Genomic DNA, 101,427 nt, shown 5'->3' with positions numbered 1-101,427 from the left:
TGAACAGTCGTTGTGGGTCAAATATTATTGCTGTAATAGCCGACGGGAAATATACCTCTGACTTACCAGAGAGGCAAGACCGAGGGAATCGGTGCTGCAGCTGGAAAGGTCTGCTGAGGGCTGCAACCCCTGGGCTGTGACCGCTGAGCACTATGATCCTGACCGGACCTCTCTTGGTGTTGGTTCTGATGGGAACCATATGGGAAAATGCCATGGCTTCTAGGGACATTTACAACAACTGTAGTGAATATATCACCACAACTAGACGAGGGAGGATAACCTCTCAAACACTGGTCTATCACACCGCGTATGAATGCAAAGGAACAAGAATCGGTAACTGTATACACAACCAAACTCAATATGAACTTTGTAGAGAAGGAGAAAATAAAACAGTATGTTTCGATCCAAAAGAACTCCCTTATCTATACTGGATAGAGTTACAAACAGGGGAGCTGCTGTAAATTGGAAACCTGAATTGAGCATACCCCTCGGTAGTAGTAATAAGGTCCCTGACCTCGATTCTTCAGTATCTGTGATTTTTGATGCCTGTAAAGCAGTTGACAGAGATCTGGATACCGGAGGATGTGGAGATATAGGATGGAGAAGATATTATGGAAATCTAACCAAATATATTTGTGTAATCTAACCAAATATATTTGTATGACAAACGGAAACCCCGGTTGTACCCCCCAATTGGGAGGCCACCTTTGTGGATATGGATGGGACTGTGTATGTTGGGCTACCGCAAATTGGGGTTATGAATATCATTGTCCTGAATTGGAAGCCTTTATTCAAAATGTCCCAGTAAAGCCAGATTGTGTACCACACGAATGTACCCTACTCAATCTAACTATCATAAATATTGGAAAATGGAAAAATAAGAAAGTTAAGGAATTTGGAATTAAAATATGGGCTACAGAGAAGGACCCAGGAGCTATAGTCCAAATTAAAATTATGGAAAGTGTTAAGGAATCAATACAACATCATTTATTATTTAACTCATTTTATCATGAAGTGGAAACAGGAGTCCAGTATGAAATTCCCACTGTTGCTAAGAATCTCTTTGTAAATCTCGCTGAAAATATAGCTAAAGCATTGAAGGTAACCAACTACTATGTTTGTGGGGGAACTAACCAGGGAGAAAGATGGCCCTGGGAGGCAGTGGAGAGTAATATAAGTGATCCTGCAATTTGGAAAAATCGAGAAGGGAACAATAGGCAACAACAATGGATTTTACAAACAAATATAAGTGGGGAGAAATTGTTGGTAAAATTAGAAAATGGTGGAAACCCAGTAGGAAATTTGCTTTTTGAAGGAGGTTATATATGGAACAGAACAAAAAAGACTGGGAAAAATGGGGAGATCCTATAGAAAGGAATCACCAATTCTGTAACTGGACAAATGGAACTAATATACCAAATGGTTGGCCCACTCCAGATGGACATTATTGGATCGGTGGTAAACTAGCCTTTGCATTTTTACTCAAAATTGGACAGGATCATGTATATTAGGAACGATCAGACCTAGTTTCTTTTTATTACCTATAAGCCGGGGGGAACACTTGGGAGTCCAGTTGTACACAGAAACAGACGAATTGAGAAGAAAATGATATAAAAGAGAATTGCAAATTGCAATTGGAAGGATAATGAATGGCCACCTGAACGAATAATCTCTTACTATGATCCAGCAACTTGGGCGGAAGACGGGTCCTGGGGATATAGGACCCCTATATATATGCTGAATAGAATTATAAGGTTACAAGCTGTAGTAGAAATAGTAGTGAATAAAACAGGAGATGCATTAGGATTAGTTGCAAAGAAAAATACTAAAATGAGAACTGCAATATATCAGAATTACTTGGCTTTAGATTATTTACTAGCTCAGGAAGGAGGCGTTTGTGGAAAATTTAATCTTAGCCATTGTTGTCTAGAAATAGATGATGAAGGAAAGGCTATAAATGAACTTATAAGAGAAATGAAGAAGATAGCTCATGTTCCAGTTCAAACATGGAATGGAATTAATTTTGGAGGACTAGGATCTTGGGGACAATTTTTTAATGGGGATTGGCTCACCATGCTGCAAAGTGGGACCAGAACAAGAGGGAATAAACTGGAAAGTGAGCCCCTGTAGTCTAGGAGTGTGAGGGGATGGCTGCAAAGGGAAAAAGAGCAAGGTAGAAAAGCAGGGTCTGCAGGAAGGACCTTGCTCCAGCTGGTTTCCTCTGCCCAGGGAGGGATGTCAACCATCAGGCTCTTCAGCACAGCACATGGCCATAGCAGGACCTCTTGTCAGCAAACTGGGCTCATGCTCTGCTATGATGAATTTGTAAGAGACTTTTAATTGTGACAGACAGCAGGCCCTTTGAAAAGCTGTCCTCACGTCTGTATTGAAGATCTGCCACCCCTTTAATGTTTTGCCCTGCATTTTAATACTGTAGCCCATTGCTCAGGCTGGGGATTTTAACAGTAACAACCGGTAGATGTTTCCTACTTGGTACATGCTGTGTTCAACCCCTGGCACATGGCACAGGATCTGCTCCCCCCCAATTTCTTGCTCCAGAGAAACCATTAGTGAAGGTGATGCACCCATCAACAGAGATGGAGGGTTTGCACAGGAGACCAGTGGCTTGGCTCTGTGGCTGTAGCACATTGAAGGGAGCTCTGCTCCCTCCAAAGTAGCTTTTTGGTGTTCTGTGGCTGACTGGAGTGTGAGCTGGATGCCACACGACAGCAGCAACAAGTATAGATGTTGGCTTGGGTGCAAAACAGATCCTTTTGGGTGCAAGACCCTTTCTTTCTTGCTGAGGCTGGGCTGGTGGTGGGGATCTGTACAGTGAGGTCCCTGCTAGTAGTGCCAGCAGCACATGCTCCCCTTAGTTCCCAGAAGGGCTGCAGGACAGTTTGCTGCAGTCCCACAACTACGGAAAACAAAAAATGGGATAGAAATATAGCTATGGCTATGAGAACATAGTGGCCTGAGAGAGCACCCAGGCAGTTTCATGTGCTGCTCTCTGAAACCCAGCAAAACCCAGCATTGCAGGGACCAGGTTGCACTAAAATATCACTTAATGAAGCTCAACTGCAAGGAGGAATTTCTGGTGATGCTGTATTGGACCAAGTAATTTCCCACTGTGAAATGATCAGGCTATGAAGGGGGCTGGGAGCAAGGCTATTAATCTATAAATGAACTTTTAGAATATTAGGAGGACTGTTAATTATCCATGTATAATCCCGTGTTTTACCAGATTAATGCGTACAGTTAACCACAACATGCAATTAACTACTGTACCAATGGAGTCCGAAAAGACAGACCAAGGAGAAGCTCAATCATTAATGATACTAAAAACAAGGGCAACTCCAATATTATCTGCAGCTCGGAAAGCAGTCATTAGATTAGAAGCCAAAACACGAATCAATAGGTTACATAAAAACAAATGGGGAATTGTAAAGAATACAAGAATGATTCATGTCAAGAACTTGGGAATCACTGTTACCAATGCACCTGTGACCAGTGTACCATGTGTGGGATGTATAAAATGACTTTGATTATAATAAATGTTGCTGTCAATATAATGAAGGGAGAGAAGAAGAAACAAAGAATAGAATAGTCTTCTTTTTAATCATTTTTGACTGTTAAAATAATAAAGTTTTGTTTTGCTGCTTGAGTGCTTTAAGGAAGGGATTGTGTAACCAAGAGATACATCCTGTTACAGGGTTTGTGAAACCTATGCTTTGACTAAATAACCATATAAGGATAGAACTAGGGCTGTGATTAAGCTTGTGATAACGATTCTTTATTAATAAATTACCAAGGGGTTCAGTTCCTCTTCCAAGAAGTTTCTTAACCGAAAAGCAGACCTCGGCAACAAGAAAAGAACAATGAAAAGGGGCTGCGTCGGCATCCGAGTAAGATGAAGAAGGGACTGGCTGAGACCCAAGACCAAGAAGTATAAGAGACTGGACCCCAAAGACCCGGCGTGCGTCTTGGTGGAGCGGAGACTCCCCTGCGCACCCAGCGCTGCTTGCTTATTGCCTCTCGATATTAATCAATTGTAATAAAATAATTAAATCAGACCATGGCCAAGACGAAAATTTTATAACACTCCAACAGCTCCACATACCTCGTGTTGTTGCCCCAGGTCTGGATGCAAGACTAGGGGGAGGGGGCTTCCCAGAGCACAGTAGAGAGGAAGAATCACCTCCCTTGACCTGCTGCTCATGCTGCTGGGAATACAGCCCAGCACATAGGGGCTTTCTGGGCTCAAGCACATACTGAAGCCAGGTCATGGGGAATTTCTCATCAACCAACACCCCCAAGTCCTTCTCAGGGCTGCTCCCAATCCATTAGGCATGCAGCCTATATTTCTGCTTGGGATCTCTGTCTGACCCCTTTGTCGCTGACTTGTGAACAAGCAGGACAGAAATTACTTGAATCTTACTCACAGGCTGCAACAGATAAAATGAGAGATGCTCAGTAGTTTTGCTAATCGGGATGATAAGTGCAGAAGATCAATAGACATTGAATATTGTTCCCTTCTCGATTTTTCCAAATTGCAGGATCACTTATATTACTCTCCACTGCCTCCCAGGGCCATCTTTCTCCCTGGTTAGTTCCCCCACAAACATAGTAGTTGGTTACCTTCAATGCTTTAGCTATATTTTCAGCGAGATTTACAAAGAGATTCTTAGCAACAGTGGGAATTTCATACTGGACTCCTGTTTCCACTTCATGATAAAATGAGTTAAATAATAAATGATGTTGTATTGATTCCTTAACACTTTCCATAATTTTAATTTGGACTATAGCTCCTGGGTCCTTCTCTGTAGCCCATATTTTAATTCCAAATTCCTTAACTTTCTTATTTTTCCATTTTCCAATATTTATGATAGTTAGATTGAGTAGGGTACATTCGTGTGGTACACAATCTGGCTTTACTGGGACATTTGAATAAAGGCTTCCAATTCAGGACAATGATATTCATAACCCCAATTTGCGGTAGCCCAACATACACAGTCCCATCCATATCCACAAAGGTGGCCTCCCAATTGGGGGGTACAACCGGGGTTTCCGTTTGTCATACAAATATATTTGGTTAGATTACACAAATATATTTGGTTAGATTTCCATAATATCTTCTCCATCCTATATCTCCACATCCTCCGGTATCCAGATCTCTGTCAACTGCTTTACAGGCATCAAAAATCACAGATACTGAAGAATCGAGGTCAGGGACCTTATTACTACTACCGAGGGGTATGCTCAATTCAGGTTTCCAATTTACAGCAGCTCCCCCTGTTTGTAACTCTATCCAGTATAGATAAGGGAGTTCTTTTGGATCGAAACATACTGTTTTATTTTCTCCTTCTCTACAAAGTTCATATTGAGTTTGGTTGTGTATACAGTTACCGATTCTTGTTCCTTTGCATTCATACGCGGTGTGATAGACCAGTGTTTGAGAGGTTATCCTCCCTCGTCTAGTTGTGGTGATATATTCACTACAGTTGTTGTAAATGTCCCTAGAAGCCATGGCATTTTCCCATATGGTTCCCATCAGAACCAACACCAAGAGAGGTCCGGTCAGGATCATAGTGCTCAGCGGTCACAGCCCCAGGGGTTGCAGCCCTCAGCAGACCTTTCCAGCTGCAGCACCGATTCCCTCCGGTCTTGCCCTCTCTGGTAAGTCAGAGGTATATTTCCCGTCGGCTATTACAGCAATAATATTTGACCCACAACGACTGTTCTAATGAGGTGGTAGTTTCACACCGAATGCAAAAGAATTGTAATTGATTCCTCAAAAATTGTTCTTGGTCTCCTCTATGAGTAATAATACATTTTAAACAATTGGGATACCTTACCCTAATATACAAATTGCATCGTTTGCATATGGTACTGGCCCTTATCCTATGGTTTCTTAAAATAATTTCAGCTATACCTGCATTTTTCATATCATATTTACAGGAGTCAATATGAATTCCCTCAGTTACTTGTTTTAAGTCCTCGGCGAGATTTAGCTTGGTGTTTCCCGGTTCAGTCATGACTTTCTGTTCTCTTATGGGTCCTTTCACTCGTTATCATGTAGGTCTTTATATAGAGCGGGCATTTGGCCAACCTCAGTCCTTGCACCTTGTTGGCAATGCAGAGTTTCACCTGCTTCATCCAGTAACAAGCCGGTGACAAAGGTACGTTGGTGGGGTTGGTTGTGGGTGACGGAAAGAAATAGTTAATGAAATGGATCCAGGCGTTATCGCCCTGGTCCGGCTTAAGCCTTGGGAACTGTGAAGAAAACACCAGGTGTTAATGCCCTGCTCGGGCCTAAGCCTTAGGAACTGTAAAGAGAAATATGAAGGGTAAAGATCAGTTACCAAAACAAAGCAGGCGGTTTGCAAGATAAAGCAGGATGTGCATCTCAAAGACAGACCAAGCAGTGTGAATATTTGTAACCCTCAGTAGTTTTGCTAAATCGGGATGATAAGGTGCAGAAGATCAATAGACAGCACGCTGATTAATGTAATCAGAAACTGACCTTTATTCACTTCAGAGCACTGCCTTTTATAGCTTCCAAGCTTGGTCCCGCGCTTAAGCTTTACAATGATTGGTTTCTACACATAATGCAAAGACAGCTGATTGGTTCCTTCTTCAGCATCCGGGAGCAACACTAGCTGATGGGTCCCTTCTTCAGCATCCGGGAGTTGCTTCCCTCTTGCAGAACTTCTGCATACGTGGCCAAAACTTTGCTCTGAAGTAACCGGAACTAGGCCATTAGTCCTCACTACGAACTCTAACCAAAGGCAAGAGCCCTGGATCGCTCACGTGCCCATTGCTTGTTAAAAAGCCCTCAACAAATCCCCCTTCTTTATTTTGAGCGATCCAGACCCCTTTAATCATTTGCGATACTACAGACATTAAGCAACGCCATACTATACTAATAATAACAACAAAGACTATAACGCTTAATAATATCATAATGCCTGATCTAAACAAATCTGCAAACCACCCAGAAATACCTAAACTTTGGAGCCAACCATCCAAACCATGATTGATCATTAATTTCTTCATGTTATCTTTTAATTGGGATGGTTGTTGATGAATTGAATTAGAATGGTCAGATAGATTCATACCCTAGTTGTTCTACTGATCTTCTTTTTCATTGCTCGGTTTTACTTTTATAAAATGATAGCGTATCCCTCATGCTGGGAACAAACATAGTCAACTTCCCTATATAACTGTCCTGGTTTGAGCAGCAGCAGTCAGTTTTCTCCTTCTTAGGAGCTAGTACAGTGCTGTGTTTTGATCTTTTGGCCTTGGAACAGTGGTGATAACGCCGATGTTTTCAGTTGCTGCTCGAATGTTTGGTCTGGCCAAGGACTTTCTGAGCCTCATGCTCTGCCAGGGAGGAGGGGAGGCTGGGAGGGAGCAGAGACAGGACACCTGACCCAAACTGACCAAAGAGGTATTCCATACCACAGCACGTCATGCCCAGGATGTAACGGGGAGTGACCCGGAAGGGGTAGGGGGACTGCAGGGTTGGACGAGGTATCGGTCGGTGCTCGGCTGGGGGGAGTGGGGCGAGTTATTGGTCGGCTGGTGTTGAGGTGTTGTATTCTTTCCTCTTGTTATTTCCTTTATCATTACTATTATTGGTGGTAGCAGTAGTGATCTATGTTATACCTTAGTTACTAAACTGTTCTTATCTCAACCCGTGGGAGTTGCATTCTTTTTGATTCTCCTCTCCGTCCCTCCAGGAGCAGGGGGAGGGCAGGAAGGGGGGGAGTGAGTGGACGAGGTTTGTGGTTGGGTTCAAACCACGACAGTTCTTTTTTGGTGCCCAACGTGGGGCACGAAGGGTTGAGATAACGACAGAGATGATCAGATTAATAGTCATCACAGTGCTGATTTATTGGCTCTCAAAGTTGTTTCTCTTGCTCTCAGCGCTTCAGAATGTAGTACATTACATAGAGCCGGTATTCCCTGTGTTCGTGTTTATCAAGTGTGGGGCTTGGGCTAAGGTTTTTGTTTCACTGTACTTTATGGCAATGGCTTGTAATACGGGTGGGCTCCAGCAGCAGGGAGAGATGGACGTGGCCGTGGACTTGTACCGGGCCGTCCCGCTGCTCTTCACTATCCTGGCCCTCGTCCTCGCCTTTGTCTTCGTGAAGCTGCGGGGAGCTGAGGGGGAGCGGCCCCGGGAGCCGGCGGCGGCCGAAGCGGCCGGGGAGAGCGGCCCCGGGGACCAGGCGGCGGCGGGAGCGGGGCCCGAGCCCGGGAGGAAGGCGGCTGCTGAGCAGCGGGAGGAGGCGGCGAAGGAGCCGAGCCCCGCGGAGGAGCCGAGCCCAGCGGAGGAGCCGAGCCCAGCGGAGGAGCCGAGCCCCGTGGAGGAGCCGAGCCTCGTGGCGGCCGAGAGCGTCCCCCGGCAGCCGCCCGCCGAGCCCCGGGAGGATGCAGGAGCCCAGGCAGCATTTCGCAGCACGGCAGAGGAGGAAAAGCAGCACCCAGGAAGAGAGAAGCTGGTGGTGGGAGAGCCGGCAGGCACAGCAGCTGCACCAGCCCCAGGGACAAGCACAGCAGCATCGTTTGAGAGTTCTGAAGGGTCTGAATGGCCTGTGGGTATCCTTGGGACCTGCCTGCTGATTGTGGTGGGGATCAGCATGTTGGTACACACACAGAGCGTGTTCTACCCACGACCATTTTGTCTGATCTCAGAAGTTAAGCAGAGTCAGGTTTGCTTCTTGTCTGGGGTTAGACCACAATATAGGAGGACCAGGAGATCTTCCCCAAGGCTGGACAGTCATGAGTGGCAGGGTGTGTGGGAGAGTATGAGCGAGTATCTGGTCCACTGGGCCCCTCCAGTGCTTTGGAAGCATCGGAGATGGAAGGCAGCTCTATGGAGTCCCCAGCAACAAGCTGCAGAAACTGCTGAAGGGGACAGTGAATTATTCTGAGCCTGGTGGGCCCATGGCACTTCAGGCCATCAGGGCAGAGATGCAACATAGAGATGGACTCATGATCGAGGGGTGGACTTAGCAATGGACACTATTGCCCAGGTTATTCACGAGTGTGAACACTGCACACAGCCTCTCCTGCTCTGAGAGACTGTAACAAGAGATGGAGCCTGACATCATGGACCAGATGGACTCAGCAGCTTTATAGGTCCATGCACTAAGAAATGATCTTTTTCTCTGTGTGTATGTAGATGTATATATATAAGAGTGATGGCATATTGAAGATGTGGTATCTGAGCATGACGTGAATGGTATGGAATAAGGGGTGGATAATGTCCTGGTTTGAGCAGCAGCAGTCAGTTTTCTCCTTCTTAGGAGCTAGTACAGTGCTGTGTTTTGATCTTTTGGCCTTGGAACAGTGGTGATAACGCCGATGTTTTCAGTTGCTGCTCGAATGTTTGGTCTGGCCAAGGACTTTCTGAGCCTCATGCTCTGCCAGGGAGGAGGGGAGGCTGGGAGGGAGCAGAGACAGGACACCTGACCCAAACTGACCAAAGAGGTATTCCATACCACAGCACGTCATGCCCAGGATGTAACGGGGAGTGACCCGGAAGGGGTAGGGGGACTGCAGGGTTGGACGAGGTATCGGTCGGTGCTCGGCTGGGGGGAGTGGGGCGAGTTATTGGTCGGCTGGTGTTGAGGTGTTGTATTCTTTCCTCTTGTTATTTCCTTTATCATTACTATTATTGGTGGTAGCAGTAGTGATCTATGTTATACCTTAGTTACTAAACTGTTCTTATCTCAACCCGTGGGAGTTGCATTCTTTTTGATTCTCCTCTCCGTCCCTCCAGGAGCAGGGGGAGGGCAGGAAGGGGGGGAGTGAGTGGACGAGGTTTGTGGTTGGGTTCAAACCACGACAGTTCTTTTTTGGTGCCCAACGTGGGGCACGAAGGGTTGAGATAACGACAGAGATGATCAGATTAATAGTCATCACAGTGCTGATTTATTGGCTCTCAAAGTTGTTTCTCTTGCTCTCAGCGCTTCAGAATGTAGTACATTACATAGAGCCGGTATTCCCTGTGTTCGTGTTTATCAAGTGTGGGGCTTGGGCTAAGGTTTTTGTTTCACTGTACTTTATGGCAATGGCTTGTAATACGGGTGGGCTCCAGCAGCAGGGAGAGATGGACGTGGCCGTGGACTTGTACCGGGCCGTCCCGCTGCTCTTCACTATCCTGGCCCTCGTCCTCGCCTTTGTCTTCGTGAAGCTGCGGGGAGCTGAGGGGGAGCGGCCCCGGGAGCCGGCGGCGGCCGAAGCGGCCGGGGAGAGCGGCCCCGGGGACCAGGCGGCGGCGGGAGCGGGGCCCGAGCCCGGGAGGAAGGCGGCTGCTGAGCAGCGGGAGGAGGCGGCGAAGGAGCCGAGCCCCGCGGAGGAGCCGAGCCCAGCGGAGGAGCCGAGCCCAGCGGAGGAGCCGAGCCCCGTGGAGGAGCCGAGCCTCGTGGCGGCCGAGAGCGTCCCCCGGCAGCCGCCCGCCGAGCCCCGGGAGGATGCAGGAGCCCAGGCAGCATTTCGCAGCACGGCAGAGGAGGAAAAGCAGCACCCAGGAAGAGAGAAGCTGGTGGTGGGAGAGCCGGCAGGCACAGCAGCTGCACCAGCCCCAGGGACAAGCACAGCAGCATCGTTTGAGAGTTCTGAAGGGTCTGAATGGCCTGTGGGTATCCTTGGGACCTGCCTGCTGATTGTGGTGGGGATCAGCATGTTGGTACACACACAGAGCGTGTTCTACCCACGACCATTTTGTCTGATCTCAGAAGTTAAGCAGAGTCAGGTTTGCTTCTTGTCTGGGGTTAGACCACAATATAGGAGGACCAGGAGATCTTCCCCAAGGCTGGACAGTCATGAGTGGCAGGGTGTGTGGGAGAGTATGAGCGAGTATCTGGTCCACTGGGCCCCTCCAGTGCTTTGGAAGCATCGGAGATGGAAGGCAGCTCTATGGAGTCCCCAGCAACAAGCTGCAGAAACTGCTGAAGGGGACAGTGAATTATTCTGAGCCTGGTGGGCCCATGGCACTTCAGGCCATCAGGGCAGAGATGCAACATAGAGATGGACTCATGATCGAGGGGTGGACTTAGCAATGGACACTATTGCCCAGGTTATTCACGAGTGTGAACACTGCACACAGCCTCTCCTGCTCTGAGAGACTGTAACAAGAGATGGAGCCTGACATCATGGACCAGATGGACTCAGCAGCTTTATAGGTCCATGCACTAAGAAATGATCTTTTTCTCTGTGTGTATGTAGATGTATATATATAAGAGTGATGGCATATTGAAGATGTGGTATCTGAGCATGACGTGAATGGTATGGAATAAGGGGTGGATAATGTCCTGGTTTGAGCAGCAGCAGTCAGTTTTCTCCTTCTTAGGAGCTAGTACAGTGCTGTGTTTTGATCTTTTGGCCTTGGAACAGTGGTGATAACGCCGATGTTTTCAGTTGCTGCTCGAATGTTTGGTCTGGCCAAGGACTTTCTGAGCCTCATGCTCTGCCAGGGAGGAGGGGAGGCTGGGAGGGAGCAGAGACAGGACACCTGACCCAAACTGACCAAAGAGGTATTCCATACCACAGCACGTCATGCCCAGGATGTAACGGGGAGTGACCCGGAAGGGGTAGGGGGACTGCAGGGTTGGACGAGGTATCGGTCGGTGCTCGGCTGGGGGGAGTGGGGCGAGTTATTGGTCGGCTGGTGTTGAGGTGTTGTATTCTTTCCTCTTGTTATTTCCTTTATCATTACTATTATTGGTGGTAGCAGTAGTGATCTATGTTATACCTTAGTTACTAAACTGTTCTTATCTCAACCCGTGGGAGTTGCATTCTTTTTGATTCTCCTCTCCGTCCCTCCAGGAGCAGGGGGAGGGCAGGAAGGGGGGGAGTGAGTGGACGAGGTTTGTGGTTGGGTTCAAACCACGACAATAACATGGCCCTCCCTGAACATTTTTTGGTACCCCTTGCCAAGCTCTATGTCCACAGATTAAAAAATATCCTTTAGGAAATTGTTTTGCCGAATTATTATTCCAAATAGAAAATTTACTACCTAGGGTCTCAGCACCTATTGCTCCATTACAATATCCGTTTTTTCTATAATTTTTATAATCATAAATACTTGACATATTGGTCCATTGTGTCCAAATATATTTCTTATAAAAGTTTACCCCTGTAGGTGCCGATCCCCCAAAATAAAAACATGACCCATTGCCTGCTAAGGATCCCCAGAGATCTAACTCCTGAGGGTCCCAAGGCATTGTGGCATTTAAAGCATTAATGATCATTGCTCCAGCCATTCCTGTTTGATTCACTTCCCCATAACAGCAGGCTAGTTTGTTTTCTGGAACAGTACAATCATAAATTCTATGACATGTCTGATTAATAAAAGAGCTATTTAAAACCGTCCTGTTATTTATCAAATTGGTCCAGTCCCCCAGGCGCAGGTAAGGGACACCGATTAACTCTGATTTTAAGGCACTACCACGAATTACCATGGGAGGTTCTTCCCTTTCTCATGCCAGGTGCAAATAATTTAACACATATAATGCTTTTGCCAAGCGTTCACTAGGTCCTACACCGCTCTCCCCCGTTTTTTGTTTAAGCAACAGGTTTTTAAGGGATTGGTGAGCCCGCTCAACAATTGCTTGTCCAGTGGGTGAATTAGGGATTCTGGTGAGATGTTTCACACCTCAAAGCGAGCAAAAGCGGTGAAACCTAGCAGAAGTATAGGCTGGAGCATTGTCTGTTTTAAGAGTTAGGGGTACACCTAAAACTGCGAAAGAGGCACGAAGGTGTTTCACAACATGGTGAGAAGTTTCTCCAGTTTGAGCAACGGCCCAAATTGCCATGGAAAAAGTGTCAACCAAGACATGAACGTATTTTTGGCGTCCAAATTCTGGAATATGAGTGATGTCCATTTGCCAAAGTTGTAGTGGTAAAATGCCTCGAGGATTTACTCCAACACCAAGGCCAAAGCCTGTCTGTTGACATGCAGGACAAGAGTTTACAATTCCTTTTACTTCAGTAAGATTAGTCTGATTTAAAGTCACTTGAATCTTTATGACATGTGGCATACCAGTGAATCCTACACACCATGGAACCGGTTGGAATAATGGAGATTTAACAAATGTGCCCAGTATACTTGTCCATTACCCATTGAAACGAGGGGGACAGAAAATCACAAAATGGAATATATAAACCTTTAGAATCAGTTTTAAGTAATGTTAAGTTTGATGGCTTTGTAACAGTAGCAATGGAAAATTACTAAAGTGCATGATACATAGAAAAAAAAATAGAGTGCAGCTAGAGAATACACTGAGCATTCTTGTACAAGATAAATTGTTATAGTTGACAGAGTTTTAAGAAAAACAGTCTAGAGGAACAGGACACAGGGATAAGGAGTATCTGGGAACGGCAGGTGTCCAGGATGGGCTACAGCTAAACTAACTGATAAGTAGGAGGATAGGAGGATTATTATGTCTCCTGTGCTAACGAACCAATTAAACTGGTATGAGCATCTACTGCGCGTGCTCCAAAGGCTGCCAGAAGTGATGAAGATTGTTGGAAGAAGTAAACGACCCTCAGAGACCACCACCACAATTCTGTACGCATGCGGGGAACTTTCTGGAAAATGACGTAATGTACGTATGACCAGGGACTATATAAGGACAGCTTGTGGAGCAACAGGAGACACACGTTAGGAAGAGCTATCCCCCGTGTCTCCCGGCGCCGCAATAAAGAATACCTGCTTGTCAGCTTGAAAACTTTGTTGGCAAGTTTGTTCCTGGAGTTTTCTCCGAATCACCATGGTCACACATACTAGAACAGATATCACAAAGATTTCTGTCTTTACCATTTCTTTATGCTGTTGAGTTCTGGGTCTTTATACGTTTCGCTGGCAGCCAGTATGGTCCTGTCGATAGCTGTACACAGCAGTATCCTTGACCCCATGTCAGCAATGGCACTGGTCCTTTCCACTCGTTATCATGTAGGTCTTTATATAGAACCAGTGGTTTGGGCAAGGAATCGTTCGTCACGTGGAGAAAATCCTTGCATTCCCTTTTTTTTTTTTTTGTTTTACATATCTTTTAGATGACCATACTTGAGCAGGGGATTTGGACTAGATCATACCTCCAACATATGCCAGCCACAGGCTGCTGGGCCTGCCCTTTTTCTCCTGCATGGCTCTCTGCTAACAGGGGAGGCCATCCCTCACATCAAGGTCTGGCATGGCATGTGTCCCCACCGCTCGACACCTGCTGGGTTGCAGCCAACAGTGGAGCTAAAGGTTCTTCTTGGTGGCAAACACAGAGGCCAACCCAGTCTTGCCCTTGACTGTGGTAGCGGGCATTTGGCCAACCTCAGTCCTTGCACCTTGTTGTCAATGCAGAGTTTCACCTGCTTCATCCAGTAACAAGTCACTACTATGGCAAAGCACATACAGATTTACATTAGCAGAGTAACTATTACAGGGTGCAGCAGCATGTTGAAGATGCTGATGGCAGCGAGGGACTAGCCAAAGAAATTTCTTACCAGTGGAGTTCTCCCACCCTCTTAATTTGTTCCATTACCTGCTTTATAACACTACCGTCATATTAGAATCTTTCTAGCTTTTGCCTTAGCATTTTCTAGCAGCTGCTGCAAATTTGCATGCTCTAACATCTCTTTTGCAAGTGACAAATCCATACAAGGTGTAGTTTCGTATTAGCAACTGGCTAGTAAATACAGGTGCTTTTATACACAAAATCGCAGCCTCTAATAATAGCTACTTTACAAGTACACTTATTCAAGTTGTTACTTTTCAGTTGCCTCCAAGTGATGCTTTGCAATCATTCATTTTTCTCTGATTCTGCTTGTGGTATTCACGGTCGGCTCCTGTAGCTGAGGCATTGGGTTTTTCCACTTGTCTGTCCAACTCATGGCAAGGCTTGACAAACTTTGCAGGCAGCTGCCATGGACCTGTAGGTAGGAGGACACAAATATACCCCCTCTTCCGGGTTATCAGTTAAAGTAGAGGCATTCTGATGGAAAAGGAATGTAAAGCAGCTGTAGAAGTAAACTGCACATTTTTAACAGTCAAGAAGTTTGCTGCATCATTACCCATTTTTTTTTTTCTTTTTTTTTTTTTCCTGCCACCCTGATGCTGCTTAGGTGACGGCTGATAAAGCTTGTGGTTGCACTACCCCTCTAGCTTTTTCAGTTAGCAGTTCTTGTTTTAAGCGATCTGTTCTTCCAAGTGTTTGATTGACCCCCAGGTTACTTTAAACACACTAAGCAAGGCTCCTACCATGCGCAGTTGTTCACCCTGCTTTGCACGGCTACAAACACTGGCCTGCTCGGCAGCAGCTATAAATGCCTACCTACTCCGCAGCAGCTACAGCTGCCTGCCTGCTTCAGCAGCAACCATAAATACCTGACAGCAACCGCACTTTTGCATTAACCCATTCTTGCCCAAAATGTTAAACTGCTACCTGTTAAAAACTTACATGAACCCGACAACAAAAAAAAACAACACACAGAACACCATCTGCCCTCATCACACACACACGCACACACGTATGGGATCCCACAAGCACAATCCACACAACTACAATATTTAAAACATGAAATCCAGACAATCGTTACTCCCACTACACAGTCCCACATACAGAACGTGGCACAAGGACCCTGTGAAGACTATCAGGAAACCAGCTCCAAGAAGCATCATCGCAGTGCGAGGTGGCAGGCTCAACCTTAGCGAGCGTCCCCCGCTCTGCCTCCCCCACATTGCATGAGGCTTGGGTTTTTATACTGACCAAAATGCACACTCGTTCCGACACAGGTGGCCAGCCTACGTCGGAAGAAGTGGCCAGCAATATCTATAAAGGTCTCCAAGGTTCCCTTCTGTATCAAATCCTCGACTATTGGTTTCAGCCCTTTTCTTCTGATTTGGAGAAAACTCCATGAACAAACTTGCCAACAAAGTTTTCAAGCTGACAAGCAGGTATTCTTTATTGCGGCGCCGGGAGACATGGGGGATAGCTCTTCCTAACGTGTGTCCCCCTGTTGCTACACAAGCTGTCCTTATATAGTCCCTGGGAATACATACATTACGTCATTTTCCAGAATGTTCCCCGTATGCGTACAGAATTGTGGTGGTGGTCTCTGAGGGTCATATACTTCTTCCAACAATCTTCATCACTTCTGGCAGCCTTTGGAGCACGCGCAGTAGATGCTCATACCAGTTTGATTGGCTCGTTAGCACCAGAGACATAATAATCCTCCTATCCTCCTACTTATCAGTTAGTTTAACTGTAGCCCATCCTGGACACCTGCCATTCCCAGATACTCCTTATCCCTGTGTCCTGTTCTTCTAGACTGTTTTTCTTAAAACTGTGCCAACTATAACAATTTATCTTGTACAAGAATGCTCAGTGTGTTCTCTAGCTGCATTCTATTTTTTTTCTATGTATCATGCACTTTAGTAATTTTCTATTGCTACTGTTACAAAGCCATCAAACTTAACATTACTTAAAACTGATTCTAAAGGTTTATATATTCCATTTTGTGATTTTGTGTCCCCCTTGTCTGACTTCCTTCCAAAGAAATCGGGTAACCCCGTGTCCTGGGTTCAGCAGTAGCAGTTATTTTTCTCCTTCTTAGTAGCTAGTGCAGTGCTGTGTTTTCATTTTTTGGCCTGGGAAGAGAGCTGATAACGCTGATGTTTTCAGTTGCTGCTCAAATGTTTGGTCTGACCAAGGACTTTCTGAGCCTCATGCTCTGCCAGGGAGGAGGGAAAGCTGGGAAGAAGCAGAGACAGGACACCTGACCCAAACTAGCCAAAGAGGTATTCCATACCACAGCACGTCATGCCCAGGATGTAACTGAGAGTTACCCCGGAAGGGCTAGTTCACTGCAGGGTTGGAGACGGTATTGGTAGGTGCTCGGCTGGGGGGAGTGGGGCGAGTTATCGATTGGCTGTTGGTGAGGTGTTGTATTCTCTTCCCTTGTTATTTCCCTTATCATTGTTATTATTGGCGGTAGCAGTAGTGATTTGTGTTATACCTTAGTTACTAAACTGTTCTTATCTCAACCTATGGGAGTTGCATTCTTTTTGATTCTTCTCTCCGTCCCTCCAGGAGTAGAGGGAGGGAAAGAAGGGGGGCAGTGAGCGGACAAACTGTGTGGATTGGTTTAAACCACGACACCCTGATAGGTTCTTTTTGATTCGTTATTTTTATTTTCCTTGCCATTTACATATAAATTTAAAGCCTGACATATCCAATCGTCAAAAGACTCAAATATTGGCCAATATAAATGGTCAGGCCGAATTTCCTCTTTAGTCCACACTTCCATACAGTAATGGACCATTTTTTCCTTACTCTTTCCTTCCTGGGATGGCCAAGAACCCCAGTAGTTAAACATTAACCCCAAAGGACTGCCTGGGGTTATTTCCGGTAACTTGCTCCCTGCCTTATTTCTGGGACCTCTCCATGGGCCCCTTCCTGGGTTAGAGTTACGACTCCTACTCTGACCCGTTTCCCGCCACGTGTGTTTCCTTTCAATCAACCACTATCACTTCCCTCCTTCAGCGGCCAAGTCCCTCGCGGGAGATTGGAAATGCGCTTTGAAGAGGTCCACACTCGCTTCACGGATCCTGATATCCTGACCCGTGCTTTCACAGATTCAGAATACCCGGTCCATGTCTCACCATACACTCCGTCTCTTCACCGACCGGTTTCTTCACTGAAACCATGGTTAGAGGAAAACCACGCAACTTTGTTGCGTCTCATACACACACACACCGGCCTTCCCACCCAACCGAACGGTACTTACAGTCTGCTGTTCTCGTCCGGATCTTCGTGCACAAGAATTATGGGTAATTTATACTGCAGTGTTCAGGGAGCTTGAATTCCTTGGTTATTGCCTCTCTGTTGGTTGATCTCGCGAGACTGCCCAGGGATAGAACCCCCGAGCCACAAATTGCGGGGCGCCTCCTCGTAAGAGCTACAGTCCCAGGCAGCCTACACAAAGATCACGTCGGGGTCACCAATTTTGTTATAAAAATTCCGTCTTAGCCATGGTCTGATTTAATTATTTTATTACAATTGATTAATATTGAGAGGCAATAAGCAAGCAGCGCTGGGTGCGCAGGGGAGTCTCCGCTCCACCAAGACGCACGCCGGGGTCTTTGGGGTCCAGTCTCTTATACTTCTTGGTCTTGGGTCTCAGCCAGTCCCTTCTTCATCTGTACTCGGATGCCGACGCAGCCCCTTTTCATTGTTCTTTTCTTGTTGCCGAGGTCTGCTTTTCGGTGAAGAAACTTCTTGGAAGAGGAACTGAACCCCTTGGTAATTTATTAATAAAGAATCGTTTATCACAAGCTTAATCACAGCCCTAGTTCTATCCTTATATGGTTATTTAGTCAAAGCATAGGTTTCACAAACCCCTGTAACAGGATGTATCTCTTGGTTACACAATCCCTTCCTTAAAGCACTCAAGCAGCAAAACAAAACTTTATTATTTTAACAGTCAAAAATGATTAAAAAGAAGACTATTCTATTCCTTTGTTTCTTCTTCTCTCCCTTCATTATATTGACAGCAACATTTATTATAATCAAAGTCATTTTTATACATCCCACACATGGTACACTGGTCACAGGTGCGTTGGTAACAGTGATTCCCAAGTTCTTGACACACGAATCATTCTCGTATTCTTTACAGGAGCAAGTCCAGAGGAGGCCACGAAGATGCTCCAAGGGCTGGAGCGCCTCTGCTCTGGAGACATGCTGAGAGAGCTGGGCTTGTTAAGCCTGGAGAAGAGAAGGCTCTGGAAGACCTTAGAGCAGCTTCCAGTGTGCCAGTGTGTTTCTTCACAAGAAAGATGAAGAGGGGCTTTTGACAAAGGCCTATAGGGACAGGACAAGGGGGAATGGTTTTAACATGACAGAAGGCAGATTGAGATGAGATCTTGGGGAGAAGCTCTTACCTGTGAGGGTGATGAGGCACTGGCACAGGCTCCCTAGAGAAGCTGTGGCTGCCTCATCCCTGGCAGCGTTCAAGGCCAGGTTGGATGGAGCTTGGAGCAACCTAGTCTAGTGGAAGGTGTCCCTGCCTGTGGCAGAGGGTTGGTTTGGGTTGGAAGGGACCTTGAAACTCATCCAGTTCCAGTCTCTGATTCTATCCCTGGCCAAGCACAGAATCACTTCAGAAGTCTTTATTCTTGATGTGCTACATGGCCATATTAACCTTGCCTGCTGCTCTAGCAGGTTTCTGGGTGATTAGAAACATCCCCAGCGGTGCCTGCTTTGTGCAGGTGAAGGGGGAGAAGTGCTGAGCCAGAGAAAACCAGAGCCAGGGGTTTCCCATGGGAAGGGCCATGCTCAGTACTGTCCAGCCAGGGATCCCCATACTGGCACTGATGGGGAGGCATCTCTCTACTCCAGCTAGGTCTATGGGTGCTGCCCACCTTGGTGAGACCCATGGCACCCAAAGCTCTTGGTTGTGGGATTAAACCCCCCTGAAGAGGTGGGATAACCCCTTAATAGAGTCCCATCACATGAGCAAAGCCCCCCTTACTCTGTAGCCAGAGGAGCTACAAATGCTGGAACTGTTTCAGACTGCAATCCTGAAGCTTTTTGGCAGAAAATGTACCCACTGTGAAATGTAGCCACTGGCATATTTCCCCACACATGGCTGCAAGCCCCAGTGTGTTTTTGGTCCCTCCTAGTTGCTTTTGCTTCTTTCTTCTTTTTTTCTTTTTTTTTTTTTTTCCCTTCCCCCTTTTGTTTGGCTGGATCACAAAGCCTGGCTCTTTTCTGCTAACATAACCCCGCAGCCCACAGGTGTGTGGAATTTGGGAAACTCAAGTCAAAACCCAGTAATTGCCTACAGCTGCTGATCCCACCCCAAGCTGTGATGCCATTGCAAGCCTTTGGTAGCAGGAACCTGGATGGATACCCTGTTGACATTCCTTCAGTCTGAAATAATTATGTTCATTTATTTGCATGGCATAAATAGAATATTATGACATTTTGTACAGTTCATGTGAACACACATATAGAGAGTGAAGTAAAAGCTATCCCAGGGATGCCCTATCCCTGGCAGTGTTCAAGGCCAGGTTGGATGGGGCTTGGAGGAACCTGGTCCAGTGGAAGGTGTCCTTGCCTGTGGCACGGGGGGTTGGATCTAGATGAGCTTTAAAGTCCCTTTCAGCCCAAACCAGTCTGCGATGCTATGAGATGTTAACAACTGAACCAGTCTTTAAAATTAATATAAGCTTCAGAAAGCTGTGTATTGCTTCCTGAGCCCTGGGACCAAAATCTGGTATTTTCTAAGAATTGTTCTGTAATCTGGAGAGTGAGAAGGATAGTTTTTTGGTTTTTTTTAAATGTTTTTGCCTGTGCCAAATGGCTGTTGAAATGATGGTGCTTTACCCCATCTGCCTTGAAAAACACCATCTGGCCTGGTGTCACTGAGGGGCATGGGAGGGATACTGGCTGTTCCTGGACACAACCCCCAGCACAAAGGTGTCCAAAGGGAAAACCATACCAGTGCTTCCGGGCAGCTTGCTGTCTTTGGAGCACAGTAGGCAATGGGGGGAACTGGACATTTTCATAACCACTGTCTCAGCTGTGCAAGAAAACCTTCCAAACCAACTCAGCAGCTGGATCTTGCCTGGGATGGTCTTTCCAGGAGAGGAGAAAGACAGGAGAGAGGGATGTGATTTCAGCAGTTTTCCAGCCTCTGATGGTCCCCTGTGTAAACCATCCTTCTGCTGCATTTAAAGCAAGGGGCTCAAAAGCAACCTTCAAGCTGCTTGTCTTTGGTGCTGCAGCCACTATACAAATGAAGCCTTGGGTCCTTGGATAAGTTTTCCACCTTCTAGTGACTCGTGAATTTATTTATTTATTTTCCCCTTTCTTGGTGGAAAGAGAATTGCAATCTGAAAGGGAACCAGCCCCTCTGAGAGTCCAGGGAGGATGCTGTAGGTGCAGGGGGGGGGGGATATTTTCCTGCACCTAGGGAAGCAGAGGGCTCGGGCTTGGTGGTAGGCATGGGTGCAAGGAGATGCTCTGTCTCCAGCTGTGACTGTGCTTGCTCTCCTTCAGGATGCTGTGGTGGGATTTTGATAGAATCACAGAATGGTTTGAGTTGGAAAGGGCCTTAAGGTCATCTAGTTCCAACCCCCCTGCCATGGGCAGGGACACCTTCCACTAGACCAGGTTGCTCCAAGCCCCATCCAACCTGGCCTTGAATACTGCCAGGGACGGAGCATTCACAAATTCCTTGGGCAACCTGTTCCAGTGCCTCACAACTCTCTCAGCAAATAATTTCTTCCTTATAGCTAACCTAAATCTCCCCTGTTTAAATTTAAAGCCATTACTACTTGTCCTATTGCTACAGTCCCTGATGAAGAGTCCCTTTCCTGCATCCCTGTAGGCCCCCTTCAGATACTGGAAGGCTGCTATGAGGTCTCCACACAGCTTCTCTTCTCCAGGCTGAACAGCCCCAATTTTCTCAGCTTGTTTTCATATGGGAGGTGCTCCAGCTTCCTTATCCTCGTGGCCTCCTGTCCTGGGTTCAGCTGTAGCAGTTATTTTTCTCCTTCCTAATAGCTGGTGCAGTGCTGTGGTTTTGACTTTAGCCTAAGAACAATGCTGATAACAGACTGATGTGTGGAGAAGTGGCTAACAGAGAAAGGTCGTGTTCCCATCAACGAGCTGAAACAAGACATCTGTGTAGAATGGTGCAGACTTACTAGCACCAGATAATGAGGAACTGAAGGACACCGGCAAACAGCAACATGCTATGACCAATCACAGCCAAGGACACTAAGCGATAAGTGCATGAGAAAGAGGATGGTGGGGGGGTGCACGGTGTAGCTGCAAAAGTGTAGAGCTTACGCAATGCCTTATTTGTGCCAGAACCAATCAAGTGCCTAGTATTTGCATATTCACTGTTATATTAACCGAAGGTAGAAGCCCAATAAATGAATCGTGCTTATTGATCACAATGGTCGTGTTGATTCCTCCCTGCTGCAACAAATTGGTGCCTAACTAGGGACCCTCTTGCTGTTGCTTGACTGAGCGAAGAAGACAGCTGGAATAGGAGGGGAGCGGACTGATTGGAACAGGAACCCAGGTACCTTTAAAGGCTGGGAAGATAGCAGGGATCGGGAAAGCTCCGAAGAATGCAGCCTTTGGAAGGCAAAGAACGCTTCGCTGCTGGCAGCGTCGGTTCCGAAAGCCTGAGCAAGATTTTACTTGGCTCGCCGCCCGTATATCGTCTACCTCCTGGTGAGCTGCACTGGCGCCAACGTCTTATGAGTTGAGAAAAAGTTGAGTAATAATTGAGTAATAATGGATAGAGAGGCAGCATATGATTTATTTAAGTGCTTCTTAGAGAAGCGGCAAGTGGATAAGGAATTGGACTTAACGAAGGGATTAAAGGCTCTGTTAGAATACGCGAGAGAGTTAGGTTGTTTCCGAGATCCTAACGATGTATTTGATCCACCCGAATGGAGGAAGTTTGGGGATGAGCTTTGGACTAGAGTGATTGATGGTAACAAGCAAGCGAAAAAGAAAAATGTGCTAAAGACTGGAGGACAGTTATTAATTGCCTACATAAGTATGCAGTACTTCAACTCTTCCGACATATCCTCTCTGCGAGAGGGATAGCGTATGATGAAGCTATGCTAAAAAGATTGTTGCTCTGGATTAAGGAGAAGGACTTAATCCAGGGGGTTCGAGAAGCCTTTGAGCTTGGGACTTGGGAAAAAATCGCTAAGGAAGAAGCCTCTGTTTTATGGATGTTTTCAGTCCTTAAGGTGAAGGTGTTAGAGAAAAAGGCAAAATTTTACGATAACTAAACATTAGAAATGATTATATTTGAAAATTTATAAATCAGTAGTGTGGGTTTGGAAATACTGTAATGTTCCAGTACAGTTTGTAGTTTGTACCAGAGTTATTCAGTAACCAATGTTAACAATGGTAGGCTAGGTGGTAAGAGCTAACATAATTATATACGGTAAAGGGCATACGGGTAGATTTAAAAAGTATTGTGAAAGTCTATCGAAGTAGAAACTAATGGACACACCAGGGTAGTCAAGTGAGAACAAGACAATACTGGCGTCCACACAATGGTTGGGATATATCCAAAGAACAGAAAGGTGAAGGAGGACAGAGCGAGGAAGACTTCTTACTTCATCTGAGGAAGACTCCTTACTTCATCAATGCGACCACCAGAAGAGGCTGCGCAAGCGCAGAAGAGGCTGATGTCGTAATAGACTGATGTGGCAATCCTTGATACATATGTAGTAGTTAATGATGCAATCCGTGTTAAATATGTATTAGTAACCAAATTTTAGTGTATAAATTGCGAACGCGATGCGACGAGGTCGAAGCCAGATTTGGGCGAGCGCCCCTGGTTTCCCAGCGCTGCAATAAAGCACCTCATATAACCATTCCGGTGGTTATGTGTTTATTCTTACGCTAACATTTTGGCGACCCAGGTGGGACCTCGCGGGCATTGCTGAGGCGGATCGCGTTTCGACCCCGCTCCAGCCGGCACTGAGAGATTCTCGGGGAGCCATCGACCGCGACCGACCTCTGCTGCTCACGACGGACCTCTGACACGGTAAGAAAGGTGCTTTATTTAAGTTACAGAACTGATTTCTAGTAAGAGTATGGTGTATTGACCTTTGGTAAGGTCTGGTAAAAGCCTGCCTGTTATACACAGCGAAAAGCTGCGTTTGGCTGGGCTAGTAGTAAAGCCTGCCTGTTAGACGCGGTGAAAGCTGCACTTGGTTGGGGCTAGAGAGCTCTCGGGGTAAAAGCCTAGGCGCCGTCCGTCAGACAGTAGCGAAAGCTCTGCAGGTTCGGCAAACGTGGTTATGGTATTGGTATTTGTGCTGCAGGATCAGCATCTGTCTGTATAAGTTTTGTAATATAGTGGTGTGTGTGTGAAGCCTGTTTAGAAATCATCTTGTAATTATAAAATGTCACCAATTCCTAAATCATCTCCTTTAGGTTGTATTTTAAGCCATTGGAAGGAGGGTGGATTTGGGCAAAGTATGCGGAAAAGCAAACTAATTGATTATTGCAATGTATGGTGGACACAATATGAATTAGAAAATCAAGAAAAATGGCCTGAGACTGGAACCTTACAGTATAATACTATCATGCAGTTGATGTTGTATTGTAAAAGGGAAGGAAAATGGGATGAAGTACCATATGTGGATCTTTTCTTTATCCTAAGAAACAATGATAAGTGGCAGAAATCTTGTGGATTAATGGTTGTTAAAGCAAGCAGTGCTGAAGAATGCAAGGGGTGTGCTGGAGGAAAGGAATGTGTGAAATGCCTTGCCTTAGGGAATAGTCGGAGACATCAAAAGGATGAGGAGGATCTTGACTTGTTAATAGCTCCGCTAGTGACAGATGAGGAAAGGGGGGAGCAGGGAGAAAGCGATAGTGATCTTGAGAGTGAGGAAGAGGGTGAAAATGGGGGAGGTAGGAAAATAAATTCCCCTGTCACCCCAGTTTCACACAGAACTCGCCGGAGGGGAGGGCGAGAAGGAGAAACACAGCCTCAGGCAGCTAGCGCAGTGCTTGCTCCTTTAAGACAGGGAGTCGGAGTTGAGGGACCAGTATACGTTAAAATACCTTTCTCTCCTGGGGATTTGGTTATATGGAAACAATCGGCAGGAACATATAGAGAAAATCCTGATAAAGTAGCTCGAGTGATAAAGATGATTATGAAAACCCAAAACCCAGACTGGGATGATATACAAGTGCTTTTAGATACCCTTATGGACTCAACAGAAAAAGAAATGGTGGTAAAAAGTGCTCGGGAAAGGGTTCGGGAGGATATAAGGCAGGGAATAGTTGGGGGAAACATAGATCAAAACTTTCCGATGGAAGATCCAATGTGGGATTATAACACACGAGAAGGAATGAGAAATCTACGGAGATATCAAAACTGGGTAGTTTTTGGAGTACAGCATGCTATGCCCAAAACAATAAACTGGTCAAAATTGTACAGTGTTAGACAAGAAAAGGCGGAATCACCATCGGCCTTTATAGAGAGACTTAAAGAGACAGCAAAGAAATATACGGACTTAGATGTGGAAACAGAACAGGCTAAAGCACAATTAGCCTTGATTTTCCTGGGGCAGTCTCAAGATGATATTAGAAAGAAACTGCAAAAACTAGAAGGGGCAGAGTTACGAGACCTGGATAGGCTGTTAGAGGTAGCCTGGAAGGTGTACAATAATCGAGAAAAAGAAAACTCTCGGAAACAACACCAAAATCTACTGACAGTAATACAGGGAAGAGAACAAGGGTTCTCTAACTTCAGGGGAAGAGGACGAGGAAGTATGCGAGGACGGGGACGAGGCAGAGGATTCTATAATCCAAAATTAGGAACAAACACAGAAAGAATAGGATATAATCAATGTGCCCTTTGCAAGCAGGAAGGACATTGGAAAAATGAATGTCCATCAAAAGAGGGGCAATTCATGTCAACAAGAAATCCTTTTGCAGGATCCGACATGGCTAAAACAATGGTGTTGGGGGATTTTGTTAATCAAAGCTGACTAAGCCGAGCAGAAAATAAAGAACTCCTTGTAAAGATCCAACTAGGAGAGGAGGAAGTAAAATTTTTAATAGATACAGGGGCCACTTACTCAGTTTTAAATGACTTGCATGGAAAAATAGGAAAGAAAGCTACAACAATTGTAGGAGCCACAGGGAAAGAAGAAGTGCGACCATTTTTGCAACCCCTAAAATTACGATTTCAAGGAAAAGAATTGACACATGAATTTTTATATGTGCCTGAATGTCCCATTCCTCTATTAGGACGGGACTTATTAAGTAAATTGGATGCTACAATTGTTTTTGAAAACGGCGAATTGATAATGCAAATCCCGGAATCCAAAACAGGACAAATTTTAGTTCTCAAAGACAAACCTATTCCACAAATTCCAAAAGACGTGGAGCAGGCGGTAATACCAACAGTTTGGGAAACAGAGATCCCGGGAAAATCAAAGACAGCTCAGCCAATAAGAGTAGAGTTAAAAGACGGGGCTAAACCAGTAAGGGTTAAACAATATCCATTGAAGCTAGAAGCAAGATATGGAATCATAAAAACAATTGAGAAATTTCTAAAATACAAGATTTTAGAGGAATGTGAATCAGAATATAACACACCAATTTTCCCAATAAAGAAACCAAACGGCGAATATAGATTAGTACAAGATCTGAGGGCGATAAATGAAATAACAAAAGATATCCACCCAGTAGTGGCAAACCCGTACACATTGCTAACATCTGTGAAGGAAAAATACAAATGGTTTACAGTAATTGATTTAAAAGATGCCTTCTTCTGCATTCCCCTTGACAAAAGTAGCAGGAAACTATTTGCGTTTGAATGGGAAAATCCACAGAATGGACGGAAAACACAATTAACATGGACCAGACTTCCGCAAGGATTCAAAAATAGTCCAACCCTATTCGGAAACCAACTGGCCAAAGACTTGGAAACATGGACCACCCAAGGAAAAATGCAAGTACCAAGATCACAATACCTGTTGTTACAGTATGTAGATGACATTTTCATTGCAACAGAACAAAGATCCCTGTGCATAAAGGTAACAATTGAAATTCTGAATCAGCTAGGCTTAAATGGTTATAAAGTCTCAAAAGAAAAGGCACAAATTGCATGCATGACTGTGTTATATCTGGGATGTGAAATCTCACAAGGACAGCGAAAGCTGGGAATAAATCGCATAGAGGCAATTTGTGCTATCCCAGAACCACGGAACTTGCATGAGCTGAGAATATTTTTGGGCATGGCGGGGTGGTGCAGACTATGGATAATGGACTATGGACTAATTGCCAAACCCCTATATGAGGCCCAAAAATCACATACCTTTGTTTGGGACAAACAACAGAGAAAAGCCTTTCAGAAATTAAAAGAGGCACTGACGAAAGCACCAGCACTGGGGCTCCCGGATCTGACAAAAGATTTCCAATTATTTATCCACGAGAGACAGAGATTGGCATTGGGAGTGTTAACTCAAAAACTTGGCAACTGGAAAAGACCAGTGGGATATTTCTCAAAACAACTAGATCCGGTGAGTGCAGGATGGCCTTCCTGTTTGCGAGCAGTAGCCGCAACTGTTATTTTGATTCAAGAAGCTAGAAAACTAACTTTGGGAAAACACATTGATGTATTTGTGCCACATATGGTAACCACTGTTCTGGAACAAAAAGGGGGACATTGGTTGTCCCCTAGCCGGATGATGAAATATCAGGCAATCCTATTGGAACAGGATGATATAAGCTTGAAAACTACTAACCTGTTAAACCCAGCAGCTTTTCTAGGAACAGACTTAGAAGAAGGAACTCTTGAACATGATTGCATAGAAGTCATCGAGCATACATATGCAACCAGGGCGGACTTGAAGGATGTACCTCTGGAACAACCAGACTGGGAACTCTTTACAGATGGAAGCAGTTTTGTGGAAAACGGGACACGATACGCAGGATATGCTGTGACAACGCAGCAAAAGATAATCGAAGCCAAAGCACTGCCTCCTGGAACATCAGCCCAACGGGCAGAATTGATAGCTCTTACAAGAGCATTAGAACTGAGCAACGACAAAAAGGTAAATATATGGACAGACTCAAAATATGCATTTGGTGTGGTACACATTCATGGAGCATTATGGAAAGAACGAGGACTTTTATCTTCACAAGGGACTAACATAAAATATCAGAAAGAAATTTTAGAATTAATAATTGCCGTGCAAAAACCTAAACAAGTAGCCATCATGCATTGCAAAGCACATCAAAGAGGAACTTCAAAGATATCCGAAGGAAATACATTAGCAGATCGAACAGCCCGCCAAGTAGCATGGAAAGTATGGAGCATGATGGCTTTGATACCGTTGAAGGTAAGCCCGTTCAATACCTATCTCCCACAAAACCCAAACTATTCAACAGAGGATGAGAAATTAGCAGGACTCTTAAAAGCCCAAAAGAACTCTGAAGGGTGGTATGTAACAACAACAGGACAAGTAATAGTGCCACCAGCAATAATGCGAAAAATTCTACAAACTGAACATCAGAAATGTCATTGGGGTGCAGAGGCATTGGTAACTTATTTAAAACGAGGAATAATTTCCACACAGATGTTAACGATGGCAAAAGCAGTAGGATCAAAATGTGAAATTTGTTTAAAAAACAATCCAATAGTAAGGAGACAAATTGAAATAGGAAAAATTAAAATAGGAATGGAGCCAGGAGATTATTGGCAGGTTGATTTTGCGGAATTGCCAAAAGTACAAGGATACAAATATCTGTTAGTAGGGGTTGACACCTTTTCTGGATGGCCAGAAGCCTTTCCCTGTCGCACCAATCAAGCAAAAGAAGTGGTGAAATGGTTACTTAGAGAAATCATTCCACGGTTTGGAGTTCCTTTAGGAATATCATCAGATAGGGGTCCACATTTTATTGCCAACGCAGTACAAGAAGTTAGTAAACTATTAGGAATATCATGGAACTTACACACTCCTTGGAGGCCCCAATCTAGTGGACAGGTAGAAAAGATGAACCAAACAATAAAAACACAAATCAGTAAAATATGTCAGGAAGCCAAAATAAAATGGCCACAAGCATTGCCTATAGCTCTGCTACGAATTAGAATAAAACCCAGAAGTAAAATGTCAGTAAGCCCCTATGAAATCCTCTATGGAAAACCATATGAGGCACCGGAACCCAACCCTAATACCCATATTAAAGGGAATCAGGATGTTTATAATTATGTGCTATCTCTCGGTAGAACCTTAACTCGACTGCGAAGCACTCTGGTGTGGAATAGGCCACTATCTCTGGAAAATCCAGCACATGATATCCAACCAGGAGACCAAGTATACATCCGGAACTGGAATGAAGAACCATTAAAAGAACGGTGGGACGGACCATATCAAGTATTGCTAACCACATTCACAGCAGTGAAGGTAAAAGGAATAGATTCTTGGATACATTATACACGAATAAAGAAAGTTTCAAAAATCTGGGAAACACAGGTACTAGGCCCTACAAAACTAAAACTGGAATGTAAATAAGATGCCTGGGTTCTATTATAAAACTTTGATTTTCATATGGTCGTTAACAGAGCTGACAGCTGTTTTTATCCTAGCAATCCCTCAGAAAGATGTTTTAAAACGACCTAAAACAAGATGCCATTCTGACTTGCAAGTTCACAAAAACCACTCCAATAGGACCAACACCAACAAGGGTAGTTGGGAAAAAGATAATTGGTCCTATAGGACTGGATATACAATTAGCCATAACGAAACTAAGGTTACAAGAAAAAGGACTAAAAGATCAGTAAATTCAACACAAATAATCCAATTGTATCATCGAAATCCTGAGGAAAATTTAATGATAGGACTGATTGAAGATTTTGCAAAGATGAAAAACACAAGTAGAATAACAGCTTGTTTACCAATACCCAAAGCGGCAGGAGAACCAACTGAATGGGGAATAATAACATTCTCACTTTCAGAAATTAACAGAGCAATCACTTGTCAGGAAAAGGAGGTAACGGAAAACATGACAATGACAGAATATCGAGAAGAAGGTGTTTTTGGAGATCCTGCAGTTTTAGTACTAAGATCAGTTTGTGAGAGATACCAAAATGCTCAATTTACCTCTGTAAGAGATGAATGGGGAAAATGCATTTATAAGAAAGAAATCAAGATAAACAGGCAAAAAAGGGTGTGGGAATGTGGAAAAACAAATAGTTCAAAACAAGACTGGAATACAATTTGGTCAGTGAGCATTTTACAGAAATTCCAATATATTGGGAACATCTCTTGGTGTCTTAGATGGACAGGAAAACAAAATGTAACAGAAAATATAAACATCAGTAACTTACTGTCCATAAATAGGGTTAGTCAAAATATAATCAAAAATGTTCCTTGGTGGAATTGTACCAGAATCTTAGATTGTGACACTGACCCTGAGAAAATTACAATACCTCCAATCAAGATTGCTTTAAAGGCAGGATGCGCGTGCCGAGGACTGAAAATTGGAGGGAAAGTAATACAAGTCCCCGTTGACAATATAGATTGTAAATATTCAACAGTGCATAGTATGGGACATTTCGTTTGGGCAGCAAGTGACGGAACCTGGACTACCCACCTACCCATGGAAGGTCCAGCTAAAGAAATTACTTTAGGATTACCGACTCTTTGTCCAATTTGGAAAAAGTCACCATTCAAAGGCAAATTAGAAATCTTACAAATTCGAACAAGAAGAAATATAGATAATAACGACAATAATGATGAAGACATTTGGCAGGAGCCCTCAACAGGAGTTAAGATAGGATGGGCTTTTGAATCTCTACTTGCCCCAGTGGCAGCATATCGAAACAGAGAAATGATTGACAACCTGTTTAGTCAAACAAAAAGGTTAGCCAGAATAACAAAAAAAGGATTCAGAAATTTAAATTTACAATTGCAGGCAACAACCAAAATGACCTTGCAGAACAGAATGGCATTAGACATGTTATTACTTAAGGAACATGGCGTTTGTGGATATTTAAAGGACAGAGTGGATCACTGCTGTATTCACATTCCTAATGTGACCACAGATATAGAATACGACATTTCCCAGCTGTACAACATTGAAAAAGAAACGGAAAAAGAAAAAGAATATATTGAACAAAATTGGATCGGAGCACTTTTTGATGATCTAGGCCTTCACCTCACAGGATGGGTCCATTCCCTCGTACAAACTATAATAGTGATACTGATTGTATTTTTAATGCTATATTTGATGTATCTTTGTATTCGAAAGGAAATAGCCCAAAACAGGGCATGGACCCATCGAATCATAGAGGCAGTAACTAGGAAACATCTGAAATACCCTACACCTCCACTGACTTATCAGAAAACAGCTACCTAAGAGAATGAAAATACTTACTTAAGTTAAATGAAGTATTTTCAAAGGGGGGAAATGTTAGAGAAAAAGGCAAAATTTTACGATAACTAAACATTAGAAATGATTATATTTGAAAATTTATAAATCAGTAGTGTGGGTTTGGAAATACTGTAATGTTCCAGTACAGTTTGTAGTTTGTACCAGAGTTATTCAGTAACCAATGTTAACAATGGTAGGCTAGGTGGTAAGAGCTAACATAATTATATACGGTAAAGGGCATACGGGTAGATTTAAAAAGTATTGTGAAAGTCTATCGAAGTAGAAACTAATGGACACACCAGGGTAGTCAAGTGAGAACAAGACAATACTGGCGTCCACACAATGGTTGGGATATATCCAAAGAACAGAAAGGTGAAGGAGGACAGAGCGAGGAAGACTTCTTACTTCATCTGAGGAAGACTCCTTACTTCATCAATGCGACCACCAGAAGAGGCTGCGCAAGCGCAGAAGAGGCTGATGTCGTAATAGACTGATGTGGCAATCCTTGATACATATGTAGTAGTTAATGATGCAATCCGTGTTAAATATGTATTAGTAACCAAATTTTAGTGTATAAATTGCGAACGCGATGTGACGAGGTCGAAGCCAGATTTGGGCGAGCGCCCCTGGTTTCCCAGCGCTGCAATAAAGCACCTCATATAACCATTCCGGTGGTTATGTGTTTATTCTTACGCTAACAAAGGGAGCAACCTTTAAAGAGACAGACTTAAATTTAATGTTGAAATGGTTGAAGACGCATTATCCAGACACTGATGAGTCTACCGTATCTGAGGTCTCTTTGTGGAATGGTGCACGAGTTAAGTTGTGGGACGCAGCCACAAAAGGCAGTGACACTGTGAAACATTTGTTAGTCATTTGGAGAACTATTTTAGAGACGTTAAAGTCAAAAAGTGAGATCGTGGAACCCAGTGTCCCCCCCACTCCTGAGTTTCTGCCAGTTGCCGCCGCGGCTGCAAAGACTGAGGACAGAGATGAAGACAGTCTTTTTGACCCGGGCACTATTGACCCCAAGAAGGAACCTGTGCGTGCTCATCAGGCTGCTGTTGCTGCTCCTGAGGTTCTGACGCCTGTTAATTCTGATGCTGACCTGGATGGGCCTTTTGACATGGAGCCGGAAAAGAAGCCTGATTTATATCCCCCAGATCCTCATGATAAATGGGCAGCTGTAAAGGGAGAAGCGAGATGGGTGGGGGATGCAGATGTATTGTGTGCTTTCCCTGTGATGTATGTGCTGGATCAAGACCCGCGGTGGGAAGGTCTCTCGTATGCCCTTATCAGGGGTATCGGGAGGACTGTGGCGGACCGTGGACTTAGGGTCCCATATACAACTCATTTGATACAGTCTCTCTGTGATACTCATGTACTAGAAGTTGGCAAAAATGTCTATGATTCTATTGACGCTTGGAAAACTTTATAGATATTGCTGGCCACTTCTTCTGATGCAGGCTGGCCACCTGTGTCAGAATGAGTGTGCATTTTGGTCAGTATAAAAGCCCAAGCCTCATGCGATGTGGGGGAGGCAGAGCCTCTGCGGGGACGCTCGCTAGGGCTGAGCCTGCCACCTCACACTGGGATGATGCTTGTTGGAGCTGGTTTCCTGATAGTCTTCACAGAGTCCTTGTGCCACGTTCTGTACGTGGGACTGTGTAGTGGGAGTAATGATTGTCTGAATTTTGTGTTTCAAATATTGTAGTTGTGTGGAGTGTGCTTGTGGGATCCCATACGTATGTGTGTGTGATGAGGGCAGATGGTGTTCTATGTATTTTTTTTTTTTGTTATCGTGTTCATGTAAAAGTTTTTAACAGGTAGTGGTTTAACATTTCAGGCAAGAAAGGGTTAATGCAAAAGTGTGGTTGCTGACAGGTATTTATGGTTGCTGCTGTAGCAGGCAGGCAGCTGTAGCTGCTGCTGAGCAGGCTGCTGTTTGTAGCTGTGCAAAGCAGGGTGAACAACTTTGAAAAAAAAAAAAAAAAAGGTAAAGTTGCAGAGCATGGGTAGACAAATGCGAATCCAGGTGATAGATTGGAAATCTATTCAGAGAGAGGCTCTGTCAAACAATGATTTCGATTGTTCGCAGGCGTTGCAGGAAAAGATTCTCGCCTTTCCTGTTAAGTACCATATTAACGCTCAAGGTCAGGCAGTAAATGTTGAAATGTCTCCACTAAATTAGAAATTGCTATCTCAGTTAAGGCAAACGGTTTCTTCTACAGGCGTTCAGTCTGAACCCACTAGGCAAATGTTGTCATATATTTGGGGAACAGATTTGCTGTTATATTAAAAGTATTGTGAAATTAATCCTCACCCCTTCGCAGTTGTTGTTATGGAACATGTATTGGCAGGAAGCCTGTCAAGAGGCGGTTGCAGTTCAGCGAGGCCAGGGAGATCCCCTGATTGGGGTGCAATTACAACACCTGATGGGAACTGGACAGTTCTCCAGTAAGGAGGCTCAAGTCCAGCTAGGTCCAGAATTGTTAAAAGAATCTATGAGACTAGCCTTGCGAGCTCTATCACAGATTAAAGATACTACTGCAGCTCCTGCCTACATGAAAGTGACACAGAAAAAGGACGAGCCCTTCAGTACCTTTGTGGATAGGGTAGCTGATGCTATAAGGAAGTCAGGTACTCCAGAATACATGCATGGTATTTTACTGCGTCAGTGTGCAATACAGAACTGTAATGATGCTGTAAGGCAGATACTTGTTCAGTTACCTGCAAATGCCACTGTAGAAGAGATGTTAGAACGAATGGCACGGGTACCTATGGGGCATCAGGCAATGTTGGTTGAGGCAGTAAAAGCAGTGGGAGAGGCAATTCAAAAAAGTCATTCGGAAGTATTAGCAGCCTTGGCACCTTTGCAAGCCACCGGTATGGTCAAGGGTCCTCGATGTTTTAGATGTGGTCAAAATGGGCACATGAGAAAAGATTGCCACCACTCGGTTTGGTGCCCTAATTGTCAAATGGATAACCATTGTGCTGCTACCTGTCGACGTAAACAGAACCTGTCGGGAAACAGGCAGCGGAGCGCCAAGACCCGTCGCGCGATGATCCCAAGCATGGGTACTACAGCCCCTGCGCCTCAACGTGTGTACGCAGCAAATCAAACTCCATCGCCCTGCAACCAGCCGCCACCGGCAGCCTTGGAATGGACTTGGCAACCGCAGCAGATACTACCTTATATGATAAGACCGTGTCATTGCTCTCTACCGGAATGTATGGTCCTCTGACTTTAAATAATAAGCCTATAGGAGCCTTGCTACTGGGGAGATCATCATCTGCGTTGAAAGGACTATTCATTGTTCCAGGTGTCATCAATGCTGATTATATGGGTGAAATTAAGATTATGGCAAAGACTGACTATCCTCCTCTGCATATACCAAAAGGCACACGTATAGCACAACTTGTGCCCATTTCGCAGTTAATATCAGGAGCACATCAAACCGTTCGTGGCACCGATGGTTTTGGATCTACCGGAGGACTCGCCCTATTTTCTCTATCAATGGCAACCTGCCCAGAGATTACAGCAATATTAACTTGGGGAAATCACTCGATAACTTTGACTGCATTGCTTGACTCTGATATCGATATTACCATGGTTTCTCTGAGTAAGTGACCATCCACTTAGACGTTAAAAAAAATATTCAGACATAATAGATGTTCAAGAGCGGATTTCCTTAACATTGTATACGTTAAATTATCTATGTATCTTTGGTGATAAACAAACTCCAGTGGTTGTTAAGCACTTTGTACAAACAGAAACACAAAAAATAAAGCCTTCTTTTAAGGCGTACTATCGAGATCCTAATACGGGTTTGTGACAGGGACAGGCAGAAGTAATATATCTGGGCCGTGATTACGCCTGTGTTTCTACTCCCGCAGGACCCTTGTGGGTACCATCCAAGTAACTAAGACCGACTGCTACAGAAACTCCAGTGACGGTGTCTCCGAGCTAATGTATGGACCCTGACTCGCAAACCCGAGAGAAACGTTGCTTGCGCCGAGCGCCACAGCCATTAATAGAAGAATTTAGCTCCTTAATCAACACAGAGCTTTCGTTGAGCACGGTCGCCCTCCTAGATCTGGTCCATGGCCACAGACATATAGTGATACAACTGAGATTGGAAATACAACAAATGCTTCGATAACTCTGTAGTTTTTGTCATCAGTGTGACCCTACAGTAGAATTGTATTGTGGTGGTTGTCAGTCTATAAGATATCTTCGCCAGAGTTGGCTGAAACAAAGACTTTTTGTATAGTCTGTCAAAATAACTTTTATGTAACCCGCTTATAGCACTTTGGAAATATTTAACTGATTTTAGAAGTACAGATTTTGAATTACTCAAGTTATTTGAAAATCGAGGTTCACTTCATAGAGCTGCATATACGTTTGCTTTACAAGCTGCTTTGCCGTTATAGGTCTCATAATTATAGGGGGTTTGTTGCTTTGTTGTGCTTTGCAATGTTGTTCTGCTTGTTTACAGTGACTCCTGACTCAGTCCTTATTCCTTCATAAAGAAAAAGGGGGAATTGTGGAGAAGTGGCTAACAGAGAAAGGTCATGTTCCCATCAACGAGCTGAAACAAGACATCTGTGTAGAATGGTGCAGACTTACTAGCACCAGATAATGAGGAACTGAAGGACACCGGCAAACAGCAACATGCTATGACCAATCACAGCCAAGGACACTAAGCGATAAGTGCATGAGAAAGAGGATGGTGGGGGGGTGCACGGTGTAGCTGCAAAAGTGTAGAGCTTACGCAATGCCTTATTTGTGCCAGAACCAATCAAGTGCCTAGTATTTGCATATTCACTGTTATATTAACCGAAGGTAGAAGCCCAATAAATGAATCGTGCTTATTGATCACAATGGTCGTGTTGATTCCTCCCTGCTGCAACACTGATGTTTTTAGTTCTTGCTAAGTAATGCTTACCCCAATCAAGGACTTTTCAGTCTCATGCTCTGCCAGCGTGGAGGGGCACAAGAAGCCAGGAGGAAGTAGAGACAGGACACCTGACCCAAACTACGCAAAGGGGTATTCCATACCACAGCACGTCATGCCCAGTATATAAATGGGGGGAGTTACCTGGATGGCCCAGATTGCTGCTCGGTTTGGGCTGGATATCGGTCAGCGGGTGGTGACCAATTATATTGTGCATCACTTGTGTTTATTGTGTTCTTTTCCTTTTCCCCTTTTAGTTTTATATTATCTCCCCTTGTTATTTCCCTTATCATTATTACTATTGGTGGTAGTAGTGTTACTGTAAAAGTCGGAGAAACTTTCTAAGGCTCAATTTGGATTTTTAGAAAGCAGCATTCTTTATTGCAGCACTGGGTGCACATGCGAATAGCTTCGCAAAGGTGAGTGCACCTGTTACTTGCCAGCAGCAGGTATATATTTAGCATACTCATGCATATTTACATATTTTCCAGGAACTAATTATAATATCTGCATCGTAATTAAGCATGCGCTTTCTTGCTGAGTGGGGGTCTCTGGTGTTTGCCAATGGTCTTTCTCACTGTGTTTACTGAATGATCTCAGTGCTTATGCACACTCTCAAGGTCCTAATGTAACGTGGCAGGCTGTGGCAGAGTGTAATCAGGGCTGGTGTTGTGGGTCTGGTGACAAGGACAGGGGGTGGCAGTGGGGCTGCACCCACCACCTGCAAGACAACCCTGAGTCTCCTTAAGCGGGATTCGAACCCCTCTGTCCCCTTCCCCAAGCCGACACCTTTCCCCTTCAACCACGGCTGGTGGGCGGGGCGTACTCTCCCTTGGCCACGCCCTCTCCCCGCCCCATGCGCGGGCTCGCCTGACGGCAGCTGCAAGACAGTTTTTCAGCAGTCGCAAGTAAGGTGGGTTGTGTTTTCGCAGTGCGTTGGGAGGGGTTGTGTTTTGTGTTTTTTTTCGCTGGGTCTTGCTGGTACGTCTGGGGGCAGCGGTTTCTTTTACAGCCGTTGAGGCGGGATTTTTTTGTCATGGCGGGAGGAGCAGCGGCTGCCCGCGCTCTGTGCCCTGCCCTGGCAGGGCGGGCGCGTAGCGAGCGGGGCCGTGAGGCGGCGGGGATGGGTGGGGGGCTGGTTGCTGCGATGGTCTTGCCCGCGCTCCTTGCTCCACCCGGTGTCAGGGGCTTCGCTGTGGGCTCAGCGCTGCCCCATTGGGGTTGGGGGTCAGGGCGCAGGCTGCCATCGAGCTTTCTTCCGTCCAGTTTCCTTCAGAGGTCCGGCACAGCTACCGGGTAACCTGCGGTGCCAGTTTGCGGCCTCCGCGCTACCTAAGCCAATGCTAGATCTGGAGGTGGTGCCCGAGCGGTCTCTGGGGAACGAGCAATGGGAGTTCACCTTGGGTAAGTATGTGCCCACCTCCGTCCCCGTGGGGATGAGAGGGTAGTTCGGGTCTCCTCATGACCTGTAAGGTTTCTCTTATTGCTTTCAGGGAATTGTAAGAGTGAAAGAGAGAGTCAAGGCTTGCCTGTTTCTGTCACAAAAAATACTAATTTTATAAGCTTTAAGAATTTTAAGTCTCATCTTTAGATTTTGCAGTGTGTTGTGCTTTGTTCATCAGTGTCTGTGTTTTTTTCTTCTTTTTTTTTTTTTTTTCTCCTTTGTTTTGTCTTACCTTGCCATCTTGGACTAGCAGTTTTTTAAATGACTTCTGAAAGATGAGGCATGTGTGTATTGATTGTCACCTGAATATATGTCAGGTGATACCCAGCATCTTCAGCTGTGCTAATACTGAGATACTGTGCTTTTTCTGTACAAATCCTTCATAAATGAGTTGAGTTTTAAAATTTCTTTGTGCTGTTGCTGAATTGCGACAGTATATTGGAGAAGGTAAAGTTTTAAGAGCAATTCTCTGTTAGAGAACCAGTATTTTTCCCCACCAATAATGTGTGCTTTTCATGTGTGTGAGAGGCCCTTCCCTACCAGTTATTGCTCTGTTTACTGTGATGAGAAAGAACTTTTCCCTAGCTGTTGGAAATTTGGCTGGTGCTCGTCCCAGGACACTTAAATGTGCAGTTGAAACACTGTGTGGATTCTTCAGATGACCCATGTTTTTAAGCAGATAGTGGTAGTCCTTAAAACTTCAGAAAATCATAGAATAGTTAGGGTTGGAAAGGCCATTAAGATCATCTGGTTCCTGCTTCCCTGGATCATCTAGTCCACCCCCCTGCCATGGGCAGGGATACCTTGCACTAAACCATGTCACCCAAGGCTCTTTAGCCTTCTCGTCCTGAGGCTGAATAGCCTCAACTTTTTCAGCCTATCTATCTTCATACGGGAGGTGCTCCAGCACCCTGATCATCCTCATGGCCCTCCTCTGGACTTGTTCAAGCAGTTCCGTGTCCTTTTTATGTTGAGGACACCAGAAATGTACACAGTACTCCACGTGAGCTCTCATGAGAGCAGAGGGGCAGGATCACTTCCTTCAACCTGCTGGTCATGCTTCTTTTGATGCAGCCCAGGATACGGTTAGTTTCTGGGCTGCGAGCGCACACTGTCAGTTCATGCTCAGCTTCTTGTCAACCAACACCCTCAAGTCCTTCTCCACAGGGCTGCTCTGAATTTCTTCTCTGCCCAACCTGTAGCTGTGCCTGGGATTTCCCTGACCCAGCTGTAGGACTGGGTCAGTCACTTGGCTTGATTGCACTTCATAAGGTTGGCATCAGCCCACCTCACAAGCGTGCAAAGGTCCCTCTGGATGGCATTCTTTCTCTCCAGCGTATCAACTGAACCACACATCTTGGTGTCATCAGCAAAGTTGCTGACAGTGTGCTCAATCCCACTGTCCATGTCGCTGACAAATATGTTGAACAAGACTGGTCCCAACATCGATCCTTGAGGGACACCACTTGTTACTGTTTTCCAACTGGACATTGAGCCATTGACCACAACTCTTTGTGTGTTGTTATCCAGCCAGTTCTTTATCCACCGAGTGGTCCATCTATCAAATTGATGTCTCTCCAATTTAGAGACAAGGATGTCATGCGAGACTGTCGAGCGTTTTGCACAAGTCCAGGTAGATGACATCAACTGCTCTACCCCGTCCATCGGTTCCTTAGCCCCATCATAGAAGGCCCCCAAATTGGTCAGGCAGGATTTCTCTTTAGTGAAGCCATGTTGGCTGTCACCAACCATCCCGTTGTTTTTCATGTTCCTCGGCATGTTTTCCATGCTGTTGCATGTTTCCATAGCTGTTGCATTTTTAGAGTGATTGATTGAGATACCAGCATTAGACTCTTCTGGTTTTCTGTCTTTGCTGTTGCTTTGTCTAAAGCACAATTAATGGTTTTAGTAGCTTGGCTTATGCAAACAGGGGTTCTGTATGGCAGCTGCCTGTGTCTGGCAAGACTTATGATGCTGCTGTTGTCACCTGTGACAGCAGGGAGACACTCTTCCCTAAAATCACTGTTACACTGCTGCCACAAGCTTGGGTTGCACCAAAGGTGTGGTCATGTGACCTGGAGTTGTTTATATGGACCACATTGAACATAAAGGGCTGTTTATGCTGCTGTGACTTCCAAGTCAAGTAGAACTTGATGGTTATAGGGAGGTTTAGAAGTGCTTTTGGAGGGTAATTATAGTATCTCAGGTCCCACCCTTTGAAATCTCAGTGATCTCTTGATACTGCTAACATGTTACTGTGCTCTCTTGGCTCTGTGAGGCCTTTCATGATCCTTTAGTGCCTATGTTACCTGAAAAGAAATGCAATCACAAATTATATACTGTGACAATTTTCATAAATACTGGTTTCCCACCATTCTCCTTATAAGAATGATAAAAGGGAAGAGAGAAAATGATCTTGGGGTGGTTTTTTTTTTTTTGTTTTCTTTTTTTGACTCCCCAAAGCCTGTTAATGCAGTCTCATGGTTAAAGTTACACACTGTGTCTTTTTCTGTGTGTACACACACATGCATGCATAGATGTGAGAGGGAGGAAGCTCAGCTGTAATTCTTGGAGTAAACATAGCCACCATGTGATGTGTCTAATTAGCATGTCCTGCTGGTACAGAGCAGGAGGCTGACTAGGTATTAAGATATTTAATTTTGTCTTGTGATGTATGAAAATGGTCCCTGTTGATAAAGCTGTTTGAGTTGTGTTGGTGCTAAGGAGGCTGGAAGTGCTGGTGTAAATGGGGCTGTGGCTACCAGTGGTATTCCATTTGTGATTTGTTTAGATCTGCTTTTAAGAAAGCTAATGGCAGTATTCCTGAACTGCTGCTGACTCTAGCTTCCAGTATTGTGTCCATAATGAAGATAACTGAGGGAAAATGCCAGGAAAAGTTTTTACATGAGTTTTTGGATTGTTTCTTGCTTTGGTGTTGAGTCTATGGGATCAGAGCATAAAAAATTCAAGCAAGGCTGAGTTTTGTGTTCAGTTAGGTACCTGTGTCACTGCACCTCTTGGGCTACATTCCTGCTGTTTTAAAGGAAAACAAATACTTCTGTAGTGCTTATAGCTGTATTAGTGTTCAAGTTTTGTATGACTTCTAAGGTATGCTTGCTTTTTTTTTTTTTTTGCTTTATATATTTTTCCTACTAAGTTTCACTTTTTATATAACATGTTACAATTCATCTTCTTTTAGATTTTTTTTGTCTTCTCTTTTAGTCTTTATTCACTCTTCTACCCCTCTCCCCTTCAAGACACTTAGTCTTAGCATAGGCTAATGTTTCAAGCCTTGCTGTTCATGACCAGTGCATGTGAGAAGCGTGTCTTTGCCACTTGTAGCACCCCAGCATTTAGAAAAGGGAAAAGTCTCCTATGCGAGAGTCCTAGAACTGATCTCTGTGGGTATTTATTATTTGCTATGGCTCAGTTTGGTTGACTGTCTGATGTGTTGGAAACTGCATCCCTGTTCCCTCTGCCTGGTGAGCAGGGGAAAAAAGAATTTGTTTTCCTTCTTGACTGCAGAGGCTGATGAATGTTGAGGAAAAGGGGGCGTGTTGTGTGTGTATGTGTGTGAGTGAGAAGGGTGGAGAAAAATAACTCCGTTTCTTTATTCTTCCTTTGGCCCTCTGCTGATGGAGGGAAAGGGAGGATACCAGATCCTCAATGTCTTAGGTTCTGTGAAATGTTCTTGGAGAACTTAAGCTCCTCATTGCAGCTTTGCTAAGCAACCATGTGGCAAAATCTCAATTCTCAGTTGCTGAACACTGAACAAAATCAGTCCGTGTCCATTTGCTTGCAGCTTGAGAAAGCTTTGAGAGTCACATGAGCCATCTGTTTGCACACTTACAACCAAAGATTTTTTTAAAAAGAGCTCATGTTCTTGCAAGTCTCCTAGAAAAACTGACTTTGAAAATGGTTTTTATGCTTTTAAATTACTGTAATTTTTTTTTTAATCATAGCACTTACTAGGTTAAGAAATGTGAAGCTTTCACAACAGTATTTTTCATCTTAGCTTCCTGCTGTTGTTGATGGCTTGGGGGAAATCCTGCCTGACCAATTTGGTGGCCTTCTATGATGGGGCTACAGAATTGATGGATAAGGGTAAAGCAGTTGACGTCATCTACCTGGACTTGTGCAAAGCGTTTGACACTGTCCCACACGACATCCTTCTCTCTAAATTGGAGAGATATCAATTTGATGGATGGACCACTCGGTGGATAAAGAACTGGCTGGATGGCCGCACACAAAGAGTTGTGGTTAATAGCTCGATGTCAGGCTGGAGACCGGTAAAGAGTGGTGTCCCTCAGGGATCGGTGTTGGGACCGGTCTTGTTTAACATCTTCATCGCTGACATGGACAGTGGGATTGAGTGTGCCCTCAGCAAGTTTGCCAATGACACCAAGCTGTGTGGTCCGGTTGATACGCTGGAGGGAAGGGATGCCATCCAGAGGGACCTTGACACGCTTGTAAGGTGGGCTGATGCCAACCTTATGAAGTTCAACCATGACAAGTGCAGGGTCCTACACCTGGGTCAGAGCAATCCCAGGCACGGCTACAGACTGGGCAAAGAAGAGATTCAGAGCGGCCCTGCAGAGAAGGACTTGGGGGTGCTGGTCGATGAGAAAATGAACATGAGCCGGCAGTGTGCGCTCGCAGCCCAGAAAGCCAACCGTATCCTGGGCTGCATCAAAAGGAGCGTGACCAGCAGGTCCAAGGAGGTGATCCTGCCCCTCTACTCTGCTCTTGTGAGACCTCACCTGGAGTATTGTGTGCAGTTCTGGTGTCCTCAACATAAAAAGGACATGGAACTGCTGGAACAAGTCCAGAGGAGGGCCACGAGGATGATCAGGGGACTAGAGCACCTCCCGTATGAAGACAGGCTGAGGAAGTTGGGGCTTTTCAGCCTGGAGAAGAGAAGGCTGCGTGGAGACCTCATAGCAGCTTTCCAGTGCCTGAAGGGGGCCTATAGGGATGCTGGGGAGGGACTCTTCATCAGGGACTGTAGTGACAGGACAAGGGGTAATGGGTTAAAACTTAAACAGGGGAAGTTTAGATTGGATATAAGGAGGAAATTCTTTCCTGTTAGGGTGGTGAGACACTGGAATCGGTTGCCCAGGAAGGTTGTGAGTGCTCCATCCCTGGCGGTGTTCAAGGCCAGGTTGGATGAAGCCTTGTGTTGGATGGTTTAGTGTGAGGTGTCCCTGTCCATGGCAGGGGGGTTGGAACTAGATGATCTTGAGGTCCTTTCCAACCCTAACCATTCTATGATTCTATGATTCTATGTTTCTGTTCCATTTTGAAAATATTATCTAATATATAATAACTGTCTCTTTAAAACTCAGCTGCTGAGACTACATGGCAACTCCTATTTCCTAGGTAATAGGAAACAGTGCTGCTTTACTGTGTGGCTCTATGCATTTTAATTTTATTACTATTATTCAGCTAATAATTATTCTTTTTGATATTATATAGAATCATAGAGTCATGGAATAGTTAAGGTTGGAAAGGACCTCAAAATCATCTAGTTCCAGCCCCCCTGCCATGGGCAGGGACATCTCACACTAAACCATGTCACCCAAGGCTCTGTCCAGCCTGGCCTTGAACACCGACAGGGATGGAGGATTCACAACTTCCTTGGGCAACCCATTCCAGTGCCTCACCACCCTTACAGTAAAGAACTTCCTCCTTATATCCAATCTAAACTTCCCCTGTTTAAGTTTTAACCCCTTACCCCTTGTCCTATCACTACAGTCCCTAATGAAGAGTCCTTCCCCAGCATCCTTGTAGGCCCCCTTCAGACACTGGAAGGCTGCTATGAGGTCTCCACTCAGCCTTCTCATCTCCAGGCTGAGCAGCCCCAACATTCTCAGCTTATCTTCTGGTGTATAATTTCTAGTTGCAAAAAGAAGTTGTTTCTAGGCTAATGTGACAAATCTGATAGGAACAGTTGTATATAATATTTTAAAATTTAATTACTGTAGCTCTTATCTATAACCCTGTTTTGCTGAAATTTTATTTCATAATTGCAAAAAAGCTGCAAGGTTAGGGGTGTGACAGGCATGTATATATATATATGGAAAGAGAAAGGGAACTTTCACATTTTGGTACTGTAGATAATGTTTGAAAGCTGCTTTGGAACATGATGTACAGTCTGAGTTTGAGAGGTGCAGCTGATAACTACAAATTCAAATGCTTGAATTGTTACATTAATAAATGTATAGTTCTTGTGGTAAATTTGACCTAATTAAGGCATGTTTCTTAATGTTTAAAAACTAGAAATAGAGACAAGCAGGGCAAGGAATGTAAATAGAATGTCAAATAACTAATCTAAATTGACTTGCAGTGATTGGACAGAGCCTTGGGTGACATGGTTTAGTGTGAGGTGTCCCTGCCCATGACATGGGGGTTGGAACTAGATGATCTTAAGGTCCTTTCCAACCCTGACTATTCTATGATTCTATGATTAGTAGGGAAATACAACTTCACAATTATGAGCTCATAACCTCCATTTATAAAGGCCTGCTTTGAATCCAGGAACACATTTGGGTTTCATTTGGAAAAGCTGCAGAGAATTTAAGTGTGATAAAGGATGAGATGGTGTTGTGGTTTAAGCCTAGTTGGTAACTCAGAACCACGCAGCTGCTTGCTCACTCCCCCCCTTCTTTCCCCCTGCTTCCAGCAGGATGGGGAGGAGAATCGAAAGAATGTAAATTCCACAGGTTGAGATAAGAACAGTCCAGTAACTAAGATATAATACAAAACTACTGCTATTACCACTAATAATAAAAATAACAATAAGGGAAATAACAAAGGGAGAGAATATAATTGCTCACCACTTGCCAACTGCTACTTGGCCTGAGCCAAGCAGTGCTCTACCCCTTCCAGTTAACTCTCCACAGTTTCTATACGGGGCATGATGTGCTGTGTTATGGAATACCCCTTTGCGTAGTTTGGGTTGGGTGTCCTGTCTTTACTTCCTCCCGGCTTCTTGTGCCCCTCCTCCCTGGCGGAGCATGAGACTGTGAAAAGTCCTTGATTGGGGTAAACATTACTTAACACACCAGTGTTTTTAGTTGTTGCTATCAGCACTGTTCTCAGACTAAAGTAAAAAACACAGCACTGCACCAGCTACTAGGAAAAAAAAAAATGACTGCTACAGCTGAACCCAGGACAGATGTTATGGAGCTATTCTTTCTGCACAATCAGCTGTTTTATTCCACTTTCAAGAAATTTATAGCTGTAAAGATTAGTTACACACTGAAGGGAACCCCTCCCCTTCCCCTCCCTCCCCCCAAAAAAAAAAATCAAAAAACAATCAAGTAAAAAAAAAAAAAGCCTTTGGAATTGTGTTAGAGGGTAAATGACTATTAAGTGTACTATAGAATCATAGAACAGTTAGGGTTGGAAAGGACCTCAAGGTCATCTAGTTTCAACCCCCCTGCCACAGGCAGGGACACCTCACACTAAACCATGTCACCCAAGGGTCTGTCCAAGCTGGCCTTGAATACTGCCAGGGATGGAGCACTCACAACCTCCCTGGGCAACCCATTCCAGTGTCTCACCACCCTAACAGGAAAGAATTTCCTCCTTATATCCAATCTAAACTTCCCCTTTTTAAGTTTGAACCCGTTACCCCTTGTCCTGTCACTGCAGTCCTACAGTCCCTGATGAAGAGTCCCTCCCCAGCATCCCTATAGGCCCCCTTCAGATACTGGAAGGCTGCTATGAGGTCTCCATGCAGCCTTCTCTTCTCCAGGCTGAAAAGCCCCAACTTCCTCAGCCTATCCTAATACGGGAGGTGCTCCAGTCCCCTGATCATTGAACCAAATTGTTTAGTAAACTGAGAAGATAAAAATTCCTTCCTTGACATGAATGTAGCTGTATTGGCAGCTTATGTGGCCTGTTAGGTCTGAGGGGAATCATTGCTCTGCTTTAGTATTTGTATCTATCCTCTAGGACTGCTCAGTACTTAAGCTTGTTAGAGGGTCTGCCATATAATGTGGTCTGGTAGCCTATTGAATGTGTAATGGAGTGTTCTAGCCAGTTCTAGTGCAGTTTGTTTACCAGTTACTGGATTATTGACCCCCAAAATTAGAAAATTTCATGCATGGATTGCATAAAGATCTGTGCTTTTTCTACCTGAGCTTTGCTGTTTAATTTTGTTGCTAGAGATACTTTTATGTATGCCTAACCAACTGGTAGGTAAGTAATGATACTTCTGTTTGAAGAAACAGGTCTGTGCTGATAGAGTGAGTCAGGCAGGCTTATTTGTTGGTTGCATACCTTTCTGTTGTAATGTCCTATTTGTTGATGGCAGCTGTTACCTCATCTGTAACCTTTCTGTTAAAAAGAACTGTTAGCTGGTCTTGGAACTGAAGAAATCCAACTGGTTTTATTCACAGGAATGCCATTGGCTCAGGCTGTAGCAATCCTTCAGAAACACTGTCGCATTATCAAAAACATCCAGGTTCTCTACAGTGAGCAGGTGAGTAGTGCATGGTCTGGCTGGGTCACTCACCTCCTTGTGTTGCAGAATTAAGGCATTGGGCTCTACACTGATACGGTGTCATGCTAACATACATATTGTATGAATTGTGGAGCTATTTGAAATTCAATTACCCAATTATTGCCACCATATCAGAGGTGTAGCTTTTAGAAGTTTCATGTTAAGTGTAATAATCCTCAGCACAGTGCAGTGATTTAACAGGTATCAGTCTTGTATGTGCAGTGGTGAGGTAGTATTGTTTTTCCTTTAAGAAGGAAAATGTTCTGTAGTTATCTCGATAATTTAATTCTAGTCTTTTGATATTATCATTGTCATGCATTGCAGTGTTTTTGAAGTACCGAATCACTTGCTACTTCTTGTTTTCATCAGTGGTGATGAATCCCCTGAAAAGACTTCCATACTTTCTCTCTGGATCTGCAGAAAGTGAATGCAGTGATTTAAACCAGCTATAGATGTTTTAATCGTTCTTCATAACTAAACATTAAGTTCTTAGTAAGTTTGACTTCCATCAGAAAGAGGACTAGAAGTGAAACTCTTCTGCTAGATGAAATAAAATGAAGGAAGTGGAAGGGAAGAGATGGGACAAAGGAGGATTGTGACTCTCCAAATGTATATTATGTGAAATGTGTATTAATCAGAAGATATTCATGTGTTGTAGATTACTGATTTTTGCATCAGGAAAAAGGCAAAGTGCTAGAATGTCAGGTTGTACCAAAAGGCTGATTGAGGCCAATGTGTTTGCAGTGAATGCTGAGAGGCTAAGGAACAAGCTAGACTGGTGTTTAATGCTGGGTACGTAGTTGATGTAATTGAATTATCCTTTTATGTTTCACTTATGTAGATTTAAGGGGTTTATGATGACTGAATTGCAAATTGAAAACCTAGTTCCTTGTATTTAATGAAGTACTTTTTCAAATCTACTAGTGTTGTGGTTTAAGCCCAGCCGGCAACCCAGAAACCACGCAGCCGTTTGCTCACTCCACCCCCTTCCTCCCCCTGCTTCTGGAGGGATGGGGAGGAGAATCGAAAGAATGTAATTCCCATGGCTTGAGATAAGAACAGTCTAGTAACTAAGGTATAACACAAACCACTACTGCTACCACTGATAATAATAATATTGATAAGGGAAATAACAAGGGAAGAGAATATAGCTGCTCACCACTCGCTGACTGATACCCAGCCCAATCTGAGCAGTGATCTAGCCCTTCCGGGTAACTGCCCCCAGTTCATATACTGGGCATGATGTGCTGTGGCATGGAATACCCCTTTGTGTAGTTTGGGTCAGGTGTCCTGTCTCTGCTTCCTCCTGGCTTCCCCTCCTCCCTGGCAGAGCATGAGACTCAAAAAGTACTTGGTCAGACTAAACATTACTAAGCAGCAACTAAAACCATTGGTGTTATCAGTGCTGTTCCCAGGCTGAAAGTCAAAACCACAGCACTGTACCAGCTACTAAGAAGGAGAAAAATGACTGCTACTGCTGAGCCCAAGACAGTATCCACCCATTATTCCATACCATTCACATCATGCTCAGATCCCACATTTTCAAAATACTGTCACTCTTATCTCATAGATATACATATATATACATCCACACAGAGAGAGAGAGAGATCATTCCTTAGTGCATGGACCGATCCCTATAAAGCTCCCGAGTTCATCAGGTCCATGATCTCAGGCTCCATCTCTTGTAACAGTCTTTCAGAGCAGGAGAGGCTGTGATGTAGTCAGTCTTCCAGGCCTCCCCCTATCTATACTTCTTCTCCGTACCAAAGAGGCTTTAACAGCTTGGCTTCCTTAATTGCCGCATGTTTCACACTTGTGAATAACCTGGGCAATAGTGTTCATTGCTAAGTCCACCCCTTCATCATGAGTCCATCTATATGTTGCATCTCTGCCCTGATGGCCTGAGGTGTCATCGGCCCACCGGGCTCAGAATAATTCACCCTCCCTTTCAGCAGTTTCTGCAACTTGTTGCTGGGGACTCCATACAGCTGCCTTTCATCTCCAATGTTTCCGAAGCACTGGAGGGACCCAATGGACTAGATACTTGCCCATACTCTTCCACACACCCTGTCACTCATGACTGTCCAGCCTTGGGGAAAATTTCTTGGTCCTCCTATATTGTTGTCTCAATCCTAGACAAGACCCAAACACGTCTCTGCTGAACTTTCGAGATTAGATGAAATGGTCGTGGATAAAACACACTCTGTATGTGTGCCACCATGGTGATCCCCATCACAGTCAGCAGGCAGGTCTCAAGGGTATCCAAAGTCCATTCAGAACCTTCAGAACTCTCAAATGATGCTGCTGTACTTGTCACTTGGGCTGGTGTAGCTGCTGTGCTTGGACCTGGAGTAGCTGCACTGTCTCTTGCAGTCGGTGTTTGAGTAGCTGCTTTACTTGTTGCTGGGGTTGGTGTAGCTGCTGTGCTTGGAGTTGCTGCGTTATCTGTTGTAGTCAGAGTTTGAGTATCTGCTGTACTTGTCACTAGGATGTGTGGGAATGTCTCCCTCATAGGCTGACCACCCGAGGAGGGGAAAAAAGATGTGTAATTGCTAAACACTTCCATTATATACCTCCCAAGGTATAGAGGTGGTGACCACACTGGGAATGCAAGCCAGATCAGTTTCATGATCAGTGATTCTGTTGTATTACAAGTCGTTACCATAAAGTACAATGAAACAAGAACCTTAGCCCAAGGCCCCCAGCCGATAAACACTAACACAGCAAATACTGGCTGTAAGTAAGGTACGACATGCTGAAACTGTGAGATCAAGAGCAACAACTTTGAGAGCCAATAAATCAGCATTGTGACAAGTGACTATTAATCCAAAACGATAAATGCTTATCACAAATACAATTAGACACAGTCCTGTCAGATCTGTTGTTATCTCAGTCCTTTGTACCCCACGTTGGGCACCAAAAAGAGCTGTCATGGTTTAAGCCCAGCCGGCAATCCAGAACCATGCAGCCGCTTGCTCACTCCCCCCCTTTTTTCTCCCCCTGCTCCCGGAGGGATGGGGAGGAGAACTGAAAGCATGTAACTCCCACGGGTTGTAATAAGAACAGTCCAGTAACTAAGGTATGACACAAAACCACTACTGCTACCACCAATAATTATAATAAGTGAAATAACAAGGGGAGAGAATACAACTGCTCACCACCCGCTGACTGATACCCAGCCTGACTGGAGAAGTGATCTGGACCTTCCAGGTAACTTCAGCCAGTTTATATGCTGGGCATGACCTGCTGTGGTATGGAATACCTCTTTGGTTTGTTTGGGTCAGGTGTCCTGTTCTCTGCTTCCTCCCAACTTCCCCTCCTCCCTTTCAGAGCATGAGACTCAAAAAGTCCTTGGTCAGAGGAAACATTACTGAGCGACAACTAAAAACATCGGTGTTATCAGTGTTGTTCCCAGGCTGAAAGTCAAAACCACAGCACTGCACCAGCTACTAAGAAGGAGAAAAATAACTGCTACTGCTGAACCCAGGACAACTAGTAATAATAGGTGGGCCAAGGAAAGCCTCTATCTTCTGCTGGATACTATGGGAAACCTAGTGACTAAGGATGACAAAAAGGCTGAGGTACTTAATGCTGCTTTTGCTTCAGTCTTTACTAGTCACACCAGCCATCCTCAGGGTACTTGGTGCCCTGAGTTGGATGGCAGAGATGGGGAGCTGATTGAAGTCCCCATAATTCAGGGAGAAATGGTTAGAGACCTTCTGCTCCAGTTAGACATATACAAGTCTATGGGTCTGGATGGGTTACACCCAAGAGTGCTGAAGGAGCTGGCAGAGGAGCTTGATAAGCCACTCTCCACCATCTATCAGCAGTCCTGGTCTAGTTGGCAGGTCCTAGAGGACTGGAGGTTGGCCAGTGTGATGCCTCTCTACAAAAAGGGCAGGAAGGAAGACCCTGGGAGCTACAGGCCTGTCAGCCTGATCTCAGAGACAGGATAGGTCATGGAGCAGCTGATCCTAAGTGAGATCATAAAGCACGTGAGGAAAAACAGAGGGATCAGGCCCAGTCATGAAGGGCAGGTCCTGCTTGACCAGCCTGATTTCCTGCAATAAGGTGACCTGCCTGGTTGATGAGGAAAAGGCTGTGGACATTGTCTATTTGGATTTAAGTAAAGCATTTGACACTTTCTCCCACAGCATTCTCCTGGAGAAATTGGCTCCTCATGGCCTGGATAAGAGGATTCTTCACTGGATTGGAAACTGGCTGGATGGCCAAGTCCAAAGAGTGGTGGTAAATGGCAGCACATCTAGTTGGCAACTGGTCACTAGTGGTGTCCCTCAGGGCTTGGTGTTAGGGCCAGTGTTGTTTAATATCTTCATTGATGATCTGGATGAGGGGATTGAGTGCACCCTCAGTAAATTTGCAGACAACACCAAGTTGGCTGGGAGTGTTGATCTGCTGGAGGGTAGGGAGGCTCTGCAGAGGCATCTGGACAGGCTTGATCAATGGGCTGTGGCCAGTGGTATGAGCTTCAACAAGGCAAAGTGCCAGGTCCTGCATTTGGGCCACAACAACCTCATGCTCCAGGCTTAGGGAAGAGTGGCTGGAAAGCTGCTTGGTGGAAAAAGACCTGAGGGTGCTGATTGATGGAGCTGAACATGAGTTAGCTTGTGCCCAGGCAGCCAAGAAGACCATCAGCATCCTGGCCTGTATCAGAAATAGTGTAGTCAGCAAGGCCAGGGAAGCCATCATCCCCCTGTGCTCGACACTGGTGAGACTGCACCTCGAGTATTGTGTTCAGCTCTGGGCCCTTCACTACAAAAAAGACCTTGAGGTGCTGGAATGGGTCCAGAGAAGGGCAACAAAGCTGGTGAAGGCTCTGGAGAACAAGTCTTATGAGGAGCAGCTGAGGGAACTGGGGTTGTTTAGCCTGGAGAAGAGAAGGCTCGGGGGGACCTTAATTGCTCTCTACACCTACTTGAAAGGAGGTTGTAGTGAGGTGGGGATTGGTCTTTTCTCCCAAGTAACAAGTGATAGTACAAGAGGAAATGGCCTCAAGCTATGCCAGGGGAGGTTTAGACTGGATATTAGGAAAAATTTCTTCGCAGAGAGGGTGATCAGGTATTGGAACAGGCTTACCAGGGAAGGTAGAATCATTGTCCCTGGAAGTGTTCAAAAGCTGTGTAGATGAGGCCCTCAGTGACATGGTTTAGTGGTGGTCTTGGCAGTCCTGGGGTAATGGTTGGACTTGATGATCAGCCTAGTTGATTCTATGATTAATGCATGGGAGCATCTGTCTGGCAGTAAATGTATTCCTTGGTGTTTGTATGCTTTGGAGTTTGTTAGGTTTTCTTACCATGGTGCATTCCAGAATTATTTCTAGGTTTGTTTAGATAAATTATGAGATTCCTGATCCTCTCAGGTTTGTAGAATCACAGAAGGATTAGTGGTCCAGTGCTAAAAAGCAAGGTATACTGCTGTGTGGCTTTTTATGCCTCTTGGAAAGCTGCATTGTGCTTGACCATGTACATTGCATTTTTTATTCTATTTGAGGGGGGTGTTAGAGTTTTTCTCTGCAAACTGTAGTAAGTGTAATGATGTTTTCAGCATCTGCATAGTCCAACAAAATAATCATTCTTAACTTTGTGGAATAGTGCTGATGCTGGGGTTTTTTTCCTTTATATTATTCTGATTCAGTTTCTTATACCAGTGCAATTTTTCCCACGTGCCACTCAGGGACTGCAGCTGACTGTCTGATTATATCCTCACCTGCATGCAGAAAATCATGCACTTCATTAGTAGCTGAGCACAAAGAGCTGCTGCTGCAGACCTTAGAAGATTTAAAGCTTTATTTAAACTTTGCCATGCACAACTTTTATGTAGTTAGACTATACCTAAACAGTCTTCAAGTCTTTCCTCTTTGTGTTCTAAAAAAATACCTTTGAGCATAGTGATCAAATGTTATTTAAAATTGTTGCATGTAAAGCACTGAATTTCTGATCCTGGAACTCCAGTGGCAAGTATTTCCTTTTAAAAAATTTTTATATTATGATTAAATGCAATTAGATCTGCCCACTGCTCTCTTTTAAACTTGACATATATGGGATACCCAAACTGTGCCAAAAAAGCTTGATGAACCCTTTTCTGTGACTAAAGAATTTTGTCTCCTTTTTGGTCAGTTTAAGTGGGGTATTTAATTTTTTTTTTTAATTTTTTTTATTTTTATGTTTTCCTAAGCCTCTTCCTCTGGATTTGTGTTGACAGGATTGTTCAGTGATAACTGTAGATTAGCGGTGTAACCCCATATCTGTGTTCCTTCCTTGAGGAAGGACTCTCTTGTTGCCTCCCTGCATCATCTTTCATACTTGAGGTTCTAAATGTGTGCCCTTGAAACTCTTCTTCTATTAGAAAATATGCCAACATAGATCAGAAGCTATTTGCAATTATCAAGCTTTTCCTCAGATGTTGTTTTTTGTTGGGTTTTTCTTCCCACCCACTCAAAAGTACTTGTAATGCCCTCATTAATTTTTGGAATAACTTTAAGAACGTTCTGCTTAGAACTCAGTAAAATGCATGTGAAAATGCACATAAAGTATTCAGGCTAGAAGACAGTGATCATGTGACAATAAACAGGTGAGAGAACATAGGATGAAAATTAGACTTCTGACAGCCAAAACCTTCTCTCAGAAGAGCAAGGGGGAAAGAACAGTTTTTAAGATGGCTTGTGCTTAATTCATGAAAAGGACTGTATGGTGTGGCTGCTGGCTGCTGGCCTGTATATGCCCCAGATGTTTCATCCCCATTCTGTCTTTTGCTAGGTAACTGCTAGGTGTGATTCCTTGGTTGTTGGTTTTTTTTTTTTTTTCCCCCTCTTTTTCCTCCTCTGAGGAGACAGTCGTGGAGGATAGAGCTTTTTGAAGGAAATGTGCTTTAGATGGCACATGATCAAATAGCTGAACTGCCAACTGATTGTGTACACATGGAATGTACCAGTACAGGATTGAACAGCTTCCACAGTGTTGTGGCAGACTGAGAGAGTGCAGAGCCTATAGAGACACCATTGAAGCTGGCGGAATGTCTCCTATTGACTCAGCAGACTGCAGATTAAGCCTTTGGTTGTTATGATTCACAGTAACTAAGGAAACCTAAATTCCCAACAGAAGAGTCTAAAGGCTTCCCTTTGAGGCCTGAAAAAGGCTGTGACAGTATTTGATTTTTGAAGTGGAAAGCCCTCTTACCATCCTTTTGTCAAGTGTATGTTTGATCCTGCTGTGAGATTTGGTGAGATGGGCTGTTATTTTTGTGTGCCAAGAATGCAGCAGACTGTTCCTGCATGATGTCTCTGATGCTAAACTTTGAATGCTAATTTTCAAGGTGGGTTTGGTGTCGTCCCCCCTGCCCCCAGTTAAAGCAATGGACAACTACCCTTTTGGGAGTTCTTGTAGATCTTACACAGGCACTTTGTTTTCTTTTCATAAGGAAACTGAGGGGGTGAGATGTTTGGCCGAATGTATTTTTGTTATGCTCATTCATTGAACAGTGTTTGTTTTCCAAGGATGTTTTATTTTTCCAAAGTAACCAATTTATACTCCTACAATGATCTATATCTTAACAAAGGAGCCTTGAAATTAAAAGTCTAACTTTTTTTTTTGTTTTACAGTCACCTCTTAGCCATGACCTGATCCTTAACCTGACTCAGGATGGAATCAAACTGCTGTTTGATGCTTTCAATCAGAGACTTAAGGTAGTAAAACACCCTTCCTGGAAACCACACAATGTAAACCAAAATCCTGGGATATGTTGATGCTTAACAGAGCATAAGAATGTGGTTCCTTTAGGCATTTAATTTGCTATTTATAGTGCTCTCTTGTGTTAATGAACTGCATTTTGTCAGTTTGGAGGTTAAATCATTGTTTATACGATTAAGATGTTTTACCATTGTACTGGGGACAAAAAGAGTGCCATAGGAATATAATGGTCCAGTGTGGTCTCACTTGTCCATCTTGAGACAAGGTGGAGCAGAAGCTGCTTCCTCCTATTCTTAGTTTTCAGTTGAGTTCACAGAGTACTCATGTGGCTGTGAGTGCATGCTTTCTTCCAGAAAGCAACATTCAGGCCTGTCATGAGCAACTGCCTCCTGCACTGACTCTGGTTTCTTCTGGATGAGTTTTTGTTCTTGTGGTCTTGTGATCTTATCCCCCTGTCGTGGTTTGAACCCAACCACAAACCTCTTTTACTCACTCCCCCCCTTCTTGCCCTCCCCCTGCTCCTGGAGGGACGGAGAGGAGAATCAAAAAGAATGCAACTCCCACGGGTTGAGATAAGAACAGTTTAGTAACTAAGGTATAACATAGATCACTACTGCTACCACCAATAATAATAATGATAAAGGAAATAACAAGAGGAAAGAATACAACACCTCAACACCAGCTGACCAATAACTCGCCCCACTCCCCCCAGCCCAGCACCGACCGATACCTCGTCCAACCCTGCAGACCCACTACCCCTTCCGGGTCCCTCCAAGTTACATCCTGGGCATGACGTGCTGTGGTATGGAATACCTCTTTGGCTAGTTTGGGTCAGGTGTCCTGTCTCTACTTCCTCCCGGCCTCCCCTCCTCCCTGGCAGAGCATGAGGCTCAGAAAGTCCTTGGCCAGACCAAATATTCGAGCAGCAACTGAAAACATCGGCGTTATCACCACTGTTCCAAGGCCAAAAGATCAAAACACAGCACTGTACTAGCTCCTAAGAAGGAGAAGAATGACTGCTGCTGCTCAACCCAGGACACCCCCAAATGACTGTATGAGTGTAGCAGTGTGCTATCAGCTGAAACTTGAGCTCTTCCTGTGCTTTAAATGTATATATAAAATTGTTGAATAGCAATCCAAATTAATAGTTGTTGGAAGTACTTATTTCTCTAGTAATAACCTGTAACACCATGGTATGTTTGCATTTTTCTTTTTCAAAATCTATTTTATATTAACTATAAAAATACATATTTTGAAACAATATTCAGTTCAAATTGTGTTCAGATGGGGGACAAGTGAATGCTTTTTTGCCAGATTTCAGTTCGGAATTGCCTTATGGTAGTCTCTGTTCATGAAGTCATCCTGTAATAATGGGATTTTTATTTTTATCAGAGGTTTAGAACTGAATTATTCAGACTGCATATGTGAATTTACAATTTTTAAGAGAATATGTTAAATTCTGTCAGATGATTCGGAGAAAACTCCAGGAACAAACTTGCCAACAAAGTTTTCAAGCTGACAAGCAGGTATTCTTTATTGTGGCGCTGAGAGACACAGAGGATAGCTCCACCTAATGTATGTCTCCCCAGTTGCCACACAAGCTATCCTTTTATAGTCACTGGGCATACATACATATTCATGAGGCTACGTATTGATTACGTCATTTTCCAGAAAGCTCCCCACATGCGTACAGAATTGTGGTGGTCTCTAAGGGTCGTTTACTTCTTCCAACAATCTTCATCACTTCTGACAGCCTTTGAAGCATGCTCAGTAGATGCTCATACCGGTTTAATTGGTTTGTTAGCACCAGAGACATAATAATTCTCCTGTCCTCCTACTTATCAGTTAGTTTAACTGTAGCCCATCCTGGACACCTGCCATTCCCAGATACTCCTTATCCCTGTGTCCTGTTCTAGACTGTTTTTCTTGAAACTATGTCAACTATAAAGATTTATCTTGTGTGAGAATTCTCAGTATGTTCTCTAGCTGTACTCTATTTTTTCTCTATGTATCCTGCACCTCAGTAATTTTCCATTGCTACTGTTACAAAGCCATCAAACTTAACATTACTTAAAACTAATTCTAAAGGTTTTTATATTCCATTTTGTGATTTTCTGTCCCCCTTGTTTCAAATCCCCCCTTTTTCTGTCCTTTTGCAAATTCTTTTGCAACATTTTATATGTTACCATTGCCATCAAAAGTCTTTTTGAAATAATTTCCCGTTTCTACTTGGTGCTTAATTTCATTCCTTTTCCAATCTTCATAATTTAACATAGATTGTTTACAACACCAGAGAGAACATTGTATCATACCACAAGTAATCAATATTAAAATAATCAACACCAATATTCCTGCAACCAGTTGCCTCAACCAGGAGAGATCAGGTAACCATGAAGTTAACTTTTTCCATATTTTTTTCAAAACCTCAGGAGGTGTCATCCATTGCCATTTAATGAAATATCTTAGTTTGTTTCCAAATTTCTTCCAGATGTGTTTCAATTCTGCCACTTTGGTCTATATAGGAACAACAGCTTTCATTGATCATGGAACAAACCCCTCCTTGTGATGCCAATAACATGTCTAGATCCATTCGGTTTTGTAATACCACTTTAGACAGGCTGGTTATCTCTTGTTGTTCTTCCTGGATTATATCAATATTTTTATTTTCCATTTCCTCTATAGTTGATGGGATATTTACAATTGCTTTTTCTAATTCACTTACTCCCAAAGATGGAATTAGCCCTCTTACAAAACTATGAAATGCAGTGTGCCGTTCAATAATAGGGTTAAACCCTCGCTTAATCCGTTTAGCAAAACTTCTAATCCAGGTCCCGGAAGGATACCTGTCGATAATAGTAAAATTGGGTATTACAGCACCTAAGGTGCATGCCCCCTTCCATTTGGGGGGTAGAATCTTATAAGCATTTACTCCACATAACCAATACTATCCTTTCCCTTTAGGAACGGGCCACCACTGAACTACGATACCATCTATATTAATAGTATGATTGCAATTTGAATGGGGACATACTTCTGTGGCATTTAAACAAGCATGATCTGCTACCCTGGTTCCTGGTGTAATACATCTTTGTGCACAGGTGTAATATTTCTTACTTGGATTAACTATTCCAAATTTTAACCTTTCCTTCGAATACAGATTGCTAGTGTTAACCCACAAATTTGTCCATGAGGCAGTGTTATGAATTGGAATTCCAATCAAAGGGAGATCCAGGCTTTCTCCTGATTTAGGCAACTGTGCACATACCCAACAGTCGCTACGATTAAAAACCTTAGTGACATTCTGCACTAATTTCAGGTATAAATTCTGGTCCCAAGCTTGTGCGTGAATTATCATAAGAGTCCAAATCATGATTGACGCAATTTCATACGCAAGGGTCCTGAAGGTTTGATCTGCCCTGTCTTCTCTGGCTCTGGTGCTTTCTTTACTATTGAATAATGTATCCAAGCAGGTTGTTCCTTTATCTTCACTTCTGTAAAGGTGGTCAGTAATCTCTGGTATGGTCCGCTCCACTTCTCCTGTGGAGGATCTCCTGAAAAATTCTCAACATAAACCCAGTCTCCAGATCTGAAAGGGTGAATCGGATAATCCAAACCTCTTGCTCTTGTCCCCACTGTTCTTTTATTTATCTCTTCCAATTGTTTTCCCAGATTGATCAGAAACTGTTGGAGATAGGCTTCCCCCACTTCCTGAAGACTTTCTCCTTTAAACTGGGACTGATATGGTCTTCCATACAAAATCTCAAATGGGCTAACCTCATCTTTTGACCAAGGTTTAGTTGGAATTCTTAATAGAACCAGTGGTAATGCTTGGTACCAATATAAATTTGTTTCCTGACATATTTTACTAATCTGTTGTTTAATCAGATAGTTCATCCTTTCTACTTGCCTGCTGGCCTGAGGCCTGTATGGAACATGGAGTTGCCAGTCCATTTCTAATTTTTTGCCAATTTCTTGTAACAATTTTGCACTAAAGTGTGGGAATCGCCAGGAGACGAGCTCATCAGATGATGACCAACAAGTCTCAGTTTATTGCTAAGCAGATGGATACTTACATACCTTGCATACAGAGATCATTGGCTTATAGCTTTTACATGTTACAGGATCATTGGTTCGTAGCTTCTACATGTTACAGGATCATTGGTTTGTAGCTTCTACATTTTTGCAGCTACACCGTGCACCCCCCCACCATCCTCCTTCTCATGCACTTATCACTTAGTGGCCTTGGCTGTGATTGGTCATAGTATGTTGCTGTTTGCCGGTGTCCTTCATTTCCTCATTATCTGGCATGAGAGGTTTGCACCATGTTCTACACAGATGTCTTGTTTCAGCTTGTTGATGGGAACGTGACCTTTTGACCTTTTTCGACAAGCCACTTCTCCACAATTCCCCCTTTTTCTTTATAAAGGAATAAGGACTGAGTCAGGAGTCGTTGTAAACAAGCAGAACAACATTGCAAAGCATAACAAAGTAACAAACCCCCTATAATTATGAGACCTATAACGGCGAAGCAGCTTGTAAAGCAAACGTATATGCAGCTCTATGAAGTGAAACTTCTAAAATCAGCTAAATATTTCTGAAGCGCTATAAGCGGGTTACATAAAAGATAATTTGACAGACTATACAAAAGGTCTTTGTTTCAGCTAACTCTGGTGAAGATGCCTTATAGACTGACAACCACCACAATATAATTCTACTGTAGGGTCACACTGATGACCAAAAACTACAGAGTTATCGAAGCACTTGTTGTATCACCAATCTCAGTTGTACCACTATATGCCTGTGGCCGTGGACCGGATCTAGGAGGGCGACCGTGCTCAATGAAAGCTCTGTGTTGATTAAGGAGTTAAGTTCTTCTATTAGTGGCTGTAGCGCTCAGCGCAAGCGACGCTCCTCCCGGGTCTGCGAGTCAGGGTCCATACACCAGCTCGGAAACGCCGTCACGGGAGCTTCTGCAACAGCCAGCCGGTCTTAGTCACTTGGATGGTACCCACAAGGGTCCTGCAGGAGCACAAACACAGGCGTAACCACGGCCCAGATATATTACTTCTGCCGGTCCCTGCCACAAATCTGTATTAGGATCTCGATAGTACGCCTTAAAAGAAGGCTTTATCTTCTGTTTGTACAAAGTGCTTAATAACCGCTGGAGTTTGTTCATCACCAAAGTGCATAAATAATTTAACGTAATTTCACCCATATAATCAGCATCGATGACACCTGGAACAATGAATAGTCCTTTCAACGCAGATGATGATCTCCCCAGTAGCAAGGCTAGTCTCATAGATTCTTTTAACAATTCTGGACCTAGCTGGACTTGAGCCTCCTTAGTGGAGAACTGTCCAGTTCCCATCAGGTGTTGTAATTGCACCCCAATCAGGGGATCTCCCTGGCCTCGCTGAACTGCAACCGCCTCTTGACAGGCTTCCTGCCAATACATGTTCCATAACAACAACTGCGAAGGGGTGAGGATTAATTTCACAATACTTTTAATATAACAGCAAATCTGTTCCCCAAATATATGACAACATTTGCCTAGTGGGTTCAAACTGAATGCCTGTAGAAAAAACAGTTTGCCTTAACTGAGATAGCCATTTCTAATTTAGTGGAGACATTTCAGCATTTACTGCCTGACCTTGAGCGTTAATCTGGTACTTAACAAGAAAGGCGAGAATCTTTTCCTGCAACAATCAAAATCATTGTTTGGAAATCTATACAGAGAGAGGCTTTGTCAATCTATCACCTGGATTCGCATTTGTCTACCTGTGCTCTGCACTTTACCTTCTTTTCTTCTCTCCCCCCCCCTTTTTTTTTTTTTTTTTTTTTTTTTTTCAAAAGTTGTTCACTCTGTTCTGCACGGCTACAAACAGCAGCCTGCTCAGCAGCAGCTACAGCTGCCTGCCTGCTTCAGCAGCAGCCATAAATACCTGTCAGCAACCACACTTTTGCATTAACTCTTTCTTGCCTGAAATGTTAAACCCCTACCTGTTAAAAACTTTTACATGAACACGATAACAAAAAAAAATACATAGAACACCATCTGCTCTCATCACACACACACACATACGTATGCATATGGGATCCCACAAGCACACTCCACACAACTACAATATTTGAAACACAAAATCCAGACAATCATTACTCCCACTACACAGTCCCACGTACAGAACGTGGCACAAGGACTCTGTGAAGACTATCAGGAAACCAGCTCCAACAAGCATCATCCCAGTGTGAGGTGGCAGGCTCAGCCCTAGCGAGCGTCCCCCCAGAGGCTCTGCCTCCCCCACATCGCATGAGGCTTGGGCTTTTATACTGATCAAAATGCGCACTCATTCTGACACAGGTGGCCAGCCTATGTCAGAAGAAGTGGCCAGCAATATCTATAAAGGTTTCCAAGCATCAATAGAATCATAGACATATTTGCTAACTTCTAGTACATGAGTATCACAGAGAGACTGTATCAAATGAGTTGTATATGGGACCCCATGTCCACGGTCCGCCACAGTCCTCCCGATACCCCTGATAAGGGTATACGAGACCTTCCCACCGCGGGTCTTGATCCAGCACATACATCACAGGGAAAGCACACAATACATCTGCATCCCACACCCATCTCGCTTCTCCCTTTACAGCTGTCCATTTATCATGAGGATCTGGGGGATATAAATTAGGCTTCTTTTCCGGCTCCATGTCAAAAGGATCATCCAGGTCAGCATCAGAATTAACAGGCGTCAGAACTTCAGGAGCAGCAACAGCAGCCTGATGAGCACGCACAGATTCTTTCTTGGGGTCAATAGGGTCCGGGTCAAAAAGAGTGTCTTTATCTCTGTCTTCAGACTTTGCAGACGCGGCAGCAACTGGTAGAGGCTCAGGGGTGGCCAGGGGTGGGGGGGGCACTGGGTTCCACGATCTCACTTTTTGACTTTAACATCTCTAAAATAGTTCTCCAAATGACCAACAAATGCTTCACAGTGTCACTGCCCTCCGTGGCTGCATTCTTCGGAGCTTTCCCGATCCCTGCTGTCTTCCCAGCCTTTTGTTTTAACAGGGTATTATATATAGCTTGCCAAATCTTATCTCCAAATTTTCGCCATTCTGCTAATTCATGGACAGTGTGAGGGTTAACAAAACATCCCTTAGACTGTCCATAAGCTAACAGTCCCTGCAGATCCTTCTGCAGGTCGATCCCTTTAACCTGCCGCTTCTGTAAGAAGGCAGTAAATAAATCATACGCCGCTTGCCTTTCCATACCTTTGCGCGCTTGTTGCAGCCCCTTCAGGTTTCGGCGGCGCGTATCGGCCGGGCTCGTCTATATGGTCACCCAGGGTCCAGCGCTTAAAATCCTGAGATCTTGGCGCTTTGACCGTCCTGTGGCTGCGATCAGGACCCGAGCAGAACTTGCGTCGTCCCACCGTGGTGTTCGAGGGATCGTGTCGGGGTCACCATTTGTGGGAATCGCCGGGAGACGAGCTCATCAGATGATGACCAACAAGTCTCAGTTTATTGCTAAGCAGATGGATACTTATATACCTTGCCTACAGAGATCATTGGCTTATAGCTTTTACATGTTACAGGATCATTGGTTCGTAGCTTCTACATGTTACAGGATCATTGGTTTGTAGCTTCTACATTTTTGCAGCTACACCGTGCACCCCCCCACCATCCTCCTTCTCATGCACTTATCACTTAGTGGCCTTGGCTGTGATTGGTCATAGTATGTTGCTGTTTGCCGGTGTCCTTCATTTCCTCATTATCTGGCATGAGAGGTTTGCACCATGTTCTACACAGATGTCTTGTTTCAGCTCATTGATGGGAACGTGACCTTTTGACCTTTTTCGACAAGCCAATCCTCCACACTAAAGTGTGAACCCTGGTTGGAAGAATTTGCCACTGGTACTCCAAAACGAGGTATGATCTTGTTAAATAATATTTTAATCACTTTTCTTGCATTATTTATCCTTCAAGGGAATGCTTCTGGCCAGCCTGAAAAAGCATCCTTTAACACCAACAAATATCGATAACCTCCTTTTCTTGATAATTCAGAGAAATCTGTTTGCCACTGCTGTCCCAGATAACTTCCTCTCACAGTTGTCCCAATTTGATTTCTATTTTCAGTTTTAGGATTATTCTTAAGATATAGCTGACATTGTTTTGTCACTAATTGAACTATAGTATATAGATTTCCTCCTACAATTTGTTTAAGTGTTTATACAAAGAGTTACTATCACAATGAGTTTTATTATGTTCCTCCTGAACTAACTTCCAGAGTTGGTTATAGGGGATTACAATTCTCCCATCAGGTATCTGAACCCCACTATATTTTCCTGTCCTTTTAGATCTTGAATCAATTTTCTATCCTCTTTTGAATATCTAGGTTTAGGTTTTTTCAATTATTAATTTGCCATCAGGGATTAAGGACATGATTTGAGATTGTTCAGCTGCTCATTTGGCTTCAAAATCGGTCAAATTATTTCCAATTTCCTGATCAGTCACCTTGTTGATGTCCTTTACAGTACATAATAGCTACTTCTTCAGGTAGCTGAACAGCTTCCTGTAATTGTAGAATTTCTGCAGCATGTTTAATCTGTTTTCCTTGTGTGTTCAGAAGTCCTCATTCTTTCCAGATAGCCCCATTTGCATGTACCACACCAAATGCGTATTTAGAAGCAGTCCAAATATTTATCCTTTGATCTTAAGCCAATTCCAGGGCTCTCGTTAATGCTATTATTTCTGCCTTCTGGGCAGAGGTGTTTGCTGGTAAAGGTTTAGCCTCTATTACCTGTGAAATGGTGGTAAGGGCATATCCTGCCTTTCGTTCACCATTTTTCACAAAGCTACTACCATCAGTAAACCAAGAATCAGCATCTTCCAGAGGTTTTTCTTTCAAGTCTGGTTGGCTCGAATATGCAGTCTCTATGGTGGCCAAGCAGTCGTGTGTTAGTGGTTCCGTCAATTGTTCCTGCAAAAAGGATTCTGGATTCACAATGTTACTGACCACAATTTCTATATCATCTTGTTCCACAAGGGTGGCCTGGTATTTTAAAAAACGTGAAGGAGATAACCAGTGGGCTCCTTTCTGCTCCAGGACTGCTGATGCCACATGGGACACTAGCACAGTAATCTTTTGCCCCAAGGTGAATTTGTGAGCCTCATTAATATTCATGATGACTGCGGCCACAGCCCTTAGGCATCCGGGCCATCTTTTGCTCGCTTCATCCAGCTGTTTTGAAAAATACGCCACTGCCCTTCAGTATGGTCCTAGTTTCTGAGCAAGGACCCTCAAGGCTATTCCTTGTTTTTCATAGGAATATAGCCAAAATGGTTCAGTCACATCCGGAAGTCACAGAGTTGCAGCTCTCATTAGCTCTGTTTTTAAATTTCTAAAAGCCTCCTCTGCTTTATCAGTCCAGTCCAAAGAGGGAGGGTTTCCTTTCAACAGTTCATATAGTGATCTTACCAGAACACCATAATCATGAATCCAAAGTCTGCACCATCCAGTCATTCCCCAGAATGTCCAGAGCTCCTTGACGGTCGACAGTCATGGAGTCTGGCAAATGGCTTCTTTTCTGGCAGTTCCAAGTTCTGTCTGTCCTCCTGTTATTTCATATCCTAGGTAGGAAACTCAGGTTTGGATTAGTTGGGCCTTTCATTTGGATACCCGATAACCATTCAGTCCCAGAAAATTTAATAATTCCACTGTGCACTGGATACATTCTTCCTTTGTTTCTGTAGCAATTAACAGGTCATCCAGATATTGTAACAGAGTCCCCGTCTGAGTAGGTGGCTTCCAGGATTCTAGTTCTTGTGCTAGCTGATTTCCAAAAATTGTTGGACTTTTTTTAAACCCTTGAGGTAATACCGTCCTAGTTTATTGAGTTTTTCTTCTTGTATCGGGATTTTCCCATTCAAAAGCAAATAAATTTTGGCTTTCTTTGGCCAATGGTAAGCAAAAGAAAGTGTCCTTTAAATCCAGGACGGCAAACCATTTCTGATTTAATTTTAGTTTGGTCAATAAAGTATATGGATTAGCCACCACAGGGTGAATATTTTCTACTATTTTATTTATTACCCTTAAATCTTGAACTAGCCTATAGCTTTTCCCATCTGCTTTCTTTACTGGTAAAATGGGTGTGTTATATTCCGATTCACATTCCACTAATAAACCATATCTTAAAAAATTATCAATTATTCCTTTAATTCCCCTTCTATCTTGTATTCTTAAAGGATACTGTTTTATTTGAACTTGGCAGGCCCCCTTTTTATTTCAGTTTTAATAGGCAAAGCATTCTTTGTCTTACCTGGAATTTCTGGTGCCCAAACTCCTGAATATACCTGATTGAGGATTTTTTTTTCTATTTTGGGTGAATTGGACTTCTCGATTTCCTGTTGAATTAATGACACACGCATAGCTTCAATTACTTGGTCCTCTTTTAGTTCTATTTCACCTCTTTTGAAAGTTATGATCGCCTCCAAATGTTCTAATAAATCTTTTCCCAATAATGATTTGGATGAATTTGGCATATATAGAAATTTATGTACCCCAATTTGTTTTCCTATCTTATATTGTAAAGGTTTTAGAAAGAATGCTTTTTCCTGACAGCCAGTAGCTCCCACAGCCGTTGTAGACTCTTTTCCCTTTAGTGTCAAATCTTGATTCAGAACCTAATAAGTTGCCCCAGTATCTATAAGAAATTCCACTTCTTTTTCTGTGGCCCCTAGCTTGATTTTAACCAGTGGATCTGCTAGGGTAGATTCCCCAGGTCCCCGTCAATCTAATTCCAATTCAGTGGTCAGTTGAGTTTGCTGTTTTCTTTGTGGACATTCCCACTTCCAGTGTCCAAATCCTTTGCAGTTTGCACGTTGATCCTAAGGGGAGTTCTCCTGTAGCCCCCCCCCTCTGCCTCATTCTCATTCCTCGGCCACGACCTCTGCCTCTCATGCCACTATATCCCTCATTCACTTGTCCCAATGCTGCAATTGTAGCTGTTGTTACGACCTTTCCTAATTTCTTTTCTTTAACTTGTTCTCTATTCCTGTATACTTTCCAAGCTACTTCCAGTAACTTTTCCATATCTATTATTTCAGTCACAGATAACTTTTGAAGCTTTTGCCCTATATCCTCCAATGACTGCCCCACAAAGGAATTTGCAAGCTGTAATTTTCCTTCCTCTGAGGAAGGATCCAGTGTGGTGCATTTTCGCATAGCTTCTCTGAGCTTATCCAGAAACTCTGTGGGTGACTCCCTCGGCCCCTGTCTTATTTCAAACAGCACCGACCAATTTACCGCTTTAGGAATAGCATTTTCAAGCCCATATTTAATCCAATTCTGATATCTTTTCAAAGACGCATAATCTTCATCATCATCATAATCCCAATTTGGAGCTGTAAGGGGAATATGATCTTCAGCCCTCCCCTCTATCGCCCCTGCAGTAATCTGAGCATTTACCTGAGTACAAGCAGTTTTTATAACCAATTGTTTTTCTGTCTCTGTTAATGCATCCAGGATTACATCTATATCTTTCCAGTCAGGATCCTGGCTTTTTACCAGTATCTCAAATTTCTTTGCTACCCCTATAGGGTCATTTCGATACTCTTTTGCAATCTGCTTCCAATTATCCAAATCTCCTAAAGAAAAATTCACTTTTATTTTAGTATGTCCCTCCGGTCCCATTGCTTCCCTCAGAGGGGCTTGCAGGACAGTCTTGGTTTTACTACGAATCCAGGCAGCAACAGGAGAGGAGGAAATTTGCTTTACACTTAGTTCCTGCTTTACACGTTGTTCCTGCTTTACACTTTGTTCCTGTTCCTCATCTGAATCAGGATTCCTCCTCAATCAGAGGTGGTCTCTGATCTGGTACTTTTGGAGAAACATAATCCTCCAATAGTGAGGTGGGTCGAGAACTGGTTGAAAGGAAGAAGGCAGAGAGTTGTGGTCAATGGCGCAGAATCTAGCTGGAGGTCTGTGACTAGTGGAGTTCCTCAGGGGTCGGTGCTGGGACCGGTGCTGTTTAATATTTTCATCAATGACCTGGATGAGAGAACTGAGTGCACCCTCAGCAAGTTTGCTGATGACACAAAACTGGGAGGAGTGGCTGACACACCAGAGGACTGTGCTGCCATTCAGCGAGACCTGGATAGGCTGGAGAGTTGGGCGGGGAGAAACTTGATGAAATTTAACAAGGGCAAGTGTAGAGTCTTGCATCTGGGGAAGAACAACCCCATGTACCAGTACAGGTTGGGGGTTGACCTGCTGGAAAGTAGCGAAGGGGAAAGGGACCTGGGGGTCCTGGTGGATAGGAGGATGACCATGAGCCAGCAATGTGCTCTTGTGGCCAAGAAGGCAAATGGCATCTTAGGGTGCATTAGAAAGGGAGTGGTTAGTAGGTCAAGAGAGGTTCTCCTCCCCCTCTACTCAGCCTTGGTGAGGCCGCATCTGGAATATTGCGTCCAGTTCTGGGCCCCTCTGTTCAAGAAGGACAGGGAATTGCTTGAAGGAGTCCAGCGCAGAGCCACAAAGATGATTAAGGGAGTGGAACATCTCCCTTATGAGGAGAGGCTGAGGGAGCTGGGTCTCTTTAGCTTGGAGAAGAGGAGACTGAGGGGTGACCTCATCAATGTTTACAAATATGTAAAGGGTAGGTGTCAGGATGATGGAGCTAGGCTTTTTTCAGTGATATCCAGTGACAGGACAAGGGGCAATGGGTGTAAACTGGAACATAGGAAGTTCCACGTTAACATCAGGAAGAACTTCTTTACTGTAAGAGTGACAGAGCACTGGAACAGGTTGCCCAGGGGGATTGTGGAGTCTCCTACACTGGAGATATTCAAGGCCCGCCTGGACAAGTTCCTGTGTGATGTACTGTAGGTTACCCTGCTCTTGCAGGGGGGTTGGACTAGATGATCTTTTGAGGTCCCTTCCAACCCTTGGGATTCTGTGATTCTGTGATTCTATCTTCAACCCTGTTATCCTCAGCTCGTTTCCTAAGTTTCAAACAAATTTCCCCAATATCACAACCAGAACAGCATCTTTCCAGTCTATTCCCTGCCTGCTTTCTTTCTTTTTCTAAAGCCAAAGTTAAAGGATCCAAAGGTGCTATATTAATTCCACATTCTTTCTGCCATTCTGGGTGATTTTGCAACGTGAAAAACATATCTGTATATATTACTTCACATTTTCCTTGCTGCCTCAAAAACAACATTAATTGCAACAATGTATTATAATTCAGAGTTCCATTTTTAGGCCATTTTTCCTGATCCTCCAGAGTGTACAAAGGCCACCATTAGTAACAATATTTTATCAATGTTTTCTTATTTACTGAGCTCCCAGGAGACCCTCCCAATTCTTTCCAGTGTGCAAAAATGCACCCTCTAAAGGACTCTTTTTCATGATCTCCTCACTCTGCTGATTTCCCATTATCAAGCTCTCACTCACACACACTAGGGATCCCACAGACACACTCCATGCAGTTACAACACTTGAAACAGATACAGAAACTAAAATTCTATCAAACAGAACACAATTAATAGTACAGTTCACCGATACCAAAATCACAAGACCAAAATCAGCACTGTAACAAGCCACAAAACAAATCGACCAATAAGATTCAAAACCGTTTCCACAAGACACCCCCTGTGTCTTGCAGGACCCAAAACCACAAGAAGCCCCCTGCTTCTTGTGGGTGTATACCAAATGGATGCTAGCAGCCAGGTATACGCCTTTACCTACGAGATTTCCTATCTCGGTTTACGGAAGGCTTCTAAACCATGCGTACGCTTACCAAACCAATTTACCAAACTGAGGTACCCCCTGCACCTTACAGACTATATAAAAGAATCCCTTTCATGAAGATGGTCTTTGTCTGCTCCTGCAGTGATCCGAATGAGTCGAGGGGTCCCTCCAGGAAAAATTCCCGAGGGCCCTAGAGAGCCCTGTCCTCAGCGGGTCCTGCAGCCGAGCAGAGTGTCCCATCTGGGGTGCCAGATTGATTCGGAAAAAACTCCAGGAACAAACTTGCCAACAAAGTTTTCAAGCTGACAAGCAGGTATTCTTTATTGCGGCACCGGGAGACACGGGGGATTGCTCTTCCCAACCTGTGTCTCCCCTATTGCTACACAAGCCGTCCTTATATAGCCACTGGGCATACATACATATTCATGAGGCTACGTATGGATTACATCAGTTTCCAGAAAGTTCCCCGCATGCGCGCAAAATTGTGGTGGTGGTCTCTGAGGGTCGTTTACTTCTTCCAACAGTCTTCATCGCTTCTGGCAGCCTTCAAAACATGTGCAGTAGATGCTCATACCAGTTTAATTGGTTCGTTAGCACCAGAGACATAATAATCCTCCTGTCCTCCTACTTATCAGTTAGTTTAACTGTAGCCCATCCTGGACACCTGCTGTTCCCAGATACTCCTTATCCCTATGTCCTGTTCTTCTAGACTGTTTTTCTTGAAACTGTGTCAACTATAACGATTTATCTTTATATATTCCATTTTGTGATTTTGTGCCCCTCTTATCTCACAGATGAGCCTTTATCAGTGTAAGCAAAACCTGCTGTATAAAATATATTTAATTCTTAAGGAGACTGAACTCAAAACTGACATAATCACTTCAAGTGCTTGGCTTGCTTACTGATGCGTTTTGAAGTGTCTCAATCTAATAGTGTATTTGATGTGCTATAACTAGTGTATGCCATGTCTCTTCAGCTCCAGTGTTTGAGGGTCTCTTATTTCAACGCGCAGTGTTCCAAGAACTATGCTAGAGCTTTTCCTCTCACCTTTCTCCACAATGTTTTTAATTTTTTTTTTAAAGAAAGAAAAAAACAATTGCTTCTGGTATGTGTTTTTAAGTTTGTTTAAAACAAACCAAGTAATCAATCTTTTCTGGTATGTTGTGATTCAGTGATCTAGCGATACCTGTGTTTTAACTATGAAGAGTAATGCTTTGCAAATGCATACAGTGCTATTAAAACTTTATAGTTTTCAGTTAGTGTTATGGAAGAAATTCTATAGGATCAGTTCAGAAGTGAGCAACAGGACCTGTTAAAGAGTAGTGTAGCTGTAGAATAGGTAATGCCTGTTTTCAAGTTTGTATGACTGGTTTTGATGTTGCTCAGCAGCACTGGAAAAATCAAGATGCCTCTTTTATTTTTCTTTGCTTTTGTGTGGTGTTTGGTGTGGGGGTTTTTTTGTTTGTTTTTGTTGGTTTGTTTTGTTTTTGGTTTTGTGGGTTTTTTTTGTTTGTTTTTTTATTTCTTTATTTAATACACACTTGCTATTGCAATTGGTTATGGAAAAGAGATTGAAATACAGGCTAATAAAATGGAGAGTCTTGACAGACCCAAAGAAGCTGGTGTAGGAATAAAGCCATAGCAATATTCCTAAAAAGTTTCTGCCCTTTTTTCAGGGAGGGGAGGAAGGTTTGTGTATAGTCTCTCTACTCTCCTTCAGCAGCCAGAGCACTGCAGGAGATGTGAGCTAACAGGAAGGAGTAGATCCAGGACCAGGTTCTGAAAACATTGCTATGAATTTTAGCAACAAGGTCTCCTAGCATGTTCCCTCTGAGCTGGAAAAAGAGTCAGATTTCACAGTGTTGGTCTGTTATTACTGGTTAGTAGTCACCTGAATATTTTTGAGTCTTACTCAGTAGTAATTATCAAAACAGCGAGTGTAACAAAACATAGGGTTTTATTCATTTAAACCACCTGCCTTCTGGCTGTGTAGTAAACCTATTGCTGAGTAATCCTTAGTCTTCTCAGGCTTTGTTTCTCTGCACATAGCAAGAATCACATTAATCCTTTTGTCAGTGTAGCTTCTGTTGTTCAAAAAATAAATCTTTTCCTAGTGCTATGGTCTGTTGCAGTTTCTTCAATACTTCTCACTTCAGGAGAGTGCCCAGGACAGGGATGAGGAATTTTGGTGGCTGGGGTGGTGTACAGTATGCCTCTATTTTCAGAAACATTTCTTTTTGGGGGGAAAGATGATTTGCAGGGTCATAAAAAAGTATAAAATCATTCCTAGCTTTTCATTAAAGCAGCCTTTGTTTTTAACAAGCTGTGCAATAAAGGAAACTTGGACATGTCAATCTGCATTTGAATGAAAATATTGGATAACCATTTTTTCCCGAGCATAATTCAAGGTATATTTATTAAGAATTTATTTATTTGTAGCTCATGGAGGAAAGAAGGAGGCTGTTAACCCAGGAAGCTGGGAAACAGTAACAAAAAAAAAAAAACAAAAAAAAAAAAAAAAAAAACAAAAAAAGGAGGAAGAGGACAATTAAAAGCAAGGGGCTTCCTCCTAAATCTGTTGTCCCCACCCAGAACTGCTATCCTGTCCTGCAGGGGGCTGATGAGGAAACACACTCGCACCAGGAACAGCCGGCTGATGCACTGGTAAAGAAGATCAATACTGGTGCTGCCAGGAAAAAGCTGCAGGTCATACTAGTAGGGGACTCTTCTTTGAAAGGAACAGAGGCACCCATCTGTCAGCCTGACCCAGTCTCAGTGGAAGTGTGTTGCCTACCAGGAGCACGGATCAGGGATGGCCTGGTCTAGTAAGTCCCACTGACTATTACCTGCTTCTAGTTACCCATGTGAGTGCTAGTGATATAGATAGCAGTAGCCCGGAGAACATAAAGGACTACAGAGCCCTGGGAGAGGTGGTTAGGGGCTCTGGAGCTCAGATAGTCTTTTCATCAGTTCTCCAGGATAAAGGGGAGGACCTCAAAAAGGCCAGGAGGATTGGCAAGGTTAATAAATGGTTAGAAGGGTGGTGCCATAGTCAGGGGTTTGGGTATCTAGAATATGGGACTCAATTTAGTAGGCCAGGTCTACTGGGGGCTGGTGGAGCTGGTCTGGCAAAGAAGGGGAAGAGCAATTTTGGTAGGAGGCTTGCCAGACTGGTCAAGGATGTTTTAAACTGGGTGTGTTGGGGGAGGCGGGCATCATTCCATCCCAACACTCCCAGTCAGTTGCCAGCACCTATAATAAATGCTCAGAGCAATGTAGAGATATTCCAGTCACTCCAGCTAATGAGCCGGCTTCATTTGGTGCTAGGCTCAGATGCCTCTATACAAACGCCCTTAGCATGTGGATCAAACAAGATCCTGCCCCTCTACTCTGCTCTTGTGAGACCTCACCTGGAGTATTGTGTGCAGTTCTGGTGTCCTCAACATAAAAAGGACATGGAACTGCTGGAACAAGTCCAGAGGAGGGCCACAAGGATGATCAGGGGACTGGAGCACCTCCCGTATGAAGACAGGCTGAGGAAGTTGGGACTTTTCAGCCTGGAGAAGAGAAGGCTGCGTGGGGACCTAATAGCAGCCTTCCAGTACCTGAAGGGGGCCTATAGGGATGCTGGGGAGGGACTCTTTGTCAGGGACTGTAGTGACAGGACAAGGGGTAACAGGTTAAAACTTAAACAGGGGAAGTTTAGATTGGATATAAGGAGGAAATTCTTTCCTGTTAGGGTGGTGAGGCACTGGAATGGGTTGCCCAGGGAGGTTGAGTGCTCCATCCCTGGCAATGTTCAAGGCCAGGTTGGATGAAGCCTTGTGTGGGATGGTTTAGTGTGAGGTGTCCCTGCCCATGGCAGGGGGGTTGGAACTAGATGATCTTGAGGTCCTTTCCAACCCTAACTATTCTATGATTCTATGAATTAGAGTTCTGTGCACATCTACGGGGGTATGATATAATAGGCATCACATTAACATGGTGGGATGGCTCCTGTGACTGGAGTGCTGGAATGGAAGGTTACAGGCCTGGCAGACAGGGAGAGAGAGAGTTGCTGTTTATGTTAGGGATAGGCTGGAGAGTATGGAACTTTGTCTGGGGACAGGAGAGCAGCCAATAGAGTGTTTGTGGGTCAGGGTTAAAGGAAGAACAGCGATGGGAGACATTTATGTGGGGATCTGTTATAGACCGCCAGATCAAGAGTAATCTGTGGATGAAGCACTCTATAGACAGATAGGAACAGCCTCACGCTCGCAGGCCCTTGTCCTCATGGGGGACTTCAACCACCCTGATATCTGTTGGAGGGATGGTATGGGCCGGCACAAGCAATCCAGGAGGTTCCTCGATTGTGTGGAAGACAAATTCTTTCTGCAAGTAATAGAGGAGCTGACAAGGAGAGGTGCCATGCTTGACCTCATGCTCACCAAGAGGAAAGGGCTGGTTGGAAATGTGACACTCCAGGGTGGCCTTGTTTGCAGCGATCATGAGATGGTCAAGTTTGAGATCCCCAGGAGAGTGAGAAGAGCGTGTAGCAAGCTCACTGCCCTGGACTTCAAAAGAGCAGACTGGCCTCTTCAGGAGCCTGCTTAGTAAGATTCCATGGGATATAGCCCTAGAGGGCAGGGGGGCCCAAGACTGTTGGTTGATATTCAAGGATCACTTGGTAGAAGCTCAGGAGTGTTGCATCCCAACTAGAAGGAAGTGCAGCAGGAGGGCCAGGAGACCTTCTTGGATGGATAAGGAGCTGCTAAGGAAACTTTGAAGGAAAAAAGAGGTTTATAAGAGGTGGAATCAAGGACAGGCAGCCTGGGAAGAATACAGGTATGTTATCTGGAAAGCTAGGGACCAGGTTAGGAAAGCTAAGGCCCAGTTAGAATTAAACTTGGCTAGGGATGCTAAGGATAATAGGAAGGGATTCTACAGGTACATAGCAAAAAAAAACCAACAGACTAGGGACAATGTAGGCCCCCTGAGGAAGCTATAGGGAGAACTGGCTACACAGGATTTGGAGAAGGCTGAGATTCTTAATGACTTCTTCGTCTTGGTCTTCACTGGCAAAGGCTCTGACCGCACCACCCAAGTCTTGGAAGGCAGACCCAGGGACTGTGAGAATGAAGACCCTAGGCCCACAGTAGGAGAGGATCTGGTTAGAGACCATCTTAAAAAACTGAACGCGCACAAGTCCATGGGACCTGATGAAATCCATCCGCGGGTCCTGAAGGAGCTGGCGAATGAAGTTGCTAAGCCACTGTCCATCATATTTGAAAAATCATGGCAGTCAGGTGAAGTTCGCAATGACTGGGAAAAGGGAAATATAACCCCCATTTTCAATAAGGGGAAAATGGATGACCCAGGTAGTTACAGACCAGTCAGTCTCACCTCTGCCTGGCAAAATCTTGGAGCAGATTGTCCTGGAAGGCATGCTAAGGCACATGAAAAACAACAAGGTGCTTGGTGACAGCCAGCATGGCTTCACTAAGGGACAATCCTGTCTGACCAATTTGGTGGCCTTCTATGATGGGGCTATGGAACTGATGGACAAGGGTAGAGCAGTTGATGTCATCTCCCTGGACTTGTGCAAAGCATTTGACACTGTCCTGCACGACATCCTTGTCTCTAAATTGGAGAGACATCAATTTGATAGGTGGACCACTCGGTGGATAAAGAACTGGCTGGATGGCCCCACACAAAGAGTTGTGGTCCCTGAGTCAATGTCTGGCTGGAGATCTGTAACAAGTGGTGACCCTCAGGGATCAGGTTGGGACCAGTCTTGTTCAACATCTTTCTCAGTGGGATTGAGTGCTCCCTCAGCAAGTTTGCCGATGACACCAAACTGTGTCTTTCGGTTTATACACTTTAGGGAAGGAGTGCCATCCAGAGGGACCTTGACGTACTTGTGAGGTGGGCTGATGCCAACCTTATGGAGTTTAACCATGCTAAGTGCAAGGTCCTACACCTGGGTTGGAGCAGTCCCAGGCACTGCTATAGGTTGGGCAGAGAAGAGATTCAGAGCAGCCCTTCAGAGAAGGACTTGGGGGTGTTAGTTGATGAGAAACTTGACATGAGGCGGCAATGTGCACTTGTACCCCAGAAAGCCAACCATATGCTGGGCTGCATCAAAAGGATCATGACCAGCAGGTCAAAGGAGGTGATCCTGCCCCTCTACTCTGCTCTTGTGAGACCTCACTTGGAGTGTTGTGTACAGTTCTGGTGTCCTCAACATAAAAAGGACATGGAACTTTTGGAACAAGTCCAGAGGAGTCCATGATGATGATCAGGGGACTGGAGCACCTCACATATGAAGATAGGCTGAGAAGATTGGGTCTGTTTAGCCTGGAGAAGGCTGCATGGAGATGTCATAGTTTTCCAGTATCTGAAGGGGGTGCCTATAAGGATGCTGGGGAGTGACTCTTCATTAGGGACTGTTGTGGTATGACAATGGGTAAGGTGTTAAAACTTAAACAGGGGAAGTTTAGATTGGATATAAGGAAGAAATTCTTTACTGTGAGGGTGGTGCGGCACTGGAATGGGTTGTTGTGAATGGAAGTTGTGAATGCTTCATCCCTGGTGATGTTCAAGGCCAGGTTGGACAGAGCCTTGGGTGACATGTTTTAGTGTGAGGTGTCCCTGCCCATGGCAGGGGGGTTGGAACTAGATGATCTTAAGGTCTTTTCCAACTATTCTATGAGTCTGTGATTCTAAGAAGTATTTGTTGCTCTTCATGTTTTGCCAGAATATTCATTGTTTACTTGCTTAAGGCTTTGCTTGTTGCTTATATCCCGAAATGTTTGGGCTTCTGAGAAAACAGAGTGCTTCAGAGAACTTTCGAATTTTTTGAGTCAACAGCATACTGTTAAATGTTGATTTTTTTTTTATTTTTTTATGTATATATATGTAGGTTTAAACATGGCAGGTTGTTTTATTTAGGGTTACTTGCTGGGCATCTCCCCAAACCAGGACTTCCTTTTTAGCTGGTGGTATTTTTAGGCTTTAAAGTCACATTTGGTAGCAAGCTCCCCAGGGACTTCTTTCTATTCTATCTGAAGAGCGAGTCCTTTCTAAATCTGACAGTGATTTGTTGGAGGATTATACAAAGCAATAAAAAGTGCTTTACCTTTTCTTTACAGCATTTACAATGTTTTCCTTTTCCTGCTGACACAGGAACACATGCTTGCTCTATTTATTTGTGGGTTGCTCTTCTGATTCTCTTCCGTAATGCTTGGAGAGATTGCTAGGTGTCTCTATGTAGTATTGAAATGGAATAATACTTAATCTTGCCATATTCATCTTTTACTTCAGAAGGAGTTGGAAAGTTAGAACAGTGCGGTCAGTGTTAGGACTTGCTACGCTGCCCAGGCATTCTTCAAGGTAATGAGTAACCCAAGGAATGGCCTACTGCTTGACATTCGTTAGAGGATTCCCTAATTAGCTAACCTTTCCTATTACCTTGCTTAAGAGTAATCTTTGCAGAAATCAAGATGCTGATGTATTAGTGCAAAGATTACTTTGTGCAGGTGAGTGCTGATTTACACAGGATCTGGAGGTCCTGCTGCAAATTAGGGGAGTGAGCAGCACTAGCTTGTCTTGCCTTAATGATTTCCAAATATGTGAAATATGGTAATGTTTGTTTCCTGTGTTTCAGGTGATTGAAGTTTATGACTTGACTAAGGTGAAGTTAAAATATTGGTAAGTCATCTAAGATCTCCCATGATTTCTTCTTGATTATTGACTGGTTTCTCTCTTTTTATTAGTCCTGACTTCATTTTTTTTCCAATCATTCTTGTTTAAAAAACCAAAAACAAAACAAACAAAATGTCAAAAAGGACAGTGAACGCAGCACTTGGTTAAATTACCAGTTTACTCTTCCCTTCAGTTTTGGAGACTTCCAATTTAAATATGGTATTGCCATTAGCAAATGTTTTTAGCATCTATTCAGTATTCTTAAGGCAGATTAATTTTGTTTTCTTTTTCAGTGGTGTCCATTTTAACTCTCAGGCAATTGCTCCGACCATAGAACAAATTGATCAGTCATTTGGAGCAACACATCCAGGAGGTAAGCCAAAGTACACCTAAGCTCACCTGGATTGACAGCCTTCTTTCTAGGAAGTCTTTCCTGTATGTCTGCCTAGAGAAATGTGTAGACACTTCTGTTGTCAAATGATCTGAAGTTGTGTTCCAGAATGGTTGTATTTTTATAGCTGAGATATTATGTAATATGTACTGTAAATTCAACTGTGACTGTTTCAGAGTACAATAGTGAGGCAGAGAGTCACTGGCACAGAATGGTGTATTCAGATATCATTAATGATCTGTTTGAACTGCCAGTACCAGAAAATAGTGAGCTTTGTTGTTGATGCTGTTGTTTTCACACATTCTTATCCATGGTCAGCTCAAAGTGTCCTTAGGGATTAAGTATACCATGAACATACATTTGTGCTGATCTCTTGTGCAGTCAGCCAGGACTTGGGCTCTGTCCTCTGAGAATGTGGCTATACCTGGCTAAGGCAGGATCAAGTCTGAGCCTGTGTATAACTGGTTTGCCTTTCCCTGTGCCTTCTTTCTGTTACTGGGATTACTGGGAAGGTGTGAAGCCAGCCTACATGCAGCATGATCAGAATCAAGACAAGTTTAATTAACCTGGCTGAACCTACTCTGCCTCTTTCACAGCTACTTGGCTGTTCACCAGCTCTGTAGCAGGAAAGACTATCTTTAAGCTCCTTGTTTATATATGAATATGGAAAGTGTATTTCAGGAGTTTGATAGGTGATGAAAATAAGCTACTGGTGAAACTTTGAAGAGGATATTATAATTAATTATAATTAAGCTGCTCAGGAACCCTCAAGAATTTGAGCCACAAACTGGCATAACAAGAAAGAAGCCTAACTCCATGTAGGCAAGATACCTTTTTTTAGAGCATCACTTTCTATTTTCTATTTTTAGCTTAACCCAGTCCATTTGCAGTAGTCAGGCTGATCCCAAATAGGCTAGTGTTCTTTGTGATTGATGGTGGCTGCATATCCAGTCTTTGTCCCTGCAGACAGTCTCTTGCATATTACAGAACAGGATTTATTAACTGTGGAGAGTCATGTGCCTGAAGTAATATCATTACATAAAAGCCTTCTGTAGTAGATGAATATCAGATGGAGATAATGAAGCTTGGGGGATTTCTAGCCATAATATTCCAGGGACCAGACTTGGCATTTTTAAACTTCACTTCGGTAATGATGTTAACATTTCTTCTTAGGCAGAAACTCTGAGGTCTATAGTATGTACTAGTTCCATAATAGATCTAACAACAGACTATGTAGAACTTAGGAAGGGTGAAAGTTGTTGCATATCCTTGACAGTTTATAAGAGATGATGGCTTATTTGCAAATATTTAGTGGTTAAGCACTTGAAAAATTGTGATATTATGAATGATAAAAATGCCTACTCAGCTGTAAATATTGCTTATGATAGGAATAGCATGGTTTATTACTACATAAAATTGTATATAATCACTTAAAACATAGATTGGCACCACATGTCCTCATGCTCAATTTGCCAGATCTTGTGTGACTGTCTCGTTCAACTAAGAAAACTTGTACACTTGCTTCATCTGATGTTATGAAAAACTGTCATCTTTTCATCCAGTGTAATGTAGATGTATTTATTAAAATGTTGCCTCTAATACCATTTCACTAGTGCATTTGCTTATTGTGTTTTCTGAAACAGAAAAGGCAGAAAACAGAATAGTTTTCAGTATGTGGGAGGGATGATGATGGTGTTTTCATGTTCCATAAAAATTTGAGCTAGGGTGGGGAGAGAAAGGTGGGAAGAGAAACATGACTAAAGTACCAAATGCCAGTTTTCATGAATGAGTATGACATAACCACTTCTTTTCTTCTCCATACTAATACTCCTCCAAAACCCCAATGCAAGCTCATTTAAACTTGTCTTTTGTTGCTTATCTGTGTTTAAACCTCCACTAGAACTTCAAACAAAATGTTGTCTTTCACTTAAAACCAAAGTGATTGCAGCAGAAATTTCCTGCAACAGGATACGATGGTTGTTTCAAAATGTATTTCAAAAGATTAGCAACAGTTTTGTGTTGAAACAGACCTTCAGTGAGCAGTTTTGGTTTTGCCAAATCAGTTTTTTTAAAGAAGTCATTAGGAAAATTGCAACCAGCTTTGTTACTTTTTGGCTGATATTAGTTTGATCCATTGTAGTATCTTTGTCATGGGGCTGATCGAAATATGACCACTTTGGAGGTCAGTAGCATCATCAAAGCCAAGATTTGATCCCACATTTCCACAATTCTCTCACCTGACCTCCTGCTGGTAAGCATTTGCTCTTGCCAGTGGTTCTGTTGAAATCGCATCCTCTCATGAGTCCTTGTGGATATTTGCTGAAGTGCCATTCAGCATGGGTATGAGGGCTGTGGGATTGAACTGAATTCATAAGGTAGAGGAAAAAAAACTTCCTTCTCTCCTGCCACAGTGGCTTTGCAAGGATGAGGGGGGTGTGGGGGGGTGTACTGTCTTCTGCCTCTCTAACTCTAGGAGACTTCAGAGGTTGCCCAGGTTCCCCTGAGGTGCTGGAAAAGTCTTGCTGGTGTTGGTGGCTTTCCAGGAAGGCAAACTCTCTCCCTTTCTCTCACCCATAGTGCAGCAGCAATGCAGCAGGTTTTTTGCTTCCATCAGCAATTTTTAATTATTCTGCAGGATATCTGTGTAATAAATAAATAAATTGAAAAATTAATTAAATAATCCAAAAAAAAAGTGTACCTTGTTCAGTCACATGGTCGCGACATATGGTCTTGAAGGAGACATGAGAGAACTTCTTAAGGATAAAAATATTCCTTTCCCTTTAAGCCTGAGCATCAACAACCATTGCAGGGGATGGGAACTGATGGGATTTGTATAATCAGATATCACACTAGGCATGAGTAGGGGAAAACAGTTTTCCAGCTGGCTGTGGGCTTTGGAAAAGATGCATAATTTATCACATGAGATTTGTGTAATTTTCTATACAGGTTCCTTTGAGTGACAAGCAGGGAAAATGCTCTTAACCAGCACATTCTGCAGAAAAGACAAATAATTACTTTAGAAAGCTTAATGCTTATTGTTCAACTAATTATTTTTCTGTCCTGGGTGGTCTGTCATTGTTCAGACATCTTGTGGCATGTGTCTTTAGTTGAACATTTGAAAGGCACTTTGGGATGGGGAAAAATTTATATTAATATGCATTTTTCTCTCTATGCTATGTCATCTTAAATATAAAATTGTAAGGAAAAAAGGGAATATTGAACCAGTTTACTTTGGTGAAGTGGAAGAAAACAGCTTCTCTTGTTGGAGTGTTTCTTTATTGTTCTTTTGCCTCTGCTGTTTTCAAACTGTTTTGCAAATGAACCAGCTTCTGTGTGTTCCCCCCAGCAGCTACTGGGCACAGGTTGACGTTTGGGAGCATCGATCCCCAAACTGTTCCCAAGCTCCCAATCTTCTAGGATTGTTTTTAAGCTTTCCACAATCTCACAAAACAGTATGTCTTGTTAGAGTAAGTACTGGCATGAGTTTTGTTGCTGTTTATAGTTGATGCTGTGCAGTTTATTGCAGTAAATCAGGAGGTCTCGTGAGGTGATAACAGCTGGAAGTCTTTGTGTGTTCTGATTTATTACTGCTCTTTGTAAAACCCGACTCATCAGCTGGTGTTTCTAGTGAGTGTGTTTAATTACCACTGTAAATGGCCTAGGACTCATGTGTAGGAAGCATGTCCTTAGTGTGCCATGTTACTTGGGATCATGGATAGCTGAACTGGGGCATGCAGGCAGGAGCTTCTCAGGAAGAGTGGGAGGGAGGTACATGTGAGCTCCCACTTGGAAACTTGCTTCCTAGGGGTGTTAAATATGGAATTTATCAGTGCTCTGGGCACACCAGTCTAAAGGACTTTCTGGTTAATATTGTCCAAGTGTTTCACATGACAATGAACAGAATTGTTTTGCACTTCCAGTGGCTGTTTAAACTACTTTAGGAATATTAAGTTGTAATTGATTGTGTCATATTGTCTAATTGTATCATTAGGGATAGGCTTGTGCCTACAGGCTTGCCTAAGCAACTCTAATGAATGTAAGGTTTCTCCTCTTATTGCCATGTTTCTACTGCAATTAAAAAGCAAAACTATTAATTGTTATGTGTAATTGTGTTCCTCCTGCATTTTGAGACATAGTAAATTCATTGAGGTGATGAAGGTGCTGTTGGATCTGGAGAATTCTTAGTTTTTTTGTAACTCTGTTCTTATTTTCTTTCCCTTTTTAGTGTATAATTCAGCTGAGCAGCTCTTTCACCTCAATTTCAGAGGACTGTCGTTTTCTTTTCAGTTAGACTCCTGGACTGAAATTCCCAAGTATGAGGTCAGCAATCTTTCTTAGTTAATGGATAGTCTTTTTGCCTCTATAGTACTTGCAAAGTATCACCTACTGTGTGTCTTGCCTGCAAGCAAAAGAAGCCAGTAATTTGGAAGGAATTTAACTCCTCAGTTGTATTCTTATTCATGCTATGTAATCATTTTGAAGTTAAAAATTTTCTTCCTTTTAGCAGAAGGCATATGCTTAGATGTTTTGCTTGCATCATGAACTTGGACTAGCAGTTGTGTTGTTGAAAGGAGCCTGCTAAAAATGAGAGTGTCTATGCAAATACATAAATATTAAGCGACCTACTGGAAGGCTGTTCTTTATCAGATGTTTTAAATCTCATCAAAGCGATTGTGCAACTATAATAAGGTGTAGTTCATAAAATACATTTTCATCTTAAGTGTCCTTCAGCAGGAGTGCTTTTAGAAAGCCAGATGAATGAGCTTTATTTGTAATGCCTGTTTGTATATTCACCAAATGTTCAGATGAGTTACTGAATAATTGAACGTATTGCTGCATTCTCTGAAATCTTTGGAAATCACTGTCTAGTGGAAACAAGAACAGGTCTTCTGTGATTTCCACCTATGCTAACAAAAATGTATGTATAGCTTTTGTGTGAGGATAGAAATGCTCTCAGTTATATTATCTAGGCTCATCAGTTAAAAAGAACACGTGCTGTATTGTATTAAAATAATAAGGCACCTATAAAGAGCCAAAACAAAGTGGGAGAAATCAACCAACATGATGACACATTTCATGTTACAGCCTGGTACTTCAGTAGTTGCATTTTAACATGTGAGAGAGCAAGGGGGTAGGTAACCAGGGGAAGTTACTATTTAGCAGTAGTGAAGAATCAATTCTAGCCATTGCATCTGAATGTCTTGTTTTGATGTGTGGTTCAATTAACTGAGAAAATAATTAAGGATAGTTACAGAATGCTTGGTGTGAATATGCTTTGAGAGGAAGATAGTATGGTTTTCTTGGGGATGATACAGTTCTTCATAGCTGCCAGAACAGCGGAGAAAATAATAATGCATTTTCAAGTCTTTCATCCACTTGATGAAATGAGGTTAATAAAATGTTGCTTGCACAGAGTGAAAGGCAAGATTCTCCTCAGGATTATAAATAGGTAGAAATAGGATAGTTTAGAAAAGAGTAGTATTGAACAGTCCACAGGGAAAATGACTATTTGTGGAGCCTTTCAGGTAGGAACGTTAGGAAAGACTGAAGAGCAAAATTAAATTCGAAGATGTCAAAATCTTGTAAGTTCAGAGAAGATCATACAGCAGTTCTAAGCTCACTAGCAAAGCAGTGTAACCTCTGCTTATGGAAATGAAAAAGCTCTGAAGAAAACTTAGGGGTTTTTATATAGCCAGTAACAAACTGAAGGTGAAGAGAACATGAAAGTCTACTTACAATGTTTCAGTTAAGAAATGAGGTATATATGGCCCAGGCGCTCCCATGGCTCTAGAGATTTCTTTGTTGCTAGAGCGTAAGTATGTTAAAAAATAATGCTGCATCTGACCACTTTAGAAAGTTGTGTTTGAGGTTTTTATGTTTTGGGGTATTTTGAGGATTGAACTTGGGGCATCTCTAGGTTTGTGAAATACTGCAGATTCCCTTCTAAACACCTAAACCAGTGAAAGACATTGCTCTGGGTTAATTTTTGTTTTTTTCTAAGAATAACTTTTTGTGTTTACTTTATGTGATGTCCTGCTAAAGTAGACCAGGATAATAGTTTCCATATTGTGCATCTTGGTTTTGTTGACTGTGTGTGACAAAGTTTTTCTGTCCCATGCCAGCAAAATATGCTGATGGTCTTGAAGAAGGTCCTGTAATCTTCAGAGTTGAAGGAAATAGCCTCTTAATGTACTAGAAGAATAAAACTGACTGACTTAGCTCACTTTTGATTTGATGAGAACACTCAAAATCCCTATCAAAACAGTTCATGTAAGAATGTGGTGATAAGAAGAGCAGAAAATCTATTTAATGAATGAGCCTCCGTTCATCAGATAAAGGCATTTTTCAAACCAGCAAAAATGTTAAAAGGCTGAAATTAATGCAGTGGGAGACAAAAAAAAGTTCTACCTTTAAGATAGCAAATTTATTAGAAGTTAAATGCAGCATATAGATACAAATACTTTTATATTGCTGGTTGCCAGTGATCAAACTGAATCAAACTTGAATTCTCAGTACACACCATGGCTAATTGTCAGAATACTGCCACCTTTTGGTGGATAAACATAGCATTTCACCCCAGCTTCAGAATCCAGGAGTGGTGCAATGTGAAGAAACACCATCGAGGAGGGGGTTTTATTGTTGTTTTTCTCCCCTTGTTCTTTGGCTACAGACTTAGATTAATTGCTAAGCATATGCCGTATTTCTAATGTAATTTATAAATTTTAACTCAAGTGTCTACTATGTCACGTAACAAGAATGATTTTGTATATCTACAGCCTAACTTTGCCCATGGCCTGGCCTCTCTGCAAATTCCACATGGTGCAACTGTGAAACGCATGTACATCTACAGTGGAAACAGTCTGCAGGATACCAAGTAGGTACAGCTGGTTGTGCCTTTTTGATCAGTTAGAATATGCTTTTTCTTCCTCATTTATTTAGGGTTTTGTGAATATTAAATACAATCATATACTTTTTTTAGTTCAGCTTGGGTCTTTTATGAATTTGGCAGCATGCAGAGCGCCTTTAGATACCAACCTCTTTCAAACTTCCATAGACATTGTCTTCAAACCTTTGAATTGGTTTGAATTGGTTTGATTTATGTTGCTATAAAGTCAGCTTGGCTCAGCTGTCATAGGCTAATCCAACTGACCTGAGAATGAATTCATTAAGTAAAGGAGGAAACTAGTGAGTTTTGTAAAAGGTGTGGTTATGCCATTACTCTAGGTTTTGTTTGTATGCTAATTGCCTCTCCCTAGACAAGTCAAACTTGGTGTAGACAGTCTGTAATTTTGTAGTGTATTGGCATTATTTATGTCATGGAAGGGTCCTACCAGGGGTCTTGCACATTTTATTATTTTTGTATAGCAAGAGAGTTTATTTTCAGGTTTAAGCCATATGCCTAATCTACCACAGATTAAATATATTTTCAGTTACCTGACTGAATTTACTGTTCTGAGGAAACTAATCTTCATGCCTTATTACTAATGGAATAGTTATATTTTAATATGGCTAATGTACAATAAATTATGGCTTAAAAGAAGACAGAATATGATGCCATAGAAAACATCTGATGTTTTGTTCTTTCTAAAAACATTGTTCCTGGGGTTTCCTACTCAAGGAAAAATTGAAAGGACTTCTGTAAGTTCTTCCTTTCAGCTTATAAATACCCAAACTGATAAGGTGGTATTTTTTGCAGGCACAGTTGTGTTTTAATGCCAGGAATAGATTAACACATGCTTGGATTACTGCTCAGAAGGGAGGGAATCTTGTTTGTGCAGATGTTGTCTCCTAATTAGAAATAAGTGTATTTCAGGAAAATGTTGTCTCTGCCCATCTGTGGCATGTTGGGTTCAGTGAAAGCACTAATTGTCACATGGGGCTTTGGGATGTGTGTGTATGAGAGCTCAAAGCCTTACTTTTAGCTCAAGTTGTTCACACACAGGAGAAATTCACATAAGAATCATAGAATTGCAGAATGGTTTGGGTTGGAAAGGACCTTAAGAGCATCTAGTTCCAACCCCCCTGCCATGGGCAGGGACACCTTCCACTAGACCATGTTGCCCAAGGCTCTGTCCAACCTGGCCTTGAATGCTGCCAGGGATGGAGCATTTACTACTTCCTGTGAAACTTGCAGAGCATATGCAAACTAATATACAAAAAAGCATCCCTTCCAATGGAAATATGCCAGGGCTGATATTAATTCCTCGAATATTATTGTAATCAAATTAAAACATAATTTTCCCAGTAAAACAGCACAATTGTTTGTAGTGTACCTGCACAAGCTGGTTTCATGTTCTGGGCTATGGAGTACCTCCCCAAGAGCATAACAGAGAAGGCTCTTCTGCTGCACTTCAAGGAGTGCTGCCTAGTTCAAGGAGTAGGTATCCTTAAAAACTGTACAACTGCCATTTTCCCTGAGAGAATTCTGAGATGACATGCCATCATAGGGAGATATCCAAAGGCCTGGATACAGTTTCTGTAATTCCTGGAGTCTTCAAAACCTGCTGTTTGTTTCATCTACAGTAAAGGTCCTGCATGTGAGTGCTGTCTTGTTTCTCCTCCTTTTTCCCCCCAGACTTTCTGACCCTTGTGTTTGATATATCTTTTAATCTTCAGCCTGAGTTAAATGCAGCTTTGTCAAAATTAGCATGCTTTGTTCCAGTGAACTGGTACCAGCTTGTTAATGGGAAATTTGAAGATTAAGCAAATCCTATGCATGTTCATTATGATTGCTTTCAGGGCTCCCTTGATGCCTCTCAGCTGTTTCCTTGGTAATGTGTATGCTGAGAACATTGATGTTCTGAGAGATGGAACTGGACCCTCAGGTTTACGGCTTCACCTACTCACTGCAGGTATTGGTGACACTTGGAACATGGAATTGGTTGCTTCCTTCAGGAAAAGAGGGATAAACTTGTATAAATTATTTGTGATGATTTTACAGGTGACTTCAAAGTATTCTACATACCTTATTTTGATCTGTTGAAACAAAACCCAATAAAACCCCTGTGAAGGTGAATCTGCTTGCTGCTGTGTTTCCCTGGCCCTGGAGAAATCACAGAGGACTGTAGCCCTGTCCTCAGTAGTTCTGAGTCCTTAGAGTCTGTTTGCAGAAATGGAATTTGTCTCCAGGTGTATGTGTAGAATAAAACAGATGCAAGTACATCACTGAAAAAAATTGTGAGAAATCAAGAAACCTCCATCCCTGGCGGTGTTCAAGGCCAGGTTGGACAGAGCCTTGGGTGACATGGTTTAGAGGGAGGTGTCCCTGCCCATGGCAGGGGGGTTGGAATTAGATGATCTTAAGGTCCTTTCCAACCCTAACTATTCTATGATTCTTATGTACATGTGCATTTTCTGAGGTTCCAGTGAGCTGTGTGATGTTGATATTTTTGTGATTAATTCTGGAAGGTTTTTAAAAATATGAACAAAAGACTACATCAATGCTGCAGCCTTGACTGCACTTGAAATTCAATTCTGTTTTCATTTGCTGTGAGAGACAGCAGTAGAAATGACAGAGGCTGATGAGTACCTTCTCCTTGTGTGTGCTTTCAGAGGTGGGGGGTGCTCAGAAATTAGGGAAAGATATAATGACCTCAAAGGAGGTCAAAGGTTCAGTCACCGGAGCTTGAGACTTGACAATGTTTTTAAGAAAAAATTAGATGTCTTTACCAATTTTCATTAGCAGGCTCAGCTTTGACCTGTTCTGACTACTAACTGTATGTATATTGTTGAAATGCTTGGGGTACTTCTGAAATATGCAAAAGTTAAAAAGGAGAAAATTTAAACAATAAAAAATTATGAATTACAATGGAGCAGATGTTTTCAAGTTACTTATCTTCCTCTGTAAAGAGAGAAGCAAATGGAGAGCTGCCTAGGACAGGGAACATATATCCTTGTGTACTAGGGAAGGAGTTAGCTATAAAATCATATTAATATAAATGATTTTGAGAAATCGGACATTTCTAAGGTAGAGTGTCAGGTTCAGTTAATATAGATGCAGCTTAAAGGAAATGTCAATAAAATAATTATTAAAATATATCACTAATGTTCAGACTAAAGCTTGCAGAGGGGTAGTCTGGTGTCATGGTTTAAGCCTAGCTGGTAACTCAAAACCACAGAGCTCATTCCCCCCCCCTGCTGGGGAGGAGAATCAAAAGAATGTAAATCCCACAGGTTGAGATAAGAACAGTCCAATAATTAAAGTATAATACAAAACCACTACTACTACCACTAATAATAATAATGATAAGAGAAATAACAAGGGGAGAGAATATAAAACTAAAAGGGGAAAGGGAAAAAAAAACAGTATCACAAGTGATGCACAATACAATTGCTCACCACCCCTGACTGATACCCAGCCTGACCCGAGCAGCAATCCGGGCCTTCTGGGTAACTCCCCCCAGTTTATATACTGGGCATATATGTGCTATGGTATGGAATACTCCTTTGGTTAGTTTGGGTCTGGTGTTCTGTCTATGCTCCCTCCCGGCTTCTTGTGCCCCTCCTCCCTGGCAGAGCATGAGACTGAAAAGTCCTTCATTGGGGTAAGCATTACTTAGCAACAGCTAAAAACATCGGTGTGTTATCAGCATTGTTCTCAGACTGAAGTAAAAAACACAGCACTGTACCAGTGCTACTAAGAAGGAGAAAAAAAATAACTGTTACAGCTGAACCCGGGACATTTGGACATGTTCTTGTCTTGCTAAAGTTTGCAGAAACTCTTTTGTAAAGCATATTATACGCCTGTTCGAGAACAAGTTTCTCTGCAAGTATGATAATTTTTAGTAACTCTTTCTTAAGAAATCAAGGATGACTTCACTGGATTTTTCTGATTTATTTCATTGGGTAACTAACTACATAAATAATGCATAGTGTGAAAAGCTAAGTGTGTTTTTAGACCCCATCCTGTATTTTGCAGTAACTGCTGCCTATGTGTACATGCATTCTTGTAAATGTAAGATGGATGCTGCATTCCTGAAAGTAAATGGGATCACAAACTAAAATCTTTCAGTTTCTTAACATCTGGTAACATAATTCAGCAATTCATCTATGTAATGGCTATTCAGTAAGATCCCTTTTTAACATTGTTTGCATAGGAACATATTTGCAATTGATTCAATAAGCTATGGGAATCCAGAGTAAAGGATGTATGTTTTCCAATACAGTTTATATGGGTGAGAAATTTCACTTTATGGGCTTTACTTTTTTTTAGCTGGATATGGATCTCTAGCTGCTGAATTTGAATATTTTTAGGGATAGAAATAATTCCTGACACTTACTGCTAATAACCAGCTGATCAAATTGAGACAGGCTAAGGAAATGAGTTATTTTCATGTGAATGGCAAGGAAGGGAATGTAGCACTGCTTGTCCTGGGTTTACCAGTAGCCGTTTTTCTCCTTAGTAGCCGGTGCAAGCTCTGTGTTTTGACACGACACTGCTGAAGCTGGAGCTTAAGATGGGGATCTGTTCAACAGATATACATGATGACATACATCATTTTGATAAGAAATGTTTAACCTGTTGAAAAATAAATGGTTAAATGTAGCTTGGCACTGTCTTCTAAAGAATGCAGCTGTTTGGCTTGTGATAAATAGAGGAATGCTAAGCTTTTGGTATTGATTTGCTGCTGTATTCTCTGATCAGGAAGGATGAATTTTGAGTTGTTTTCCATTCCTCAGGCTGTGGCCCGGGTGTTTTAGCTGATGCCAAGATGCGGGTATTTGAGCGTTGTGTGTACTTCGGTGATTCATGCCAGGATGTGCTGAGCACCTTGGGTTCTCCCCACAAAGTCTTCTACAAGTCTGAAGATAAGGTGAGGGAAGTCATTCAGGTGCAGGACTCTCTTCAGCCCTGTCTCAGTTTAGTCACAGGGACTGTGTTTTGCAAGGCCAGTGAAGTTAAACTGCCATGCAGCACAAATGATGAGTGCTTCACTTGACGTATAATAGACTAGGATGAACAGTTGTGTAACTTGTTTATTGAAAAGTTTTTTAAGCTAATTTGATGCAAATCTGTTTAAATTAAAAAATAAACCCCTACCAAAAAAACCCTAACCAAACAAAAAACCCCACAAAACCCACAAACAAACAAACAAAAAAACAACACTCAAGCCACACATCATTTTAACTGGTTTAAAAATTGGAGCACTTTTGAATCCAAATGAGCCTTAGCAAGTGTGTACTGCTTAATTTTAAAATTTTATGTAAAAGCTTCAGCATATACTTTGATCCTTTCCTAATGATTTTACAAAGCAGTCTGAGCAACCTTTTTACTTCATATATATAAAGAGAAAAGCCAATGTGTCATTGTGCTACTGCAAGCAGCTGATGACCTGTCATGAAGCACAATATCTTACATATTAGAACAAGGGCTTTAAGTGAGATTATGGCATTTTGTTTGACTGTAAGGATGTTGTTAATGGCATTCATCTTTGTGAGAGCTGTTAAATATAACTGAGAGGTATTAAATACATCTGAAAAATTTGTTTCTTGCAGATGAAAATCCATTCACCCTCGCCCCATAAGCAGGTCCCATCAAAGTGCAATGACTACTTCTTCAATTATTGCACACTTGGAGTGGTGAGTGGGAAGCTTCCCTAAGCATGTTCATATAAAGTTTTGATTTAGTTACACAGGAATCCTTTCAGAAGGCTAAAGGCTGTGGGAAATGAGAGTCTGCAAAGCTCTTGATTGCTGCCTTAGGAATCTCTGGATATGAAAACCAACACTGACTTTTCTCTAGCACTTGCTAATTCAAACAGTAATGTGGATGGAGAGCTCTTCGTCTTGTGCATTCTCTTAGGTTTCTTCCCTCTGCCATGCCTGATGCATAGGTATACTAGTTGTTGTTTCTGAAACCCATGTCTCTGTCCCACAGAACTGAGATGGGTCTGCCATAACACCAGTTGTGAAAGTTTGTTGAGCTGTGGATGAAGTTCAACCTTCATGTCCCTCCTTATGTTTTGCTTTAGTCTACATTACTGTAAAGAACATGCAGAAAAACAAGACCTCCCTAGGATATTTGCCAACATTAGCAAATGAAACTGCAGTTGTGATTGAGTGCTGTGGAGATGTGTGTTTGTTTGAATTTACAAATAGTCTTGTTTTCAAATACCTACTTTTCATTGTTCATTCAGTTCCAATGAGATAGATACATACCACTGTATACAGGTACTATTGTAACTAATCTCAGGTGAGTTTGAGAAAAGCCACCTTCCTCTATCCAAATTGTTTCATGTCTTTGTTTATTCTTTGACAGGATATTCTCTTTGATGCAAACACTCACAAGGTGAAGAAATTTGTCCTGCATACTAATTATCCTGGTCATTACAACTTTAACATGTGAGTGTGAAGAATTGATCTCTTAAAGAGTATTTTAAAAACACTCGTAAAAGAAATTTTATGTTCCCCTTATAGAATTCCAGTATTTTTTCCCAAGTGTCTTTAGTGTATCTGGTAACTTGTGGAGGTTCCAGCCCTCATTAGCACTTTTTATTTTATTTTAACTTTTAAATGCCTTTATATTGTCAAGTGTGTCTTAAAGCAGTAAATGAGGTAAGGTAGTTCTTGGTCCAACTAGAATGTGCAAACTCTCTTGCTAGGGGCAAACTTTGAATTAGCAAGAGTGTCCATTTACTGGTAGGTAAGCTGCTGTTTTTTCCTGACATTATTTCAGCTAGTCATTAAAAAAAAAAAAATTAAAGTTCTCTCATGCTTCTGAACATATTTTTAATACATTGTAAATGTAAACTTCAGAGGAGGAATATGAGTTAAAGAATAAGTGATTGTCTGTCTGATTTAAGCAGTTAGTGACAGAAATATATAGTATTGTTTCTAAGCTGAGTATTTCTCTATCCACTCTGTCTAAAAGCAGAGTTATTTGTGCTGAAGGACCTTTTGTGTCGTCTAGAAAATTGTTAGGACATTCTCAGGCTGCTGCTTTTTTGATGTAGAAAATAGAAATGAGAACTTTTTTTAATCTGTTAGTGTTGAGATTCTCACTTTCATTTTATTCTTCATGTGACTTTTGTGCATTAAACTGATTAAGAGCCCTAAGTTTGTGCTATGCAGTTTATGTTGGCTTTTCTGTTTTCTAATAGCTTTACGATTTGCACTTTCTAGTTACCATCGCTGTGAATTCAAGATTCCACTAGTCATTAAGGGAGGTGAGTAGTTCATCTGTTGTCCTGCTTCAGGGGGCACATGCCACAACATGCTCAAAGGGGAGGTGTGATCATTTGTCATTTCTAATGCATCCTTCATTATCAGAGGATGCTAACAGTGGAAGTCATTGAGACACAGGAGAAATTTTGGGGTTAGGTTTCTATTTAAGTGAAAAAGCTACTTCAGGGGACAGGGTAGCAGTTCTCTGATTTTGTTTACAATACCTTGTTTGTTTACTTGGATCATCCAAATATTTGGCTGCAATGTCACTAACTTTATGTAATGCTGCCACTCTGCTAAAATCAGTTACCTTGTACCTGGAGGCTCAAAAACTGTAAGGCAGTGTTAGTCTGAGCTGGTCTGTCCAGTCCACAGGTGAACTTCCTAATGCTGAGCTTGCTCTTGAAAGGCTTATTCATGATAATGAATATTGTTCTTCTGACAGACAGGGTATGCCACAAAGTGACCACACACTAGCTGTATAATATGCAGAGTTTATGAAATAAGCACACTAAAGCCAATAAGCACTCTAAAGCAAGCACACTAATGTGAATTAGGTAAATATCTCTATATATAATGAATAAGCACAATAAAGCAAATCAGAGATATAAGTAAAGTACTGGAGACAGTTAGAAATGTATTAAATCATTACCATATAGAAAGAACAGAGATTAAGAAAAAATACATCACCAATTACCACTGAATCATAATCCAGGCCTACACTTCCAGCTGGGAAGCCCCGTTGCAGCCGATGCCAGGAGTCTCAGGTAATTGAGAAAATTCCTACACGGTGCGTCCACCCATAGGTGAGGCTTCTCTCATGGCCACAAGAGGGCCTAAGGTTTTATACCCTTAGGAAAACAACCAGCTTTATGCTAGATCTCTGATTGTTTACTTGTGGGACTGTGCAGTTTCTCATGATCTCACCGTTGTCCACTCTGAGAGTGCTGGCCAGGCGCCCCAGTGCAGCCAAGTATGAAGGTCATAGAATAGCTGCACACCTATGCTTTCCTGCCTCTTTCTGACAAAGATTCATAGTGAGCATAAATATACATACTCTGCTGAATACACTGTGGCAAACAACATCCTTTGTTATGATTCTCAGTCATGAGAGGGAATCAACTCTCAGATAGGTTCCCATCCATTACAAATATAAACTGGTTTAGCTGGGAATGAGAACAAACATCCAGAATATGTTGGCTCTCTGTGCTATAGAGAATGTCTGTTGTGTTCACTTTAAAATCTTTACTTTGAAAAGCATATATATAATTAGTAGTGCTGATTCCACAAGATACTAAGATATGCCCAGCTGTCTGTATGTAAGTGATCTCAACAAAGCATGAGGAACCTTGTTTGAAGATTGTAGTGATCACAGTAGACTTCTTTCAGTGTAGAATTAACTGGTGTACTGGAAAAGTGAGTATTTTGATTATCCAGGGAATACTGGCTGCTGGGTAGATTTGGCCAGGAATGGTCTCCTCATTCTGACTGGTTTTCACTGAAAGCACTTCCCTGTGTAAAGTGCAATTCTCCTGTGGCTGTCAACAGCAGTTTGAGCATGTAGAGGAAAGAAACCTGGAAAAACAATGTCTCTATATACAAGCTTGTATGAAAGTTGATTTGTACTTCGCCCAAGAGAATAAACATGAAAGTTCTCACTTTTTACATTGTTTTCCTTTAGGTCATTGTGCAGTACTTCAAAGGCATTAATTTCTGCCTTTTTTTTTTTAATTATTTTTATTTTTATTCACCTCAAATAGTACCATGAATCTCTTCTAAATGTGTTTGGGTTTTTTTTTTTTTTTTTTTGGTTTTTTTTTTGTTTGTTTTTTTTTTACCCTCACCTTTTTAGTTTTTACCTTATATTCAGGACATGTAACAGGTTGTAAACAAATGTTATAAAATTTATGAAGAACCCATCTTCTTCCCTCTGGTGGCAGTGCCTGATGCAGCCTTATTAACTCCCTTCTGTGTATTTCAACCAGACAAGAAAATGACAACTGGAGTTCAAGTTGCACAGACACTTGACTCTTTCAGCATAAAGACAGCATGTTTATTTAACAGGTGGAAAATACAGAGGAGCTTTCTATCAAATTAAAGGCCATTTGCTATGTTGACTTCAGTGTCTAGGTCCATTTCTACTGCTTCAGGAAGTTGCTCTCAGTATTCAGAAGTCCCCAAATGTATGTATAAAACAGTACTTGAAACCATCAGCAAACAATTTCTTTTTAAGACTTTAAGCTTAAATGCAATGCTGTCCTTGCTTGCAGCATTTTTTTTATTATTTAATAAGTAAACTATGTTTTTGCAAGAGCGGTGTTTCAGCTGATTCCAGGCCTTGCCAGCTCCTGAGTCTCCAGCTGTCAGTTTTAGCCAGCTTCCCTTCCAAGTGTGATGGAGTGGTTTCAGTGAGTGGTTGTGCTAGGCATGTTAACTTAGTGCAAAGAGATGTAGTTTGCAATCCCAAGCACAACTACAGGCTGGGCAGAGAATGGATTGAGAGCAGCCCTGAGAAGGACTTGAGGGTGTTGGTTGATGAGAAGCTCCCCATGACCCATCAGTGTGCGCTTGCAGCCCAGAAACGCCCTGTGTGCTGGGCTGCATCCCCAGCAGCATGAGCAGCAGGTCAATGGAGGTGATTCTTCCCCTTTACTGTGCTCTGGGGAGGTCCCCCCTCTAGTCCTACATCCAGCTCTGGGGCAACAAAAGAGGGATGTGGAGCTGTTGGAGTGAGTCCAGAGGAGGCCACGGAGATGCTCCAAGTGCTGCTGCTCTGAAGACAGGCTGAGAGAGCTGGTCTTGTTCAGCCTGGAGAAGGCTCTGGAAGACCTTAGAGCAGCTTCCAGTGCCTAAAGGGACCAACAAGAAATCTGGGAGGGACTTTTGACAAAGGCCTGTAGGGCCAGGACAAGGGGGAATGGCTTTAAACTGAAAGAGGGGAGATTGAGAGTCGCTAATAGGAAGATATTCTTCACTATGAAGGTGGTGAGACACTGGCACAGGCTCCCTAGAGAAGCTGTGGCAGCCTCATCCATGGCAGTGTTCAAGGCTTGGTTGGATGGGGCTTGGAGCAGCCTGGCCTAGTGGAAGGTGTCCCTGCCCATGGCAGGAGATTGGAACTAGATGAGCTTTAAGGTCCCTTCCAACCCAAACTATTCTGTGACAGTTTCTTTTACAATGGCATTCTTCTATGTAAGATTACATCTTAAACATATAAATTGTTAGAACTTGGAACTTGTTATAAATAGCAGGTTTGTATAATCACCTTAACTGGCATTTAATCAATGTTGTTGACAATTCTGGTTGCTAGTAAATGCTGGTAAATTTGTATATGTAGAGATCTAATGCTTGTATGTCTCCTGCTATCTGAACTAATCTCCCAAAATAAAGGATTATACAGGAGACTCTTCAAGCACAAACTGTAAAGGTTTTTATGTTTTTCTTTCATAGATAGTGCTGATTCACAGACAGAAACATGTACAGCATACAGCAAGGTAAGTCTGTGCAAAACAGTGCTTTCCTTCTTAAACCATCTACATGATCTATGCTGAATTTAAAATGTACTTTGAAGGAATAATAGTGGTTGTATAATGTTGTTTTAAAATAAAAAAGTTGAAGGCCAAAAGTTTTGTTAAGGATTCAAAGCATTTGTAATAGCACACTTCAAGTAAACTAAATTACTACATTGCATGCTTTGCATTTTAAGCTAGCTGCAGGTAGAAATAAAACAGTAGAATAAATGATATGAGAAAGCAATAGCAGTGCTGGATGAATGTTAGCTGGAAAAGATATTTTTAAACAGAATTTTCACAGAGCTTTTCTGTTTAATGTAGTTATAGAAGACATGTATTATTTAACAAGAGGGTCCAGTGCCTTCGACTTTTTTCTGAAGGGTGCCAGTAATGGGATGTTTCTCAGGCAGCAGCAGGCCTTACAGAAATGTCACTGCAGGTGTGACACCTCCTGATGACAGTGGACTCCTTGAAGACTGCACAGCCTTACCACCTAAATGAACCTCCCCATTGGGCAGTTGCTGTTGCATCTTTGAGAGCTACATCAAGTTGAAAAACTTCTCAAAAACTGTTAGGCAGAATCTCTACAGCTAACATTCAGCCAGAGTCAGTGCTCCTCTCCTAGCTCCTAAGGTGCCAAATGAAGGCTTTCCTTGGTGAATTTTGGGTCCCATACTGGGAAGAAAGAATTGGAGTCAGCAAGCTTGAAGCAGCCATTCTTTGCTTTTTGATTTGAAGTACTTACACTCGTCAATGCTTTGACTTATTTCAGTCTTGTGTGTGAAACTGCAGCTTATTAAGTCGGATTAGAGTCATGAAAACTGCTGGACATTCCCAATTGTTAAATAGTGCTTTCCTCTTCCGAACTTGTCACTTAAATCAAGGAAAGACTTTCGGGAGAGGTAGCAGTGATGCTATTTTTCCTTCTGCAAAGGTATGTGAGAGGATATTTTGTTAAAGTTTCCCACAGCTGCTTTGTTCTCTGAGATGTTCCTGAAATGCTACAAGACTTTACAGCTACATTTTGCCCATAAGACACATAGATTCAAATTCAAAACTGTTTTGAGACAAAAAAAGAAAATAAACCCTGAGAGGATTTCCTAGTAATGGATAGTTTCCACTATGAGTACGGCTCCAGTCGCAAAATAATTAAGTAAATAAAACCTCTATGTTATTTGGCAAATGAGCATGCCATGGACAAACATGTATGACACTTTTCCTGGATCAAAAGAGTTTTTTCTGTGTCTCATTTTAACACAAAGTCTTTCATATATTTACAGTGGGACAGTATTCAGGATCTTCTGGGGCACCCTGTAGAGAAGCCAGTGGTACTTCACAGGTAAAGATCTCTGCTTGGCAGGGATTGAGCTAATAACAGAGGATGAGTTTAGGCAGAGTGTTTATTGCACTAGTTACTTTTTGGCTGCTTTGCTGTTAAAGTTTCAGGCTTTTTGGCCACTAACAAGACTAGATAGCTGCTCTCAGAGGAAATAGTGACATGCAGAATGAAAAACTTTTTCAACATTCCTTGAACTGTAAAATCCAGAGAAGAGCTAAGCAGTATATTCTTGTGTAATAAATAGATTTTTTTTATATTATTATTTTTTACGCTAGTCACTTGCATTTCAACAATGTGACATCCTGCAGCAGTGTGTTGTATATATGAGAGCAGTCTGTCTGAAGAAGCTTTGCTTTTATGAACATATATGGTTGTTCTACAGTTCCTTTGGGCTGACTGATGATGGAATAGTCCTTACGTTTGCTGTGTTTCTACAGAGATTGAGCTGGGTCTTGCGTTAAATAGGCATTATCTGTTTGCAGAGTTACCATTCTATGATATGAAACTATGATTTATCTCAGGACAAGTGTAAGTCATGGGTACTGTGAAAATACTGCAACAATTTCAGATACAGTAAACAAGGTATTTTCAAAAGGCTTCCATATGACTTTGATTTTTGGGGGTGTTTTTTCCCCCTTTTTTCCCCTAAATCATTGTGCTCTTTGTTCCTTTTTATTCTTGTTTTATGCCAGTGAGATTGTTAGAGCAGAAGCTATGTGAAATAAAGCTGAGGTCAAATAGTGATTACCTAGAGCCTTTCTATTTTTCATCTGTGGTGTAGAGAGCAGTTCAACCAGAGTTTGCTTTACTGAGCACATCTCAGATGTCTCAGACATGCAATCTGAGGAACTGACCAGTTAAAAGAAAGGTCAAAAGATAAATATTGGGGGGGGGGGGAAATTTGGCTCTAATCTAAAATCCATTGCAGTCATCCATGGAGTCTGCCATTGTCATATATATGTCTAAGATACATTAATCTTGAAAAGCACTGTTTAATAAAATTTGGATTATTTTATTTCAGCATCTTACAGGGTAATTTAATTAACATGATAAAACAAGTGGATTAATACACAGCATATAGTAGATACATATGGTAGAGGCTGAGACAAAGTAGATTTAAGAGTGGCAAAGGATCTTGCACAAAAATAATTTATAGTAAGTTACATGGTGCTTCTCTCTTCCTATGGATCTGTTTATTTTCAGGGTTCTTCCTGTTCAAGTTAAGTGAAAGAGAGTATTCCTGTTGAGGTCATTATTAACTTGTTGATTACTTTCTCCCTGAGTATTAATAATGGCTCTGTGACATGAAGCAGAGGTATCCTCTGGCTCACTTAGGAGTCTAGCAGTGGTATTGCATAACGTAGATTTATTTTCTTTTGGTGAAAGCCATGATAAAGATGCTGTAATTTACCCCCTATCACTGAGTGGTTATTCATCCCTAAAACATTCCCAATCCTCATACTTCCATCTTTATTCCCCTCCCTCTTTTCTGTTCAGGTCATCGTCTCCAAACAACACTAACCCGTTTGGCTCAACCTTTTGCTTTGGACTGCAACGAATGATCTTTGAGGTTAGGAGAACCCCACCCCACCCTTTTTTTTTTTTTTTTTTTGAGTTTACTGACAGAGACAGGCAACTTCTCAGTCTCTTCTCTGAGGTTGTATATTTGCATGTTAAAGCTAGAACTTCAAGTTTGGCACCTGGAACTCGTTCTAGCAGGAGATGAATGCACTCTGCTCTGAGGAGTGGTGGGGCATGTTTAGATCTAGAGACCATTTGACCATTTTTAGGAACTAGCCAAGAGCTTGTTGCTTTCTTTTGTTGTTTGGATTTCTCCCCCCCCCCCCCCGACAGATTTTAAATCAGTTCCATATTCACTATTTTCACTCTTTAGAGTTTGTTTGGTGTGTAATTCTTCTTCTAAATTCCCTTTTTCCCTGCTGTCCTTTTGCAGGTGATGCAGAATAATCACATAGCTTCTGTTACTCTGTACGGCCCAGCACAGCCCAGCAGCCAGTTGAGAACATCGGACCTTCCCCAGTGAGCATCCCCTACAAAGTCAGCTAATCTCAATGCTACGAAATTAGTACAGCATGCCTTGATTTGCTGCCACTTCTTATAATATGGAAAGCATGTTATGATTTAGTTTTTTTCAATAAGCCTTTCCACCCAGGAATGGTATGAAGGAGAAATTCAACCATTCATCATGGGGCATGGAACTGTTGATGAAGGAAAGCAGTTTAGGTGCCTGTGCCATCATTTATTCCTCTCCATTGCCCTCATCCTATGCAGCACAGACCCAAAGAGACTGTCCCCTCTTCTCAGCTGGCAGAAGGGGGAAATGGAAGAAGGGCACGTAATGAATGCAAGAGTTAAAAGCACAAACTTTCTGAGCCTTGGAGCATCTGGAAGCAGGTATTGATTTTAATGTTTGTGTTATTGTATTGATGTGGTGGTCACATTTTAAGAAAACATGTGTATGTATCTATAAACACATTGGTATTTCTGTGACTTAGGACATTGTACCAAGTGTGACAGGGATGTATATATGTCCATGATTTCAGGCACCACATCTTTGTCTAACTTTAAACCAAGCAAGTAGCATGTGCATAATACTTGGTTGTAATATTTGCACTACATACACTTTAATTACTTGATAAGCGTTTTATCTTTACTGAGGAGCATCTGTGTACTGGGTGTAAGTGGGGTGATGGTTATTTAATGTATGCTGCGCATAAAGCTTATTTATACAGTAGATCAAATTTATCCACCTTCCTCCACTAATATGTACTTGATATGCTGAAACAATTTTTTTTCCCCATGTCTGGTTTACTAATTCTTTTTCATATGGAGTTTCAGAAACAATAACAATAAATTCTGGAAGAGTTTATTTCTATGATTGAATTATGTTTTAGTGAAAAGATTTAATACAATTTTTCATACTAGGGAAAAAAATTAATGAAGAAAGTGTCGCCTGTTCCAAAATACTTTATTCCTATTCTGTTTCCTTAGAGGAAGAACAGCTGTATATAATGGTATCTCAGAAAGAAATTCCTGAGCTCTGCCATCACCAGGAAAACCTTTTCTGTAACTTTTGATGTATGACTTTAATTTATGCCAAAGGTTTAGCCAAAAACATCCTTTATTGTAGTTTCACCATTTCTGTACATATATGCTAACTGCACACCCCGCCCCAGCAGACAGGATATAGGCTTCTTTCTAGTTGGGAGATGCTGCTCGTGACATTTTATCCCAGGAGGATATTTTAGGTTTCTAGTTCTCTTACCAGTCTTATTTGGAGGAAATAGATGGTCTGTCTTTGAAATATTGAACCCTTTTTAAAAATGGACAAGAGAAATGTATAATTTTATCAATTTTTTAATATTTTGGTGTCGCAACTTGTGATACATAGTTGACGATTTTGTGAGTTTTACTATGTGTACAGATTTTGTAAATATGACATTTTTGTAATTTTAACTCCATGTACAGTGTAATCCTATATAGTTTATCAATGAATGAGAGAGAGGAAATTGAATGTTAACTGAAGTTTTGTGTCCTGGACCAGTAGCAAGGCTAAACGTGGTGTGCGCGTGTGAAATGTTCTTTGCCATTTAGTTTTCCTGTATACTGTGATAGTCTAAACTGTTTTGCAAAAACAAAAAAAAAAAAAACACACCACCCCATGGCAAATCTAATGGGTAAGGAAAAAGTTACTGTGTACCTTTATCTCTAGGGGTCACTCCTGTTGAATCCCTGTTCAGTCTTTGCTGTCTCCTGTGATCATTGCTTGCTAAGAAAATTCTATGCCTCAACTTCCCTTTTGTTTCCTCTCTAATTTTAATTTCATTTTACATAGCCCTTCTGTAAATTAAATGGGATAATAATGAGTGTGTACACTGAAAGAAAAATAAGAGTTACTGGTTTTGTGTTAAATACAGTTGCTGGGTGTTTTCATAATAAAATCATGGATGGTCTTGCTTTTGTTATCAATTAGTTCTTTTTATTTTACTGTCTTTGAGATGTCACATTTGAAGTACCTGACTAATCTTCCTTCTTTGCAGCCCATACAGCATGTTCTCCAAAGAAGGAGTATAAAAAACAATATAACTTGCAGTCTCTTTCCTAGTGTATTATTATTTTATGCCCTGAAGTGGAGAAGGAAAGTCTTTAAACTGTGGTAAATAACACTGTGGCTTCTGTATTGGGTTCAAAAATGTAATTACTATTCTCATGTCAGCCTTTGGGTAGCATGAAAATTGATCAGGCTTCAAACACTTCAAATATTTCACAACAGCATGAAAGACATGCCTGCAGTAAAAGAAGCAAACATGAATTCTCACACTGCTTTCTTGTGCCCTAAGGTACTTCAACAGCAAAGCATTCAAGTCTGCTTACTTTGAAATAGATTAGAGGTTAATGCAGGGCATACAAGATGGGATTCCTGCTTCCATTCATATTTCTCCTGCAATGGCTGTGTAATGTAGGGTAGAACACTTGGCTCTCCCTCCTCTAGCATTCTTCAGTTTTAGAATATAAAATGACCTCACATAGTGCTTGTGGGAAATCGCCGGGAGACGAGCTCATCCGATGATGACCGACAAGTCTCGTTTATTGCTAAGCAGATGGATACTTATATACCTTGCTTGCATGTTTATAGTTTGGTTACAGAGAGATCATTGGCTTATAGCTTTTACATGTTACAAGATCATTGGTTTGTAGCTTCTACATGTTACAAGATCATTGGTTTGTAACTTCTACATTTTTGCAGCTACACCGTGCACCCCCCCCCCCCCATCCTCCTTCTCATGCACTTATCACTTAGTGGCCTTGGCTGTGATTGGTCATAGTATGTTGCTGTTTGCCGGTGTCCTTCATTTCCTCATTATCTGGCATGAGAGGTTTGCACCATGTTCTACACAGATGTCTTGTTTCAGCTTGTTGATGGGAACGTGACCTTTTGACCTTTTTCGACAAGCCAATCCTCCACAAGTGCTTGGCTCAGTTTGCTCTGGGAGGATTTGATGATCTCTCAATTGAGACGGTGTGTGTGCTTATGTTTGTTACTAAAATATGACAGCAATACTGCTAATAATGTCAGGTAATTTTAATCCTGTAATTGCTCCTTTTCTAATAAAGGCTTCAGGTTAGCTGCAGGAGGAGATAAATTCTTGATGGGATGATTTGAATAATGGCTACACAGATGCTACCACTATCATGCTCTTGACCACGTTCAGTTGAAATTCTTCAGAAGTGTGAGGTCAGGACTGCTGCTATAGCATGCACCATGAGACTTAGGGCAGGATGTCAGCAGCTAACCAAAGGTATTTAACAGCTGCAGTGACTCCCATCTTTGCTTGTAATGCTCTGGCAAGTCAAAGTGACTAAAACAGTGTAGATAATAAAATGTGCTCTCTTAACAACACAGGTACTTCTCTAGGTCAGTCCCTTCATCATGACAAGTTGCTCTGTAACAGACAAAAATTAAAAGCAACTTTGCATCTTGGCCACTGTTGCTGGGCTGAGCACAAAGCATTTGACTTTTGGGAGAGGCAGAGCTGAAGAAGGGCCCAGGGAGATAATGTGGAGGCAGCTCTTCCTGGTGTCATAACCCTTTGTGATTGCAGCTGTTCCTAACTCATTTCTCTGAGATGTTTTGATTTGTTTACTGCTATTTGGACCAAGCCAAGCTGTTCCTGTGCTGATGCAACTTAAACACCATATTCTCTACCTATGTGAATTTTAGCTGTAGCTAATAAGACATTTAAACAGTGACTTTATCTGCCAAACCTTACATCCAAGGCTCTTGTTTGTGGGGATGTATATTTTTCCAGAACGCAAAATCATTCTTTTTCATGATCTGGGAGCGCTGACTGCTTGAATCAACAAGAAAAGTAAGCTGGAATTTGCAGAGTAGCTAATTACTGGGGTGTAAAATACCATTATAGCAGTAACTTGTTCTGGACTAGACTGTAGTAATTTAACATAGAATCATAGAATCATAGAATAGTTAGGGTTGGAAAGGACCTCAAGATCATCTAGTTCCAACCCCCCTGCCATAGGCAGGGACACCTCACACTAAACCATCCCGCTCAAGGCTTCATCCAACCTGGCCTTGAACACTGCCAGGGATGGAGCACTCACAACCTCCCTGGGCAACCGATTCCAGTGCCTCACCACCCTAACAGGAAAGAATTTCCTCCTTATATCCAATCTAAACTTCCCCTGTTTAAGTTTTAACCCGTTACCCCTTGTCCTGTCACTACAGTCCCTGACGAAGAGACCCTCCCCAGCATCCCTATAGGCCCCCTTCAGGTACTGGAAGGCTGCTCCACGCAGCCTTCTCTTCTCCAGGCTGAACAACCCCAACTTCCTCAACCTATCTTCATACGGGAGGTGCTCCAGTCCCCTGATCATCCTCGTGGACTCCTTTGGACTTGTTCCAGCAGTTCCATGTCCTTTTTATGTTGAGGACACCAGAACTGCACACAATACTCCAGGTGAGGTCTCACAATAGCAGAGTAGAGGGGCAGGATCACCTCTTTTGACCTGCTGGTCATGCTCCTTTTGATGCAGCCCAGGATACGTTTGGCTTTCTGGGCTGCAAGCGCACACTGCCGGCTCATGTTCATTTTCTCATCGACCAGCACCCCCAAGTCCTTCTCCACAGGACTGTTCTGAATCTCTTCTTTGCCCAATCTGTAGCTGTGCCTGGGATTGCTCTGACCCAGGTGTAGGACCCTGCACTTGTCATGGTTGAACTTCATAAGGTTGGCATCAGCCCACCTTACAAGCGTGTCAAGGTCCCTCTGGATGGCATTCCTTCCCTCCAGCATATCAACCGGACCACACAGCTTGGTGTCATCGGCAAACTTGCTGAGGGCGCACTCAATCCCACTGTCCATGTCAGCGATGAAGATGTTAAACAAGACCGGTCCCAACACCGATCCCTGAGGGTCACCACTCGTTACCGGTCTCCAGCCGGACATTGAGCCATTGACCACAACTCTTTGTGTGGGGCCATCCAGCCAGT

At 42.8% G+C, this 101,427-nt stretch overlaps 2 protein-coding genes across 4 annotated transcripts; both read left to right on the top strand.

Moving 5' to 3' along the window:
• The first annotated feature begins 23,932 nt into the window (after positions 1 to 23,932).
• LOC136004457 (uncharacterized) lies at positions 23,933 to 25,552 on the top strand. Its single transcript, XM_065660945.1, has one exon. The coding sequence runs from the start codon at positions 23,957 to 23,959 to the stop codon at positions 25,550 to 25,552; it is 1,596 nt and encodes a 531-aa protein (XP_065517017.1). The 5' UTR covers positions 23,933 to 23,956.
• Positions 25,553 to 36,795: 11,243 nt separating this feature from the next.
• LOC136004300 (phagosome assembly factor 1-like) lies at positions 36,796 to 98,387 on the top strand. Of its 3 annotated transcripts, none has more exons than XM_065660677.1 (17): positions 36,796 to 36,818; positions 37,172 to 37,309; positions 45,755 to 45,837; positions 53,478 to 53,561; positions 74,955 to 74,998; positions 75,286 to 75,365; positions 79,609 to 79,703; positions 82,160 to 82,257; positions 84,123 to 84,235; positions 87,063 to 87,196; positions 87,879 to 87,962; positions 88,642 to 88,724; positions 89,505 to 89,548; positions 92,997 to 93,040; positions 94,339 to 94,397; positions 95,895 to 95,967; positions 96,352 to 98,387. In XM_065660677.1, the coding sequence occupies exons 2-17, from the start codon at positions 37,246 to 37,248 to the stop codon at positions 96,439 to 96,441; spliced, it is 1,272 nt and encodes a 423-aa protein (XP_065516749.1). In that variant the 5' UTR covers positions 36,796 to 36,818; positions 37,172 to 37,245; the 3' UTR covers positions 96,442 to 98,387. The 3 variants fall into 3 exon arrangements, with proteins under 3 accessions (XP_065516749.1, XP_065516748.1, XP_065516750.1); XM_065660676.1 differs by lacking the exon at positions 36,796 to 36,818 and adding an exon at positions 36,836 to 36,886; XM_065660678.1 differs by lacking the exons at positions 36,796 to 36,818; positions 53,478 to 53,561 and adding an exon at positions 36,836 to 36,886.
• Positions 98,388 to 101,427: the final 3,040 nt, after the last annotated feature.

This window comes from Lathamus discolor, chromosome W (genome assembly GCF_037157495.1).
Source record: "Lathamus discolor isolate bLatDis1 chromosome W, bLatDis1.hap1, whole genome shotgun sequence".
Lineage (NCBI taxonomy): Eukaryota > Metazoa > Chordata > Aves > Psittaciformes > Psittacidae > Lathamus > Lathamus discolor.
Note: the sequence above shows the minus strand (reverse complement) of the source record. Positions and strands in the feature narration are given on the sequence as shown.

Bases quoted from the DNA above. Each gene is read 5' to 3' on its own strand.
- LOC136004457 (XM_065660945.1), top strand. From the start codon at position 23,957: ATGTCACCAATTCCTAAATCATCTCCTTTAGGTTGTATTTTAAGCCAT.
- LOC136004300 (XM_065660677.1), top strand. From the start codon at position 37,246: ATGCTAGATCTGGAGGTGGTGCCCGAGCGGTCTCTGGGGAACGAGCAA. The intron at 37,310-45,754 runs GTAAGTATGTGC...TTTTATTCACAG, and splicing joins GCAATGGGAGTTCACCTTGG to GAATGCCATTGGCTCAGGCT. The intron at 74,999-75,285 runs GTAAGTCATCTA...TTTCTTTTTCAG, and splicing joins AAGGTGAAGTTAAAATATTG to TGGTGTCCATTTTAACTCTC.